Source organism: Crinia signifera, chromosome 6, assembly GCF_055691185.1.
Source record: "Crinia signifera chromosome 6, ASM5569118v1, whole genome shotgun sequence".
In the NCBI taxonomy this organism is placed as follows: Eukaryota; Metazoa; Chordata; class Amphibia; order Anura; family Myobatrachidae; genus Crinia; species Crinia signifera.
Window position 1 is genome coordinate 177,214,474 of NC_139222.1, and position 127,039 is coordinate 177,341,512.

General features: G+C 44.9%; 4 protein-coding genes across 7 annotated transcripts; 1 reads left to right on the forward strand and 3 right to left on the reverse strand.

Moving 5' to 3' along the window:
* Positions 1-41,045: 41,045 nt before the first annotated feature.
* On the reverse strand, positions 41,046-43,371 carry LOC146008680 (tripartite motif-containing protein 14-like). Its single transcript, XM_083148219.1, has one exon. The coding sequence runs from the start codon at positions 43,332-43,334 to the stop codon at positions 41,763-41,765; it is 1,572 nt and encodes a 523-aa protein (XP_083004345.1). The 5' UTR covers positions 43,335-43,371; the 3' UTR covers positions 41,046-41,762.
* Positions 43,372-54,073: 10,702 nt separating this feature from the next.
* Positions 54,074-80,966, forward strand: AMZ2 (archaelysin family metallopeptidase 2). 4 transcript variants are annotated; one of them, XM_083148222.1, is made up of 7 exons: positions 54,074-54,324; positions 67,522-67,813; positions 69,968-70,141; positions 70,603-70,731; positions 72,959-73,119; positions 73,482-73,658; positions 79,340-80,966. In XM_083148222.1, the coding sequence occupies exons 2-7, from the start codon at positions 67,531-67,533 to the stop codon at positions 79,481-79,483; spliced, it is 1,068 nt and encodes a 355-aa protein (XP_083004348.1). In that variant the 5' UTR covers positions 54,074-54,324; positions 67,522-67,530; the 3' UTR covers positions 79,484-80,966. The 4 variants fall into 4 exon arrangements, with proteins under 4 accessions (XP_083004348.1, XP_083004349.1, XP_083004346.1 ...); XM_083148220.1 differs by lacking the exon at positions 54,074-54,324 and adding an exon at positions 58,843-59,303; XM_083148221.1 differs by lacking the exon at positions 54,074-54,324 and adding an exon at positions 64,480-64,569.
* On the reverse strand, positions 74,411-78,561 carry LOC146008682 (uncharacterized). Its single transcript, XM_083148224.1, has 2 exons — positions 77,307-78,561; positions 74,411-76,939 (listed from the first exon to the last, which is right to left on the reverse strand). The coding sequence occupies exons 1-2, from the start codon at positions 77,884-77,886 to the stop codon at positions 76,566-76,568; spliced, it is 954 nt and encodes a 317-aa protein (XP_083004350.1). The 5' UTR covers positions 77,887-78,561; the 3' UTR covers positions 74,411-76,565.
* Positions 80,967-88,516: 7,550 nt separating the features above from the next.
* Positions 88,517-121,531, reverse strand: LOC146008679 (E3 ubiquitin/ISG15 ligase TRIM25-like). Its single transcript, XM_083148217.1, has 9 exons — positions 120,654-121,531; positions 117,276-117,371; positions 116,639-116,872; positions 115,501-115,639; positions 113,697-113,762; positions 111,648-111,713; positions 98,756-98,881; positions 95,652-95,717; positions 88,517-90,637 (listed from the first exon to the last, which is right to left on the reverse strand). Exons 1-9 carry the CDS (start codon positions 121,251-121,253, stop codon positions 90,111-90,113), a joined length of 1,920 nt encoding a protein of 639 aa, XP_083004343.1. The 5' UTR covers positions 121,254-121,531; the 3' UTR covers positions 88,517-90,110.
* Positions 121,532-127,039: the final 5,508 nt, after the last annotated feature.

A 127,039-nucleotide genomic window follows, 5' to 3' on the forward strand; every position in this document is an offset into this window, starting at 1 on the left:
TCTTTCCTCATGGACGGCCACCAGTACGCTCTTTTAATGAATTCTAAGGTTTTCTTTATACCGCAATGTCCAGAAAAACGAGAAGAGTGTGCCCACTGAAGCAAAGATGATCTGAGTCCAGGATCAACAAAAGTCTTTCCTCTAGGAATGGCTACTACAGCAGTCTTGGCAAACACTGTAGGGCTAAGAACTGGGCTTATGGTACGATCTTCTGTAGAGGACGTAAAAGACCTGGAGAGTGCGTCCGCTTTGCCATTTTGAGACCCAGGACGGAAAGATAACACAAACTCGAACCTCGTGAAGAATAAGGCCCATCGGGCTAGTCTGGGGTTCAGACACTGGGCGTTCTGCAAATATAACAAGTTTTTATGGTCTGTGATGACGGATATAGGAAATTTAGCCCCCTCCAGCAAGTACCGCCATTCTTCCAAGGCCAATTTAATGGCTAGTAACTCTTGTTCACCAATGGGGTAATTCATCTCGGCTGGTAGAAACTTCCTGGAGAAGAACCCACATGGGTGTAGGTGACCGTCCTCAGATTTCTGTGAAAGTACAGCTCCAACCCCGACAGAAGAGGCATCTACCTCCAGGATAAACGGACGAGAACAATCAGGCTGCAGAAGAATTGGAGCTGAAGTAAATACATTTTTTAATTGCTGAAATGCAGCCACCGCTTCGGGAGGCCACTTGGCAGGATTGGCTCCTTTGTGAGTCAACGCTGTGATGGGACAGATGATGGAAGAAAAATTTTTGATGAATTTCCTATAATAATTGGAAAAGCCAATGAAGCGTTGAACTGCCTTTAAAGTATGAGGTTGTGGCCAATCAAGAACTGCTTGCACTTTAGAAGGATCCATGCTTAACCCGGTACCTGAAATGATGTAGCCAAGAAAAGGAACTGAAGATTTTTCAAATTCGCATTTCTCCAATTTACAGTATAGCTGGTTGGATCGCAAACGCTGTAACACTTCCTTCACGTGCAGACGGTGTTCCGGAATATTCTGAGAAAAAATAAGAATGTCATCGAGATAAACAACCACAGAATAGTACAGTAAATCACGGAATAATTCGTTCATGAATTCTTGGAATACTGCTGGAGCATTGCTGAGACCAAATGGCATAACAAGATACTCGTAGTGACCGTCTCTAGTATTAAAAGCTGTCTTCCACTCATCGCCTGCTCGGATACGGATAAGGTTATAGGCTCCTCTGAGATCCAATTTAGTAAAGACTTTAGCCCCTTTGATTCGGTCAAACAACTCAGTCACCAAGGGTAACGGGTACTTATTTTTGACTGTTATGGTATTTAGTCCCCTATAATCAATACAGGGCCTCAGACCTCCATCTTTTTTTTTAACGAAAAAGAATCCGGCTCCCGCTGGAGATGTGGAAGGCCGGATGAAGCCTTTTAATAAGTTCTCTTTAATATATTGGGACATGGCTTCTGTCTCTGGCAAAGAGAGTGGATAGGTTCGGCCCTTTGGAGGCATTTTACCTGGAATAAGGTCGATGGGACAGTCCCAGCGCCGATGCGGAGGTAATTTGTCGGCTGAACCTTTACAGAAGACGTCGGAGAAGGCTTGATAGGCTTGAGGAAGAAGATCAGGAGACGTAGGCGAGGTGGACTGGATGCGCACTAATTCGGGAAGACAGGTATGACGGCAGTTCGTACCCCAGGACAGGATCTCCATAGTACTCCAATTGATTTTTGGAGAATGCTGCTGGAGCCAAGGAAACCCCAACACCACAGGATGGTTCGCTTTAGGAATGATGAAAAAAGACAATTCTTCTTGATGCAGCGCCCCAACTTGAATTTTAATGGGCAGAGTTCGATGAGTGATGGAGGCTAGAGGAATAAGACTCCCATCAACGGCAGATAAATGGAGCGGCTGTGAAAGTCCCTGAAAATCCAGGCCGTGATAGGACACAAACTGGGCTGAAATGAAGTTGGCGGCTGCCCCAGAGTCCAGTAAAGCAGATACTGTGAGTGACCCGTTGGGTAACGCCACCTGTATGGATAGCAAAGAGTCGGACTTGATTGGAGAATTTTCTACTCGTCCTAGGTTGGCCTCTCCACAACCAACTAGGACCGGGAGTTTAACGGACGACGGGTACATTTGGCTAAAAGATGACCAGACTCCCCACAGTACAGGCATAAATTCTGTCGCCGTCTTCTCTGGCGTTCTTCGGGAGTTAGACGAGTATGATTAATCTGCATAGGTTCATCAGAAGAATTTGGAGGAGGAGTAGGCCCAAGGCGAGGAGACACGGGAATAGACTTGCCTCGCTCTTGTCGGGATTTCTCCAGTTGACGCTCACGGAAACGGAGGTCCAACCTATTGCAGAGCGATATGACCTCACCCAGCGAGGTAGGAAGATCTCGGGTGGCTAACTCGTCCTTCATGCGTTCAGATAACCCTGCCAAGAAAGTGGAAATTAGCGCCTCCTCATTCCATTTCAGTTCAGATGCCACAGTTTGAAAGTGGATAACATATTGAGAAACGGAGCGGGAGCCTTGACGAATCCGTAGGATTTCTGAAGCAGCAGAAGATACTCGTCCTGGTTCGTCAAAAATTTTCCTGAATTGGGAAATAAAGTCAGAGTAATTGGAGAGCAGGGGATCATTTCTTTCCCAAAGGGGGGAGACCCAGTCCAATGCAGAATCTGATAATAAAGAGACAATGTAAGCCACTTTAACACGATCAGAAGGAAAGTTCATTGGTTGCAGGGAAAAATGTACTTCACATTGATTGATAAACCCCCGGCAGGTACGAGGGGTACCATTATACTTAGAAGGGGTAGACAATCGTAAAGACGGGGAGACAGTCTGGGACGGAGGGTTTGCGGCTTGCCTTTGGGATATGCCTTGAAGGGCTTGAGTAACTTGCTGCTGGGATTCCTCCAGTGCTCGCAGCCGAGCGACCACATTTTGAAAGAACTCCTGGCTGGCGGACGGATCCATTGGGCCAGTGCTTACTGTCACGCTCGGGGTACCTCGTGGATCTGTCTGAGGCCCGGAGGTTGGGTGTTTGTGGTTTGAAGGAGACTGGAGAATAGCAGGTTTAATATAACTCTTTATTGTAGCACCAACAAGAGAAGGTAAAACCATATATGAAACTGTAGATCGGGGAACCCAGTGAATTACCTGGGCAACAACTGAAAGTCCAGAATGATGGGAGTGATCCCAGAGTCTCTGTTAGTTCACAGGGAAACACAATGGCTAGCTGTGGGAGCTGACGGCAGTGGGCAGTGGAAGCCGGAAGTCAGCGACATCCGAGGACTTGACAGCAGGTGCCGATGCAGACGGCAGGATGGGAAAACGTCCGCGGGCACGGAGGGCTGGCAGTAGCTGGGAGTGCTGATAGCAGGATAGCGAGGCGTCAGCAGGCACAGAGACTGGCAGTAGGTGCGGAGGCAGACAGCAGGATGATGAGGCGTCAGCAGGCACAGAGACTGGCAGTAGGTGCGGAGGCAGACAGCAGGATGATGAAGCGTCAGCAGGCACGGAGACTGGCAGTAGGTGCACTTGGACCACAGGTAGGCGTGATGATGTGCCAACAGACACGCAGGATTGACGACAGGAGCAGCGGGTCGACAGCTGGAGTGTAGATGTGTCAACAGACACGCAGTGCTGGCAGCAGGTGCAACTGGTCGACAGCAGGAGTGTAGATGCGTCAACAGGCACGCAGGGCTGGCAACAGGTGTAGCTGGTCGACAGCAGGCGTGTAGATGTGTCAACAGGCACGCAGGGCTGGCAACAGGTGTAGCTGGTCGACAGCAGGCGTGTAGATGTGTCAACAGACACGCAGGGCTGGCAGTAGATGCAACTGGTCGACAGCAGGCGTGTAGATGTGTCAACAGACACGCAGGGCTGGCAGTAGATGCAACTGGTCGACAGCAGGCGTGTAGATGTGTCAACCGACACGCAGGGCTGAAGCATGTGCAGAGGCTTGAGACACTGTAGCAAACCTGAAAGAGCTGGAGGCAGGATGCAATTGCAAAGTCCAGGAAACAGGTGTGACTCTGTAAGGGCTGGAAGCAGAATGCAAATGCAGGTATCCAGGTATCAGGTGTTGAACTGCAGGTAACGAAGACAGGGATGAAAGATATCACAGGGCAAGGGCAGGAGCACAGGCTGAAGCTTCTTCCACAGGGATTGACAACAAAGCACTGGCGCTTGTATGCCCCAGAGGGCTCTGCTTTATACCCCAGGGCAGATCTGGATGGGAGGAGCTGAACTGGGGTTCTGAACCATTGGCTGGCTACAACAACATGGCGGCGACCGGACTGGAGACAAACAACTTTGGTTAGCTCTCATGCTGGACGCGTGTGCCGCAGGCCCCAGAAGGATGGTCGCAGCCGGAAGACCTAGACGCCGCGCTCCCCGCCCTGCACCCGGACGGATGGCCCGCAGGCCCCGCCGCCGGAGATGAACAGGTGAGCGGCGCGTCCTAACCGCGGCCGTGACAAAAGGCCAGTATACAACTATTCTTTTACCAGGTGTATTTGCATTTGTATACGAATACATACCCCATCAAAAGAATATGAATGGAATTCACCATTTATTCAAATGGTGATTACAAATTTACTACCAGGCCTTATGTAAAATTCGGCCAGAAATTGTCCTGAAAATGCTCCTGGAAAATACTCCTCATTTTCCAGGCGTATTTGGCTGAAGACAATGGGCCTTATTTTGGTTCATTCTTTCTGACAAAATCCTTCTTAGATGGACAAAACCATGTGCACTGCAGGTGGGGCAGGTGTTACTTGTGCAGAGAGAATTAGATTTGGGTGGGGTTTTACTTCAAAGTGAGATCTATATTGCAGTGTAAAAATAAAGCAGTCAGTATTTTCCCTGCACAGAAACAAAATTACTCACCCAAATCTAATTCTCTCTGCACATGTTACATCTGCCCCCCTGCAGTGCACATGGTTTTGTCCATCTAAGAAGGATTTTGTCAGAAAGAATGAACCAAAATAAGGCCCAATATATGGTTTAAACAGCACTTTTTTGGATAAAACCATTAAATAAATTCACTCCTTTCTCTTAAATCAACTAAGACATTTATTCACATAAAAAACTAAATCCACCGGCCGGCAGAGACATATATCAATAAAATTTGCAATCAATAAAACATATACTGCTGACAAACTTGCTGGTTTATCAAATTAATCGACTATATATAAAAAAACATACACAATAATAATGTCCGGGGTCTGTGCATGCCCAAATATGCAGAAACCCAAGGAGCGACTGGCTTCGGCGAGTTTCACACTCGCCGAGCTGTATGCTCGAAGAGAGAAGGGGGCGGCAGCAGGGGAACGCCCAGCGTCTTATGGGCATCCATAAGGCATGTGCTCGAGGTGGGAGGTTGACATCACATGACTGGATTTTATGGCCACCCAAAGCAATCAAATTGCCCAAAGGGCCCAAACAGTGGCGTAACTAGAAATTTTGCTCCCGCGTGCCAAATAAGTTCCTGGCGCCCCCTCCCCATAGCATTTTGGTAAAACAAACACGGCAGTTTTAGGCAATATGGCTGCCAGTGTGAACAGTAAAAAATGGTTCCCCCATAGATATTTTCAAAATAAAGCATTTACATGTACCTATGGTGCGCACATTCTGAAAAACATGTTTGTGGCCTTGCTGCAAGGGCTGTGGTCTTGCAAAAAAGATTACTTTATACCAGTTTTACAACCTGCACATTCAAACTTTGGCCACCACAGGAAAAATAAATGCCTGACTCATGGCCCTTTTTCATCATTTTTGCTCCATCTTTTTGCTACACATTATGCCACACACCTTTATGCCCATTACACCTTATGCCACACATCTTTATGCCCATAACACATTATGCCACACACTGTAATGCCTGTTACGCATTATGTCACAAATTGTGATGCCCATTACACATTATATCACAAACCGTGATGCCCATTACACATAGACATTCACCATAATGCCATTACACATTATACCACACAACATAATGCCCATAATACATTATTCCACACACCTCGACTGCGCACCCCCCCCCCCCCCCCCCCCGCAGCATGGGTTCGCCCGCACTGGCTGCGAATGGATGTTTAACCTCAACATCCATTCGAAGGCTCTGGGGACCCACCCCCATCATTTGAAGATATATTATATATACATATGCTCCTGAGGACGGTGAGAAAGCACCGAAACGGCCGTCGGGCATCAGTGACCAGCTAGCAGGACCACCATGCTGTTTCCTTGTCATATTGTGGTAACTTTTACCCTTTGAACCATATGCTGCTTACCGCTATGCTTGGTGTGTCCCACTTTGGACTTTTGAACTTCTCCTTTTTTGCTATATAAAAGAATATCTATTTATTTGGATGTGCTGGCTTCCTAATTTTTTTCTATATATACATATATATATATATATATATATTATGGCCACAGTATTAGGGTTAGGGTTAGCCTGCGGGTGGGGGGTTGGGTTTAAGGTGCCCATACACTAGTCCAATTTCACCCGATCCCGACAGATCGGGCTGAGAAATTGGCCCATATCTAATGTGTTTGACATCCACCTCAGGTCTGATGCACAGCCCTGTGCACATCGAACTTGAGCTGGTGGTCGGACCTGTTGCCTGTTCGACCTCCATTTCGGCTCCTCTCCTGCTCACGGGATCGTACGTGAAAGGACCCAGGAGGCTCAGGGTGGGTTGGGTGGCCATACACTGCTGTGATACATCGCAGCACTGTATGGCCACCTTTAGAGTCAGGCTGCGGGAAGGGAGGGTTATGGGGGGTAGGTTAAGGATACTTACCTTCCAATGCTGGGATTCCCATCTCTGTGATGCTGGCATCTGTATTCTGACTACGAGCATCCTGAGCGACGGTCATATATACGGATCCCTCTTAACAGTAGTATAAGCAGTTTCATACATATAATGCTAAAGAGAGGGAGGTGGTGGGGACGGTGATGAAATTCAGTCAAACATATATATATATATATATAGCATGTACAGAGGTGCGTCACTCAGGACAAATTAAACCAAGTTGTGACTTCTCCGTGAGTCGGTTTCATTTGTCCTGAGTGCCGCAACCTCTGTACACGCTGTTTATCCATTTGTGAGGGCCCCAGGAGCCGTTGATCTTTTGCTAGGTGGGAGTGCCGGACCTGCCACGAGATATATATATATATATATATATATATATATATACACCAAATATATAAAATATATACAGGCTATCAGGTGCTTCAAAGGCTGCAAAAGTCACTACTGAACTTGAACCATTATGTACAGAAAATACAAGGACAACATGCATGGTGTTTACCTTATATAGGAGAGGGAGATGTGTAGGGAGCATGTCCACCGCACGCCGTATATATACAGTAAGAAGCCTACATTTTCAGCAGGAGCATTCAAAAGCAGCAGCAGTAGTAGTAGTAAAGAAGGGTCTCAAAGAGTTAAACTATCTGCCCTGAACTCAGAACACGTAAGTATTTGGAGGGGGAGGACTCACCAGCATGTCAAGGAAATAGTTCCTTGCCAAGTTGCCTCCTAGGAGAAACATAAATCTGACTGACAGCCTGTGCGGAAGGAGTTCCAGGCTGTCAGTGTATACACAAAGGATTCCCACCTTCATGCGCTGTCTGTAAGTTGAAAGGCTGCAGGAGCTTCAGTCTGCTGGCACTGCTGCCTATAGACTTAGGGACATACCACCTTTCCCCCAGCCTGGCACGGAGAAGCTGGCCGCCTCTGCGCTCTAACATGATAGTGGGTGGGGGCGGGTTTAGACACCGAAAGCTGCTGCATGCTGGCAGGAAGTGGGGGGTGTGTGTGAGTTTAGACGCCATTCGCTCCTGCACTGACAGGGAGACGAGGTAACACCTACTCCCTGATCACAGCCATGAGAACCCGGCGCCCACACAGTCCCCGCTGTAGCTCGCTCCCCCAAGCGGCAGCGGGGGCTGCCTTACACAAGCTACACCACTGGGCCCAAAAAGATGCCATTAGGGTGCAAAATGAGAGCATTGGTATCTTTCAAGAAGCCATATGCATTTACTTATTGTACTTTTAGCCTTACATTTCATAGTAGATAAGGCTGAATAAAGACTTGTGTCCATCTACTTCAACCTGGGTTTTAATAGTTTATCCCTTGTTGTATAGTATGTTCTGAAATTTTTTAAGACATATTATGTTGCTTATTTGTACCATGGATGTTTTTAACCAATAAATGTTTATCCAACCTTATTTTAAATGTATTTATTGTGTCTGTTGACACCACCTCTCCAGGAAGAGAGTTCCAAAGATTGACTGCTCTGACTGTAAATTTTTCTTCTAGATTAGTGAAAAAAAAAATTCTTCTTATCTAAACTCTTGCCCTCGCATCCTAGATTCCTTTCTAGCAGAAAAAAGGGTGTTTGACAGTTATATTGGCCCCTAATATATTTATACATGTTGAGCATGTCCCCCCTTAAACGTCCCTTCTCTAGTGTAAATAGTCCCAAGTTGCTTTATATTTCCTCGTAGCTTAAATTCTCTATTCCACTAATAAGCTTTGTTGCTCTTCTTTGGATTTTTTCTAATTCTATGATGCCCTTTTTATAGTGTGGGGCCCAGAATTGTACTCCGCATTCGAGGTGCGGTCTAACCAATGATTTGTACAGAGGCATAATTACTTTTGAGTCCCTAGTTTCCATGCCCCTTTTAATACATGCTAGAATTTTGTTGGCCTCTTTTGTTGCTATATTACATTGAGCACTACACCCCAGTTTGTTGTCTATTTGGGCTCCTAGATCCTTTTCGAGTACTGAATTACCCAATTCATCCCGCTTAGGTTATTCCAACAGGCAGAAGAGTGCTGTCGCGCTGGAGGAGTTGGTGAAGGTCAGCCTCCCTTATTACCCCACGGCAAATCTAGAATGGGTGCGGACAAGGTTTGCCAACATGAGGACAGTCTTCAAAAAGGAGCTGAACAAGGTGGAGGGATCCAAAAAATCTGGGGCCGGTACGGACCAAGTTTATGTGCCCAGGATCTGGTACTACGACCTGCTGGCATTCATGGTGGACCAAGAGCTGCCGAGGGACTCCATCGGCAATTTTGCTGCGGCCCAGGCTGCCCCATGCGCCACACCATGCACCCCTGAAGTTCCTGAAGAAACCCTCTCTAGCACAGTAAGTACACAGATTACACATATTTGAAATATTTATTGAAAATTAAGATAAAAAGTACAAAGAAAGTACAGTACAAAGGTAGCATGTCATAGCAATTTTTAGCAGATCATGTCATCCTGCCAATCCACTGCGCCTACACCATTAAAGTACTGCAAGTACTCTTTTCTGGTCAATTTTGCACGCATAGTAGCATTTCTTGTGTTTAGATTGGTCTCCAAACATGTTAATCCTACTGGCTCCTCAACTGTTTCACTGTCATCCACGATTGAAACATTGGGGTGTGCAGACTGTGTTTTTTTTGCATAGATAGTTGTGCAGCACACAGGCCCAAACTACCTTATCTATTTTATTTAGTCGCAGATTTATGGCACTATGAAAAATCCTAAACTTATTGCTAAGTATGCCAATGTATTTTCAACCACTCGCCTAGCTCGTGACAGGTGGTAGTTGAAAATTCTGCGTTCTCTATTTAGTGACCTTTGTGGGTAGGGTTTCACAACATTGGCGTGCAAGGCAAACTCCTCGTCAGCCACAAAAACAAAGTTCAAACCATGCACATTCTGTGTCCGCTCTGGTAAATTAAGTTCATTGTTTTTAAGTTTGTCATGGAACATGGTCTTTTCCAAAGCCCCACCGTCAGACAGCCTGCCATTTTTGCCAATGTCCACAAAGATAAATTCATATTTTGCATTGGCAATAGCCATTAAAACAATGCTAAAGAAGCCCTTATAATTATAGAAAAAAGAGCCACTATTAGCAGGGGGCATGATTCGGATATGCTTTCCATCGATGGCACCACAACAATTGGGGAAATTCCAAAGATCCTTGCCATTCCTCAGTATTCGTAGGGAACTGAAATATAGAAGTAAAAAGAGGTTTTACAAAACAAATCAGTGATTTTGTTGTTACATTATGTTTTACAGCCTTCTCTCTTTGCGGAAGAGCAGTGTTCACCGACACCTCACAGCTGCCTTCACCCCTCTTCTGTTCTATGCCTACACCCACAACCAGCACTCAGCAAGCCACTCAGCAGCCTGAAGCTCCATCAAGGAGAGGCCATAAAAGGCCAAGGTAGACACCAGATACATCTGAGGTCATGACTCGCCAGATTCTGGAGTCTGCCAGTTGACTCATGGCATTGGATGAGGATGAGCAGGACCATGTGGGGAACGTTGCAAAAAAACTGCGAAAACTAGATCCTGCAACAAGGGCAGAGGCTGAGCGGATCATCAACGAGACCCTGTACCAGGCCAGTGTTGGGACCCTTACAAGACAAACCCGGCTCACAGATGACCCCCCCTATGCCATTCCAACCCATAAACCCTGCCCCAGTACCACACCACACCACCAAATGTACCAGCTAGGTCATTATCCCCACTATCCCCAGTACCACACTTCTGGGCAACCATGGCAGCAACAAACTGGAGTACCACCAGTTTCATCCAGTGGTCCCTTCCACGGTTTGGGGGAAACATCATCTCCCTCCCAAACAGTGATGGATACAGATACTTATCATCCTGATCCCCTCCATTACCAGCCACTTTAAAAAAAAAAGATAGTTTATAGTTGTTTTTCTATATTTATTATAAAGTTTTTATATTTATATTCTAAATGTTACAAAGTTTGTTAAGTTTATAATAAAAGATGTTTCGGTACTTATGTAGTATCTGGACGCCCGATTAAAAAATCGGGTCCATTGCATCACATCGCATGCGACCAAATCGCATGCGATGCGATGGACCCGATTTTTCCATAGGATTCAATGTTAAAATGGACTGAGTCCATTTTAACATAGGATTCTATGGGAAAAACGGTCCTTTTCATTTCCCCACTATCCAACTACGCATGGAGTTGGATATAAACCTGTGGCGAGCATAGCGAGCCCCGCAAGGGGATGCGGAATACTTTTTAACGAATCCACGTCCCCTCGCGGGGCACGCTGCGCTTGACACGCTTCAGGCTCGGTGGCTCGCTACGCTCGCCACAGGTTTATATCCAACTCCATGCGTAGTTGGATAGTGGGGAAATTAAAAGGACCCTTTTTCCCATAGAATCCTATGGAAAATCGGGTCCATCGCATTGCATGCGATTTGGTCGGATGCGATGCGATAATCGGGCGTCCAGATACTACATAAGTACCGATGTTTATTTAAAAATATTATTTGGTGTTCGTGTCTAAAATTCAGCCGGCAGGGTGACTATGGTCAGATACGGGTGGTAAGCGTGTACTCAACAGGCAGGGTGACTATGGTCAGATATGGGTGGTAAGCGTCTAAATTGTACTCAGCTGGCAGGGTGACTATGGTCAGATACGGGTGGTAAGCGTCTAAATTGTAATCAGCCGGCAGGGTGACTATGATCAGATACGGGTGGTAAGCGTCTAAATTGTACTCAGCCGGCAGGGTGACTATGGTCAGACATACGACGAACTGCTATAAAGATGTGGTGCATGTATATTATTTGCCATATATTTACCTTCATGTATTGCTCCTGTAGAACTTGGATGATGGCATCACAGGTCTCAGATATTATTCGTCCCAGAGCTTGAGAGGATATAGCGGTGCTGTACCCCAGATCTGCAAGGGTCCTCCCAATAGCCAGGAAATGTAGCGTTGCCACCAGTCTCTGCTCAGCTGAAATAGGCCTCCTGAAATAGGTGTCCTCTTTTTCGATTAAAGGGGTGATTAGTGTCAGCAGCTCCATGAAGGTAGGGTCATCTAAACAAAGTTATTTCCTAAAGTCATCAGGGTTTTTCTCCCATATCTCCTGTACCAATGGCATATGGGAGAAGGTGTCTCGCCGCAGAAGACAGTTTCTGGTTCAGCAGCTGCGATTCTTGCTCTCTTTTTTTTTTATAGACTGTAATGTTGTGGCCATAGCAGCAAGAATGCAAGCACGAACACAAACCTTTCTTTGCCTCAAGCTCATGATGAAAGTGGAAGAAAACAAATGGAAAAAATAAACGTTCGTGTTCTCTGCACAGCCAGCACTGATTTTGTTTAGGTTCTGTGCTCACGCCTCTTTGTTTAGGTATGCCCTTAACCCAGCCCATTATGATAATTTTGTTTATATGTATGTCGTGTCAAAAGCCCAAATCGAGAGTGTACGGTGGTACAATCTTTTTCTTGTGACTGTTTGGACAGGAGTACATCGGACGTCGCAAGTAAAATTGTACAGGTGTGTACGCGCATATCGGCTGTTGTTTGTGGACGGTCGAACAGTCGCCAGAAAACAGGGATTGTATAGATGTGTACCCAGCTTTACTTACTAAGTCCCCACAGCAGTGGTGTAGCTAGGTGCCACAGTGCCCGGAGCAAGGGCATGTTTCGCGCCCCCCCAAATTTGTAGTAGGCGGGGCTCTTGTGCAGCAAAAAGGGGGCACAACCTAACACTATACCACACACACCGTAATGCTCGTTGCACATTTTAGCAAACCAACCCTTACACATATAGCCACAGACGGGGTGGGGGAGGGTGTGGGGGCGGGGGTGAGTGAGGGTTAAGAGAAAGAGAGGTGGCAGGCCGGAGAGAGTAAGGAGGGGGGCGGGGCGGGGGGGGGGGCAGCAGGGGAGTGAGAGGTTGACTGGGTAGGTGGGAGAACAGGAGAGAGAAAGGGGGATGGGAAGAGAGCGAAAAAGAGGAAAGATGGTGTGGGGGAGAGGTGAGAGAGGGATGAGGTGACGCACATGGGGGGGGGGGGGGTGATACAGGGTGAGGTGCCAGGGGGCGAATAAGTAAGGTAATGGAAGAAGAGGTGAAAGGGGGTTAGGAGAAAGGGGGTGAGGCAACAGGGGAGTGATAGGGAGGGTGAGGTGCTTGGTTGGGAAAAGGGGTGAGGTGACCAAGGGTTTCATAAGAGGAGGTGAGACAACAGGCAGCGATAGAGAGGGTGAGGTGGTGGAGGGGCGGTGATAAGGGGCAAGAGGAAATGAGATAATTGGGATGAAGTGACAGGGGAAGAGTGTATGGGAGGGTAGGTGAGGCAAGTCTTCTCACCAGCATCTGCGGATCTCCAGGTCCTCAGCATCGGCCACTGCTCAGCTACTGGTCCGTCAACTGGCCGCTGCTTGCATCATTATCCCCTGCTCCCCAGTGCCAGCCCGCCGCATGAATGTGGGGGGGGGGAGGGGATCCACTGCTCGGTTTAGGATGGGGGTGGGATTCAGGCAGTGCTGCCCGCACTGTGGATGTTCTGCGGCTGCACTCTTAGCAGAGCTGCTCACGCTGTGGCTTCACTGAGTGGGGTCGGGCAGCGAATCCGATGCACTCCTAGGAGGAGGGGCAAATGCAGGATTTTCATGGGGGGGGGTTTGTACATGCACATAACTATATATACACAAATGCCCACACACAAACCCATATCATAGATACACAAAACCTGTACACACACACATAGCATAAACACATTATGTACACATTCATACATACCATTTCATACACACACACAGACACACACAGACACATCCGTCACGTACATACACATACATAACCTATATACACACACACACAGCATACACACACATATACGATACATACTACACACATCATGTACACATACCATCCATTATTTGCACACACATAACATACCATACATACACACACACACACACACACACACACACACACATCATGTACACATACATACCATACACACACACACACACATATCATGTACACATACATACCATACATACACACACACACACACATCATGTACACACACATATCATACATACATACACACACACACACACACATCATGTACACACATACCATACACACACACACACACACACCATACATACATACATACATACACACACACACACACACACACACACACACACACATCATGTACACATACATACCATACATACATACATACACACACACACATCATGTACACACACACATACCATACACACGCACACACACATCATGTACACACACATACCATGCATACACATGCACAATATGTAAGCATAGCTTACATCCTCCATCCTCAAACAAACATCATGTTTGGGGGCTCAGGAAACCATCCTGGCCTTGGTTAGATAATGGTTCACTCACAGCAGCTGTGCTGGTCCCCTCTCCCGAGTTGCTTGTTCTCTCACACACACACACACCACGGAGGAGCACTGCTTGCCTGGGAGGAACTGTACCAAGGCAGGCTTCCTCTGTGCACAGCGCCCCCTACCTCCAGCCAGCCCAGCAGCACCCTGTCAGTGTCACTCTCATTGCAAGGAGACGCAGCCAAACAGTCTGCACGGGGCTGTATTCAAAAGAAACTGCAACGATTGATCGGCGGGCAGGGGGGTTTCTAAATACTCGGAACCCCCTCTGCTTGCGCGAGTGAGGAGGGGGGCGATGTGTGGATTCACTGAAGGGTCGGGCAGCACTGCCGCTGAACTCCTAGGAGAGGGGGCTGTCAGTCAGCGCTGCCCGCGCTGTGGCTTCAGTGAATGGGGTCGGGCAGCGCAGGCGGCGGAGAGGGGAGGGAGCGGGCTGCATGGCTCCAGCGCCATTTGATGTATCTGCGCCCGGAGCCCGTGCTCCGCCGGCTCCACCCTCCCTACGCCTCTGCCCCACAGTAGTATATGATTACCGATGCTTGCATTCCAAGCTGGCAGTATTTCTGTGTCCCCTGGCTTGGGATACCAGCTCACACAGTGCCCTTCGCCATGAAATATCCACACTGACGGCACCGCAATGCCTAGTCCACTTCTGTACGTCAGAAGTCCTACTCCTCTCTCAGCACCTCCTGTGCTGATCTCTCCCCCAGTAGAGCTCACTCCTCTTGTTATACCCAGCCCTGTCTATTCATAACCCAGGCAGTTCAATCAGGATGTTAGAGAGTTTGATGAGATGCAGAGACAAACTGTCTAGGTTCCTGCATACAATGGGGTGTACATGATCAGATTACCTGTAGCTCCAAATATACACTGGTTACTACTTATGTTATCAGTGGTGCAAGTCAGGTGGTACGGCGTGGTACGGCGTACCGTTAAAAAATATGTTGCCGGTACGCCGTACCACCCCACATCCCCTCACTTGTACCATTGATTGACCGGCACAAACAGTACCTCCCTAAATCTGCTGGTGCCGCTGCCCACCCCGTAGTCTGCGGGTCTCCCGCAGAGCATTACTGGGAGTGTGGGAGGGGACGCGGCGGCCGCACCAATGACAATGAAGCAGGGACGCGACGGCGTCCCTGCTTCCAACTTCTGCTCTGCTCTATAGACTCAGAGCAGTGAGTGTCTTGTCTGCGTGCCAAGAGCCCCAGCGGTGCCCGGCTTCCTTTCATGTGCCCGATGACTGCCGGCTCCACCTCCTGCCATGGTCCCCACAGCGAGAGAGCTCTGCAGTGAACAGAGGTTAAAGAATGATTCTGGTTATGATAAGTATAATGAAGAAAGTTCTGCATATGATAACAAAGGCTGTAAACGATACATACTGGATATTCTTCACATTGCGCTTCCTCAATGTACATGTACTGGTTTACAAGAGAAAAATCTACTCTGGTCTCCATTTTAATGCCACCCCTTTGTTGTTAGCACAGACATTTGTTGACAGGAATATTTGTGTGATGTGACTTCAATAAGCAGGCGAATGTGTGGCACTGTGGGGGCATACTTAGCACTGTGGGGGCATATATGTGTGGCACTGTGGGGGCATATGATAGCTGGCACTGTGGGGGCATATATGTGTGGCACTGTGGGGGCATATTAGTAATGGAGTTGTGATCAGTAATCAGTTGTGCGGCAGCAGCGCAATGGGCATTATGGCATGGGTATTATGTATTGGGTGTGTGACAAGTAACAGGCATTACTGTGTAAATTTCGGCACGCAATATCCCTGTTTGTAGTTTATCTGGCTCCTACATTTTGTGTGCAGGATGCAATGCACAAGCCCAAACAGAAATGTCATTGTGTTCTAAAGTTTTGTCATATAGCCACTCCCCCTCGTGTCATATGACCACACCCTAACCACGCCCTTACCACGCCCATTTTTGCACCGCGCGCCTTTGGCGCGCATCACAGTACCACTAAAGGGCCCTTCATACGCAGAGATGTGTGCCAGAGATACATAACGGGAGATTCAGCACAAGAGATTTCACTCTTGTGGCTCATTTCAGACAATGAGCCACATACAGAGAGATTTGTGTCAGAGATTCAAATTGGGAGATTCAGCACGGGAGATTTCAAATCTGTCACAGAAAGTGAAGTAAACACTGCACTTCATCACAAAAAATTTATTATTACTAAACACATCTAGCACATAACTAATGTCTTCTTTAATAAGTATTCTTTCACCTCCCCCTAATATTGCCCCCCCCCCCCCCCCCAAAAAAAATGTAATCATGGTGGCTAGTGGTTCCTCCAGAACCGACCCCCCCCCCCCCATATGTCAACTTTTAAACGTTGGTGGTACAGTGGGAACCGACATAAAAAAAATACTTACCAAGTCCGGGGTCCAGCGTCTCGTCCTGTCATGCAGACAATAATTTTGTAAAATAATAAAATGGCATGGGGTCCCCCCCCCCAGGCATGACCAGCCCTGGGCTTTTTGAGTGGTCCTGGTTCCCAAAATCCAGAGGACAAAGTGCGTGGGGTCCCCCGGATCTTGGGGACCAGCACCAGGCTCTTGAGCTGGCCCTGGTTTCCAAAATACGGGGGACAAAATGAATAGGGGGTCCCCCTTATTTTGGAGTCCAGCACCAGGCTCCACTAGCAGGGGGTGAAATGCCATAGCCAGGGGACACGCTTGTTGGTGTCCCGTGGTCAAAGCATTACCCACCCTAACTAGTCAGCCCAGGCCGGGAGTTTTTGGGGAGGTGGGGACCCCCCAAATAAGGGGGTCCCCCCTCTCCAGGGCACCCCAGGCCTGGGCTGCAGCCCGGGGCTATCCCCTGCACCCCTGGGCGGTGGGTGCAGGGTTGATAGCTTAACAGTAATATTGTCTTTTACAGTAGGACTACAGGTCCCAGCAAGCCTGCCCCACATGCTGGCACTTGGGAGAACCACAGGTACCAGCATGTGGGGCATTAAAGGCCAGTCGGTACCTATAGCCCCCCTGTAAAGGAAATATTAAAATAAAACAAAACACAAACACAGATGTTTTAGTATTTTATTAACTGCATCTGGTCTTCACCCCCCCCCCCCCCCCCCCCAGGGCTTTTGCGGTGTCTTCACCTGGGGGCAGCGGCCCCCTAAGCTCTTTTGCATGGCCGCCGTCTCCCAGGGCTTCTGCCTCTTCATCTGTGTTCTTCGCCTGGGGGCGGCGGCCTTTTAAGCTCTTTTGCATTGGCCGCGCCTCCCAGGACTTCGGGAGCTCTTCTCTCCTCCTCCGCCATCGGACTGACTGCCCCTACCCTGTCTCGAGCTGGCTAATATAGCCAGCTCGAAGGGGAGGGGCAATGACGCGGCGAGCCGTGATTGGCTGGCCGCGGCCATTTTGAAATTTGAATATTTTTTTTAACATTTCCTCCCGATGCCGCCGCGCTGCCGCCGAGAGGAGAGGTGAGGTGGGGGTGGCGATGGGTGCTACTGCTGGTGGGGGAGGGGGGGTCAGGAGTGGCGGTGGTGGTGGCGGTGGCGGCGGGTTCTGCGCGTCCGCAGTCGCTCGCCCTGCTCATCTGCCCGCAGCCACACATGCGGGAGATGAGCAGGAGCTTTCTGAGCGACTGCTCTGAATTGAACAGCCCGTCCGTTCTGAATCTATGACAGATTCAGAACGGCGGGGGCGCGCATGTAAATCGCTGTGTGTTCTATATACACAGCGATTTACATGCATTTTCAGGCATTTTCTGAGCGATTTGTTAGAATCGCTCAGAAAATGCCTGAATATCATGCTGTATGTGGGGCCCTTAAGACACTTTTTATACTCGCACCACTGTATGTTATTCACATCTGATAGTCAGGGGACTTAGAACAATGGGCAACTTAACCTATAGTAAATAACATTCTGGCCTAGACTTAATCATATTAACAATCACATTAAGCATAGCATAACCAAATAAAGTACATATTCCAAATATAACAGGTAAAATATAGCTATACAATATAATATTATACAGAGTGGGGCAGATGTATTAACCAGCGTTAAGTGCAAAAATGCACTTAACGCTGGTTAACTGGGGGGGATTACGTCTGACCCTAATGTATTACTAGCGCACCTAACATGCGCTAGTGACAGCCCGCCGAGTTACGCTCGGCGGGGCTGTCCCTGCAATCCCCGCCAGGGATTAACGGCCGGGGCGATGTATTAACAGCCTTCAAGGCGTTAATTCGCCCCGGCCGCTTCGCCAGCTCAGGGCTAGCGTTGTCCTATCCCCCACTATGGGGACAACGCTAGCCCTGCGTCTGGCTTGGGCTGCGCTGGGGATCTCGCGTGAACAGGGTATCCCGCGCATGCCCAGTGCGGCCGGCCGGGGGACAGGAGATAGCGCATCAGTATTAACTGATGCGCTATCTCCAGAAAGGGACATCGCCGGAGGGGGGAGTTAACGCTCCCCCGCTTCGGCAGACAAGATGTTAATACATCTTGTCGATGTCCCTTCCTGCTTCGCCTCGCTATTGAGGCGAAGCAGGAAGTATCATAGCGGCGCGATAAGCGCTGCTATGATACATCTGCCCCAATATAACTAATAACATATTATAATTAAGTGAAGTCCATGAGCAGGACCAGGGCTATGAAAGTAACTGCAGTTGTCTAACACTGTGCGACACGAGGTACTGTCTGTGTCGTCACACTTATTAGTGAACATATGAATAGAAAACTTAAAAGTACCTACCAAGTAGCCAGCCCTCAGGCATGGTGCGCTGCTGGAAGCAATCGCAGAGGGCAGAGTGACGCAGGACATAGGCATCATGACTGGACTCTAACCTGCAACCACACTGAGAATCTGTAGGTTAGCGTCGGTCACCACCTGCACACTGAGGGAGTGATGCCCACATCTATTGATGAAGACATGCCCCCAAATTTGGGGTGCCAGAATCCCAATGTGGGTGCAGGTATGGCCCCCAACACATTAGGGAATGCTGGGAGATGATAGAATGCCAACATCAGGCCCTGCCACTTAGACTCAGAACATGGGAATGTGATATGTGTGCGCCACAGCTTCTTCAAGGCATATAACCATAGGCGTGCGCACATTGAGTGTTAGGGGTGCACAGGCACCCCCTAATGCTGTGCCCACCCTTATGAACACCTCCCTGCCGCTAGCAATACCAGAAATACCTTTTACCAAAGACTTTTGCTTTTTAGACCTGTATTCCATTTAAAGAAGCGCCCAATCAATCAATAATATGTGTTCGCATTGGTAATTGTACTAGACCATTGTCATATTACTACATACCTGCCTCATCCATATACTGTATGTGTATGACTTTATTTGCATGTGCTGTTAGTGTTACACAGAGTAATTAGAAGATGAAAACTAAAATAAGCAGAAGATCATGGTGTGGCTGAGAGACTTTTTGTATTGTAGCGAGTGCCAATATATGATGAAAGACACGCCTGATTAGCAGTGTTAGACATGCCCAATAGGTGGAGCTACTCACACTCCTTTGACTGTGCACCCCCTAATAAAATGTGCTGCGCACGCCTATGCATATAACACTTCAGCTATTTGACTTAAGACTTGAGTAAACCCCAGCACCCAAGAGCTTACAGACTGAGTGGTGCCTGTGGCAAAAAAGTGAGATTGTCTTATAAGAATAGTTACACCTCTGGCTTTAGAATTAAACGAGGCATATGCAGCAACAACAAACCCCATAGTACCTACTGTAGCTTAGCATGTTCAACATCTGTGCGATGTGTCTCCTGCAGTAGGAAAATATCAGCACATGACTTTTTTAAGGCTATAAACAGTTTTTTCTCTTAATCAGGGAATTTTTACCCCACATTCCAGGTAGGGCCGGTGTAAGGCTTCTCAGCACCCTAGGCAATACTTCAACCTACTCCCCCCCCTCCCAACCCCCACATCAAAAAAATAACTAAATCATGTACCACTCACAACAGAGTACAAGGAGGAGGTGGCAGCAAAGTAGGGAAGTATGTCTCAAGAGAAAGTATGGGGTTGAGGTCTTAGAAGTTTCACAGCCCTCTTATCTGCATTAAGTACAACATAAATCCTCATAGATATCCTTGATTTTTATATTTTCAGACTTGGTGGCGCCCCCACGGATTCCAGCGCCCTAGGCAGCTACCTAAAGCTGCCTAGTGGTAGAGCCGGCCCTGATTCCAGGAACAGACCTTTAAAGCAGACATATTAGTGCATTTAACATATTATGCATAGCACTATTATAGCAAGATCCGGAGGGTTAGTTTATAAAACTGAATACTATTTGGGGTTAAAATCATGGAAGAGGCTGGCAAACTTGTTCCCTACGCTATTTAGGTAGTTGTTTATCAGCTACCGAGGAGACTCTCCTTGATGTTATCTATGGCCCACTTTTGAAACAAATAATCACTAAGGACTGGCTGTCCCATGAGTTTTCCTGGATGGGTAGACTGGCTACTGCTAAAATGACGATCCTCCCTAAAATCCTTTATTTATCCCCAGACTATCCCCAGACTCCTTTCTCCCTTTTGGCTTAATAAATTCCAGGCAGTTCTTAATAATTATGTCTAGAACAATGCAAAACCCAAACTTGCAAATAAAATACCTCATGATGTCAAAGGACTTGATTGTCTATCCTACTCCAATCTAGAATTGTACCAGTTGGCATACTTGATAAATAAAATCAGCGATTGGTCAGTATCCCCTGGCCCTAAACCACAGGCGGTTCTGGAATGAAGCATTTTTGATACCCTCTCCCTGATGGACTTACTATCGTACCCACCCAAGGATATATCTGTTTCCACGCAGGCTTCTAGAGCTTCATTGGACACCCTTAAAGCGTGGGACAAATTTTCTAAATTTTTACTGTTAAACCTGCCTTCACCTACTGTAATTTGACTTTAGGTTTTGCCTCCCTAATACCCAATTTAAATTTGTCTTCAAGGTGTGAAAAGGGTATCAAAATGATTAGTGATTTATTTTCATTTCCTTCTCCCAACTACAAGCTTCTTTCTCCTTCTCTACTGCTAATTTTTATAAGTTTCTACAAATTAGACATTGATTACAGTCATACCCTCTTCTGCTTGAACCTTTTCATCTTTTATCGGCATACCGAAAGGGTGGTATCTCCTTTTGGTACTCCCTGTTAGTAACCTGAACCCAACCTGATAAAACTCAGGGGTGTCAAGACCACCATAGCAGCTACCCTTGCTCCCTGTGCTGTCTCTGACCTGCAGTGCCCTGGCGCTATGCCCTCTACCCTGGCGCTCACCTCCGCTTCTGGTGCCAGCGACGACCTGCTGTGCTCTGTCGCTCTGTTGCCCACCGTGGTCCGTGTCCCTTCACCGGGTGTCAGTTCTGGTGCTCAGTGTCTTGGCATTCTGGCTCCGGGCAGCGTGAGGCGGGATCCGCCATGATGGTGTCCGCGTCCTTCTAGGCCTCAGGTTAGGAAGTGCCGGCTGCAACGCTTCCGCGTAGTAATAATCGCGGCTGGTTTGTGTCGCCACACGGGCGGCGGCCATCTTGGTTCCCAGAGCCTATACTTCGCAGCTCCAGCCGTGATGTCAATCCTGCGGCCAATCACATTGCAGCTCAGCACTAAAATACTGACTAGCCGGGCCAGATCGGCAGTCAGTACAATGTTGTACACCTGATAGCATCTCCGTGCATCTTTGGCAATTCCTGCAGCTCTCCGCTGCAGCCTGACTCCAAGTCCTCTGGGTGAAGTCTTCTCCTTCGTTTACTCCTCCTGGTCATCCACTGCTTCTCCACATTCTCCCACAGAATCTTCATTGACGCCTAAAGGGATTCATGGACATAAAGTTAAACACCCCAAAGGTGTCATCTTCTTTCCTCTGATCCCGATGGTCATTATCCGTGGCCAGTTTCCCTGGTGTCCCCGCAGCCATGACCTCATTCAGCAAACTTCATTTCATTGACTTCATCTTTTATTATTCCTTCATCAATATCTGCAGTCACCATTATCTTCAATTCCTTCAGCAATATCTTCAGTCATCATTATCTTCAAACGTAACAAGCGGCACTTAAATTGGGAACGTGATCTTCATTTCTGTTTAGAAGCTAAAGAGTGGTGCCACCTAATTTCTTCTGTTTTTAAAATGTCTAAATGTATTTTTCATGTTGAAATGTATATGACACTGTTTTATAACATATATTTAACCCCTGCTAGACTACACAAGTTCTGGCCAACACAGTCTAGGTTTTGTTGGCACAGCTGTGGATTAGTGGGTGATGTTATCCACATTTTTTGGTCATGTCCACTTCTTCGGCCCTTGTGGAGCTGGGTCGAAGACCTCATACTGAAAGTGACAGGACTTCATATCTACCTGTCCCCAAATGTCGCACGCCTACATATTTTTCCAGATTACATGCTTATTCATAATAGATACCTTATCAATCATATTTTTATGGCCACTCAAAATGCTATTGCACAGTTTTGGACACACCCTATTCCACCCTCTATGGACCTCATTAAAGCTAAGCTTACATATAATTTTACTATGGAAACCCTATATTCCCATTCCTCACTGCTTACAAAATGGTTTGACTGGCAGGAGTTCCTATCTGGAGGTCCCCAACCCTCGTTCCCTGTGTAGGGGGCGAGGGTTGGGGTGCTTCTATTGGATTTTTGGTGTACTGTTTTATTGTATTTGCAAATCCTCCTTATGTCGAATATAAATTTAGACCTCTGATTTTTATATTTACCCTGTGTCCCACCACCTCTTTTTTATTGGATCCCCTCCCTTTGTTCTGAAAACCTAATAAAAACTAATATGTAAGAAATAAAAACGTGTTGCGTAAAAGGGTTAGTGTTCTGTAAACATCAAAGGTTTTTGTTTTAACCCATTTGCCACCAAAGTGTCTTGACCGCTTCGCATTTATGATGACATGTTAATTAATATAAACGTGACTATGACTGGATAGCCGCTAGGGAATTACCTAGACTTGCTATTAGTCTACTAGTATTAGATTTCAACAAATACAATTATTTTTCTTGATCGAACATATCTGACTCCGGTGCAGCTGGTCAGATTTGGGGCGCACTCTTTCTCTACATGTCCCAGGTGTTTGACTGGGGTGGGTACCTTCTGGCATCTACTCTGGGAATGACTGCTTGTTAAGGATTTTTGGCTTAGGGTTCGTGGCTGTGGTAGCTGGACTCCACGGACATTGCCTCTGTTTTATTAACGCCAACATTTTGTGTGTTGGAGGCTGCTGAAAAGGGGGCTTTACTTTGTGCAGAATTACTGTATGTCATAAATGTATGTGCTCTGGCTAAGGTCATTATTGCCCGCTCATGGATGGCCTCCACTGGTCCGGAATTCTCAGCCTTCCGGGCTCTTGTCTTTTCCACTATCATGAGCGTTGTCTATATGAGTAGGCAAGCCAGAGCTAAATTTTAGAAAATCTGGTTGAAATGGATGGAATCTCCACATTATACATGAGAGGGCACTAACTAAGCATACAAAGTGTCTAGCATTTGAAGACCAGCCACTTGTGCAGCCAGGCAGCAATATTTAGGATGATATGTTGCGTAGTGTGATTGAAATTGGCATATTTAGACATCCAGCTAGTTATCACATATTTTTTTTAATATATATTTTATGTTTTCCTTTCATTTCTCTTTACTTTTTGTCTGTAGTGTTGGATTGTTGTTAATATTTGCAATTAGTTTTGGAGGAGGGGGGGAAAGAAACAAAAACAAAAGGGTCAAATATACAGTATGTACGTGTGCAGATATCTTCGCATAGAACATACCATATTGTGATGGTGACTATTGGTTATGTTTTCTTATCATGCTTGACTCATTTGAGAATATGTACTGTACATCCGACCATTATGCGATTAATTGATCTCGCTGTGCCACATTCATTCATGTCAATAAAAAACAACTTTACTCCAAAAAAAAAAAAAAAAAATGAATACAAAAGTGTAGTGCTTTGGACTAGTGCTCTTCGCAAAATGTGCAATTATGAAAAAATGCAAATTGTCTGGGTGGCAGGTATGTGGCAGGCTGGGCACTCTGGTAACACCCGCTCATAGATCTGAATGGCACATTCCATGCAGAAGAGATTGTGCCCATAGGCACCAATGCCGCTATGACTTCACTCTCATAGAAAACTACTGTACACAGTCTCTCCCACTCCTGCACTGGCCATCTGAGCTGCTGGAATCTTTGGGAAAGCCAAATGCAACTGATGAATTGCCTGGAAGAGAGGAAGATGATGAACAGCCAGCACCATTTGCAAAGTAAGAGAGGGATTCTTTTTTTTTTTTTTATATTCTTTATTAGTTTTCAATAGTGACAAACATAAAAGGACAACATATAAAATACATACATACGCTAACAATTACCTATTGAGAGGGAATAAACCAGTTGTCATAATGGCATATCACCCTAGACATATTGTAAATACAATCAACACTTTCACCATTGAGAAATTCCCTCCTCTTTATACATCTAACATATATGTACACTGGTACTAAAGTTTCCGGGGTTTCCACCAACTATTTTCTTCTCAGAAGGTGCCTATACCTTTTTATCTCCTAAACCTTTGTCTATAGTGATAAGAAAAGAACCAGAAATGAAAGAAAAAAAAAGTATAAAAGATAAGGGAAGTGTAAAGGTTGAAAGTTAGAGAAAGTATAAATTTAGCATTGCGTGTAGAGTGGATATAAGATCCCATTTTCATACTATTACACCCTTCTTACCCCATCTAAAAAACTTATTCACTTGTATATCCCCAACCAAAACTACTGTGTTAATGCTAGTGTACAATCAAAATATTCCTAATTCATACCATATTCCTATAATACGTATCTGTGCTTCACAAGAAAAAATCAGAAAAAAAAAAAAAAACGAGGATAGAAAGTTTAGAAGATAAGAGAAAATTACAAATAGGAAAATAGAGGGAGAATAATTCCTCTTCAGTGAATATATGCTATTTACGTCACTTATGCCGTTGCTAAATCTAGTGTTGGCTACGTGTACCTTTTTGGGTGACTTCAAAAACTTTTGTGTCTACATGTAGTTGCCAGTGCAATATAGGAACGGAAAAAATTAGGGATAGAAAGTTTAGAAAGAAAAGGGAAATATATAATAATAAGAAAAAAGATTAAGAGTAGTATAACACCATCGTACATTATTGCCCACAGTCAGGATAGCCTCGATCCTCAATAATACATCCCTTCTAGATGCGAAGTGGACTGAAAGTTCCATTTTACATGCCATTGGGCTATTTCCTCTCTTAAATTAATTTACATTATTTCCAATAGACCAAACTCACCAAAAAAAAAAAAAAAAAGGGAGAAAAAAAAAAAAACAATTAAATACGTACTAACAATACTACATAAACTACAAGTGCTTACTTTTTTCTTTTTGTTAATCAAAAAAGTGCTAAAACCTTGGTTGACGAAATGAAGAACCATGGTTGATCAATGTTACATTGAGGCACCAGTCAATCGAAAATATCACATACAATGTAACTACTGAGTCAAAATGGTGCATTGAGAGTGTAACCATTTCCCCCATATCGAATAGTATTTCTCGACTGCCTTGGCTGTAACATATACATATTTCTCATGCTCAGCCGTTTTATTAGCTAAGGTATACCATGTCGCTATGTCAGGGCCTTTTTGCGACATCCACGATCTTGCGATTACTACCTTCGCCAACGCACTCAAGTTAATAACTAGCCGTCTGTCCTCTTTATTCATACCATTTACAGGCCATGTTCCCATCACAAGACAGCTGGGTTGCATACATAGGTCAGGAATCCCCATCCTGAGCATAGCCCTCACCACCCCCAGCCAGAAGTGCTGTAATGCTCGGCACTCCCACATCAAATGCCAAAAGTTACCGCCTACGATCTTACATTTAGGACACCTATTTCCTGAACCTTCAGAAAATTTACTGATTCTTTCTGGGGTCATGTATGTCCGATGCAGAATGTTCAGCTGAATTTGCTGGGTTCTAATTGATTTGGTAGCCAAAGTCACTGTTTTTAAGGCCTCTTCCCAGTTGTCCTTATCTACCGCGGGAATATCTCTACTCCATTTTACCCGTAGTTTCTCCAAATCACCCACGGAAGTTTGCTCCATCAGGGACTTATAGCACCTCGACAGCCGTTTACCCCTAGGTATTTTGGATAACATCTTTTTTACTGGGGATTCTTTTATTTCCCATTCCCTAGAACGGGATTCAGACTGAATGGCACTTCTCATCTGTAAGAATCTAAAAAACATTCCCTGTGGGAGCCCAAATTCCGTACGCAACTGGGAGAAGGCTTTCAAATTATTTCCAACAAAAATCTGATTCAAACTGGTGATCCCATATTGAGCCCATATTCTATTTCCCTGCTGGGTTTTCAACTTCTGAAGTTGCGGGAGCTGAAAGATGTAATATTCTGGGTCTATTCCCTCATATTGTAGACTTTTCTCCACACGTTTCCAGATATTTCTAGCTTGTTTCAGAAGAGGAGGATTATGTTTGGGGGCTAATTTCCCCAGAAGGGTCTGTAGGGGAGATAACCCGGGGGCGGCCTTAGCTATAAATGCTAACAAATCTTCCGTGTTTTCATCTTTATTGACCCATCCAGCCAAGTGATTCATCTGGGCTGCTTGGTAGTAATATCTAAAATTTGGTAACGCTATCCCACCGCTATCTTTTGCATTACATAGCGTGTTCATTTTAATTCTGGGGAGCTTATTACGCCAGAGGAACGTGGAGATCATAGAATCCAATCGGTTAAAAATCTTATCACCAATATAAATAGGAGAGTGCACCAGGATATAGAGTATCTTAGGCAAGATTGACATTTTAACCAGATTGGATCGACCCATCAACGTAAGTGGGAGTCTCTGCCAACTTTTAAACTTCTTTTTTATTTCCTCGAACAGAGGGAGAATATTGTCTTCTATATAATCAGCAGGTCTCCCCGACACAATAATCCCCAGATATTTAATTTTTTGCACGACTGGGATCCCCACTCTATCTGAGGCCCTGACCGGGCCTAACGCCAATAGTTGCGATTTACTATAGTTGATTTTCAATCCAGAATAACAGCCAAATTCGGTTATAATAGACATTATCTCCGGAAACCTATCGGCACCATCCATCAATCCAACGAGGAGGTCATCAGCATAAAGAGAGATTATATTGTAACCTATACCAACCCTCCCGATCCCGCTCCTCAACCTACACGCCAGAGGCTCCATGGCCACCGCAAATAATAGGGGCGACAATGGACACCCCTGACGCGTACCCCGGAATAGTGGAAAGGGCTCCGAAACATAACCATTCGCTAGAATACGGGCCGAGGGGTGACTGTATAATAAAAATACCCTGTCGATAAATTTATTACTCATACCAAAAGCTAATAAGGTCTGTTTCAGATACGGCCATTCCACACAGTCGAAGGCCTTATTAGCATCAAAAGATGCTACCCCAACCTCGTGTTTGACCATCTCTGCCATCTGTAAATACATATGAACCCGGCTTAGGTTATTGGCTGTGGACTTCCCCTTCATGAAACCATTCTGATCCGGGTGGACTATACCGCCAATAACACTGTTAAGCCTATTAGCCAAGATTTTGGCATAAATCTTGGCATCTACCGTCATCAGCGATATTGGACGATATGAGTCCACCCGGAATGGATCTTTACCATTTTTTGGAATCAGAGTAATAATAGCTTCCGACATGGAATTTGGTAATATACCTCCCTGTTCCATGTCCCGAAAAAGTGTTAATAGCTTGGGAGCAAGGTTCACAGCCAATGCTTTATATAGTTCCCCCGGGAGGCCATCTATTCCTGACGCCTTATTAGCTGGTATAGATTTAATCGCGTCCGTTATCTCCTCCAATGTAAAGGGGGAATCCAGTACAGATCTTTCCTCGTCCGATAAAGTGGGAAGTCTACTTTCCCTTAAGTACTCTACTAACGTAGCCTCCTCCACATCGATTCTAGATTGATAAATATGCCGATAGAATTTCCTGAAGGCCTCTGCGATGTCACCAGAGGTGAAACATACTTGACCGTCTTCGGTGATTATCTTAGAGATGGTATTGGAGGGCTTATTAGCTCTGGCCAAATGGGCCATGTATCGACCAGCTCTATCACAGTTTTGATAGAAGGAATGAGATTGTTTTATTAAATTCTGATTAACCATTACTTGCAGATGCTCCACCCATTTTTGTTTAGTAGTTAGCCAATCTTGGCGTGCCTCATCTGACTTATCCTGTATATATTTTTTTTCCATTTCTGACATTAAATTTTCAAGGTCTAGAGCTATTTCTTGATTTTTCTTTTTAATCCCAGCTACCTTTTTAATCAGGTTGCCCCTCAGGTAAGCTTTGAGAGTATCCCACACAACATTAAACTGGGCAGTATCTACGTTGGTCTTGAAAAACTCCTCAATCGACTCACTAATCTCTTCTAGCCCACCAAGATAAGGTATCCATGAGGGATGAAATTTCCAGTATGTAAATCCCCTTTTTTGTCTAGTATCCAACTGCATCAAAATCGGGGTATGGTCGGAGATACCCTGCGGCTTATACTCGATTAACTCTACAGATTTTAACACATTCTCAGAAACTAAAATCATATCTATTCTAGAAAAAGTATGATACGTGGCAGAGTAACAAGAGTATTGGTTGATATGCGGATGCCTTTCCCTCCAAATGTCCCTCCACCCCATTTCTCCAATGAAGTTAGCAAAGTTACTGCTACTATCAGCATAACTTTGATTGCGCTTCCACCTATCCATGCTTGGGTTCATAACCGCATTGAAGTCGCCAAGACAGATTACGGAACTATCCGACCTTTCCGTGACGAACTCCACCGCATGTCTCAGTACTTCAAAGGAGAAAGGGGGTGGGATATATATAGCAAGAATGCAGTACCTGACCATGTCTATACACCCCTCAATAAACACATACCTTCCTAGCTTATCGATTTTGGAGGAGAGTATTTCAATTTTAACGTTTTTTTTAATCAGAACAGAGACACCTCTAGCATAGGGGGAGAAGCAGGAGTGAAAAGACACTCCTATCCATGATTTTTCAACTGCAGCCACCTTATCGCCAAATAGGTGGGTCTCTTGCATACAGATTATATCAGCCTTCATGGATCTACAATGGCTAAGTACCAAGGAGCGCTTTATTCTGTCGCCTAACCCCCTAACATTCCAAGTCAGAACAGATATCATTGACGTTTTAGAGTCATATTAGCTACAGGATCAGCAATTATCCAATAAGTGTACAACCAAGCTTCAACAGAAACACTAGCAGAGTAGGCACTTGTAGCATGACAAACAACATTGAACATTAACCCCGGTCCCTCCCCCTCCCTGTATAACCTACCCATCTAGGTATACCTATCCCCGTACAATACCCTAACTTCAATCAGCCAACATAAAAAACAACCACACACCCATTCATTAGAGGCTATTCACTAACAGTCACGAACCGCTAGGCGTGCCTACCCTCCGGTAACCCCACAGGAGTACCCCCCAACCCTCCTCCAAGTCAACGCCACCATATTCACCTAAACAGTTTTTATACATTTTCCCAATATTGGGAGCAAGAATTTGTGCAAACATCTGGAATAGCAGATATGGAGAGGGAGAACAACACTAGCAGCATTTTACTATCTATACAGATCCTAGTTCCCAGCGGATACAGACATAATCTTATTTATTACCACTACTGGAAATGCTGCTATCTATCCACTAGGAATTACCTAGGATTCCTCATTGTTGCTTCCCAATCCAGTCTACAATTCCAGTCCAATATTATGACCCCGACGTTTCCGGGTTACATTCAATGCTTTTTAAAAGATTTAAAAGTAATAGAAAGCAATTAGAGTAGAGAATGGAAAACAGAAGAAAAGACATGCCATAGAGCCATAACATATTCAATTATTTCAGCACCATCTTAATACATTTCCCCAACTGCCAAAAGATAAGGCTGACCTCAGACCTCCAAGTCCCCAAACACCATAAAGACCAAACCGTCATAATCAGATTATAGACTTTAAGGGATAAGCTGCCGATCCGCAGGATGGTATTTATTCAGCCACTCCGCAACATCTCCAGGGCTGGTGAAGAACATTGCCTCGTCATTTACGATGACTTTCAACCTTGTCGGGTAAAGCATCGAGTATTTAACGTTGAGCTCTCTCAGCCTTGACTTAATTTCTCGAAACCGAGCTCTTTCCCTTTGCACGTCTAATGGGAGATCAGGGAAGATGGAAACTTTATTCCCATTATGTGACAAGTCCCCCTTACTTCTAGCAGCTCTCAAGATACTGTCCCGGTCACGATAGTGAAGCAGTTTGGCAATTACCGTGCGTGGATAAGCACCAGGCACTGGGGGCCTAGAGGGAACGCGATGCGCCCGCTCTACGGTGAAGAAGGGTGATAGGATCTCCGACCCAAGGGTCTGCTTTATCCATTCCTCCACGAATTTCTCAGGCAAGTTCCCCTCTGCTCTCTCCTCCAGGCCTACAATTCTTATGTTACTACGGCGCATCCGCCCCTCCATATCAACTTTTTTATTTTGCAGATCTTTTACCACTTTCTCAAGCATCCCAACACGGGCCTGTAGGGGGGATAGAGTGTCCTCGATATTGGAGACCCTGGTCTCAACTTCTGTTACCCTAGATCGGATTTTCTGAGCGTCCTCCCTTAACAGGGTTATGTCAGACTGGACCTTACCGAGTTGAACCGATAAACGGCTCTCGCTGGCATTAACGGCGTCCAAGACCTGCTGTAGGGTCACCTCCTTAAGGGCCTCCGCCCCATTACTCTCCTTCGTAGGGGTGCTAAGAGGAGTAGTCTCTCTGGAGTTACCGGTATTACGTGGTTGTGATCGTGCAAACTTTTCCAATTTAGCTGCCGTGGTATTCTGGCTTGCTTTCCCCATGTTGAGGAGAGGTTAATATACTGAGTATGTTCTCAGAAAAATTAAACTCGTTTTAGCCCTGTGGATCTTCACCACACACACACTGAGACACAAACGGCAAGTCTGGTCTTAGACAAAGCGGCAGTTGCCCCACTAAAACGAATAGCATCCAATTGCTATGGAGATCAGGGATTTGAGCAGACTTATAATACGGCCTAGCTCGGAACACGACAGGACTTGAGTGTCACTCTATACCCTTTAAGCGGATATTCAGGGTATTTTATTTTTCCCTTTGCTGCCCAGTCTCTTAAGCAACCTCAGAGCCACAAAAAATGCGCGATTTCTTTAAGCATTAGCTTTAGACATAAGTTCAGAGTCTAGGCACCCCTCAAAAAGGGTAAAATTGCCCGTGCACACCCCACTAGTAAGGTCCATGTGTGTGGACTTTATCCCACTTCTCACGGCTATTACCTGCTTCAGCCATAGGGCTAATTTAACTCAGCTCACCGGTAGTCGGACATCACCAACAGGACCCCATGTCTTGTTTCCTATAGATCAATAGTGAGCGCACATAGGGATGCTACTGTCTCAACAGCTAGTGCCCCTGTTCACCAGTAGCAGCCCACGTTCTCGGCAGCCACAATTACTTTACAGATGCCGCACTCAGGTAGCAGTCCCGTGCGGCGTCTGGCAGCCTTTCTCCTCACCGCCTCACACTGTCCAGCAAATACGTCTCACGTGGCGACTGGCGGCGTCTGACGGCATCAAATGGCGCCCGCTCCACGACTGGATCACAGCTGCGCCACCCCCCCTCCGGAGCTCTCACCCCCGGTATACTGGAGTGCAACACTCTTAGTCCGTGGCGCTTCGGTAAGTATCAGTCAATCTGCCAAGCATCATAACCGTTTTTACTCCGTACAGCGGGAGGGCTTATCTTTACAAGCCGGCACCTTACTCCCCATACAGGGTAGCGTTTCAACAAGAGGGTCGGTCCAGGGGTCAGCTCTCCCGCATGGAGTCACCGGAGGGCAGGATCCTCCCTCACGTCACACACGCCGTCATGACCACGCCTCCTCAAGAGAGGGATTCTTGGTTTGGCAGCCAGGAAATACTGTTGACTGGATCACTGTGAATCCTATGTGCCAGTGGATGCTCTAGACCTGGGGTAGCCAACCCTAGTCCTCGAGAGCTACCAACAGTGCATGTTTTGCAGGTCTCCTCACAGAATCACAAGCGAGCTAATTAGCTCCATCTGTGTATCTTTTAAAATGTGTCAGTGATTAATGAGTGCAGCTCTGCAGCAGCTAGGTTGTCTGGAAAATGTGAACTGTTGGTAGCTCTCGAGGGCTAGGGTTGGCTACCACTGCTCTAGACCAGTGGTTCTCAACCTGTGGGTCGCAACCCTTTGGAGGTAGAATGACCCTTTCACAGGGGTTGCCTAAGACAATTGGAAGACACATATTTCCGATGGTCTTAGGAACAGAGACACCGCTCCTCTGTCCAACTCCAGGCAGGTCTGCCCACATGCAGATACGCCCACATACGAATAACTGGCGTGATGACATCATCACGCCAACCCCATCACATACAGCCCGTACAAATACAGGTGTATGTAACAGGCTTAGCGGCATAATGTACTTATGTGGACCTGTCACACATGTGTAGAGAGCAGCTCCTGTGTAGAAAGCAGCTGCTGTGTTGAAAGCAGATACTCTGTTAAAAGCAGCTACTGTGTTGAAAGCAGCAGTATTGGAGGTAAAAACGACACTTTTTGAATTATAAATAGAGTGTAAATGTAAAATCATGTACTGTAAAATCATCAACTACTGCAAAAAAAAATCTGTACCATGGAAACATAATCTGGATGCTGATCGGTCTTTTTATAGTCAGCTGTGGTAGGTGTGAATACTGCCCCCTTGTGATAGTAACAGGTATGTAAAAAACCAACACAGAGAATGGTAAATCATAGGAAACTTTAATGAACTTTATTGACTGAACTATGCCATGTATCATCTTTTGTATTATTAAAGCTCTTGTTATATATTATTTTCATTAGCAAACCATCCCATGACATTGGGTCGTGTAGAGAAGAACATTATGAAAAGAAACTTTGGTACTGAATGAGTCACCAAAAGTCATCAGAACTCACTGTATGATTCATTGGCAAATATTAGCAATGAAGACACTACCACAAGAGTTGCAAGACGTAATGAAAAGTGTCATAAGTTCTGTCAATTTTGTAAAGGCGAGCACTTTAGACAGTCGACTGTGCAACGAGTTTGATGCACCGAACAATGCTCTGCAATTTCACACTGAAAAATGAAAACGTGTTTTTGAGCTGCGTGATGAACTCAAAGCGTTTTTGATCAGAAAGCAAGACCGCAGTTCGAAGCACTTTTCAGCGATAAAAGTGAACTGCAGAAAATATCTTGCTTGGTTGACATCTTTGCCATCTTGAATGAGTTACATTTATCACCGCAAGGACCAAATGGAACATGTCTGAAGATCCGATCATTCCAAATGAAACTTCAGCTTTGGCAAAAAAAATTGGATGAAAATGAAATTTACATGTTGCCTACCTTATCTGCTTTCTTTGAGGAACATGACATTGAACCAGAAAAAAGGATTAGGATGACAATTTCTGTGAAAGAACACTTGCACATGCTTGCAGATGAAATTTCATTGTACTTTCCAAATCTACCTGAGACCCCATTTGCACTAGCCAGAAGCCCATTTACAGTCAAAGTTAAAGATGTTCCTGAGACAGCACAAGAGGAGTTCATTGATCTTATTAACAGCGAAAATTCTGGATCAAGTGTTTGCAGTCATATCCTGTCTTGTCTAAGACTGTGTTGTGCCGCCTTCCTCCATTTCCAACAACATATGTTGGAAATGGGTTGTCCAGCTTGTTGGTTATCAAGTCTAAATACAGAAGTAGACTTGCGGAGGATGATATTCGCTGTGCTCTTTCAAAGACTGCATCGAGAATTTCTGATCTTGTGAGAAAGAAGCAATCTTAACCTTCACACTGACGTTGGCTTTTCATGCATACTGTTGCAAAATGTAGCAATGTACAGTTTACTGTTGTTATATTAAGGGCGAGATTCTCTATTACAGAAATGCGGTAAAAACCCCGTTATCGGGGTTTTTACCGCATTTCTGTATTCTCTAACCTCCCTCCGCAGTGTCACCGCTGCAGAGGGAATCGTCAGCAAAAGCTGGCGGTTCCCTGCAGAAGCCTATGGGCTTCTTACCGCAGCGGTGTGTGAGGGATCCGTCACGGATCCCTCCCAGCATGCCCTGCGGCCGGCGCGTCAGTCTGCGCATGCGCAGATGGACTCCCGGGTCACAGACCCGGAAGTCCAGCAACGGCGCCGCATCGCAAGGGACAGCTCTTACCGCAAGAGCTGTCCCTTGCGTTAATGACCGCATATTTTAGAGAATATGCGGTCATTAGAAATGCGATGCCCGCCAAAGAGGGCTGCGGATTTTAGAGAATCCCGCCCTAAGACTGTTACCCATGCTACACCATGCAAGACAAAATTGCATTTATTTTGTGTTTAATCACTATGCTTCAATTATGTTCAAGTAGTAACAATGAAAATCCATCCTGCATATCAGATATTTACATTACAATTCATAACAGTAGCAAAATTGCAGTTATGAAGTAGCAACAAAAATAATTTTATGGTTGGGGGTCACCACAACATGAGGAACAGTATTAAAGGGTCACGACATTAGGAAGGTTGAGAACCACTGGTTTAAACCGTTGGATAGAATAAAGTTAGGATTTTTTACATGAAAATTTGTCTGCAATAACTTCGGCTAGATGGATTGGAGAGTTACAGGTCTTGTGGGCTCAGGAGCCATATTTGAAGCTATTTTCGTATAAAGTTGTTTTACGAACAAATCTATCTTTTCTCCTCAATATGGTGTCGTCTTTCCACATTAATCAAGAGATTATTCTACCGCCCTTTTTTTTGTTCTGAGCCTAAGAAAAAAAAAAGACCTATATATACTAGAGGTTTCATTGTCCAGGATAAAGCACCAACATGTTTCGCTGGTCAGATTGATAAAGCTGGCAATCTGACCCGCAAAACGCATTGGCGTTTTATTCTGGACTATGAAACCTTGGACTGTGCACTTTATTGGACCTTACTCTACAACTCTCCATATATTTGGACTGTCCTCCATCACACCTGCTTACTCAACTGACCACCTGTTCCTAACAACTGGTCGTATGAGTCCCTTATTTTCGGGAGATACAAGTCGTGTGCCTGGTGAGGTTTAAGATTGGTCCTTTATCCACCTTAGGACCAATCCCTCCAGCGACACCCCGGAATTTACACGAGTTTGGACTTCATTTGATTGGGACTGCTGATTTGGATCAGTGAATGTGATAATTTACCATCAAACTATGCTATATTTGCACATGTACTTGATTCCTGTTATATGCTATACACGCTGATTATTTTTATTATCTATCTTGCAAACAAAGCCACCGTGCGAATGCACTGCAGACTGATAATCGGTTGGACTGTGAATTCTCAAACTGAATGCATGCATCTCAATTGGCCCCATAGGTAGGGTAGCTACTAGCCTCTTCTACAAAGCTTTAAATAGCACTATTCAGGCCAGTCCCCTAACACCCTGTAGTACAGCCCATCAGATAAATTGTATAGTACAAATGTTTGCAAGTAAGATAATTGCATGCGATTTGTCATGGGTTTATAAATTGCATGCAATATATCTTATGTGAAATAAGCACTGAAGGTGCCCATACACGCATCGATTATCGAATGCGTTTTGTACTTTTAAAGTACAAAACGCATCGCATGTACAATAATTACAGCGCGTTTATGGGCGGATGCTATGCGACGCGCGTTCCCGGGAGTCCGATATTGTATGGTCCAAAAAGTATGTGCTGCACGTACTTTTTGGACTACATCCCATCGCATGTACTTTAGTACTCCATGCGATGCGATGCGATATCCAGAAAACACGCCCACCGCCTGTCAGTCACTCTTCCTGCAGAGGCGCCAAGATGGAGTGTCACAAGGAGCCTGCACACAGACCAGAGTGCCGGAGCTGCGTGTCATCTCTGCATTTTGGTAATTTCTCCTATTTATTTCATTTTTCTTCTGCAGGTGTTCTTTGGAGACTTTTGTTCACCCTGCCTGGAGTGCTGGACCTCTCTAGCAGGGGGTGTGGGGGGGTGCTGAACATTGTCGGCGGTGGGAGGGGGGGAGTGTAAATGCATGGCCTGCTGATGGGGGGCTTGAAGACTGCGGGTGGGGGTCTAGATTGCGTTCATGGCCACGGGGAAGGGGGGTGCTGGCCGGCGGGGTGAAGTTTTGTTTAGGATTGCACAACATCCCAAGAGCATTGCGCATTTAAGTGTGGTGCAAATGTGTAGTGGGCAACATGTGCTGTGGATATGTGTAATGGGCTTCATGTATTGGGATTATGTGTAGTGGCCATAGTGCCCACTGCACATATGCCCCACACATGAAGCTCATTACACATATCCACAGCACATGTTGCCCACTACATATTTGCACATATGTGTTGTGGATATGTATAATCGGGGTCTTGTGTGGAATGTCTCAAGGTGTGTGGCATGTGTCTCATGGGTATCTTGTGCTGGTGCATATGTGTGAAATGGCCATCATGTGTGGAGCATATGAATATTGAGTAGCAAGGTATGGAGCATGTGTGTAATGTAGCGTCACGGAGCATGTGTGTAATGTAGCGTATGTAGCGGAGCATTATGGGGATGTCTACTGGGCATCATGGTGGTGTCATGTAGATAATGCGCATTTAGGTGTGTGACATATGTGTAATTGGCATCTTGGAGTGGGTTATATGTCTACTGTGCATTTTTGTGCTTGCATTATGTACAATGGCCACCACGCTGTGCTTTTTATTCTGAAATGGCATGAGGGAGTGCCTCATACGTGTAATGGCATACTGTGCGGCATATGTATAATGGTGCATCACACTGTGTACCATATGTGTAATGGCCATAAAGATGTGTGCCATATTTATAATAGGCTTCTACATTTCTGGCGTAAGCATAATGCGTCTGACGCTGTGTTGTATACATTAAAATGGGCATGAAGGTGTGTTGCACATGTCTAATGAGCAACATGTGTGTGGCATATTTGTCATCGAGCAGTATGGTAAGGGGCATATGTATAATGGGTTTCATGGTTTTGTAATTTGTACAATGGCATCACGGTGTTTGGCATGTGTCTTGGGCAAAAGGGACTGCATCAAATGTATAATGGCCCATAATGTGAGCTGCATATGTGTAATGGGCCGCATGGTGTGCGGCATATGTATAATTGCATCTAGGTGTGTGGCATATGTATAATGGCTTCAAGGTAGTTGGCATATGTGCAATGTTCTTAACGGTGTGGGACGTGTCTAAATTGCATGAAGGAGTGGGTCAAATGTATTATGGGCATGAAAGAGTCTGCCATATGTACAGTGGGCCTCACGCTGTGCGGCATATGTATAATGGCCCACACGCTTTGTGGCATATGGGAAATGGGCATCAAAATGTGTGTCATATGTATGAGGGGCCTTACGCTGTGTTGCATATGTGTATTGGAGCATCACGCTGTGCAGCATATGTGTAATGGCCATGAGCATGTGTTGCATATGTGTAATGGGCAACATTACAAATTTTACAAATGCAGCACACCATGAAGCCAATTGCACATATGCAGCACTCCATGATGCCATTATATTGATGTTGTCGAACATGATCCCATTATACAAATGCCACACATGTTGATGCCCACTTTACATATGCTGCACACCGAGACGCACACTATACCTATGCAACACACCCTGATGCCCATTCTTTATATGTCACCCAATATTGAATGGCATATGTTACATGACATCACGGAATGCGGTTTATGTCTAATGGTGCATTGTGGAGTTTGACATGTGCCATAATTATATTGTGCATGAAGGTGTCTTTGGGATATGTATAGTGGGGCATATGTGTAGTGGCCATCATGTTTTGGGGATATGCATAGTGCTCATCATGTGTGCGGCATATGTATAGTGGCCATCATCCATTTGGTTGCATATAATCCTGTCTCTAGTTATTACAAAACAATTGTAAAAAATACATTTTCTGTGTATACTTTAGCCAGTGGTCAAAGTGGGAATTTTAAAGTTGGGTATGGAGATTTATAGGACACAGCAGAGCACATACCTGTTCAATTCGGAAAAGGTGGCGTTACCTTAAGATGACTACAAAGCCACGCCCCCATGTTCCCACTGGGGAGCATGGGCAGCGCTCTGAGAGCTCCTGGCCATGCAGTCTATCTGCCATGTCTATGCGCACACAGTCTATTCACTGCTGTGATGGAGACTCCCCACTGCCCCCTCCCCCCCCAACCACCACCATCAGACACTGCCGACCCCGGGTGGGACTTGGGACAATCACAAAAATCATAACTGTCCTGCGGAAATAGGGACAGTTGGGACATATGAGACTGGGTGGTGATGCTGACGCATACACTGATGCTAACATGCAGTCAGCCACATTCTCACAAATATGCTTAAACACACTAACATACTGACTGACTGATAGATGCTGACATGCAGACAGATGATGACAATGTCACACAGGTGCTGATATGCTGATGGATGCTGACATATGGAGACTGACACACGGACGCTGAAACACAGACAGATGCTCCCACACAGGTGCCAATAGTTTGACATATGCTGACACACAGATACAAAAAGGGCGGCTCACTGTCAGATGCTGATACATGGACACACACTCTGACAAATGCTGACACACAGACAGATGCTGGCACTTAGAAACTTGCTAACACAAAGATATTGACACAAACACTGACACATAGACGAAACTAACACATATGCTGACAAACTGACACCAACACACAGACACAGGCAATAATACACAGGACAGACTGATGCTGATGGATGCTGAAAAGGGAGATTACATGTGCCCAAGGGCGTAACTACCATAGGTGCAGGGGGTGCAGCTGCTATGGGCCCTAGAGCTGAGAGGGGCCCACTCTGCCTGTCAAAGTATCATGTGCTGTATTCTCTTTTCAGCATTAAGTGCTAAATAGGGGCCCTTACAAACTTTTGCTATGGGGTCCACATGTATCTTTTTACGCCACTGCTTGTGCCAGTGCATGAGTGGGGTGCTTGGTGATCGTGGATTGCGAGCATGGGGACTGATGACAAAGGGGACACATTGTGATTGTGAATGCTGGCAGGAGGGAAGGAGCAATGTGCTCACAGGGGGGGAAGGGGGCTGTATCGTAATGATACTGACCACTGAAAAAGTGATACGGAACCCCTGGAGAGAAAGGCCCTTATTCAGATTGGATCGCAGTACAAATTTGTGCTCAAAATGGGTAAATCCATGTGCACTTCAGGTGGGGCAGATGTAACATGTGCCGAGAGAGTTAGATTTGTGTGAGTTATTTTGTTTCTGTGCAGGGTAAATACTGGCTGCATTATTTTTACACTGCAATTTAAATTTCAGTTTCAACACACCCCACCCAAATTGAACTCTCTCTGCACATGTTACATAATCTGCCCCACCTGCTGCAGTGCACATGGTTTTAACAATTTTGAGAACAAATTTGTACTGCAATCATATCTGAATAAGGCCTAAATGTGCAGCAGCATCGCTGGCTGACTCTCTCCTCCCACTGTCAATAACAGTGATCCATGGCAGTACAGCACCAAGCTACATATCATTCAGCCCCACCAGGGATGCCGATATGACAGGCACATCAGTGTTAAGTGCCACAGACTGCTCCAGATAATCCTCCGCCCGACCCACTTCACGTATCCACTACTGCCACTGTCTGAGAAGGATCCCATAGAGACTGGAACAGCCCTGGCGGTGGTTCACAGTGCTGGTCACCACTGGAGAAAGCCACCAGGTGGATGAGTGCAGGGTCATCTTTTCTACAGAGCTGGGTGGGCTACTGCACGGGGGCCCCAGAGCAGCCTGAGGCAGGACAAATTGAAAAAAATGTTGCTTATGGAAATACTGTTAGTAATTTAGTAGGCATCTACTGAACAAGAATATATTGAAAAATAGAGAAAAAATAGCTTTAAAAATAATATATTTGTTGCTACATATTGTTCTTCACCATTATTTAAAGATTTAAGAATAAACATTACGTTTTATTAACACGTTATTCCTGATTGCTTCCACAAAGAGATTATACTTCCTTTGTCCTTCTGAACCTCTTGTTTATACTATCATGCACAAATAAAATATATTTGTGTATTTCATGTATTTGATGTGTTTGCACAACATAAATGTAAGATACCTTAAGATACCCCATTCAAATATACAAATATTCTGAAATCCTATAGATTGTAAGCTTGCAGCAGGGCCCTCCTACCTCCAAGTCTGTCTGTTGTTACCCAGTTTGTTCTATCACTGTCTACTATTGTAAAGCGCAACGGAATCTGCTGCGCTATATAATAAACTGTAAATAAATACATAAATAATTACGGAATAATCCATTATCCAAAAATTCTTCTGGTCCCGAGCATTTTGGATAAGGGATACTCAACCTGTATTTCGTTATAAAAAATATGTAACGATGATGTTTTACTAGAGGATGCTAAGTTTTTATTTACGTACCAACCCACGGGACCCCATCACTATCATGTTTTTCCTCTCAGTGATTTATTGTTTTACACTCTGTAACAACTAATGTTGTTTTATGAGTAAAGTAGTCATGCATTAATATACTTTGGTATCACATGTAAGTTTTTGTATATTAGTTTATTTTGATTATAGAATAGTAAAAGTCTGTTGTAACAGTAATGCTCACCTCCCTTAATTATAATCAATAGTACATATGCTGTATGTGTATTTGCAAAAGTTACATTTTTAATACATTTTAGAATTACAAAGATAATCAGGAGTGAAAAAATAATCATTTTTATAGAACAAGCAGTAAATATTTTTTTTCAAGGTCTCCCAACCCTGATTACTTCTCATTTCTAGTATATGTTTTTTTATATTACTATAAATTTTACATTGAAGATAGTTCTTTGCTAATGCTGCGGTACTGTATTTGTAAGAAAAGTTTTCACTGGCTGTTACAATACAATCATCAGATGTCTGCAGCATCACTAGTATCTAGGTAGATTATTTATACATTCCCACCATGTCCCTTACTGTGCGGAATTTGTATATTCTCCTAGAACGTATGTCGGCTTCATCTGGGTACTCTATTTCCTCCCATACTCCAAAAATATACTGGTAGGTTAATTAGCGCACAACAAAAATTAACCCTAGTGTGAGTGTATACATTGGCAGGATGATGGGTCAAGTGGTTCTTATCTGCCATCAAATTCTATGTTCAATGGGGTAGATGTATGAATCAGTGATAAGGGAGGAGAAGTGACAAAGTGTCTGGTACTTTATCACCAGACAATCAGCTACTAACTGTCTCTTTTTAAACCCAGCCTGTAACTCAACAGTCAGGAGCTGATTGGCCAGTGATAAAGTACCAGGCACTTTACCACTTCTCCCTTATCACCGCTTCATACATCTACCCCTACGTTTCTAGATAAGTAATCCTAGCTTTTGATTCGCACCCAGGCTTTATATACACTGAATGCAGCATAAAGAGGCTCGGTGAAGGTTGCATTGAAGGTGTGTAAGTGTTTAATTGGGTCACACAGCTCATAAAAGGACAACTGCCCTGCCTCATAATCCAGATATATTCCTAGAACATGACATGAAACTTTGTGTGGTAACTGGAACCATTTGCTGTCATGTATAACTGAGTATTGAATATTATCATATCTCCGCAAGCACCAGGACCTGTTATTGTCTCCAATCCATGACTGGCGCCCTGTTCTGTTTATACTGGGATAACACATACCCAGAAACCAGACTCCTGACTCACTAGTTTCCACTTCCCAGTAATGTCGCCCAGAGGAAAAACTCCTGGTGCTTAAAACCTGATCATACTGAAATCTCCCTGGTGTTTCTGGGTGATTTTGGTCTTCTTGTGACCAGCAGGCACTTTTTAAGTCACCTGATATATGTACATCATTGCCAGCTGTTTTTATATCCAATAACATGTCTGTAGCCCCCTTCACATTGATCCATCTCTTTATGCTAGTTGCTATATCAGATAATCCGGTGTGTAATGTCACTGAGATAAGGCCCTCATCCAGACAAGCTGCTGAATAGAGCTGATTATCCTCTTTCTCAGTATCCTCATTCTCCTTTTCCTCAGTAAGAAAAAAGGCATGCCGGCCTGATTCCTGTATGACAGTTAATGGATCAGTCAAGTTACACAAATCCTCTATGTGGTGCATCTTCCTGGACAGCTCCTCCTTCCTTATTTCCAGTTGCTGGATCAGTTTGGAGATTGACAGTGAAACCAGCTCTTCTTGTCTGGAGATCTCAACCTGGACTTTCTTCTCTAGGTCATCCAGCTGTCTCCTGATGTCTCTAAACAGGGCAGTGACTCTTTCTGTGACACCCGATGCTTTTTCTACCAATTCTCTCCTGCGCTCCTGCGCACTCTTCACTCTATTCTCAGCCTCATCCGTCTTTAAGGTAATCTTTCTCAGAACGTTTTTCAGTTTCTCCCTCTTCCGCTCAGAAACCGTATCAAACATTTCCACCTGATGTCCTCTGTGATCTCCAAACAAAAGGCAGGACACGCAGATGCAGATATTATCCTTAGTGCAATAATACTCCAAGATCTTCTTATGGACTGAGCATTTTCTGTTCTGTAGGGAAGTGGTGGGTTCAATTAGGACATGTTCTGCTGACTTGCTGTGTACTCGAACATGGGTGTCACACAGGGAAGCCTCACACATCACACAGGATTTAACAGCGGGAACAGATGAGTCAACACAGTAAGTGCAGACGATCCCGGTGTCATTTTTCCCTGATGAATAAGAATGGAAACACTCTTCTCGGTTCTGTGAATGTATTTTCTTCTCCCGTATAGAATGCTCCTGAAACTCTGCTTTGCACTCATGACGGATATTAGCTCCGGTCCCCTTTTGTGTATCCAGCACACAGTCAATACAGACCCAGCAGAAGTTATGTTCACATTTTAGTGATCCGGGATCTGTGTTCTGACAGTTGGAGCAGCTCAGCTTTTCCTCTGCATCAGCAGATGCCATCTTGTAAAGCAGGAACTAGGAATGAAAAAGTACAGAAGGGAGTAAAGAGTTTTATATTACTGTCAAATGCTAATCAATTGGACTTTAGCTTGTTCAAAAGCAAACTCCACCTTTAGTCATTTATCTTTCTGGCAGATTTATTTCTATTCACTACCCTTAGATACCACAACAAATAAGATAAGGTTTATTACTCGGAAACAATCTACACAGCAGATCTCTTTTTATATCTCAGGACGAGAGAAATGGAATATACGTCAAAGGGGAGGGAGGATTCATTTACTTATAACCACCGGTTGGAGAGGAGTGGACCACTTCTAATGGAACTAGTTCTACCTCCAGGGCTCTCAACAGCAGTTCTTACAGAAAAGCATTATAGTTGTCAGGGGGGGTGCCAAAAACTCTATGGTCCGCCCGCACTGCAAATCTCTCCGCACGCATGCAAATAGATGCTTTGCATAAACATCCATTTGCAAATTGCATGCAGGCAGAAATAATTCGATGCTCGCTGACCATCAAATTATTTCTTAAGTGCTGGCAGATCTAAATCAGTCTCTGCTGCCTTAGATCCGTGGCACCCCTGTCCGGGAATAGGGAGGCCAGCTGACATCCATAGATGTTAGCTGCTCAACCCCGCACCCACATAACCAGTGCATTTCCATGGGAATGCCCAATGTTTTCATGGGCGCAGTCCATTAAACCTATTTAACAAGTTTCACGGCAGTACTTGTAACGCCATGAAAGCTGTTATTATCTTATCATCTCATCCTCCTTGACAGAGAAAGGGGCTTTGGATGAATAGTCTTGCTTATATTTACCGTACATAAACAAGGAAACTGTGGCCCTCATTCTGGTTGCTTTGATCCCCTATGCATTCGCACAGGGGAGCCATGTTGTGCAACTGTGCATGCGCATAACCTTTTATACGCACATGCAGCCGCTTTGTGGGAGCGTGAATTGATTATTCACTAGCCCATTGGCATGCAGCAGTGTGGACCCCCCATGAGGTGGTGAAAGGAAATATAGAAATTTAGAGGGGAATTTAATTAGTTAGTCCGGAGGAAGGAAAAAAAATCCCTGATAAGTGCAGTGTGTATCGCATCTAAAATAACACAAACACGCAGATCTGAGCATAACATACTGTATACTGTGCTTGTACTGAACTCCTCTCTCAGGTGTACTTTCTCAGTCTGGGATGTAGGGATTGCAATTTTACAATGTTATTGCGAATTACAACATACAGTGCGTAGTAACACAGAATATATGGATTGATGCACATTAGCTGCAGGTACACCACATAGGAAATGTTACTAACAAATAAATAGTTCTGGGGTACTTGTTTCCTATCTGGGCGCCCGCTAAGTTAATTGCGCACCATGCTATTCTCCGTAGAGAAATCTGATCGCATCGCATCGTACACATACACGATATTGAACGATGCGATGTGATGCGATGCGATCCGATTCGATTTCCCATAGGAAACAATGTTAAATGGCTCAATTTAGCCAAATTATCATAGGAACAATATTAAATGGGCCAAAAACACCCCTGAACATTGAAATGTCCCCCCAAAAGTAGTTGACGCCACCCCGCCATCAACGTGAACCCGAAGCGTGGCGAGCGCAGCGAGCCCGCGAGGGGCGGCGGTACGCGTCCTCCGACCTTTTCATGCCCTACTATCCACTAGGGCGTGGAGTGAGAATAGAATAGTGTGGCGAGCGCAGCGCGCCACCGAGCCCGAAGCGTGGCGAGCGGACGCGGATACCTTCACAGGTAAACGCGTCCCTTTGCGGGCTTCCCAGGTGTCCGCGTCGCCATGGACACCTGGGAAGCCCGCGAGGGGACGCGTATAACTGTGAAGGTATCCGCGTCCCCTCCCGGGGCTCGCTGCGCTCGCCACGCTTCGGGCTCGGTGGCTCGCTGCGCTCGCCACACTATTCTATTCTCACTCCACGCCCTAGTGGATAGTAGGGCATGAAAAGGTCGGAGGACGCGTACCGCCGCCCCTCGCGGGCTCGCTGCGCTCGCCACGCTTCGGGTTCACGTTGATGGCGGGGTGGTGTCAACTACTTTTGGGGGGACATTTCAATGTTCAGGGGTGTTTTTGGCCCATTTACTATTGTTCCTATGATAATTTGGCTAAATTGAGCCATTTCACATTGTTTCCTATGGGAAATCGAATCGGATCGCATCGCATCGCATCGTTCAATATCGTGTATGTGTACGATGCGATGCGATCCGATTTCATTACGGTGCCGTACGTAGAAAACCTGGGCGCCCAGATAGGAAACAAGTACCAATGTAAACAAATACATTTTTTCATCTAGTTTATGTTAAGCTTTACAATCATACTTGATCTAATTTATAATGAATACTACATGCTATTTTAAAGTTATGAAACATAAATGATGGAAAAGATGATATTACTTTAGGTCAGGAGTGGTCAAACCAATCCTCAAGATCCTCAAGAAGAACGGTCCACGTTTTCCAAATAACCTAGCTGGTACACAGCTGTAGTCATTACTACCTGTCACATTTTCAAACATAGGGCCAGATGTATCAAGCTTCAAACAGTGATAAAGTGGAGAGTGATAAACAGACATCCAATCAGCTGCTAACTGCCATGTTACAGGCTGGTTTGAAAAAAATGACAGGTAGAAGCTGATTGGCTTATTGCTTATCACTCTCCTCTTTATCACTTTTTGAAGCTTAGTGCATCTGTTCCATGGTTTCCATATGTTGCCTGAAATATAGGTAGCTCTTGAGGACAGGTTTTGCCATCCCCTGCTTTCAGAGGCGTAGGGAGGGCGGAGCCACTGGAGCACACGCTCCGGGTGCAGATTGGGCACATGGCGCCGCCGGCCCGCCCCCCCCCTCCGCAAATGACACTATGTTCAAATATACTAGTAAGGGACCGGGGCAGCGTGCGCCGGCATCTGCTCTGCCCGGCGCCTGCGCCCTGCCTGCTTACCCGGTCCCAAGAAGCTCTTCCAGAAGAGCACTCACCACTGCGGGTGCCACGGCGCTGACGTCATGCGGAGGACCCGCCGGCATTACTTGAGTCTCTGCGCGCTCAGAGACTGTAGTAGAGAGCGTGACCGGGTTCTCCAGCGCCGCGGGCAGAAGGAAGCACCAGTGTGGCAGCCTGACTGCCACTACTGAAGCACTGCAACAGGTGAATCCTGTGTGTGTGAGAATGGTGCTCACAGTGTGTGTGTGAGTGAGAGAGAATTGTGTTTACAGTGTATAGGTGCCCATACACACGCAGATTTATCTTCAGATCTGGCTGGTTGGAACAGAATCCTGGTTATGGATGAGAGCAAATGACAGTTGACCATTTGCTTGGAAATGCTGGAAAACTGACCAACTGTCACTCATCCATAACCATGTTTTTGTTCCAACCAGCCAGATCTGCAGATAAATCTTACTAGTGTATGGGCACCTTAAGTGTGTATGTGTGTGTGTGTGTGTGTGTGTGTGTGTGTGCGCGTGCGTGCGTGCGTGCGTGCGTGTGTGTGTGTGTGTGTGAATTGTGTTTACAGTGTATGTGTGTGTGTGTGAATGAATGAATGGTGCTTACAGTGAGTGTGTTTTATTATATCTTGATAAAGGGCATAGGAGCCCAAAACTATGCCCTTTAGCATTGTCATTGTTTATTGATTGAAGATAGTCTGCTGAGTGCTGTCCACGTGGAGGTTGATAGTTTCCTTTAGGGGTAGTTGGCACTAGAGCCAGTTGTTTCAGTTTCGTTACAGGGTGCCATTCATATGTTTGTACTGTATGTATGTATTTCCAGCAAAAAAAGTTTCACTCATAACGGCTGTGCTTTAAAAATCCTGCGTTTGCCACTGAATATATATCATTATCAAGGTGGATTTCTTATTTAATTTATTTATAAAGCTAATTAATTATGGTAATGAACTTATGGTAATAAACTTGGGGATTGGTGGGGCCCGGGGGAAGAGAGGGGTGGTGTGGGGGGGCCGGGGGGGGGGGAGTGAATCGCTCTTTATCTGTATATTTATTTATTTATTTACAGTGTCTTATATAGCGCAGCAGATTCCGTTACAGCATCTTATATAGCGCAGCAGATTCCGTTAGTGTGTTATATAGCGCAGCAGATTCCATTACAGTGTCTTACATACAATGTTCCCTCTAATTTTACGAAGGCTGTGTGCAGCAAAAGATTTTGGCTGTGCAACTCTGGAAGGAAATTTACATTTTTGTGCGTCACTTATATATAACTGGAAAATGACGTTCAGCATTTGTGTTAACTTTACTTCAAAATGATATTAAACATTTAATCATTCAAAACACAGCACACAATGTAGTTAATGGGTGAAAAACACATTAATTGAGTCCACAACTGCAAAAAGGGACCACTGCTGCTTTGTGCGCTCTGTTGTAATGTCTGTGCGCACACTCGTCGAGTTGTGTGCGCGCGCACGTGCGCACAGCTTAGAGGGAACACTGCTTACATAGCGCAGCAGATTCCGTTACAGCGTCTTATACAGCGCAGCAGATTCCGTTACAGTGTCTTATACAGCGCAGCAGATTCCGTTACAGTGTCTTATATAGCGCGGCAGATTCCGTTACAGTGTCTTATATAGCGCAGCAGATTCTGTTACAGTGTCTTATATAGCGCAGCAGATTCTGTTACAGCGTCTTATATAGCGCAGCAGATTCCGTAACAGTGTCTTATATAGCGCAGCAGATTCCGTTACAGTGTCTTATATGGCGCAGCAGATTCCGTTACAGCGTCTTATATAGCGCAGCAGATTCCGTTACAGTGTCTTATATAGAGCAGCAGATTCCGTCAAGGTGGATTTCTTATTTAATTTTTTTATAAAGCTAATTAATTATGGTAATGAACTTATGGTAATAAACTTGGGGATTGGTGGGGCCCGGGGGAAGAGAGGGGTGGTGTGGGGGGGCTGTGGGGGGGGTGTGAATCGCTCTTTATCTGTATATTTATTTATTTATTTACAGTGTCTTATATAGCGCAGCAGATTCCGTAACAGTGTCTTATATAGAGCAGCAGATTCCGTTAGTGTCTTATATTGCGCAGTAGATTGCGTTACAGTGTCTTATATAGCGCAGCAGGTTCTGTTACAGTGTCATATAGCGCAGCAGATTCCGTTACAGTGTCTTACATAGAGCAGCAGATTCCGTTAATGTCTTATATAGCGCAGCAGATTCCATTACAGTGTCTTATATAGCGCAGCAGATTCCTTTACAGTGTCTTATATAGCGCAGCAGATTCCGTTACAGTGTCTTATATAGCGCGGCAGATTCCGTTACAGTGTCTTATATAGCGCAGCAGATTCTGTTACAGCGTCTTATATAGCGCAGCAGATTCCGTAACAGCGTCTTATATAGCGCAGCAGATCCGTTACAGTGTCTTATATAGCGCAGCAGATTCCGTTACAGCGTCTTATATAGCGCAGCAGATTCCGTTACAGTGTCTTATATAGCGCAGCAGATTCCGTTACAGTGTCTTATATAGCGCAGCAGATTCCGTTCCAGTGTCTTATATAGCGCAGCAGATTCCGTTACAGTGTCTTATATAGCGCAGCAGATTCCGTTACAGTGTCATATAGCGCAGCAGATTCCGTTACAGTGTCTTACATAGAGCAGCAGATTCCGTTAATGTCTTATATAGCGCAGCAGATTCCATTACAGTGTCTTATATAGCGCAGCAGATTCCTTTACAGTGTCTTATATAGCGCAGCAGATTCCGTTACAGTGTCTTATATAGCGCAGCAGATTCCGTTACAGTGTCTTATATAGCGCAGCAGATTCCTTTACAGTGTCTTATATAGCGCAGCAGATTCCGTTACAGTGTCTTATATAGCGCAGCAGATTCCGTTACAGTGTCTTATACAGCGCAGCAGATTCCGTTACAGCGTCTTATATAGCGCAGCAGATTCCGTTACAGCGTCTTATATAGCGCAGCAGATTCCGTTACAGCGTCTTATATAGAGCAGCAGATTCCGTTACAGCGTCTTATATAGCTCAGCAGATTCCGTTACAGTGTCTTATATAGCGCAGCAGATTCCGTTACAGCGTCTTATATAGCGCAGCAGATTCCGTTACAGCGTCTTATATAGCAGCAGATTCCGTTACAGTGTCTTATATAGGGCAACAGATTCCGTTACAGCGTCTTATATAGCGCGGCAGATTCCGTTACAGCGTCTTATATAGCAGCAGATTCCGTTACAGTGTCTTATATAGCGCAGAAGATTCCATTACAGTGTCTTATATATTTCAAATGTAACATGCCAACGCATGTTAGCCATGCCCCACGGGGGGGGGGGGGGGGCGCAAAATATGTCCTTGCTCCGGGCACCATGGCACCTAGCTACACCGCTGCCTGCTTTAGGATATGAAGTTACACCAGAGGTGGAACTACCATGGGTATAACAGGTGCATTGCACCGGGGCCCCTGAGGACAAAGAGGCCCACTGCTGTGTGGCATATTGTGTACTAGTAATACTAATGGGATAGGCCAACATACGGTACGGGCACATTCCTCTAGAGGCTGATCTAGTTATCTGAACTGTATTGTGAAATCTACACCATGAAATATTTTTTCTGTTTTATCTTTGAGGTGTGACTTTGTGGACTGAATACTTTGAAGAGGAAAGAACTCTCATATAAGAAAACATTATTCTTTATTTAGGATACCAATAGGAAGCGCGGGTTCCCCCCTTGTTATTTTTTTTTATATTGTGTACTAGGGTTGGAGTGGAGGAGGGGGGCCCAACCATCGTCGTCCAGGACTCACTGGCAGTTAGTATGGCTCCCTTGTTTGAAATTTGGACTATGCTGCAGCCAGGGACATTTTAACAGAAAAAAGAGCACATGTGATGACTCTGTGTTGGCCCCCTCCACTCCATGGTGTAATAGGCATTGGCATTGTGCCACAGTGCCAGACATGGGAGAAACTACCGTTGGTGCATCAGGTATATTGTACAGGGGCCACTGAGAACTAAGGGGCCCACTTCTGCACATATCAGCAATAAGTTATCACCTGGGCCCCCTGCAGACCATTTTGAGCAATGTCAGATGAATGCCCAGTGCAGAGAGCAGGGTGCCCCCCACTGCCTGAGGGAGTGCTGTAGGGCTGACTTTCTCTGTGCCAGCTGATAGAAGAGTCCTGCCACCTATCAGCGCTATTGATCACAACCATATACTGCCTCTAGTTATTAGACCATTGTACATTTTTCCCATTCACTGCTGTCTGTGAATTAAAGGCATCTTACACCTGCCAAGCACAAAGGGCAAAGCCCCCTGGCACAGACAGAGTAGAGGCTAATTTAACTTCTGTGCATTCACAGTGACTATGTTGGCTTCATTACTTGCTGTGGCTGCATCTCCTGGCACGGGACTTCGGAAAAGTAAAGGCCCCCATACATTAGGCCGACTTGTCCGAAGGACAAGTCGGACCTAATCTACTGACAACTCCCCTGGGGGGGTCAAATACGATTTGGCACTTGATGTGCCAGGTTTTGCATGTGATAAATCGCATGCGATTTATCACATGCAGCCCCCCGGGGAGCTGCTGTCAGCGGGAGCCGGGAGCTGAGCAGGGCATGGGGGCTGCAAGCAGGCAGCGGACGCAACCTGTAGTACCTGCGGTGGAGGGAGCCAGCAAGCAGGGAGCCAGGCAGGGGAGGCAGTGGGCGCACTGGTCCAGGCGGTGAACTCCGCGAGGGGACCAGAGAGCAGAGACCGGGTAGCATAGGGGAAGCCGGGCAGCAGCGGGCGGACATAGAAATGAATTAACAGTCAGTGATTGGCTGAGAGCTCTCTCAGTCAGAGAGCTCTCAGCCAATTACTGGCTGTCCATTCATTTCTATGTGCCCGGCTTCCCCTACGCTACCCGGTCTCTGTCTCTGATCCCCTTGCGGCGTTCACCGCCTGGAAGTATCTATTTGCGGCATTCCCCCCCCCCCCCGCCCAGGATAGTGCGCCCACTGCCTCTCTAGCCCGGCTCCCTGCTTACAGTCCCCCGCTCGGCTCCCTCCACCGCACGTGCTATACGCTGCGTCCCCTGCCCGCCTTGGGCTGCACATAAGATTTAACAAATCTTATGTGCAGCCCGTCCGACCTCCCGAATCCGACCCGATGCGCACGGGACCGCACATCGGGTCGGATGGGATGTCTGCACATGCGATTTGGCCCGATTTCACGGCCCGATTCCTCCAAATCGGGTCAAATCGGGCCCAAATCGCATAGTGTATGGCCTGGATGTAGTGTGTGCCATTTGCACCTCCCCCCCCCCCCCCAACCCCCGGACCCAGGGGCCCATGTGCACAGCACCTACATTAATTACAATTAAGATTAGATTAGACAGGAAATCAGTGTACAATAACATTTAGGACTATAATCAGCAAGCTATGGTCTAGTGGGGAGATCAGCAGGTTAAAGGGACCATATCCAACAAACTGGTTATGCTGATGATAACAGGATATCTAGGATTTAGTCCAAGGAGTCTAGTTAAACAGTTGAAACTTAATGGACAAATGTCTTTATTTGTCCTTATCTGCTATGTTACTAACACTATGGGGGAAATTTACTAAAGGAAATTTGTAAAAAATAGGTGTATTTGTATCCAGAAATACACTTATTTTTGACATTTACTATCCCGAAAATACGGCAATTCGTAGTCGTATTGATGTGCTATCAATACGAATACGAATTGCCGTATTTTCGGGATAGTAAATGGCAAAAATAAGTATATTTCTGGATACAAATGCACCTATTGTTTACAAATTTCCTTAAGTAAATATCCCCCTATGAGCGAGATTTAATAGGGTGCGATTTTTAGATTTTTGCGATTTTTTGCAAAAGAAAATGTGCACATTTTCCAAATATCGCACATTTAATAGGATGCGAATTGTGCTATAAAAAATGTGCTTATATAGACTCCGAGGTGCTCACAAAGGGGGGGGGGGGTGTAGGAGGTGGGCAGGGGGGGAGGATGGTGTACCCAGGAAATTTTTTATGGGTTAAACGGGTTTTTAAACGGCAGTGTGAATGTGCCAAAAACGGCTTTTAAATGGTAATTTACCGTTTAAAAGCTGCGATGGGAAAGGGTCTTTGAGGCTCTTGCCGTTTAAAAACCCGTTTAAAAATAACGGGTAATGACCTGTTTCAGCAGTGGGAAAGCAGGATGATTCTGCTTTTTTAGGAATATTCACTGGGTCTGTTTATTTATACCTATACAGTGTTGCCTTTGATTGGCTTGCAGCCCAGTTTTCCTCCTTTGATATATTTTACACAGGGATATGTGCAGGCTATTATTGTTGCCAATTTGTTTCTACTAGTTGGCTCTTAGCCCAGCGAGTTCTGTTTTGTCACTTTATATATTTCTGTATTACAATGAGGGTGCCTCGCTATTATCTCCTATTTAGAAGTTTTGTGATGACAATTTTGTTTTGAATATTGGAGAAAAGGGTGTAAATCACAACACGGTTGTACAGTATAATTATTTGGCTTTAAATTGTCCCTTACACCAGTAATTGTAAGTCATGTGCAGTAATTGTAAGCCATTCATAGAACACATACCTTGCTGAAAAGTAAAACTGGAAATATGTAAGAGCATACACACCCATGACATTCAGCTGTTACCTGTAACCCAGGCAATGAACAATATTTACAATGGACTTTAAACTGGTTATATGTAGTAAACACATCATTGTGTGTTGACACAACGAGGATAGTTTGTTCAGTGAAAGTGGGCCTGGTTTCTGTCTGTAAGTAAAGCAAAAAAAAAAAGTAACTTTGTGTCAGGAACAAATCATGTTAGCATGCAAGGGGAGCAAATGTACTTTTATTTATTTTTTCTGTGTAGGATAAATACTTATTGCTTCTGCGTGTAGCCCATAAATGTTAGACAGCTTTAATTTTACATTATGCAGTCAATAGGTTGACAGCAATTAGGTCAATAGGTCGGTCACTATTGGTCGCCAGGCAAAAGGTCAACACATGAAAAATACATTAGGTTGACATGATGAAAAGGTCGACAAAAGCAATAGGTCGACATGCATTTTTCATGGGTTTTTTTAAAGGCTTTTTTTATACTTAACTATTCATGAGGACAGAGGGAGAATATAATAGTGTGCGTAGCAGGGCACTATGCCTGAAGCATGGGGAGCTTAGCAAGCCATGCACAGGGACGCGGTACACTTACATACCCAAAAAAGCGGCGAGGGCCGCCAAGTTACTTCACCGGGGGGGGTTATGCAGTGGCGGCCGCTGAGTCGCTCCACGGGGGGGGGGGGGGGATTTGCAACCAGCCCCCACGACTCACCGCTCTATGGCAAGGCAGAATTGCTCCATGGGTGGGGGGGAAGGGGGTGGTGCGGGCACCGCTCACCTTGATCCAGGGGGGGGGGGGGGGGCACCTGCTCCCAAGTGTCACCCTCCAGTGGCCGGCCCCCCAGGCAAATGCCGAAAGCTGCCTAGGGGTGGGGCCGGTCCTGCTAATTATACTTTCTAAACTCCAGTCCTGGACCCCCTTTCTGTGTGGGCCCCACAGTCCCCCCCTGATGGCTGCCCTGGGGGTGGCTAATTGTAGTGTACATTGCTACTTGTTCACTCATGGCACTGGGCTGCAGATGACCCCTTCTTGCAGCCAGTGTGGCCTAGTGTGTATGCACATGGCCATCCGAGCACACGGGTTGAAAAAGGGCTATGTAGTACAGTTTTACCTTGTGGACTGACCAAAATCATTGAACTTTCAGCCTAGACCCTGATCTTGCTTCCCATGTCATTTTTAACCATAAGAGTGTTTGCTGAAGACTAGATTCCAAGTTACCGAAACCCTGGCATTCACCCTAACTATGCTTCTGATTACACTCTAGATTCCAAGGTACAGAAAACCTGGCATTCACAATTAGTGTACACTGCTGATAACTATCTGGCTTTCCTGTATGCTTAATCCTGAGCATTAACTCTTCACACTACAAGCGATTTCTCTCAGAAGGTTCATCACTAGTGTAACTCTTTCTTCTTATAACAGTTATGAATGTTTTTTTGTGTGCATAGCAAATGGAATTCATTAGGTATAATAATCCCTCTGTAATTATGGTTAAAAAAACCTGCACCCTGTGCTGGTCCAGGTCCCTGGGGGCATGAGGTTACATCCATAGGCGAATCTAGGGGGTGGTCCGGGGGTGCACAGGACCACCCATTAGCCCATTCTGTAGCTGAGGGATGGGGCTTTCCAACGAGCCCAGCCCTGTGTCTCTAGCCCCCTGGGAACCGGAGATACTGCCAGGCAAAGCTGGAACGTTTTCCCTCTAGGATAACATGGGACCCGCTAATTCCGAACCCCACCAAGTTCAACGGCTGCCAGTTCCCCCTTCGGCATCACTGAAGCTCGAGGTTGATCTCAGTTGAACCCAAATCGCTGGGCCTTCAATCTGATACCAGGCTGGATCCATATGGGTTAATTGGTTCCAGGGATATTGAGGTTAAACTGTTTTTTTTTGTTTTTTTTTCATTTCTTAAATGTAATTTCATGATTGTTTATGTTCTTTGAGGGCAGATTTCTCTGGAACCAAACAGCCCAGTTTCACAAGACCAAAATCATTGGAAGCCAACTCAAAAGTTCTTCAATATGATACTGGTCACATGCAAATGGGTCAGTTGGTTCCGAAGATATAGCTGGTTGGTTAAAGGGGGTAGGGAGAGGGGAGTGGTTGTCTCTCCCCCTCACACCAGAAAATGCAGGGACTAGGCTGGTGTATAAGGGGTCAGCCTGGGAAGGTCTGAGGGGCATTACGGTGTGCAGCATCATGTGTAATGGGTACTATGGTGCGCGGCATCATGTGTAATGGGTACTATGGTGTGCGGCATCATGTGTAATGGGTAGTAGTAGTAGTAGTACGTTTATTTATAAGGCGCCGCAAAGTGTCCGCAGCGCCGTACATAGCAAACAAAAAACAAATGACAAGGTAGTGTACAGGGTGTGTTGAAAAATACAGTATAAATAGGGGTATAGCTGGTAGAAATAAAATCAGCATCAGTTCAGAAGTAGGTGTCAAAATTGTCGAGGAGACTGAAGAAGAAGTAGAGGAAGGGAAGAACAGGACAGAAGGGCAGGTGAGGTAAAGAGGTAGGGTGAGTACGTGAGGCAGGAGGACCCTACTCATAAGAGTTAACATACTAAAAATAGGTGGGTGGACGAACGAAAAACAACAGGATAAGTAGAAACGGAGGGGAACGGAGGCAGGATAGGAGGATCAAAAGAGGTTAGGAGGAGGGATAGGCTAGTCGAAAAAAGTGGGTTTTGAGGGAGCGCTTGAAGGAGGTAAGGGAATCAGAAAGCCTGATGGGTGGCGGGAGGTTGTTCCAGTGCAGGGGGGCAGCACAAGAGAAGTCTTGGAAACGGGAGTGGGAGGAGGTGATTAGGTGAGAGGTCAGTCGGCGGTCAGCGATGGAGCGAAGAGGACGGGAGGGAGTGTGGATAGAGATCAGTGAAGAGAGGTAAGGAGCGGTGGAGGAGGAGAGAGCCTTGTAGGTGGTGGTGAGGAGTTTAAAGAGAACTCGGAAAGGAATGGGGAGCCAGTGAAGAGATATACAGAGGGGGGAGGCGGAGGTAGAGCGGCGGGAGAGGAAGATGAGCCTAGCGGCAGCGTTAAGAATGGTTTGGAGAGGTGCGAGGCGGGTGAGAGGTAGCCCAGAGAGAAGGATGTTGCAGCAGTCAAGGCGGGAGATGACAAGAGAGTGAATGAGTACTATGGTGTGCGGCATCATGTGTAATGGGTACTATGGTGCCATCAAGCAAGAACCCCCTAGCAATGAGTACGTACTGTAGGTAAGCAGCACTTATGTGCCAAATATGTAATGGGCATGTTATATAGTATGTAATGGGCATCATGATGTGTGGCACAATGTGTAATGGGCATTATGGTGTGTGGCCTTATGTGTAATTGGCACTACGGTGTGTGGCTTTATGTGTAATGGGTATTACGGAGTTTGCTAAAATGTGTAATGGGCATTACTGTGTATGGTCTAAAGTGTAATACCACACCCCTTTTTGTGATGCCACGCCTCTTTCCATGAGGCCATGCCCCCTTTTTCGTACACTTACATGATTGTAAGGCCCTGAGGAAGCTGAAATCTGCGAAGCACGTGCCGGCTAGCGGTGCGCAGGCAGATGTTTGTAGTTGTTTATTATTTTTCATATTGATGTGTTATTTGTTGAACTAGTGCCCTACCGCTATAGCCCTTCTAAGGGCGTTCACTGCAGCCAGCTAGGTCCTTTTGGAGGCGACTCCACGGGACTAGCACAGTGAAATTACCCAGGCGGCACCTCTATCTAGCACACGGACTCCCCTACTAGGCAGGCATTTTAGCCGATGGGAGATCACTTTTCTATCTGATTGAGTGTGTCCACAGTGGGCGAACAGCACTAGGGACAGTGGCTTAGAAAGAGATTATACACTGTGTAAATCAAGTGTATGTTAATCCCCTGCCATCCTGCCACCACGTTCCCACTGATGCTTTAACCCAGCTGGCACAAGCGATATTGCGGTAATCAGAGCATCCATTAAAGAGGTTCATTAACCCGCTCATATTACCAGTATCAATAGTGGGTCTGTCAGTTAATTCTGTACAGACCAAGAGCACACCGTTCTAAGTGAAATCAGTACATACACTATACCCTACTACAAGCGTCTGCCTGCCACCTTGGTTTTAAAGTGTGTTACACCCCACCCTTGTTTGTTATTATATGTAATTTTATCTCGCAGTTCTTAAAAGAGAATAATAAAAGTTATATTTTATTTCTTATCTCGGTGCACCGATACAGGACATCTTCTTTTCTTTTTCTCATTTCCTGTTAACTCCCATGTCCGAGGTAGCACACCCCCGTACGTCTAAATGAAATTCAGAATACCATAATTCAGGGGGTCCACTTTCTGTACTATTGTGTCTTGTGCGACCCACTACACCCCTCTTTATCCCTCATGATTGTAAGCTTGCAGCAGGGCTCTCTTACCTCCAAGTCTGTCTGTTGTTACCCAGTTTGTTTTATCACTGCCTACTGTTATAAAGCGCAACGGAATCTGCTGCGCTATATAAGAAACTGTAAATAAATAAATAATGTCTAAAAAATTGCATTACTAAAAACAGCACGTCTAAAAATCTGACATTTTCATTACTAAAACCCGCAATTTTTCCTTACTAAAAATTGCACTAAATCACATGAGAATTACGTCTTTGCCTAAAAATTCACACCCTATTACTTTTGTGATTTTCAGCCGAAAATCACAAATATAACATGCAATTGAATGTGATTTTTTAGACACCTAAAAACATTGCACCCTATTACATCTCTAAGTGTTAATAAATAAGAAGCATAAGTTCTGTGTTAAGAGTGTTACATGTGTAAAAGGAAATAATTAGAATGTTACAAAGTTTATCATAATGTAATGGTGTATCATGTAATGGTTAGCATTACTGCCTCACAGTGCTGAGGTCATGGGTTTGATTCCCACCATGGCCCAAACTATATGGAGTTTGTATATTCTCCCCGTGTTTGCGTGGGTTTACTCCCACAACCCAAAAATATACTGGTAGTTCAATTGGCTTCCAACAAAATTAACCATAGAATGTCTGTGTGTGTGTGTGTGTATATGTGGTAGGGAATATAGATTGTAAGCTCCACTGGGGCAGTGGACTCTGTAAAGCGCTGCGGAATATGTGTACGCTATATGTGTACGCTATATACGAAACTGTTAATAATAATATTAATAATAATCATCATAGGTAGCAAAATAAATTAGGTGTTAAATTGAGACAGATCATGTGTAATTCATCAGTGCCCATAAAGCAATAGTAGGGTAAAACCTAATTATGTAGTAGCCTTTAAAATGGTCAGTACCTAGATCCCAACAATATTAGAATTGTAGAATTTGCCTCTGCAATATACTCTAGTGAAGTGTGTAAGATATAGTTTCCTACCCTCCTGCATTCTGCAGGAGACTCCCTGAAATTGTAGAAATCGCCCTCTCTCCCTCATTAGTCTAGCAATCTCCCTCATTTCACCTAGCCCACATTACACTGTTATATTTTTTGGTAAAAAAGGAATGAGAGTCAGAAACATTTACACTGAATCATCTGCACCATTTCCCAGCACTTTACCAAGTATAGTAGCTCTTACTAACTGCTTTGGGGCTCATCTACATTTGGATATAAGTCATTTTAAAAGATTCCTCTCAGATGTAGCAGTACACACCAACGATTCTAGGTGCCACGTTCACAATCACTATTCACAATCTCTCCATATATGGAATTAGACAGCTTGTTTAGGTGGAGCATAAAACACCCCCACAATGGGGTGCTGTGCAAAATTCTACCACCAACTATAATCTCCCTGAAACTAGTTTTCAAAAGTAGGCAAGTATGGTGTAAGTATTGAAGGTCCGTACACACGTACAGATTTTCTGTCTGATCTATCTGGTGGGAACAAATACCTGGAAATGTATGGGAGCATATGACAATCAAATAATTGTTCCCAAACATTTGAAAACAGACAGTGATCAGTCAGACAAATTGTTTAAATCATTCTGCTATAACAAATTTATCAAAGGATATTTTTTTTCTGTTTTCCTGCATTTGGGTGGAAATTTTTGATTGTCATATGCTCCCATACATTTCCAGGTTTTTGTTCCCACCAGATAGATCAGACAGAAAAATCTGTAGGTGTGTACACACCTTAAGAAAGTCACGAAAGTGAGGAGGTAGTGTTCCAATAACATGTATACTAAATTGAAAAATGATTAATACACCAGTCTGCCCAGCAGAGGGCGCAAAGTTATCACAAGAGTCAGACAGACTGAAAACATTGACTACTTCCTGCTGTAAGGGATCGTCTAACAATAACTTGGCTACTACTTCATTGTAGCAGATTAAGGGCATATGAATCGGTTTTACAGTGGCTGTCTCTTATGACTGGTAAGCCTGCCATCACTGAGTCTGATTTACACATTGATCGCACAGTATGATACTGTATACAGGGCATGACATGCTTTAGCCATAGACTGACTATGACAAGCCAGAGGTTCGCGAAGATGGTCCTGAAGACACTTACAGTCCTGCTTTTAAATATATCCATGGCTCAGCACAGGTGGTTAAATCAATTTGACTAGGATACTAACAAGTCACCTGTGGAGATTGAAGCACCTTTCTTATTGCCCTGTATACAGTATCATCTGCGTCTCTCTTCTGCACGGATCACTAGCTCCCATTCACTATTACAGGACTTTCATCGGGCTGCTCCCATCCTATGGAATGCCCTGTCACGCACAATAAGACTCTCCACTAGCCTCCAAACTTTCAAGTGTTCCCTGAAAACTCACCTCTTCAGGCAAGCCTATCATATTTAAGTTCCATACGCATAACCCTCTGAGGCACTTATGTATTATATAGCTTCCCTTCTGGACTTGTAACTTGGTGGGACTGCTATACTATTACTGGTGCCTGTCCTTGTGTTTCCCACCTATATCCCTATAGATTGTAAGCTTGCAGCAGGGCTCTCCTACCTCCAAGTCTGTCTGTTGTTACCCAGTTTGTTTTATCACTGTCTACTATTGTAAACAGTGGTGTAGCTAGGTGCCACAGAGCCCGGAGCAAGGGCATGTTTCGCGCCGCCGCCGCCCCCCCCCCCTCCCCGATTTGTAGTAGGCTCTTGCCTGGCAAAAAGGGGGCATGGCCTAACATTATACCACACACCGTAATGCCCATTGCACATTTTAGCGCACTTTGTAATACCCATTACACATAAAGCCACATGCCGTAATGCCAATTACACATAAGGCCACACATGATGCCCATTACATACTATATATAACAAACTGTAATGCCCATTATAAATTTGTCACATAAGTGCCAATGACCTACATGCTTATTGCTAGGAACTTCATGCTCGTTGCCAAGGGGGACTGACCTTGCTCGTTGCCATGGGGGACTGATCTTTCTCATTGCCAAGCTCACTCCCCTGCCCACCCAGCTATCTAGCTCCCCGCTGTTCCCGCCTGAGCTCAAGTATCTCGCCGAAGGTGCGTGGTCATGGGCATGGCCATATAAGTGGGAATGGCTACATGACAAAGGGTCAGACTGCTCCCCCTGTATAATAAAAGGACACCACAGGCTAAACCCCTGTATAATAACAACAGGACCACAGGCTGCTCCCCCTGTATAATAATAATAATAGAACCCCACAGGCTGCTCCCCCTGTATAATAATAATAATAACAGGACCCTACAGGCTGCTCCCCCTGTATATTAACAACAGGACCCCACAGATTTCCCCCTGTATAATAATAATACACCCCCTGTACCGCCATAAAAACCTGGCGAGCGCTTTCACTGCGCATGCGTCGGCTACGGATGCCGGTGCTAGGGATGCAGCGCCATGAGGTTGTGATGTCATGGCACCGCATCCCTGGCACTGGCGTCCCAAACCAGCGCATGCGCAGTGAGAGCGCTCGCTGGGTTTTTATGATGGTATGGGGTACTGACTGGCCACCTCTAGGCACAACATTTTTGGCCTCTCCCCATTTTAAACATATTTATTACACGTGTACTTGTATGTCCTGAAGGCAAGAGATGCAGTACACTTTATAAACCTTTGGACTTCACCATTATTGTTAAGACCCAGAGTGATACTCATTTCAGACAGATATATATAAAGATACCGAGCAGAGGTGCGGCACTCGGACAGTAGATTAAGCAATAATGTAAAGCAGACGCTGCTGCTGTTGAAGACAATGTTTCAGTTTTTAATTCAACTGTTTTCAAGTCATAAAAAATACATGCCACTGCCCGCTGGATGGACCCGGAGGGAGGGAGGCCAGGAGGGGGAGGAATAGATTAGGTTAGATGGGGCACTAGGTTGGAGACAGGGCATAGTTGGTTAGATGGGGCACTGGGCTGGGGGATGGTTGGTTAGATGGGGGCACTGGGCTGGGGGATGGTTGGTTAGATGGGGCACTGGGCTGGGGGATGGTTGGTTAGATGGGGCACTGGGCTGGGGGATGGTTGGTTAGATGGGGGCACTGGGCTGGGGGATGGTTGGTTAGATGGGGGCACTGGGCTGGGGGATGGTTGGTTAGATGGGGCACTGGGCTGGGGGATGGTTGGTTAGATGGGGCACTGGGCTGGGGGATGGTTGGTTAGATGGGGCACTGGGCTGGGGGATGGTTGGTTAGATGGGGGCACTGGGCTGGGGGATGGTTGGTTAGATGGGGCACTGGGCTGGGGGATGGTTGGTTAGATGGGGGCACTGGGCTGGGGGATGGTTGGTTAGATGGGGCACTGGGCTGGGGGATGGTTGGTTAGATGGGGGCACTGGGCTGGGGGATGGTTGGTTAGATGGGGGCACTGGGCTGGGGGATGGTTGGTTAGATGGGGCACTGGGCTGGGGGATGGTTGGTTAGATGGGGGCACTGGGCTGGGGGATGGTTGGTTAGATGGGGCACTGGGCTGGGGGATGGTTGGTTAGATGGGGGCACTGGGCTGGGGGATGGTTGGTCAGATGGGGCAGTGGGCTGGGGACAGGGGATGGAAGTACTAACCTGGGGATCGCTTGTCTGTCCAGCTCCACACACAATCCAACTCCTCAGCTCCTGCTTGAACTTCCTCCATGATGCGCACTGGGGGAGGGGGGGAGCCATCAAGTCATCACCCCCTTGTTGGGTCTGATGATAAGTGTTGCTGCCGGTGGGGATGGGTGCAGGGGGAGGGCGCAATGATCTGCGCCGGAATTCATGTTCAGTGACAGGGGAGGGGGAGCCGCCAATCCGTTACCCCCCTCCTCCCCGCTGGTCTGAGCATCACTACTGCAGCCCGGCAGCCGGCGTGGCTGGGTCTGGCGCCGGGGGAGGGGTGAAGCGGCAATGCTCACTTCAGCAGCAGGACGGGGGACCCGGGAGCCATGTCATTTCCCGGCTGCTGGATCTCTCATGGGAACGGGGGCTGGCGGGAGCTTCCGAGGACAGTTCCCTGAGATCAGCGCTGGGATGGTGCGGGCGCTGAGGGGGTCTCCTCTGCCGTACATTTGCCAGCAGTAGGGAAGGAGACCACAGCGTCTGCCGGGGGGAGCGACGGCAAACTTAAAAAAATTCAAGGCAGCCTGCTGTGCTGCCCCTAATAGGTGCCGCCACCCTGTGAACTGATGCCGGGCACAGCGGGGGAGCAGGCAAGCAATGTGGGGGAGCCTGCAGCAGAGTGCACGGCTCCGGCGCCAGGTGACAGTCCTGCGCCCGGAGCGTGTGCTCCGCCGGCTCCGCCCTAGCTACGCCTCTGATTGTAAAGTTCAACGGAATCTGCTGCGCTATATAAGAATCTGTAAATAAATTAATTAATTAGTAAACCTTTTCAACACAGGTGATGGCAATCATACTGTACATTATAGGAAAGTCCTGCAGCAGAGTATTTTGTCCCTCCTGGCATGGGTCATGTTGGGAGGTATGTATCTCCCAATATGACCCTCTCCAGGAGGGACACACTGCTCTGTTTCTGGACTTCCCTCCTAATGTATGATTGCCATCACCTGTTTTAAACTGGTTAATTGATAAGAAGGGCGAATTGTAATAGGGTCCAAATTTGTGACTTTTGCAATAAAATTGCAAAAACTGTACGAAATCGCACTTTTTCCACAATTTGCACATTTTATAGGGTGCGGGGGGGAAATTGCAGGTTCTGACAGGCGAATTTGACAGAACCATTCACAGATCATTGAGATCTGTGCATGGTTCTATGTTAAAATATGTGTAAAAGTAAAATAAAATAAAAAAATGGCATGGGGTCTCCCCTCCAGAGCATAACCAGCCCTGGGCGCATTGAGCCGGACCTGGTTCCAAAAATATGGGGGACAAAAAGCATAAGGGTCCCCCGTATTTCTAAAACCAGCCCCGGACTCTTGGACCAGTCCTAGTTTCAAATATAAGGGGGACAAAAAACTGGGGGTCCCCCATATTTTGGAACCAGCACCGGGCTCCAACAGCCCGCGGTGTCATGACACAGCCGGGACTCTTTTTACATAAGGTCCCCCGGCCATATCATGCTCACCGTGGCTGGTCAGCCCTGGACGGGGTACATGGGGGAGTGGGGACCCCCCCCCCAATAAAGGTGCCCCCCCAGGCTTCACCTCTCCAGGGCAGAAGCTCGGGGCTGTCACTGGCGTCCATGGGTGGTGGATTCCGGGCTGATACGGTAACATCACACAAAAAAACATTGCTTTTTACAGGTGAACTACACGTCCCAGGAGGCCTCCCCCGCATGCTGGGACTTGGCGAACCACAAGTCCCAGCATGCGGGGCATTAATGGGCCCACTGGGACTCTTGTCCACCTGTAAAAAGACAGACCCTGAGAAAAGTACAAGTTCATTACACACACCACTTCATTTTACACCATACTAACAACACCTGGCTCCAGTGCAGACTCTCCCCTTCTCATCTGCAAGTTGGAGTCCACATGGATGTAATGTACAAAAAAGGTGAAAAAAATGTAAAATCAGAAAAGGTACTTGTGTAGTTTCACGGCGCCACCGCACGCACAGTCTGTTTCAGAAACTTGGCAGCCTGCCAGAGTCTCTGTTTAACTGTGCGCGTGCCGCTCTAGCTGTTATCCTAGCTGTTCTCAGTGCTACGTTACCAGCGTAGCGCGTGCCACTCTAGCTGTTCTCATTGCAGCGCTATGCTATCAGCGTAGCGTAATGTACACGCTACACAGAGGCGGAACTACCGCCGGTGCAGGCGGTGCAGTGCACCGGGGCCCAAGAGGTTAAAGGGGCCCGATGCCGCCGTCTGCCCGGCATGACATATTGAACTTTATTTTTTTATTTTCTTTACATTTGCGCTGCGCGCCGTGAGTGGGGAAAGAAGGGTAAGCGGGGATAGCGGGTGGCGCGGCTGCCTGGTTCAGGCGGCAGCAGCAGCAGCTTCTAGTGGCAGGCAGCGTGTGAGCGTGTACTACCGTGTAGTATCGGACGGACGCCGGGGCATACATGGATGCAGCTGCAGGAGCACCCTGCCTGCACGTCTGCATCCATTCCAGCCTGGGACAGGTCTACTGCGGTAGCCTAGCAACAGGCAGCCAATCGCAAGGCTGCCTGTTGCTGCTCTGACCCCGAGCAGATAGGAAGTTATTCTGCTCTGAGGCTGAGCATGCAGGCGAAGCAGAGGAGCGACAGCACCAGTACCAGGCACCCGGACTCTAGGTAAGTACAATTAAGGGGGGGCTAGGGGCCGCAAACATTATAACAACGGGGGCTGGGGGCCGTACTGCAACGCACAATGATTTTTTAATCAATAGGGGGTGGGGGGTGGGCCGTAAAAATATCAGATAGTTAATAAAACCATTCCCTGTACATTTCTGTGAATATATATATACATATATATATATATATATATATATATATATATGTGAATATACAGTGTATATATATATATATATATATATATATATATATATATAGGCACCAGGCCAGGGCCCATAGACACTGGCTGAGGGGGTGACAGGCTGCATCCACTGTATGTGTACATATATACAGTGGATGCGGCCTGTCACCCCCTCAGCCAGTGTCTATGGGCCCTGGCCTGGTGCATATATATATATATATATATATATATATATATACAGTATATATATATATATATATATATATATACAGTATATATATATATAGATATTTGTTGCGGCCCGGCACTCCCACTCAGCAATGCAGCAACCTTGGTGCCTTCAGGATCAGAGATGCAATGAAGTAAGAACAGACAGCGGCACTCACAGGATTTTCCAAAAGCTTGTATTAAACGTGACCAAAAACCTTTGGTCACGTTTAATACAAGCTTTTGGAAAATCCTGTGAGTGCCGCTGTCTGTTCTTACTTCATTATATATATATATATATATATATATATATATATATATATATATATATATATATATATATAGATATATATATCTATATATATATATATATATATATATTCCAAAGTCTGCCGGCACTCAAATGGTTTACTCATACAGCTGCCCCAGGTGCCAGAAGATGATAACATATAACAATCCAAGTTTTCCAAGCAGGAAAAATGACGGCACTCCGACGATGGTAAGTAATTTCAAATGAAATAAGTGTATTTATACACTTATTTCATTTGAAATTACTTACCATCGTCTCCTGAGTGCCGTCATTTTTCCTGCTTGGAAAACTTGGATTGTTATATATATATATATATATATATATATATATATATATATATATATATATATATATATATATATATATTCACAGAAATGTACAGGGAATGGTTTTATTTATTAATATAAATATATAACTATTTTTCTGTGCCCTAATATTTTTACCATATTGAAAAACTATTGTGCGAGGGGGCCCAAAGCATTTTTTGCACCTGGGCCCATGGCTCGCTAGTTCCGCCACTGACGCTACAATTGAGACGCTTTAGCGTCTGAATCCCGAGTCCTTGCAAGCTGCTAAGAAGGGGGCAGGGCGGCACACGCACAGAGTCTGGCAAGCTACCAAGTTTCTAACAGACTGTGCGCGCGGTGGTGCTGTGAAACTACACAAGTACCTCAGAAAAAAATGCACGTCCACCATTTGCTTGCATTGACCTTGTGTATGTCAACATTTTTTTGTTGATCTTATGACTGTCGACTTAGACATTGTTCTTCAGACATCTGGATACCATTTTATTTGTTTGATATAACAGGCCAGCTATCTAATTGGATAAAGAATCATAGGAGCCAATATTTGATAAGGATAGGATTGTTGCCAAATGCTATGAGTGATTTGCCAGAAAAACACTATTCAATCCTGGATTCCGACTGTCAGAGCGTCCCAACAGTCGGAATCCCGGGTCCATTTTCGCTCAGCTCAATTGCAACTTGACAGCTTTAGTTCAATGTTCCGACTGTCGAGTGTCGGAAAGTGGGCGTATTGCCGTAAAATGGCCGTGAAATTGACAATCTGCTGCCGTTTCCTAATAAAACAGATCCAATATGTTTTAAAATTGTATCTGTTTTGTCATAATCTGCCTTCAAATGCTGTCGGTAATGGCAGCATTGAATAGGCGACGGACGCTATTTCCACAGGCAAAAATAGCGGATGGGATTGAATACCACCCTATATATTTATGCTGCGCACATTGGAGACACGTGCCTCCGGTGGCAACATCCAGCTCCTTGTTGCCAATGTGGACTATACCTCCCTCAACCACTGCTACTGCCTGCCCCTTCTTCTTCCATCATGCACAAAGTACTGCAATAGGGATTCAGAGGGTGGCAGCCTGATCACCTGCAGTAGGGACAAGATCTGAAACAGTGGCATGGGCACCACAGGGTGATCCATGGTGTGTGGCTATATGTTATTCACTTCCTCTGTGTCACCCACTGTCACCATTTCGCCCTATCCCTCTCCCTGTCTCTTTTGCATCTCTGCAACCCACTGCCTCCATATCACCCACTATCTTCCTGTCACCATATGCTTCTCTCTTTAACCCTACCTCTGTCACCCACTGCCTCTCCATTTCATCCACTAACTGTCACCCACCACCTCCATGTCACCCTCTGCCTCTCCCTGTCTGCCCTGCCTCTCTCTCTGTCACTCACCACCTCCATGTCACCCTTTCCCTTTCTGCACCACCTCTCTCTGTTACTCACTGTTTCCATGTCACCTACTATTTCCCTGTCACCCCAGTAACCCACTTTGTCCATGTCAGCCTCTGCCTCTTCATGTCACCCAGCTGCCTCTGTGACCCACTGCCTCAATGTCATCTGCTGCTTCCATGTAATACTCTGTCTTTCTCTCAGTCTAAGGTCTGCAGCATTGGATGCCGACTGCCTGGACCTGACAAAGGGTTTCCAATGGCCAAAAAGTTTTGGTTTAGGTAGCCTGCCAAGGGCAGCGACTAAGCCCACCCTCCACTTAACATAGTCTGTAAACTTGGCATTGTATTGTGGGGACTGACCCACATTTATGTGAGTTAACTATTACGCCCCATACTCCACCCACCTATGCCGCAGAATTTCCCCTGGGAACAAGGTGATTAAGGTGGTTGATCTAAATCATGGTATAGTTTCCAAGTGCTAGTGCTGTCCTATGATCTACAATATTATGCCATGCTTAAGTGTATGTCATGTGACCCTGTGATTCCTAGCTATTCCAGATGCAGGTGCTCAGACATCCATCAGATACACTACGCCATGCCCTCACCTCCGAGGATCCCATGCTGTTAGAGCTGTATGAGCAGTATAGTACTGCGGAGAAGAAACTGCTCAGTGAAGCTTATAATCCAGTCAGCGCCCTCTTCAGGCCAGTGACCATCCACTCCTCATCAGACTGGATCCCATCACATCCAGAGCCTTCTGAAACCTTCCAGGAGTTTTATCAGAAACCAAACCGACATATACCCACTGCTGAGAAGAGGACCATTTATGTGCAGACTATAGGTAATAGCACAAACTTTCTATTTCTTATGCTGGCCACACATCAGACCTACTTTCATCCAACCATCCAACTAGTTGGTTGGATGAAATAAAAATCTGGTACTGGATGGGTGAAAATGTAATTTGTAATTCAGTAATGTGCTTCGAAAATCTGGAAACGGACAAAACCTGTCGCTCAAAGTACTGTAGTTGGACCTGTTTGATTTAAATAAATTTCACTGGATGTTTTTGTTCATTTTCCTGGGTTTGTGAGCAAATTGTTCTTTGTCATTTGCTCCAATCCAGTACCAGATTTTTATTCCATCCAACCAACTCGTTGGATGAAAGTTGGTCTGATGTGTGGCCAGCATTACACTGGTGACATGGGCAAAATTATACAAACGTGGACCCTTAACCTAATAATTTGTTGCACAACTTTTAGAGTCAAGCACTGCAATCAAGTATTTCTTTAGCTCTCAAAGACACGCACCTGTCAACAGGTAATGTGTCATACTCCTAATGAGCAAACTGCTCCAGTTGTCTTCGGTTTGATGGGTACATTCTCCAGACTGCATTTTTCAGCTCTTTTCTTAATTGTTCAACAGGATTCAGATCAGGGTTTGTAGAAGACCATGTCATATCAGTAGAATGTTCTCTTCTTCAATTCTTAGGTGTTTTTAGCTGTGTTTTGGGGCATTATTTGGAGCTTTTTCACTCTAGACTGTATGTTTTGCTATAGAATATCATGCTAGTACTGAGATTTCATTGTTCCCAGCAAAAATTCAAAGCACCAAGGGGGTTATTTTGGTTCACTCTTTCTGACAAGTTCCTTCTCAGATGGACAAAACAATGCTCCAGCTTGGACTCAGCTGTACAAAGGACGTTCTCTCTAAGGCATATTGACAATATGGCCTAGCATTTCTATGTTGTTTGTTTGCTGGTTTGTAAATTGTAGTCCTTCTGGGTCTTCTTCGGCAGAGTCAAAACATTTTCCTTGGATAAAGTCCCATGGACATTAAACGTCTTAAAATGTGAAATAATAGTCACACAAAAAGCTGATCATAGTTTGGTTCATATTGTTTACTCTTATCAATTGTATGTCTGATTTCCACAGACAACTTCCTCCATTGCTTTCTCTGGTCTATAATCACTATGACGCACACAATGATACCAAACAGTGACTGCTTTTCTTCATTTAAAAAGGTTGAATTACAGATTATTCATTAATAATTAATTTATAATAAATAATTAATTTATAATAAATAATTCATTTGAAGTATCTCTACAATCTAATTACAGGTACACCACTGATAATCTGGCCCCTTGGTTCCAGCATTTTGCTGGATTATCGGTTGTTTGTACAGTGGCATCCTGACAGCTTTCCCTCCTCCCACCACCTATACCAGTGATGGCTAACCTTGACACTCCAGCTGTTGTTGTACTACACATCCCAGCATGCCCTGCATCAGTTTTAGCAAGGCCAAATAGTAAAACTGTTGGGTATGCTGGGATGGTAGTTCAACAACAGCTGGAGTGTCAAAGTTAGCCATCACTGTCACTAAACCCTAACCTCCCACAGATTGACTCCCTCCCACAGCCTAACCAAGCCCTCCCACAGTCCAACTCTTCCACACTGACTAACTGAGCCATCCCGCAGCCTAGCTGAGCCCTCCCGCAACTCTAACTCCCCCCACAGCCTAACTCTCCCCTAGCGCCTGATGTGTCCTGATTAATAGAGGTGTTGATTATATTTGCTAAAGGGGTACCAACAAATTTGTCCTGGTGATTTTATAATATTTTTGAAGAATAACCAATAATGCATCTCTTTTCAGTTTCCTTGCTTTATTTTACAGACTACAGGAGACAATAGCTTTTAAATCAATCCATTTTCACGAGAAATAAAGCGATGTTTCAATGAGCAGGAAATGCAGCAACAAATTTGTCTGTTATCAGGAATATTTCTAAGGACAAATAAAGATCTAAATGAGATTTGTATTAGATCTATTAAGTTAATAGGTCTAATAAAAAAATAAATCACATTTAAATCTATATTTGTATTTTTTTAATTGTTAATTGCACTTAAACAAATAAGTAAAAAACAAAACAGTACATGTAATAAAAGTTTCCTTCTCCTTACCTAGTTATACACTCCTCATTGATGTATTTTCTTAATTTTAGGTCAATTTGGAGACTCAAACAAACACACTCGGGAATACATTGGGTGGCTGAAAGGTTACTGCCAGGCATTCTTTCATGGATTGCCTGTAAAAGTCCAGGGTCCCATCTGCATCGCAGACACAGGCTGTGCTTTTCGAGTCAATGATTCAACTCACAATTTGCAGATTCATGCAGGTAAGTAACACATATGATCCTCTCCTCTCCTCATAAAAAGCTAACTTCTTCCCACCTCTATGAGGTGAAGTATCGCCAGTGACCACTAGAGGCCACTCGACGAACCAAATTACTCATTTGTGTGCTAAAAGATGTCATAGCAGAAAGTCCCCCAACTACATAAACATTAGCATTGCCCACAACTCAGAATCAAGGCTCGAAGTAATAGGTTGCAAGTCCAGTAACCAATGCACAGGGCAGTCATTTACAAGGCATGTGTTAAAAGAACCTTCAAGTTTTGCCAGCACCCCTAACAGCTGATGGACTCACAACCCATTACATTTGGCCCAAGATGTTTAACAATGTGATAAAAATCACAGCGCCGATATTGATATATGGACATTACTCTTTACTGTATTGGCTATATACTGCATATACACATACTGTATGACATGAACATTTACCATGACTTGGGCCCACAGGGGACTTACTGAAATATCTGAAGACGATAAAGCCATCGGATGCATTCTGTATTGTTGGAGCTACAATGGTGGACCTGTATCCTCGAGACTCCTGGAACTTCGTGTTTGGGACAGCATCTCTGACAGAGGGTAATTAGACTTTTCTCTAGGCACCTTTTGTATGTGTCTAGTCCTTATAACATGCAACTTAATACACAAACAAGAGATATATATTAATAGCAGAAGGACAACTTTTATATGTGACTTATTTCTATGATCGCATTGTCTGAGAAAGGCATCATATAACAAATGAAATCTCTTGGTCCATACATTTGCGGAATTGTATTAGTGTTGTACTGTAATTAGTGTTTTGGAGTTATATGGCAAATTGTCTGCCAGCCAATCACAGTGGATGACCTGAAACATGTGACCTGCTGGGTAGTCTGGAAACTGTCACAGTTACATGCAGCTACCTACTAAGCAAGGTTTTTTTTAAATTTGACTCCTACGGGGGAGAAAAGGGATATAATGTTCTGCCCAGCAAACCTTTGCCTGGTTGAACCATTAGCAAGTTTAATTTAGTATTCATAAGTTAAATTTCAGTGATATATATGATATTGCTGGTATCAAGATCTCCCATGGAGAGCACATACACACTCAGAGATTTGTGCTAAGCAATTTTGCTTAAGCAAAAAAAGGCCGGGTAGTGAATCAGAATGAAAGATTGCGATCAGTATCTTTCATTCTATACACGCACAGAGATTTGCAGTCATTTGCTAAGCAATCTGACTAGATTTTGACTGCATGCACTGACTTAGTTAGCAAGAGAGATTTAATCTCTTGGAGCATACACACGGAGAGACATGTGCTTACTTTCTAAGCAATCTAGTCAGATTGCTTAGAAAATAGCACAAATTTGCTCCGTGTGTATGCCCCTTTAGGCAAATGCCCAACAGTTGGGATCCCAACTGACAGGGGCTATTCTCCCACATGGGGTCCACAACCCCCATAGAGGGTGAATTGAACCTGTTGCGAGTGCAGCAAGACCACAATGAGGCTTCTTTGCTCTCTCTGCCCTTTTGGAGTACCAGAGGTCAGGATTCCGATGTTGGTGTCCTGACCGTTGGAATCCTGAGTGTCAGGCCGTCACACCACACTTCATTACCTACTTTGTCAGGCCGTCACACCACACTTCATTACCTACTTTTCTGTGAAATTGTTTAGTGTATATCACATAATAATAATAATAATAATAATTTTCTTGATATATTTGCTCTGTCTCCAATAGGACGCAAGGCGCTTAACATATAGAATTAAGCGAATACATTACAGAAACAATGATGTACAGAATAGTTATTCATAAAATACAGAGAGCATGAAGATACTAAAGGAACAATTAAGGAAATGCGTGGGTAAACAGGAAAGTCTTGAGTCTTTTTTTTTTTTTTTTTTAGGAATCTAGAGTAGGGGCCTCTCAGACTGGATAGGAAAGGGAGTTTCATAGGGTCGGAGCAGCATTGCTAAATGCTAGACACCCAGATGAATTACGGGAGATTCTAAGTACTTCTCAAATGCTACAGAGCGCAGTAAGCGAGCGGACAGTTCAAAATCAGAAGGACTTTGAAAGTCAGTAAGCCAATCTTGAAAAAGATATAGAGGGAAATGAATTATTTACTTTGCCTAGGAAACTTAGCAAAAACTTTAAGGGTACTTGTTTCCTAGCACGTCGCCCGTCGGTTCCCATTGCATACCTTAACTTAAGGTATGTGATGGGACCCGACCGACCCGATTTTCGGGCTTTAAAGACGTTTTTAATACACTTAAAAAATTGGTTGTATCGCATGCCATTATAATGGCATGCGATGCAACCGACCCGATTTTACATTGGACCCAATGTTAAATGCCCCCCAGACCCGATTTTTAATTGTAAACCCACCCTCATGGTTAATTATGTGAAATGCCCCCCCCCCCCCCCCATTGTTAACGCAACACCAAGATCAACGTCAACCCGAAGCGTGGCGAGCGGCGGCGGTACGCGTCCTCCGACCTTTTCATACCCCCACTATCCACGTCGGTGTGGAGTTGATTCTCATGGGGTCCACAACCCCCATAGAGGGCGAATAGAACCTGTTGCGAGTGCAGCGAGACCACAATGGGGCTTCTTTGCTCTCTCTGCCCTTTTGGTGTACCAGAGGTAAGGATTCCGATGTTGATGTCCTAACCCGCAGTGTTTTTATTGTATTTTTTATTATTATTATTGTATTATTTCTGCTTTTTTTTTACACAAAAAGACGTAGTGAAGTAATATCACTTAATAATTTATGATATATAGTAAATGCATATTAATGTTATCTCCCATGTTTTTGTATCCCTGCAGGAATAGGAGTATTTAGTTTTGCTCGTTATGATGAGGATTTTTACAGTCTCCATTACAAAGGCAGGATAAAGGGGAAGAGACAAGCAAAGGGGGATTATTCAGTGTTTGAGGGGTACTATACGCCATTGATCACAGGATCGCTCCTTCTCCGTTCTTGCAAGGTTAGTTCTTCATTTGTTCTGTCCTTCTTTCAGTGTAGAAGCTGCTATAGCTGCTATCTAGCCTGGGATTTAGTCTTGTTTTGAGCCCTTGGCCTAGGTGCAGTACAGTAATGGGACTTATATAGAAAGCATTATACAGTATTATACAGCTTCAGAGACAGAATATACAACATCAGACAATCCACATTTGAAACAGCCCCAAATTGTCAGCATTAAAGACTCCCACAGGCTTCATTCCTCATCCTAATGTACATAATGCCCAGTTACTATTAGTGGAAGAGCTAAGGGGAACATATTTTTGGCAGGATATGAGGCGGGCAGTCACTGTAACACAGGATTTGATGGTTGTGTTTATATTTCAGACACTTACACATGAGATTGGCCATATGTTTGGTCTTCGTCATTGCCAGTGGCTGCAATGTGTGATGCAGGGGTCCAACCACCTAGAGGAGTCTGACCGGAGACCCTTGGAACTCTGTCCTATCTGTCTACGCAAACTGCAGTCTGCCATCGGGTTCAACATTGCAGAGAGATATAATGTGCGCTATTCTGTTCTTGTTTTCAAAAAATTGCTTATTATTACATTGTAGATACAATGTGTTCTTCAGCTCAGTCTATGAGCTGTAACTCCTGATTCTGTATAGCCCCCCCCCTCTCCCTCTGATACCCCTTTTCCATCTGCAACCCGTGTTAAACACGGGTTTTTGAACACGGATCATACCCGTGTAAGACACGGGTAAAAACACTGTTCACACTGCGCACAGACCCGTGTTATACCCGTGTCGGAGCCTTTTACACTAAACCCGGGTAAACTTTGAAAAATCCCAAGAATGCCCACAAGACATAGCTTTTTTCCAGTCCAAACCAGTTTGAAGTCACAAAGGGGACAAAGGGGACAAAGGGGAGGGGTGGTGGGTGGTTACTTCTTGCAGCATTGCAGCAATGGAGTCAGAGAGAGTAGCTGTGTCTATGCTGGGCTTGCAGACATTTTGCAGTATTTTGCTGTACTATTCTGCCATGGACAGCTTGATGCAGCTTATAACACTCTGCTACCTACTGCTGCGCTGGAGGAGGAGGACCCAATTCTTTGCGGAGAGGGAGAGTGCTCGTCGCCATTATTTGAGGAGGAGGAGAGTGCTGTTATCAGCGAGTGTTTCCACCATCCTGCAAATGAGCACTGCACCAACCAGAAGAATGTGGATGAGAGATCGCAGACATGGGGAGGCTTTCATGCAGACAGTTCTAAGTTTCCAGGATGAGCAGTGGATGGCACATTTCAGAATGTCCCGTGCTACATTTTTCTATATTTTGGAACTACTGTCCCCTGCCATCACGAAACAGACCACCAAGTTCAGGAAGCCTATTGAGCCCAGCAGGAGGTTAGCAATTGCTATTTGGTGGTACGCTACCCCTGGAGAGTATAGAACACTCTCTTGTCTATTTGGTGTAGGAATTGGCACAGTGTGCAAGATTGTATACCAAGTCACACGGGCATTGCTGAAAACCCTATACCAGCGCTTTATATCCTTGCCGCAAGGACAGCGGCTAGAGGACACTGTCAAGGGATTCAAGAGGCGTGGATATCCTCAGTGTGGTGGAGCAATCGATGGTACCCACATTCCCATCATTGCCCCCCGTGATAACCCCGCAGACTACTATAACCGCAAGGGGTGGCATTCTATTGTCCTGCAAGCTGTAGTGGACCATAAATACTGGTAAGCAATAGTTTACTATTTTTTTTTGTAAGGATGGGCATTTTCTTTGGAGGAACAATATGTAATATACCATTCTTTTTAGTTTCACAGATGTGTTCATAGGTTGGCCCGGTAGGTCACATGATGCGAGGGTGCTAGCCAATTCAGATCTGTACAGTATTGCGGAGGACCAGCTAGGTGGATGTCTGTTCCCTAGAGAGGTAAGAAATTTGTACCCTACAGTTTATGTTCACCCATAAACCAATATTTATGTTTTGAACCAGGAATAAATATAATTATTTTTACAGAAATCGGTGACTGTTGATGGTGTGGAAATTCCGGTCCACCTCATTGGTGATGCAGCCTACCCCTTGCAGCACTGGTTGATGAAGGGCTACACCCAGCATGTTCAACTGTCGCCACAACAGATTGCATATACCCATGCCCTCAGTTCTGCCCGTATGGCAGTTGAAAATGCTTTTGGCCGATTAAAAGGACGCTGGCGTTGCCTCATGAAGAGGAATGATGTGGACTTAAAAATCATGCCAGATATTGTCGCAGCTTGCTGCATTCTGCACAATATATGTGAGCTGCAAAAGGAAAACTTTCTTCCTGAGTGGAATGTGCTGGACCAGGAGTTGTTGGGAAACGTACATGATGCAGCAGGCTATGAGGGGGTGCATAGCGTTGCCGCAGAGCGGATAAGAGCCACAATAACTCAAAACCTTACATCAATGTTGCAGTAGGGGACACAGAGAAATATTGCTGGTTGAACAGTTTGTGTTTATTCATTTTTTGTATACTTGAAGTATAATTATAAAACATGTCAAAAAACTTTCTTGTATGTTTTCAAAACTTGACATACAGGTACAAAATGGCTTGGTAAACATTTATGAGTGCAAAAATATAAGTGCAAAGAGAACACAAGAGGGAGGAAGATGTATGACGCAGTGATGGGGGGGGGGTGAAAGAAGTCATAAATTGGCAATCCTATCAGCTCCAAACTGTCCCTTCAGAAACCCTTCATACACTTAACAGTTTGGAGCTGATAGGAGGGCCTAAAGCACTATCACTGCTCCATACATCTTCCCCTCTGCTATGGCCATTCCAGTTATCACGTGGACCTAATTATTTCAGGCCTAAGAACGTTCATCCTTGAGGTAGGAAAATGTATATCTAGATATACTATATATTTAAAACAAAAAAAAAATGAGCACCCTAGTACTGCGACCTTTACTTGCAGGTACAAAATGGCTTGGTAAACATTTATGAGTGCAAAAATATAAGTGCAAAGAGAACACAAGAGGGAGGAAGATGTATGACGCAGTGATGGGGGGGGGTGAAAGAAGTCATAAATTGGCAATCCTATCAGCTCCAAACTGTCCCTTCAGAAACCCTTCATACACTTAACAGTTTGGAGCTGATAGGAGGGCCTAAAGCACTATCACTGCTCCATACATCTTCCCCTCTGCTATGGCCATTCTATAGTTATCACGTGGACCTAATTATTTCAGGCCTAAGAACGTACATCCTTGAGGTAGGAAAATGTATATCTAGATATACTATATATTTAAAAAAAAAAAAAAAAGAGCACCCTAGTACTGCGACCTTTACTTGCCCTTCTATGTATATAAATAATTATATATAAAAAATGTGTACCAACTGGCCCAACTTTGGCTTCTCAACCTACATTGTGCAGAAACCTAACAACCTGAAAAGATACATACAAACATTGCTGTAGCAACAACAGGCCTAACTCAATTGCCTATAAACCCGATATTGTTCGGGTTGTGGGGTTGATGTGTTAGGATACTGAGCATGGTCATAGTTGTACTGGCCATATGCCACTTGTGTGTGGTCTTTTTGTGGTGCTTGGGTATTGGGAGCGATACGGCTAAACATACGCTCAAACAATGTCATCTGCCTCTCATGCATATCCGCTATTTGTGACATAAAAGAATCATGCATTTCTTTTTCAGATGCTAAAAAACGGGCAATTCTTGCATCTTCATGAGCATTCAAATCGCTATCCGCCTCACGTAGATGTTCCAGAATAATCGTTGTCATTGCTCTCACAGATTGTTCTGTTCTGTTTGGTTTCGGCTTCCTTTTGGGAACGTTATAGACTGTGTAGGGATAAAAAATGATTTGTTACACACTGATGATATATAAACTTTGCATAGTTTATCCAACACATGTTTGCGGCCTTCCGGCACATACACACTACCTATCCATTGCCCATTATGTTTTCAATCCTTTTTCAAAGATAGTTTAAAGGTATTGCGGTGTAATATTGTTCGAGGTTGCCATTCAAGTATCCACATATCCCACCATGTGTTAACATAAGTTTTGGTCTTACGTATGGACTACTGCAGCAACTATGACACAGCATGCTAGGATGTGTAGTACCAAAGGAGCTTGAAGTATGATAGTTTTGACACCACTACATAATGTTTGTGTATGTGCTTGTCTCTGTGCAAATTTAATACTTACTATTGGAGCGCAAAGTTGTGGGCTTGGGTGCCTGGGAAATCTCCGTCGACTTGGGTGCCTGTGAAGTCTCCGGCTGAGAAGCCTCTACCTCCTCATTTATGACAGCGCTGACGGAATCATCCTTCATGCTTGACTCTTCCAAACTGCAGTCTGATACGAGCAGTGGGGATGATGGTCCACATTGTGAGCTGGGGAGGCTGTGCTGTGTTTCGGCATGGTCCTCCTCTACTGACATCTGACTATTGGCACAGCTGGATGATGATAGTGCGATGGGATTAGTTAGGGCACTTTTGCCAAAGACACTGTAGCATAGCTCATAATATGGCCAATCAATACGTCCTACGCCACTTTTCTTACGATTATGGTCGTGTGTTTTCATAAATTGCTTTCGTAGTGCCTTTAATTTGTTCACCACTTGCTGCTGTGTTTTTTTTATGCCTCTGTCGGCCAGTATAACGGATATGTTCTTGTAGACAAAGGTATCCTTTACTGTACCCGTCATCTGTCTTCTTATTTCTTCCTCTCCCCTAATATTAAGCAGCTCTCTTATCTCACTGTCTGTCCAACTATGGCTAGACATGGTTTGCTGTCCAAATACCTGCTGTGCCCAGCGTTGTAGGTAATGCTGTGATGGCTGCTTGGGCCCAGCGTCGCAGGGATTGTGGCTGTGATGGCTGCTTGTGCCCAGCGTAGGTAGGAGGCAATGTGCTGCAATGGCTACTTGTGCCCAGCGTGGCCAATGTGCTGCGATGGCTGCTTGTGCCCAGCGTGGCCAATGTGCTGCGATGGCTGCTTGTGCCCAGCGTAGGCAATGTGCTGCGATGGCTGCTTGTGGCCAGCGCCGGAGGAGCTGCTGCTGGGAAGCCTCCTCGTGGTCAGCGTCTCCCAGCGTCTTCCGGCGCGTCTCCAGCAGATGACATCATCTTCTGGTGCCCCTGAAGAACCAATTACCGGCCTCAGCGTGTTACCCGGATCTAAAACACGGGTAATGTGCATTTACACTGCGCACAGACCCGTGTCATTGCCGTGTTTTACCCTGGTAGATACCAGGGTAGAATTCCCTGGTCTCTCTACCCGTGTTTTGTGTAAAGGACACGTTCACACTGACAAAAAACCCGTGTCGGTGCGCGTCCTCGAGCAAAAACCCGGGTAGAATTTGCTAGTGGAAAAGGGGTATGTAGCCATATTTTGGTGATTTCTTAATTAATGCAGAGGTGACTTGGGGGGTTATTTTGGTTCACTCTTTCTGACAAAATCCTTCTTAGATGGACAAAACCATGTGCACTGCAGGTGGGGTAGATGTTACTTGTGCAGAGAGAATTAGATTTGGGTGGGTTTTTACTTCAAAGTGAGATCTATATTGCAGTGTAAAAATAAAGCAGTCAGTATTTTCCCTGCACAGAAACAAAATAACTCACCTAAATCTAATTCTCTCTGCACATTTTACATCTGCCCTCCTGCAGTGCACATGGTTTTGTCCATCTAAGAAGGATTTTGTCAGAAAGAGTGAACTAGAATAAGGCCCTTGGTCTCTTTGGCTGAGACAGTTTATATTCTTCCTGCTTCCACAGACAGAAATCCTGACCGCATGAGCTGCTGGGTGTAAAGATGTTTATTAAACAGTTGTTGCTGTCAAATGAAGAGAGACTTTTTGGGTAGAATTTAGCCAATGTACAGCCATATTCACTTTAATAATATGCTGATGAATTTAACTCATTCATTTACATAGGGGTAGCCAACTATTGCAAATATTGTTTGCTGTCAGTTTTATAGCACATAAATCAGCAATTCTTACACTTAAATGTCTCCAACTATAATAGGAATAAAACAATAGCCATTCAAACACTTTCCACTGTTGCAGGATTAATTTGGGAAACTTAATTTTAGGATTCAACAGAACGTTAATGTTTGGAGACTGCATTTCATGTGTGTAGTCTTCTTACTAAGTCACTGTTTGATTTCCATAGTAAACAGCAATGGTACATCAGCTCATGTCCTGTGGTAATGCTATTAATGTATTGTTTCTATTCTAGTCTCTGCTCCAATGGACTGAAGAGGAAGAAAGTAATTCAGCTGGAATGTATGATGAAGACCACCAGCATAGAACCCCTAAACCCTTGGATCAGTTCCAAGAGCACAGAGCATGGATTAGAAGGTGTTTGTCTCTCTTGACATAAGAAACCTGGCTGGTTCATGTCATGAAATAAATGACCTACCTACAATATACTTCTTTCTTGGCTGTGGGGGTTATTCAGACCCTATCGCTTGGCTGCGAATCCGCAGGGCTGGTGAATATCGATAGTCTGCGTAAGGCGTACGCATGCTGCAGGAGGCCACCCTGCTATAAACTCCATCTTTTTAAATTGCTGGCCATTAGCAAGTTGATTGACAGGAATTCTGCGTTTGGGGATGTCACGTCTGCTTACTGCGTTTGGGGATGTCACGTCAGGGAAATTGCTGGCATACCCAGGCATTTTCAGGGAGTGTATGTGACATCAATTTCAGCCCTGATTAGCCTGTGTCTAATCACACTAGCCGAGTAGGTCCTGGGCTACTCACAGACTGCACACACTTGAAAGATCTTCGTTATTCTTACAGGCTTGCAGAGATCTCAGAATTCCATGTAGAGCGACGGATCTGTGCACTAGTGGTCTGGAGTGACCATCACATATTTACATTTATCCTAAAAGCAGTTTAGGACAGCTGTCAGCTATTCACATTTCTTATTGAATAATAATAGGGGAAATACATGTGAAATAAAGATTTATGCGTTCTAGTTGTCTAGTTGGACTTTATTTGGCTACAAGTTTACTCTTGGAGTATAGATAATGAATAGGGATTGTTACTTCGGAGACCTATGTACATGGGGGGAGGAGCCTATATAACAAGTATCAACAATTATTTGATATATGTGAGCAGTAAGGGATGATGTGTACCGGTCATGTGCCCTAACTTAGGGAAATTGTGGTTGGGTGGCTCCTTTTATAGATGAGATATTCTAAATACAAAATGCTTTATGTTCATTTAATACAAATCAACAACCATGTATTTTAGGATAGAGCTAAATGTGGCACACTTTTGGCCTTATTCAGTAATGATTGCATATGATAAGCTGCTTGCATATGCCATCCTTAGCCATGTGACTGCAGGAGGAGGGGCATACCACTCCCTGTCTGCATTAGTAATCGCAGTTTAAGAGGCACAATGGTCGCGATGCTCTTCTTCTACTTCAGCTTGAGTAAGTTTAACCTAGATTGAAGGCAGAGGCAATCATATGGCAAAAATGTAAGTGTGCTGTTTACCGACTGTGGTGCGGATCGTATACATCATCTGTAGTGAATTAGCCAGTATGACCGTTGTTTACATTACATGCAAGGAATAGTATACAATAGAGTAGTGGTTCCCAACCTAGGCTATGTATACCCCTGGGGGTGTGCTGCAGACCAGTTGGGGGTACTTGAAAAAAAATATTAGTAATGGCAGAAAAAGTATCCTCCTGATGGTGGAAGAAGTCTCCTGTTGCCGCAGAGATGACCCACTTTGTGTCACTTCTAGTTCCGTTTGCAGCGCCATCAATAGAATATAATCAACTTTATTGGCCATGTATGCTTGCGCACACTCGGAATTTTTTGTGGATTTACAGTGCAGCATCAGCAGGGATGGGGGGGGGGGGGGGGGGGTGAAGACGTTACACATACATTACATTGAGACATTACATGCAGTGACCACATGCCCGCCAGGGAGCTCAGTGCCTAGGCAGCCATTGGCAGCGCGCACTGGTCGCTGCAGCTGCCAGGTAGGTAACAGTATGAGCAGGGACAGTACATTATGGGCAAAGGCAGCTCAGTTACAGCAGGGACATTACAGTTATCACACAGGGGACATGAGGTTATACATAAGGTTACATGTGGCTGAGTGCACAGATCCCAGACAGCCATTTGTGGCGCCAACTTCAGTGCCGCGTCTCCATCCGTCCACCACCTCCGTCCAGGGCACCCTCTGGCAGATGGCCCGGTGACACTTAGGTTGCACCCTGCCCCAGCCCACCTCTGCCACCTCCTCAATTCAGAAGTGAGAGGGTGAGGCCACAGATCTCCAATTTAGGGGGTTATTCAGACCTGAAACCAGTTTCTCTGCTAATTTGCTGTTTGATCAGATAGCCACCGCCCCAGCAGAGTGAAATCCCATCATGGGGTCTATGAACTAAGCCTTGGAGAGAGACATAAAGTGGATGGAGAAAAACTATAATTTTTCAATCACAGCCTTTAACATGTCAGTTAGAGTACCGGCCAATTTGCTCCTATCTTCGCCCACCATCTGTCTCTGAGATTTAGTAAATAGACCCTTATGTCACGGCACACAGTAGTTATGCATTTATGTACAGTTTGAATGTATGTAAAATTGTCTGCTCTATTCGCTTTGCACTGCAGAACTGTTGCGACACCTAATAAAAGATAACTTAAGAAAGTCTGGCTACAATTGCGGCTAAAATTGGTGGTGCATTCATAAAAAATGTATATTTGCCTTGGATCTATCTCTCTATCTTCCACCCTGATAATTGTTTCAGTGTACTGTCCCATGATGCAACGGTCTTTATCTGCCATGTACCTTTTCCTAAATTGCCCTGTACTGTAATTCATTTTTTTTCGGATCATATATGTATTGTTAGGCGCTGCCGAACCCTTGTGCCATATAAACAATAATAATATTTAAATTGGTAACCATCATATTGTGTGTGTGGTCACCAACCGTAGCATACTGTACAGATGTGCCTGATTTACCCAGGCACGTGCCACATACTCGTGTCCCATTTGTACCCATGTTTTCAATCATTTCTTTTATTTCAAACAAATACTATGAATAGATTCATTTTGTGGATAAAAACAAGCACACAAAAAATTGTATTGACTAAGTTCTTTTAATACATACAGCAGGAATAAATATCAATAATTTGCTTTGCTACTATGTTGATTATATAATTACCACAAGAGACAGATTGTAAACAATAAGAACAGAATTAAGCCAATACAACACGAACATACAACAGTACAACCGTTTGTTACAGTGAGCACCACTACATGTTGATAAACTGGGCACAGAAGCTCTGTTCCATTTAAATTGAGAGATTTAGAAACAATGGTGCTACAAACGTAAACAATATATCATATCAGGCTGGAAATCGTCCCTACCACATGAGACAGCTAAGAGGGAAAAGCGTCTGGAAAGTGACCCAGGAACAGGGACATCAGAGAACCACACAGAACGTACCGTTTTAGTTTTGTACAGCATGCGGAAATTTTTCTGCCATGCAGATAATAACAAAATGTACTCGGGAGATTCTCTAAGAATCTCCGCCCCCATCGCATATTTAATTATCGCATATGCTGTAACATATGCGATAATTAAGGCAAAGGACAGCTCTTGCGTTAAGAGCTGTCCTTTGCGGTGAGAGTCGCGGGGTCCCAGCAGGTCCCGGCGGCTCTCCCCTCCCTCCCACACCCGGCGCTGCTGCTGCTGCGCCGGGCTCTCCTCCTCCCTGCACCCGGAAGAGGATCAGTGCAGGGAGGAGGTCACAGGTCCGGGCAGCACTGCGCTGTGCTGCCCGGACACAGGTGAGGGGGCGATGCGGGGCGGCGGGGCGGCGCGGGGCGGCGGAGGGTTGCGATAGAAGCCCATTGGCTTACAGCATCCTAAAATGGGGTAAAAACCCGATAACGGGGGTTTTACCGCATTTTTAGCTTAGAAAATCTCCCCCTTAGACGGTAGTTATCGACAATGGATATTCCTTTTTTAGGCAAATGTTTTTATATATTAGTATGTTACTAGAAAAATGTCTTTCACTCACCCTGTGCCTGCAGTACAAATACATTCTGGTTACTGGCACTGTGAAGTACTAATTCCTATACCGATCTCCCTACACCCAATAATGATGATCTGTAGCACCGTAACAGGATGCAAATGCCCTCCTGTGCTTCACTGAGCCCATGCCATCATTATTTATCAATCCTGGGGAGTGGCAAGTGGGTCTCATTGCACCCACATACTAGCTGTTGCTCAGAGTGTCTTAGAGAGGCTCCAAGTAGCAGCGAGCTCCCATGGCATTAGGGGAGAAGACACAGCACTTCTTCACTTCATTACCTGACTGAAAGTACAGTTTTTCTAGATCTTTTGGTGTACAGAATTGTACCTGCAGTGTAATCCCCACAAGTAACTTCTACACAATGATGAAGAATAGCATTGGCCAATGGTATTACATGATTATTACAGCCTACGTCTAATAAGACTTTTTGCATTTTAAATATATTCTGCCCACTATCACCTGTTAAATTATCACTACTCCAAGATTATGGAAAGGGTTATCATACAGAAGTGTCCTTTCACAATCGCAGGCTAGAATTTGCAGCTTAGTGTGTAATTGCTGAAGCATGCATAGGCTAACAGCATAACAAAATGAAGCAGGGGTATTGGGTGCTTGTTCCTTTGCAAGGGGTAAGGCAGGGGTAATGGGCAGCTCCTGTAAACAAGAACAAACAATTTGAGTGATTGATTCTGAGACAGCGGGCAGCTGCGTTATGTCGTGGCGGCAAGGCTATGATGTGCAGGAAGGATACACAAGGACACATCTGTAGGTGAAGTTCTCAAGAAGATTAAGACCACCTGCTGGCAGCACGGTCAATCGTTCTGCTTGCTACGACAATGGTAAAGCAGTGTTAATCCATAATGGCTTCAATGACTGCTTGATTATTGTATGTCTGTCTATCTCCTGCTCTCTGCACATGACAATTACATGATATACATGTTTCATGCCCTAGTGTTAATTTCTGTCACTAATCACATGACAACGAAATGACAGGTTTAATACACACTGCATTTCATCACAGTGGTAGGAGATATTATTTGCTGCTGCCTGTCACATGACAATGATATGACATGACAAATCACCACTGTCAAATGACAGTAACATGCTAGAATAATTCCTGCTCTGTCACTTATCAATATAACAGTATAATCTGAAAAAAAACATGACAGGGTTATCCCCTATGGTCACTTGGCAAAGACAGGCTGAATAGTCATCACCCCCGATATGTCAGATGGCAAACATATGACAGGATTAATCTCTACAGTCTCTCACATGGCAAACATATGACAAGGTTAATCCCCATTGTCTGTCACACGTGAATGTTCATACAGTACCTGCTATCATATAACAATCATGACAGTGGGAATTCAAACTTGCGGCAACAATGAGAGAATTTCAGGACTGATCTCTGCTGCCAATCATGTGACAATGATATGGGAGTAAAGTCCCACAGTATGTCACATGTTAATCCCTGCTGTCTGTCACATGACAATGGCATGACAGGGTTTATTATCTTTATTACCACTGTTTCCCATTACAGCGACATGTCAATGTTAATCTCTACAATCTGTAATTTGACAATCAATGACAGTATCAATCTGAAGAATACATGCACTGCCACATATTAAAGCTATGACAGGGTTATTCACCACTATCACAAGGCAATGACATAACAGGGTAAATCACTGTTTGTCACATAGCAATGTCAGCTTTAATCCCTGCTATCTGTCATGTAAAAGATACGACCGGTATAATCTCTGCTGTGTCACATGAAAAAGATATGACAGTGTTGATCTCTGCTCTCTTACATGGCATAGATATCACAGGGTTAATCCTCACTGTCTTTCACATTTCAAAGAAATATTAGGGTTTATCCTTCCAGTCATGTAACAATTATATGACCGGGTTAATCCCGTGACTTTCATGACAGCGGTAACTCCATTTGGCTGCAACGTTTATGGGTTCATATGATTTATCTTTGCTTCCTATCATGTAAATGAGAGTTAATTTCTTCTGTCTGTCATAGAACAATGATATGACCAGATTAATCACATCTGCCTGTCATGAAAGTAGAAGGTCAATTCATACTGTAGAGACATATATATAGTATTTCCTGCTGCCTGCCATGTGACAATTATGTAAATGGTTAGTCCTTACTGTTGGTCACATGACAATCATGTGACAACTTCTACTACCACATAAAGATGGTATAGGAGTTAAGTCTTTCCTGAAAACATGTTCGCCATCACAGAGCAGCATTTAGGTCACAACAGTAAAATTGTTTTGTTAATCCATGCGACTTCTCATTATAGTGATACATAATAATATACAATAACAAGGTAATTCACATGGATTTAACAATGATATTCTATGATAATTCTTCACTGCTGTCATTAAGCAATAACACCGGATTAATCCATTCTATCGTCATATGACAATGATATGACTAGTTTAATACCCTCTACCTGTCAGATGACAATTCCATGAGTGTTAAAGTGTTACGAGACAATTCTGCACTAGCACCCACAGCAAGGATGTTGATCTGCACCCACAGCAAGGATGATACGACATTGTTAATACTCTGTCACATGACCGCGATCTGGCAGGGCAGATAAATGTTATGCTACTGAACAGGTTAATGAGAAAAGAGATAAAAAAAGGTTTGGTATGTCCCTGGTACCTCTACTGTCACAAGAGCCTGAAAGGGCATGACAACAGATCACTGCCATTGACAGTGGGAAAGGGATAAGAAACAGACTGTACCGCAGATACACATACTGTATTTCTTCTCATTAGAACACAGTATATACCCAGTGTCCTGAGGTGGAGGGTCCTTGAAACGGATATTAATATATAGGTTTCCTGTGAATACCCTCCTCAGTCTGCTCTCAGTCATTATGAAAATTAGAACGGAAGACGGGACATGCTTCCAAATGCACCATATCTGAGCAGCCAGTACTGCTGTATAATGAGCAGTGACAATAGTCTCTCATTAATACATCCAACTCCAGTCTATTAATGACCCATAAAATGGGCACAGAAATGAACCTGGAACCAGAAAACCAAAAATCCCATTTGCATTGACTATTAATATTGATAGCAATATCAGTTTATCTCGCAACCATGTACAGGATTGCCCTTCCTCACAAATTTCTGTGCTAAACATAGAGATCAAGAAACTCATGCTGGGATACCCATATGTGACCATTCAATCCCACGCATACCATGACCAGTGCCTGGGAAATGCTGCAAGATATTAATGCCATGTCCCCCAATTGCATCATCTTACAAGACAGATGCAGCATAACCAATTTGGTATCACAGCACAGCTACCAAGACCCTTCTAGAACTCTAAAATTGGGGTGTGAACTAACAAAAGTTACACCTCCTTTAATTGAGACATAAGTTTTTTTTTTATTATTGTACATCACAAGATACTATTTTGTTGTTTAAGCATCTAGTGCAAATAAATAACAAGTGTTCAATTGGTTGAACTAATGAGAATGTCAGGGTGATCTCTGCTGGATGCTCCTGTAGAGATTTGTAGAAATAACTATGGACCTCCCATCTCTATGGATGGACTGTAATGTGTTCTGGAGGCTATAACCAGGAATCTGGACTGTAACCAAGCTGATCATAAGCCTCGGTCAACCCACCAAACTGCTCATTGTCTCTGATACTAGGATTTACATCTGGCATGATTAACTCAATACCACAGCACTGCAAGATATTTTTGTTATTCAAACAATTCCTATGGAATCAACTGTATGTAGGACAGCAGTCATTTAGACAGTTAGAGCCAAAGGTGGGGGGTGTTTTTTTGGAAAACACTTAAAAACTTATAATAGTTTAATCTATTCATTTAATGCGTAGTGTGTAGATTGATAGTCGAGATCTAGGGCCTGATTGGGTTAACTCGCCAACTATAAGAATTATTTTTTTCCGGTTTGCAAATAGAAGTCTTGGCTGACCGATATTTGACCTCAGCCGCCCGCCCGCCCCCGGCAGGCAGCTGCCCTCCTGCATTTACATGGAGACTTCCAGTGTTTTCCTGGTTGCAGCCAGCGTTTTCGTTAATCCCGCCCCCTGTTCGAACGCCTCAGCGACTGTGAGAGTCCACACAGAAACCCTGCACATGAGCATTGCGCAAACATCAGTCCCTGGTGCTTATATGCCGGGGACAGATCAGAATTAGGCCCCTAATGTGCTTTTACATCACGCAACACGAGAGCTGAGACTCTTTGCTGTAACTAGTGGCTTCATAGATCTCTTTGACGCATTGCCATTGTCATGTATGATCTAGATCTCTCATGTTGGCCTATTTGTAGTGTGCTATCTGGATTAACCTCTCCCTTATATGCATCTTTGGTGGCTTAATGAAATGATTTGAGCTACCTTCCATTCTGTGTATCACTAAAAGAGTAGTTATTTTGCGGTGCAATCTTGTAAATACAATACATGTTGAAACAACTTTCATTATTCATAGAAAAACTATTCGCTACAACAATAATATTTAAACGGGTAATACAATCAACTATTAACCACTAATAGGGGTGTATTATTGGCCCTGTTGCCGTTTCGACCCCTCCAAAATGGGATTAAAGAGAGATATATGACCGATGGTCAATAACACATGGGATCTGGGATTATGCGTTATGGCAGATCTGTGGGCTGTTTATCACAGATTATGCTTTGGGTGTCTGAAGTACCCAAATCATAATCCCTGATACAGTATGTGCAAGCATCGGGGGACATTGGATATCCCCTGGTGAATTTATTAGTAGCAGGAAATTATTGCTGCTAATAGGATAATGATCGAAAAAGATATATTCTTAATGACAAAAGTACATTTTATGTTTATTCCACTTTTAGAGTGGTAAATATTATTTCAAATGGTTATTCAGATATCTATTGGTAACACCATTTTTTCACGGCACCCCTAGGATAACGTTTTTTTATTGATCAATTTTTTGGGGAAAAATTAAGGGTACTTATGTAGTATCTGGGCGTCCGATTTAGAAATCGGATCGGATCGCATCGCATCGCATCGCATGCGACCAAATCGTATGCGATGCGATGGTCAAGATTTTTCCATAGGATTCAATGTTAAAATGGTCTGAGTCCATTTTAACATAGAATTCAATGGGAAAAAGGGGTCCTTTTCCTTTCCCCACTATCCAAGTGGGCATGGAGTTGGATATAAACCTGTGGCGAGCGTAGCGAGCCACCGAGCCCGAAGCGTGGCGAGCGTAGCGAGCCCCGCAAGGGGACACAGAATACTTTTTAAGAAATATGCGTTCGCTCGCCACGCTTCGGGCTCGGTGGCTCGCTGCGCTCGCCACACTATATAAAATCAACTCTATGCCCACTTGGATAGTGGGGAAATGAACAGGACCTTCTTAACATTGAATCCTATGCAAAATCGCATCGCATCGCATCTGATTGTATGCCTTAAGGTAAGGCATACAATCACAAAATCGGCAGCCCAGATACTACATAAGTACCAAATTAAGTTATGAAAATTGTGCCTGCTCGTCATCCTAAAGACCCATACACACACACAGCAAAGTGTCACTAACGACCCATCGTTAACTACCTACGTTCATTTTCACCCTTGAAGTGAAAATGAACGACCTCAGCATTGCAGGTGATCGCTGGTGCACGACGGATGACAAACGTCCACAAACGATGCAGGACCTTTTTCTATTGAAAAACAAATGTTAACGACCATAGCCAAATTGACCTGCATGCATTAACAATGGCTATGGTCTTTAATGACCCACGGGTACGCGCAGCGTTGGTAGTCGTCCGTCATTCACAGCATAAACACTAAACGATGTTAAAAGATTAATCTCCTAAACAACCCTGAACGAAGTTGTTCTGGGTTGTTCAGGAGGTGATTTATAATGGGGTCATTCATCATCATTAAGAAGACATCGTAGTGTGTGTATGGGCCTTTTGGGTCAATGTGTCATACATACAGTTAAGGCCCCCACACACGAGAACGATTTTTACAGATAATCGGCAGGTTATTGCCGATTATTGGTAAAAATCGCCCGATATATCGGACGATCGGTCAGAAATCGGACAAAAAAATCATTCTAGTGTGTGGGGGCCTTTAGGCAAACAGTTAGGTAACCACTGATCTAGTAAAATATAAGTATAATGTACATGAAGCAGACACACTATCACACCAATGTCTCCCAATTACCACTAACACATACTGCTTGTAATCATATCATGCAGCTCTGAGGCATTATAGTCATATTATTATGCTCTTTTCTTATGGTGAAAAATAGTTAAACACTTAGTAAAAAGGACAGATCATGCAATATATTGTGTGGTTATAGCTGTCCCCCAAATAAGCTTATAATGCAAAGAAATATTTTTATTTTTATTATTTGTTATACCAGTAATTTTATGCTCTGAATACATGTAAGGCATCAACATGACTGCACCACAAAAGCACTATCCTTTTAATCACCCTTTTGAGAAGAAACAAATTCATTCAGACATAATTTTACTACATTTGTGCTAACTTATTCATATTCGATGAGCATCATTTTTAAAAAATCTGTAATGGGAACCCATGGAATCAGCTTTATGATATAAGAAGGCCGGACCTCTTTCCTACATCTATCCTTGTAGCAATCAGTATTTCATAGCAATAGTGTCTTACTCAAGCAACAGTAGAAATCCTTGGGCAATTCAATATATTATGCAGTGGAGTTTAGGTCTACATGCTTTTTACTTTTTTAGTTGTATCAAACCTCCAGCCCCAATGCAGTATCATATTCAGGCGATATTTACGATAGCACTGAAATACCCCCAACCAATTAATAGAATCCTATTTAAACATTAGAAGTGTCCATTCACCCACCCTATTATTTTAATCATCACTGCTATCCCCTTCCAATAACTAGAAAGCTTCAGTGCTCCACTTTCTAGACTGGGGTAAGAGTCAGGACAGTTGGGCTAGAAAAAAGCCAGAAAGCAGGGTACACTGGTTCTGTAAACTGGGCCCGAAATCTATAGATTTGGCTACATTTTTTCCCAATACAAAAAAATGTGACAAGACCTTCATTATAACTGAGAAGAACCCCATATTTGTTTGTGTTGGGTACTGTGAGGTCAGTCTCCTTATCATTATGCCAGGCCTGTAGCTTGTTATTACACCACTCAATACACCAGGACACTTTATTTCGGCCAAGGCGACTCTCTCCTCCTGAACGAGGAATGCTCTGGTAAGCTACACCGATTCCACTGAAGTTTCCACCTTCTTTATTGATTTCCCAGTAGTGAGTACCTTCTGAGAAACCCTGAGAACAGAGGACCTGGCAGCTGTTGACAAACCTCAGGGGACAATTCTTGTAGTTATTAAATGATTCACTGACAAAAATCTTGGTGAAACCGTCACTCATGCTAATCTTCATGTGTGCAGTGTTGGGATTAACGGTCAGTTTTTCAGCATCTGGGAAAGAACAATGTACAAGGATATAAAATTCATAACACACAATTTGCTTTACTGCCACTCTATGTTTCTCCTCTAAACACAAGCATCCTTTTTTACTCATCATACAAAATATTCCCCTAAATATAACTCTTTACTGCGAATACGGCTTTCAATTCTATTGGAAAATGTACCAAAAAAGTTAGCAGGTTTCAAACTGCCAGATTTGCTAAAAAGCTAAATTGCTGTATTTTTAGTAGTTTTACATAGTGCCACATTAGATGTGTCACCTTCCCGAATTTATTCTTCGCTCCATAGGAGACACAGGGTGGATGCTGAGTATAGGTTGATCTGGACCTGGCAGGCTCAAAAAGGGATAAAAGATATGCCTCCGGGAAACCCAGGCACCTACTCTTCCTATACCCCGCCTGCAACCTCAGGCAGCCATTTTTTTACTTTGGTGCAGCACCTTTTTAATAGGAGGCTGCCTTATGCAGGCTTTTGCCTATTTTATTTTCATTTATATAACTTTAATGGGCTAGCAGTATTGGGCGTCCCGGGGATGCCTGTGCTGCTGCCGCAACGCCCCAGCGCAGCACCACGACTGGGTGAGTGACCTCGGCAGGGGTCCTCTGCAGCAAGAATCCGCAGCCGGACACTGGGAAGGGGTAAGCAGCGACAGACACTTCTGCACACCGATCATTGCTAGCAACTGCGGCGTGGGGGGACCGCCAGGCTGAGCTGATCAGGTGGGGACCGGGACACTCGCTCCCCGCTAGACCACCAGAGGCGCACTGATCCCCGCAGCTCTGCGGGCAGCCATTTTCCTTGGGGGCTTCTGCATCAGCAGCGGGAGGCAGGCTCACTCCCTTGGCTCCTCCCCCAGGTCTGTAGGCACTAACTCACAGAGAGTTTCCTGCCGCAGGCTTTTCCCCCATTTACAGGACACGGAATGGCCATTAATGCCTTTTCCACAGTACCTGCTGCACCGCCGGAGAACTTGGGCTGTCCCCAGTATACCTCTCTTCCACAAGGTCAGGCTATACTAGCTTCCTCCTGCCAACCTAGGGCTTGGGTCACTTGAGGGCGGCTGCATTTATTATGTTCATGCATTGTGTGTTCTGTAAGGGCTGCTGTGTGGCTGTCAGCTTTGGGAAATTAACAGTTCCTACCCTGCGCATGCCGCTGATATTCGCATTACACCACTACTTCTCACACTCCCTTAGTGAACAGGGTGCTGAGAATTTAGTTTGCCTCCCATTACTAGGTCTAGAGGTAAAGCACCTAATGAGGTGGGAGCTCCTGTGCTGCACACTTGCAGTTCTTGTTCTGCAGGTTTTTCCCCTCAGGATGAGGTTTATGCAACCTATGCGCATGCTGTCATAAAAGACAGCAAGAGGTATCAGCTACCTCACCTGCTAATGAGCCAGCATGGGCCTCTTCCCTGACTCAGGTCATAGCACAGCTGCTGGATCGCTTTGCTTCTGCCCCCCCCCCCCCCCCTCTCATATAGATGTGTAGACCTTGGTAAAAGCAGTCAGGGAGACGTTAGACCTAGAGGAGGAGGTGGTCCCCAAACCTAAGGGCCCTGTTTTTAAACTTAAAAAGAAAGTGACCTCGCAGTTTCCTAGATCGGAACGGCAGGTGGACATGTTAAAGGAAGCCTGGGCTACCCCTAATTGTAAATTTCAGCTACCTAAGCAGTTTCCCACCCTTTATCCCCTCTCCTCGGAGGATATGGTTAAATTGGAAAATACTCCTCCAGTGGATGCTCAAGTGGCCCCATTTGGTAAGGGTTTCTACTTTGCCCATCCCTAATACCGCTCCCTTAAGCAGGGGTTCAGGATTCTTCCTTATTTGGATGACCTCCTTATCTTGACACAAAAGTGGTTCAGGATTCTTCCTTATTTGGATGACCTCCTTATCTTGACACAAAAGGTGTTTCTGGACCACATCCAGCAAATATAAACCCTACTGCAGCTGCACAGCTGGATTCCCAGTTGGTCCAAATCAGCTGTCATTCCATCTCAGAGGATGGTTCATCTGGGGACACTCTTGGATTCCGGGGTGAAGAGATTCTAACTACCAGCGGACAGACTCCAGACCCTCCAGTTCAGAATCCGGGATCTTCTCAGACACAAGAGTATCGATTCATGCATGCATGCGGGTCCTGGGCTCGATGGTTTTGACCTTCCAAATGGTGGAGTATGACCAATTTCTGGCCCTCCCGTTGCTTTGGGGTCACCCTGTTCAAGTATAGTTGGACAATGCTACGACAGTAGCATACATCAATCACCAAGGAGGCACTCGCAGTTAAAGTGCCATGGTGGAGACCAAGTGCATCTTCCAGTGTATGGAGAAGCATGTCCCAGCCATGTCGGCAATATTAATACCAGGTGTGCGGAACTGGGAGGCGGACTTTCTCAGCCGCCAAACCCTTCATTCCGGGGAATGTTCTCTACATCAAAATGTGTTCAAATTACTGGTGGACAGGTGGGGAGTTCCGGAGATGGACTTCATGGCATCTCGCCACAATTAAAAGATCCAGAGGGATGGCTCTCGCACAAGAGATCCAGGAGCCTGCCACATAGACGCTCTGTTAGCCCTCTGGCCATTTCATCGAATGTACACATTTTCTCTGATATCACTCCTTCCCAGGGTTCTACGCAAATTCAAAGCGGAAGGTGGAACCTTGATTCTGGATCTGCTGGGTCTGTCAGCGGCGTCTCCATTCCATATTCCTCAACGACGCAGCCTCATCAGTCAGGGTCCATGCCTACACCCGGATCTGACCCATTTCAGTTTGACGGAGTGGATCTTGAAACATCCCTCTTGAGAGCGAAGGCCTTTTCTTCTAAAGTGATCCGTATGATGCTTCAGGCGTGTCGGCCTCCCTCAGCGGGGGCTTACTACAAAATCTGGAGAGCCTTCTTTTCTTGGCGTATGGCTAGAGTTCTTTACCCTTATAGATTGGTTAGAGTTTTGTCCTTTCTCCAGTCTGGCTTGGATGCCGGGTTGCGCCTTTCCTCATTGAAGGTGCAGATTTCAGCATTATCAGTTTTGTTTCAGAGGAAGCTGGCCATCTTCCCAGACGTACGTACCTTCTTACAGGGTGTTATACGGATCCAGACTCCGTTTGTCCCTCCGGTGGCCCCGTGGGACCTTTCTCTGGTCCTTCAGGCTCTGCATTTCCCTCCATTTGAACCCTTGCGGTCCACTGACCTTCCATGGCTGACATGGAAGACAGTCTTCCTGTCAGCTATTGCATCGGCTAGAAGGGTGTCCAATTTGAACGCCCTTTCGTTTCGCTCTTTTCTTATTTTCCATCCAGACAGGGCAGTTCTCAGAACTAGCCCCTCTCACTAAGGTGGTCGCCAGAATCCACATGATGGAGGAGACTGCCTTCCCACTTTTTGGAGTTCCGGACAGTCTTCTGCGGAGTCTTCCTTGGATGTAGTCCGATCTCTTCGTCTTGAGAAAGGGACTGGATGTCCCGAAACATGTCGATTTGAGGATCTTGTCACCCTTTTTTAACCCTAAGGAAGGATTAAAGGTAAGAACTGTAGAGTGATTGACAGGTTCAAGCCTTATGGTTTTGTCCGGATAAATCCAAAGTGTGTGGACTGTCAAACATCTCAGAACCCTACCTTATCCTCCTTTGTATCTTATTGGAAATCATTTTTAAACATTTGTGAATAAACATGTTTTTTAAACAAGAGGGATTTCAAAGCTACCTTGATGGGAGTTCAAAAACACAGCACATCTTGAGTACGGGTATGCCACCCATATTTTGATAAAAGAAACCATTATATGTGTAACCGCATCTCACATCTGTAAGTGAGGTGCGCATTCCATTTGTCAGCCGATTATATTTCAGAGGAAAGAATATTGCTATAGATATACACATTGCAATTTTTTTCTTATATTTCATATCCAAAAAATTGGGAAACTGATCCTATGAGAATTCTCCATCCGAATTGGAAAGAATTTTGACATTGCAAAATCGCAGAAGGGAAGTATAACATCATTCACTCACTCTTTCTGGTGCCCGCACAAGGGAAGTGCTTAGTTTGGTTCACTACCCCCTTTTTAAACGATCTCTTCGTCTGTATGTCAAACGGACGAAGCCTATTTGCAAATCGGATGCTCTCTTGATCCTATATGGTTTCCACAAGCGGGGTTGGTAGGCGTCTAAGCAGACTGTGGACTGTTGGCTATGATCTACTATCCGCCAGGCCTATGTAGAACCCGGTCTTCCAGTCCCTGATGGTGTTCAAACTCACTCCATGAGGTCGGCGAGTGCTTCTTGGGCTGTCCGTGGAGGTGCTAGTGTGGAGCAGCTGTGCAGGGCGGCAACATGGTCATCACCTCATACTTTCCTGCACAGCTCCGACACATCCCTACCCTTGAGGTATTGCTTTAGGACGTCCCAGCGTCATCCCTGTGTCTCCTATCGAGCGAAGAATAAAATTAGGAGACACAAGGATCCCTCCCTGATGCACCTGCTATTATGTGTTTTACTGCGGTTTACTGTTTTACTATTATATTAGGCCCCCGTGTTATGTGTGGACTTGTATGTTTTGTAGTTTCTTCCTTCTCTCTTTGCCCCTGCCTTGGGCTTGTTCACTAAAACTGGTTGCCTGAGGGTGGAGGCAAATCTTTTGACCAGTTTGGTTTCCTGCCAGGTCCAGATTAATCTATACCCAGCGTCAGCTCTGTCTCCTATGGATCTCGGAGAAACAGATTTAACAGGTAAGAACATAAATCTAATTAAATCTGTTAAAATTTTAAATTGCTCAATTTATCAACACACTTTGCTAAACCACAGATATTAACACAAAAATCACACTGTTAGGCCTACAATATTGCTTTATAGTAAACACAGGCAAGGTTTCTCAGCATGAAGCCCAGACCCAGTTCTGGGCAGGACTTAGCATTGGCCAGGAATCTCTACGTGTATGTGTGTGTGTGTGTGTGTGTGTGTGTGTGTGTGTGTGTGTGTGTGTCTGTCTGTCTTATGTTTGTCAAAGCTTACACTTCAGAAGTTGATCTCTAGACTCTGGAACAGCGGATGACGTTTGTGGAGGTTTGCGTGGCTTACCTGAAAGATAAAAACGCACAGATGGCCTTGTTAATTATGTCATGTCATATTGTATGGTCAAGCATATAGAAAGTGCTATGATACTGTTTAAAAGCTCCAGCTCAAGTTTCATTTTTTTTTTTACATACATAATGCTGGTAAAACAAAAAGAGATTTTCTACTGACATTGCTACTGCTGACTCTCAGCAACATTCTGTACCTGCTTTTGAGCATGTGTATTGTCGTTTTTCCCTTTGTGTTATTTGGTTTTGTGGAGCACCACGGGAGTGCAGGAAAGGGGAAGAGACAGGTGTGCTATACCTTGAAGACATATTTGCCAGTATAATCTTACCGAATGTGTCAGAATTGGATGGGACGGAGGAGACAGCCCACCACTCCCATTGAATAATAAGAAGCTAATCTTGGACCAGACTCCAACCACACATGATGTCTGAAAACTAACCTGTTGGCTCTCGATGGATATGGGGGAAAGGGCAAGTTGCGGTGCAGGAAAAAAAAAAAAGAAAAACCCCATGCAAGCAATCTGTGAGATTGAGAGGTAGGATTTACATGAAGGGAAAGGGAAAAGCTGTGAAGAAAAATAATATAGTAAGAGGAGGGAGAGAACATAATAACAGTGACCTGTAAGTGGAGTTGTGATTTAGATAAGCAATGTAGTATTGGGGTAAATTTTGGTTAGTAGTCTTATAAGTTCCGCTTAGTGCACAAAAGGTGTGTAACACTGTAAGCAGTATGGTATCAGGTACAGCAAGCAACACAGGGTTAATAATTACTCACAAGGCAAGGGAGGTCAAATGATCTTTCCATAGCCAGAGGACATATACTCCCATCACATTGTTCACCTTGTACCCTGCAGCTTTCAAAACCCAAGCAGTTCCTCTTTCCTGCCTATGGTGGTGTTCTCTGCTGTGGTGCTTCCAGCACAGTCTGGTCTGTATTACAGTGCCTCAATACAGACCGTACTGTGCTAGAAGAACCACAGCCGAGTGTGGCACCCCAGGCAGGAAAAATGAACTGCATGGGTTTTGAGAGGTGCAAGGTAATAGAATGACTATTGGGGGGGGGGGGGGGGGGGGGTATTCAACATGTGCTGATATTTCCAACATTGGCACACACCTATTCAAGGCGGACAATTTTTCAAAATGTCAAATCTGCATGGTCAGAAACAGCCACTAGATCTGACGGATCTGCGGGCATTTTTGACAATCCGCGGGGAATACTGACTGTCGAATTGACAGTATTTCCAACTGTATGAAATGTGCAAACAAGATTCAATACCCCCCTATATCTTTATTATGATTAGTTTGCAATTGTGTTTCCCACTACATCTAGGACATTCTCCGGACCTAGGCTGTCACCAACTAGCATCCTAACCCTTTATGCCAGCTCTTATATATTGTACGAACCAAGCCATACCATAATCAGGCAGATGCAACCCATGTGCAGTTATTCTACTCCATGTTTTAAGCGGTAGTAACAAACCACATTGCCCCTCGGGGTGCACATGATTCCCTGGCCTTTCTCCCTTTTGTATGCCAATGACAATCAACCATTTGCTTCCAAATATTGGAAAACTGACAAAACCGCTTAATTATGCAAATTGGTTACATCATACGTGTAGCTTCACCCCATGGTGCTATCTGTAGCCATGGATATAACCATACACATAAAATTATGGAGACATAGGAATGACTGTACAGCCATGGCCAAAAATTGACAAGACACAAATATAAATTTTGACACAGGTGAGAGTGTTGACTAGCACAAGGCTGGAGATCACTGATTCATGCTGTTTGAGTTAGAATAAATAACTGGAAGCTTTAGAAGGAGGACGATGTCTGAAATCATTTCTGTTAATCATGGCTACCTGCAAGGAAACATTGCCTTGCACAAAAAGGGCTTCACAGGCAAGGATATTGCTGCTAGCAAGATTGCACCTCAGAATCAACCATTTAACAGATCATCAAGAACATTCAGGATAGAAATTCAATAGTTATGAAGAAGGCTTTAGGGTGCCCAAGAATAGTAAGCAGCAGGAACGTTTCCTGAAGTTGATTCAGCTGCAGGATCGGGGCACCGGAGCTTGCTCGGAAATGGCATCAGGCAGGTGTGAGTGCATCTGCACACAAAGTGAGGTGAAGGCTTTTGGAGGATCGCAGCCCTGTGAATCCATGGCATTGACAAATAGGAATTCATCAAGGTAGTGTGTAACAGCTTTGTGGTTAGTACCTATTTAGATTGCCCAGGCTGAATGCCTTAAAGAAGGGGCAAGAGACTGGCAAATGCCTACATATGGATTGCACAATGTAGTATCCATCTGGTAACTTGAAACCCAGGGGTGCAATGGTAACAGGCAGAAGGCAGATTCCATGTCTAGCTAATGAATGTTACCTGCTCATTGTATTTCACCAATTCAAGTGTTTTGGCAAAAGACTGATAAGACTACTATATAATGGGTGTCATTCTTTTACCAACAGGTCTAACAGGTGATACATGTTGTAGGATGTTTTTGTTGGGAACAACCCCTAAAGGTGAAATACTGTAGGTCATGTATGGAAAGTGATTCAAAGGGCCCAGCCATTCTGCCTAGTAAAACTTCTTGTCTTACCTTCAGAGTAATTTCTTCTGTTACTCAGGGCTTGCCATATATGAAAGTACTTGCCCCGATGCCTTCTTTAAGAAGGTTTGCACACTCCAACGTATACATGAGAGGGAGAAAAGGGGCACTAGGAGACTGATGATGAAGTGAAAAAGTTTCACTGAAAGATTTACAGCAAGAATGCATCGGTCTTATTATCTGGGTACCAAGCAAGCCACTGGCTCAGCAGCAGCAGTTTAATTATGGTGTTGGATAGCAATATACCAAAGTCCTTGCTTTAGTCACTCTCCCCCTTGGATGAATGTACTTATGAACTTTCTGCAGGCTGTTACCAAATAAATTGCACTGTGTGAGCTCTTCTTTAAACTATATGAGCTAATTGAACTGTTGTAGCTGGACAGATCACGGTTATGATCAGATTTTAATTGATAGTACTTACGTTCGCCCTGTGCATCCGTGGAGCCTGACCGAGATGTAGATGGGTCCCTTGGGTGGTTCAGGCCTCTATATGTCTGTCCCTGCAGATGATGCCCCTCGACAATATCCTGGTCCACTCTCTTGTGGTCTGGGGAAACATGGGAGTTACTGTTTGTAGCAGAGTGATTGTTGTGGTTGGGTGTATTTCCTAACACATTATATAATTCTCGGGAGTTGTGATGGCTCAGTGTGCGGGTATAGCTTGGCTTTTTATGTTTGGAAGGTGGTGTAGTCGGAAAATTAGTGGGCAGTGGATACAGAGAGCAGGACAGGCAAAAGGACGAGAATTTCTGATACTCAGATTCAAAGGAGTTTGGAAACTACTGGTCTACAGTGTCCAGGTCAACATTGACCAAAAAAAAAAAACGGTCAACACCGTTTGGTACCTCATCTTTGCGGCCACTGCTTACGCAAGTTAAGTTAGCCACTTTCAAAATAGCACCATTGTCCCCTCGCGGGCTCAGTAGCTCGCTCCTCTCTGCTCAACACAACTTTACTAAAAGTAATAGATGGTGGAGTGGACACAGGAGGGTGGCGTGGACCCAGGGTGGTGCGGTATTCGCTACGTTAGTTCCATAGCGTAAGCTGTGGTTGCACAGATGAGGAAGCACCAAAAATGTATGGGAATTTTTCAGAATTTAAAAATATCCACGTGGACTCCAATTGGGAACAGTAAAGTGTGCATGTTGACCTGGACACAATAGACGTTTCCATCCACACCCTTTGCTAACAGACCACTGTTTGAGTATTTCTGTGGTACTTAATTCCTAGCACTGCGCCTGCGATTTTGATTGTATCCATCGGGTCCTAAAAAATCGTGTTCATCGCATGCGATGGATGCGATTTTTGAATCGGAACCAATGTAAAATGGTCCCCGAGACCCGATTTTACATTGGGCCCAATGTTAAATGCCCCCCAGACCCCATTTTTCATTGTATGCCCCCCATTGTTAACGCCACACCACGATCAACGTGAACCCGAAGCATGGCAAACGCAGCGAGCCCGCGAGGCGTCCTCCGACCTTTTCATACCCCAACTATCCACGTCGGCGTGGAGTTGATTTTATATAGTGTGGCGATTGCAGCAAGCCACCGAGCACGAAGCGTGGCGAGCGCAGCGAGCCCCGCGAGGGGATGCGCATTACTTCACAGGTATTACGTGTGCGCTCGCCACGCTTCGGGCTCGGTGGCTCGCTGTGCTCGCCACACTATATAAAATCAACTGCACGCCGACGTGGATAGTGGGGGTATGAGGACGCGTACCGCCGCCCCTCATGGGCTCGCTGCGCTTCGGGTTCGCGTTCATCGTGGGGAGGCGTTAACAATGGGGGGGGGGGGGCATTTCACATGTAAAATACCCATAAGGGTGGGTATACAATGAAAAACCGGGTCCATTGGCCCATTTAAAATTGTTCCCTATATAAAATCGCGTCCATCGCATCGGTCGCATCGCATGCCTTAACTTAAGGCATGCGATGGATGCGATTTTTCATTGTCGGGGAAAAGGCTAAAAATAGCCCTGAAATCGCGTCGGTCGCGTCCATCGCATACCTTAAGTTAAGGTATGCGATCACCTGCGACAGGCGCCGTGCTAGGAAATAAGTACCATTTCTGTATATGGAAGCAGGTGAGATAATTACTGACAGAGCACAAATAGATTAACTGGCCTGTGCAAGATTAAAGAAATCCACAAGAAGAAGTTACCAGTTGATGGTGAGGGGCTGCCCTAGAAATGGTATTGCATTGCATTCTGGGATGTGATCACACTTCTGTAATGCAATTGCAATTACATTTCAATATCATCGCAGAGAGGGACTGTGCATGTTGGGCATCCCCCAGCATGAGAGAGACAGCTGCGTAGAAAGCAAAACTGCGGCTGAAGGTGAAAGGGCCTATATTTTTAATAAGACAATTAAAAAAAGAGCAATAATAATATATTAAAAGCCTGCAGATTAGTACTTGGTAGGATGATCTTTTGCTGTAATAGCAGCTGATGTTTCTTTCAGGTTGGTTAGATGACCCTTATGGATGGCAATTTTTGAAATAGTGCCACAGATTCTCAATTGGATTGAGATCAGAGACCAAACAGTCTCTTCTCCTGTTTGTCTCTGTAAATTTTAAACAGAGACACAGGAATACTTCCATGGCCTTAATCTCAATTAAATTGTGTGTCCAGAAACCCCCTTGAAGGTGCCAGGGTCATAACTATATCAATTTCTACCGAGAATCTCTCAAGGATCTCTCAATTTGTTCCCAAATGTCAAAGCCTTTTAAAACAATATACCTTAGATAGGCATAAGTGCATTGTCTGTGCATTTACACATACGTTCCCATAATTCTCCAACGCTCACAGCATGCTGAATATAACATATGAAAACACATTGGGGCAGATGTATGAAGCAGTGATAAGGGAGGAGACAGTGGCATAACTATGGAGGGTGAAGGGGAAAAGTAGTGGCGACTGGGCAGACACCGTGACAGCAGCGGCAACGCAACCCCTCACCATCCTGTCAGCAGCGGTGGTCCAATGGATGGAGGAGAATCAGCTTATGCAGCCTCTCCTACCCCTTTCTGGCGCTGCCGAGCTTGGCAGCAGCTAACCACTAACATCACGATGTGGGAGACACCCAGAGAGACCCGGCTGGCACCTACATGCAGGAGGCCCGCGCCCAGATGGAGAGACCCAGAGTCCCGGCACAGACGAGACCACTGCTGCAGGTACAAATCGCTGCTTGCACTGAAGGGGGAGGGGGACAGTGCAAGCTACTGTACATAGTGTACCTGGAGGGCGAATGGTATTACAAGTTAAAGATTATGCCGGTCTCAAACATTTCAACCCCCTGCTCCCTCCCTCTCTTCTCTTTCTGTGTCCACTAATTTTTTCTCTCCTTGCTCTCTCATCATATAAATTTTATCAATGAGAAATCATAGAATACATATAAAGTATGCATTACAATTTTCTTATAAGCTTATATTCAATATAAACATTTTAAGAACACTCTGATAAATATAACATCAAGATATATGTAGAGCATTTCAGAAGTTAAAAGCTTATTCTTTAAATACATATTGTCTTCAATCATTTCAGATAGACAACTCATTGAGTTTTTAACTAAAAATAATCTAAGAAGAACAGAAAAGGAAAGGAATGGAAACCAACCCGGCTGTTGATTATGAGAAGAGAGGAAAAAAAAATTAATGTCTCCTTGCTCTCTCTCACTGGCTCCCCCATATCTCGTCTCACCTCCTGCCCCCCTTTCTGCCCCTTTCTCTCCCTTCTCTCTTTCCCCCTGCCCTTTCAAACCTCTATTCTCTCACCCTTCATCTCTCTGTCCCTAGTCTCTTTTTGGGGACATTCAATATGGTGTGCAGTGAATAGGTATTCTAATTTGGACTCCGCTAAATTGAAGAATGCCAGTTTTGTCACGGGCACAGTCATTTTCTGACTTGTGGCAATGCTGTCTGTGCCACTCTAATTTTGTCGGATTTCTGCTCACACCCCAAGATATATGTGATCAGAAATCTACTAGTCGGAGTTAGCGGCGCGCTGATTAGAATAGCTGCAGAAGCACACTCCTGGTGCTATTCACCATATTGAATTGAAAGGGGTCCTTTATCTCTCTCACTCTGTCCCTAGACTCTCTCTTGACACACCTGCTCTCTTATTCCGTCTCTCCCTGACATCCTCTCTCTCATCTCTCACTGACACCCCCCCCCCTCCCTCTCGCTCTCATTCTCTCACTTTTTCTTTCTCTATGTATCCTTTTTCTCCCTGACACTCTCACTCTACCTCTCTCCCTGACATTTTCTCTCACTCCTCCCTTTCTCTCTCTCTCTCAATCCCCCCCCCCCCCTCGTCTTTCTCCTACTCTGATTCCCTCTTTTTCTCAGGAACCCTTTCTCTCCCTGACCGCCGCTCTGTCTCTATCTTGTTCCTCGCTCTCTCTTTCCTGACCCCCTGCTTGTGTCTTGCTCCCCTCTCTTTCTTCTGCCCACCTAAAGGTGCCCACGCACTAGAAAGATCTGCGATCATAAGATGTGCGCATAAATTAGCCTTCAAATCTTTTGTCCGATCTGGACAAAAGATTTCAGGCAAGCGCACATCTTTACCAAAAATTTTTCTTAAGATCCCGTGTGCGTTCCTATGGATCTTTTGTTAAATCTTCTGATCTTTTGTGCAGCACGTAAGATCAGAAGATTTAGCAAAAGATCCACGGGAGCGAGCATCGGCCGATTTTCGACCGATTATCGGTAAATATCGGCCGATTTATCGAAAATCAGCCAATCGGCCCAAAAATCGTTCTAGTGTGTGGGCACCTTTAGGGGCATTGTAGTGACAATAGAAGGGGGGGCGGGGGCTTTAAAATTTTTGCTATGGGGCCCACAATGTTCTACGTACGCCCCTGGGAGGAGAAGTAAGCCAGAGGAGAAGTGGCCCATGGCAACCAATCAGGAGAAGATCACCCGAGCCCAGTCCACAAGAGGGGATCACCACAGAGACAGGTTTGACAGTGGGATTTATGCAGGAGAGCAGGCACTGAGCAACTGACATAATGCTGTTCCAAGCCACACCCCTCAGATTAGATTTAAAGAGTGATATTCTTGTTATTACTCATTACTAATCTAAAGTGGTGCTCCAACCAATCAGGTCCTAACTGTCATGTTTGAAAATTACATTAGCAGCCAATTGTTTGAAGCACCATTTAAGATTATCAGATAAAAGAACATCACTCATTGTTAAATCTGCCCCAAAGTCCTTTCTTTGTCACATATTCATCACATTGGGGGCCTGGAGACATCTACACATTTAAGGTGCCCACACATTAGAACGATTTTTGGGCCGATTGGCCGACTTTCGATAAATCGGCCAATATTTACCGATAATCGGTCAAAAATCGGTCAAAAATCGTCCGATGCTCGCTCCCGTGGATCTTTTGCTACATCTTCTGATCTTACGTGCTGCACAAAAGATCAGAAGATTTAACAAAAGATCCATAGGAACGCACACGGGATCTTAAGAAAAATCTTTGGTAAAGATGTGCTCTTGCCTGAAATCTTTTGTCCAGATCGGACAAAAGATTTGAAGGCTAATTTATGCGCACATCTTAAGATCGCAGATCTTTCTAGTGTGTGGGCACCTTTAGACAAGAACCTTTCAATAGACAGAAGAGAAATTTCTAATAAGAATTAATTTATAGCATACCCTATGGCCTTTCTGCAGGCGCAACACTACGTGGCGTCAGTAAGAGTGCTCTCTGAAAAAGACGGGATAAACCCGATTGATGCACTGCTGAATAAACCCCCTATTTTACGGAAGGCTATATCTCTTTATTACAGGTACTTTAGAACGGATTTAGATCACTCAAAGTCCAATAGTGGCATATCCAAGTGGCTATCCAAATTTCCAGATTATGAAATTGAAGACTTGCTCAAGGTACTTATAAAATCCTGTAGAGTTTTGTCGTCAACCACATACACAGAGATGTTCTTGAACATCTTCCATGAAGCTTATCTATCCCCACATCGAAGCTTCCTAATGGGACGCTCCACATCCCACTCGTGTTATAGTTGCGGAGAACCCAATGCGGACCTATACCACTGTTTTTGGTCCTGTCCGATAGTCCGGTCATTCTGGCTAAAGGTCAAACAATATGCAGAATTCTCATTAATTAATTATGTCCCATTCACACCAGAATGGGCCATATTTGGTATAACATCATCCTCCACGAGAATAACTAAGGGGGTTAGACACCTCCTGCTGGCGATCAGCGCAGCAGCACGGAAAACTATCCTTCATGAATGGATCTCTAGTTCACCTCCAACATTTCCTTTATTTAAATGTAAACTCTTTCACTTGTTCAGGATGGACTGGATTGAGGTTAGTCTGGACAAGGAGCACAAGATAATTAAATTCTTTACAATTTGGGAGAGCTATATCGCCACATTGTCGGTGGATATGAGACAACAAATCCACCAAAGTTTACAAAACACATCTTGGTATCTACTTCGCCTAGTGGCCAATGACCCTCCCATTACATTTGATGAGAGAATAACATGATCTCACCACTTAAAAAAATAAAATAAAACTGGGTCGCGGGATGGGGGGTGGGGGTTACAGGATGAGAGAGAGTCACGGATTACTAAGTATTCTTTATCAGGTAGTTTTATCATTATGCAATGTTTCAAAGTAATGTCTTGTTTAATATATTTATATGATAGACATAGATGATATGATATAATAACAGACCCTATCTGTACTGTCAAATGTGTTATATATGGTTCACTATTTAACTACTTAATATGTCATTGTGAAACTCATGGATGGTAAAGGGTAATATCAAGCTTAAACACAAAGTTATACCTCAATATTCATCTATGATATTAATCCGTTTTCATTGAAATGATGACATTGTACAACATATACATGTAAAAGTTGTAATTTATTGTTCACAATGCCTCAATAAAAACATTTTTGAAAAAAAAAAAAAAAGAATTAATTTATAATCAATTTGACATTTTATTGGTTGGGATTTCCTAACTCCTATGGATGTCATCTGTATACAAGTTGAATTAGAGATCATTATTATAGTGCGACTTTTCTTTATGTACTTGTTTTTGTTAAACTGTGGTTTTAGAAGGAGGTCTAAGTAGGAGCTGCCAGTTCATTTTAAATGATCATGCTACTTTTAGAAGATTTTATAGCAGGTATAGAAGCACTGTATATCCTCCTCACCTTTTTTGAGGTGAAGTACTGCAATTGGCCACTAGAGGCCACTTTGGACCACAATACACCATAATAGAAAGTGAAACCATAATGATAGGTTTCAAACTTCCTGGCTATGGAGAGGAAGCTGTGAAGACAGGGATTGGAGGTAGGTGCAGATCAAGACAAAAGGTGCCCATGCACGCACCGATTTCATGTGCTGTGCGTTTTGAACTTCAAGCTGCCATGCGATTTTGGCACTTGAAGTGGATGCGATTTTTTTAAAGTTAATAGTTTCAAATGTACATCGCATCGCATGTACTACTAAAGTTATGCAATGTAGCACAAAAAGTACTGCCTGCAGATACTTTTTGTGCTATACAATATTGTACCCGCATCGCCGCAGGTACATGGTGCAATTATCGCACATGCGATGAGTTTTGAACTTTAAAAGTTCAAAACGCATGCGATAATCGCAGCGTGTATGGGCACCTTAAGCCATCATTTTGATGAGCTTTAACTAGTCTATCTATAATCCTGTACACCAAATCAACAGGTCACTTTAAAAAAATTATGGTTCAAATAATGATGGCATTACAATAGACCTAGACTGGCCACACACTGAATCCTTGCTGGTGATATTTGCAATTGGTCCAAGAATGTACTATGTGGCCTTACACGTGCATTATGCCTACGACTAGCCCAATTGAAACTGATAGGAATATTATTATTGAGTGTATTTATAAATCCAATCTGACTTAAGCTGGCCATACATCAGGATGACCAGCATCTCACCCAAGTCTTCTAGCGATTTCCCTGGCAGCTTCCCAGACACACGACGGGCAAAATTTACCAAGATGGAATGGCTGTGAATGGACGTATTTGTAGCCACTCCATGTAAAAAACTGCTGTAAATTAGCTTTTGGTAATTTACCAGGCCTAAAAATACCTAAATGTTCTGTTTGACAACTGGTATATTCATTTGTATTTTCTTTTTTTACAATACACCATCGAGCAAACACAAACATATTTCACCATTCACTTGAATGGTGAATCCAAATTTACTATCAGTTCTTATGCTGAATATGGGCTGTAATTCAGCATAAAATACACCTGGAAAATACTCCTAATTTATCAGGCATATTGGGCTGAAGCCTGCGCGGATCAGTCAGAACCGTGTAGGCTTCCATGTGTAAGAATAGAAGAAATAAACAATTTAACTGGCATGCAGTGTGAACCACCAGGCAAAAACCAGCCCCAGGCTCATTGAGCCAGTCCTGGTTGCAGAATTACAAGGGAAAAAAAAAAATCTGGGCCCCCCTGTATTTCTATAACCAGCACCGGGCTCATGGCCTGGTCCTGGTTCCCAAAATACGGGGGACAAAAGTAGTAGGGGCCCCCTGTATTTTGGGAAACAGCACCGGGCACATACAGCCAGCACTGTCATGCCTCAGCCGGGGGATACTTATTATATAAAGGTCCCGTGGCCATAAAATGATGCCAAAATATGGGGGGACCCCTACTCCTTTTATTTGTTTGTTTCAATTACAGATGTAGCATCTGTCAGCCATGCTGTAGGATCGCCAGATTGCTTTAGATGGCACGCGTGAGCGTCTCACTCGTGCGCCCCCGACAGCAAACCGGCGGGGAGCGGAAATCTACGGCTTCCCTGCCTGTCTCCACTTCCGGGAGATGGGCAGGCAGCGGAGACAGGCAGGGGCAGAGCGGGGAGACGGGCGGCGAACTCCGACAGAACGGGGCACGCACGTGCACCACCATCTGTCGGAGGATGGCAGCTGCCCCGCGGGGCGGTTCTATCGCCAGGAGCAGCTCCATTGAGAGCTGCACCATCTGTATTTAATTATTTCTTCTATTAATTATTTTTACGCAGAGCAGCCTTGCACGGATCTGACTGATCCGTGCTATGTTGCCACATTGTATGTATTTGGCTACCAGTAAATACAGCAGTCAAACACAATTCACATCTCCATCGGAAAACACAGCATCTTCGTAAATTTGCTATATTCTCCTTTTGTTTTTTCGTCGGATTACAGTCTTAGTAAGATGTCCCCTGATAAATCTTATGTATGTAATTTCATATAAGATCTATCCTAAGATCTGCAACTCCCAGCATATGGTTTGTTAGCAGCATCTTCAGCTCTTACGTACCAGAAGATTTGAGGATCCACCTTAGAATTCACACATCGTAACGAAACACCTCATGATATGCACTCAAACACACACAATGCATCATACGACCCATCAAAATTGTGCGTTCGGACCTGAAATCGTTCTAATGTATGGCCACCTTTATTCTAGATCATTCTCATCTCACTATTAGCAGGTGAAATAAACAAGGCTGAAGAGAGCTTCTTATTAGGGGGTGCCGGACGGGGTCCCGACAGTCATTTACCCGACGTTGGGATCCCGACAGTGAAAACCCCGACACACAGGGGCCCGACTGCCACCGGCTATTCTCCCTCGTGGGGGTCTACGGCCCCCCCACGAGGAAGACTAGAATAGGTGTAGAGCGTAGCGAACCACCTTGTCTGCAGTGTGGCGAGCCCGCAAGGGGCTTTGTTGCTCTCACCATGCTGTCTGGGTCCGCTCGTGATCCCGACTGTCGGAACCCTATACCACACCCCTTATTCTGCAAGCTTCTTATTCACTTCACTGATTCAGAAAATGTTAATATTAAAACAATCAAAATTAAGTAGGATTATTAAATTATTATTGTACAAACAAAAAATATTCATGATACAAATCTCAATTGTATTTTGCCTGTGCCAATGCGATTTTAGTCTTGAAATAGGCTGGCAAAGGGGCATAGGACCCAGATTTCATCATTTTGAATAAGTAGCTGGTGTCCTGCAAGTGTTAAACAGTGTTGGTCAAACAATTTGTCACTTGAAACCTACACAGGGGGGTCACTTACATATGTTACAGTGTCATACTTTTAATTTATTTTGACCAACAAAGGATTTGGGCAGAAATAGGGCACTAAAGAGGGCATGGGTCCCAGATTTAACCTTTTGAATAAGAAGCCAGTGTCCTGCAAGGGTTAAACAGCGTTGGTCAAACAGTATAACACTTCAAACCCACACAGGGGGGTCACTTACATATGACCTACAAGGATTTGGGAAGAAAGTGGGCATGGGTCCCAGATTTAATCTTTTTGAATAAGTAGCTGGTGTCCTACAATGGTTAAAAAGCGTTGGTCATACAATTTGACACTTTATACACACACACACACAGGAGGGGTCGCTTACATATGACCTACTTGCAATTTCTTTTGGCCAACAAGAATTTGGGCAGAAATAGGGCGATAAAATGGGCACGGGTCACAGATTTTATCTTTTTGAAATAGTTGGTGTCATGCAAGGGATAAACAGCGTTGGTCAAAAGAGTTGACACTTGAAACCCACACAGGGGGGTCACTTCCATATGAACCAACCCAAAAAAATTTGACCTACAAGCATCAAAATAGGTAGGAAAGTGGGCATGGGCAACATATTTGGTTGAATGGACAAAGTATCTGTAGTTTGCAAGGGTTAAACAGGTCTGCTCAAAAAAAATATATACCATACATTCATGTTTGTATATTCAATCTAAACTTTATATGATCCTTGTTGGTTAAAGTCATTTGCAGGTGGGTCATATATAAGTGACCCCCTGTGTATGTTTCAAGTGTAATATTTTTATGACCAACGCTATTTAACCCTTGCAGGACACAGCTACTCATTGAAAATTATGAAATCTGAGACCTATGCCCATTTTATCGCCCTATTTCTGCCCAAAACCTTGTTGATCAAAGTCAATTGCAAGTGGGTCATATGTAAGTGACCCCCCATTGGTTTTCAAGTGTCATACTGTTTGACCAATGCTGTTTAACCCTTGCAGGACAACGGCTACTTATTCAAAATGATGAAATCTGGGGCCTATTCACCTTTGCATCACTAAAAATACAATTGAGATTTGGGTCATGGATATATATATTTTTTTGTTTGTACAATAATAATTAAATGATCCTGCTTAATTTGTTTTAAATATTAACATTTTCTGAATAAGAAGCTGGATCACGAATAAGAAGTCAACTTCAGCTCAAGCTCAAGCTAATAGGCAGGATTTGCCCATGTGTCCCAGCTTTTACTCCAACAATGATGGTGCATACCAAATAATGCCAGACAAACACACGCAAACACAGATAAACACAAGACAAAGTCAAACTTTCAACAAGAATCATGCACTTACAGGGTCTTATTCTAGTTCACTCTTTCTGACAAATTCCTTCTTAGATGGACAAAACCATGTGCACTGCAGGTGGGGCAGATGTAACTTGTGCAGAGATAATTAGATTTGGGTGTGGTTTTACTTCAAAGTGAGATCTATATTGCAGTGTAAAAATAAAGCAGCCAGTATTTACCCTGCACAGAAACAAAATAACTCACCCAAATCTAATTCTCTCTGCACATTTTACATCTGCCCCCTGCAGTGCACATGGTTTTGTCCAATTAGAAGGATTTTGTCAAAAAGAGTGAACTAGAATAAGGCCCACAGTGAGGTGGAGTTGCACATGGATCATTAATTGGTGGATTCATTTTAGCTTTATTTGAAAAACAATTCACAGTACTTGTGTACTAGCACGGCGCCCACGATATTTGTTCACACTTCATATAATCGCATTGCATGGCATACACCCGATGCACTGCGATGTGATTTAAAATTGTATAAGCCCCCTATACGATGTTTAATTGTATAAGCACCTTAATGGGGGCTTACAATGTTAAAATGCACCCCCACGCCACCCCCACTATGAACGTGAACCCGAAGCGTGGCGAGCACAGCGAGCCCGCGAGGGGCGGCGGTACGCGGCCTACGACCTTTTCATACCCCCACTATCCACGTCGGAGAGGAGTTGACTTTATATAGTGTGGCGAGCGCAGCGAGCCCGAAGCGTGGCGAGCGCAGGGAAGGGACGTGTATTACTTTACATGTATTCCGCGGGGCTCGCCACACTATAAAAAATCAACTCCACGCCGACGTGGATAGTGGGGGTATGAAAATGTCGTAGGACGCGTACTGCCGCCGCTCGCCACGCTTCGGGTTGGCGTTGATAGTGGGGGTGCCATTGGGGGTGCTTTTAACATATTAAGCAGCCAACACGTTTAATTAACTTATAGGGGCCACTTTTAACATGGGAAAACCCATTAGGGTGCTTATACCATTTTAAATCGCATACCATTGTATATGCGATATAATGGCATACAATTCGATGGTATACAATTTAAAATTGTATACCATCGCATCGCATACCATCGCATGCCTTATGGTCTGCGATGCGATGGGCACCGTGCTAGTACACAAGTACCCAATTCACAACTGAACTGAAAAGAAAGTAAATCTTTAAGTGTACTAAGGATAAATATAACCTTTATAACAGTTACAGGAAGACAAGCATGGAAGACTAATCTTAGGAGAAGTCATAAATATCACTCCCAATTATAATGCTCATCATGTAATCATGACATCTCTCTTCAAGGAGAACAGAAATAGTTGTATGTTATTTTACCACATCATTTCTACTACTTATCTTTATGAACTATCTACAGATGGAGCCGGGCTCCCTCTTGCTGGCGAATCGCCAGAACGTCACCGCTGGCGATCCGCCAGCAGCCCGGCGTCCATCTGACTGAGACGCGCGTGGGTCTGTGTGAAATACTTGTATTCAAAAAGTGGAAAAAAAACAACCAACGTTTCGGGCCAGCGCCCCTTTGTCAAGGTGTAGGTTCTCACATATATAGTCCAGCACTCCAGCCACTTAAATAAGGCTTTCTTTTAATGTAAATCCATAAAGCAACGTTTCAATACACTTAAGTATTAATACTTAAGTGTATTAAGTGTATTGAAACGTTGCTTTATGGATTGACATTAAAATAAATTCTTATTTAAGTGGCTGGAGTGCTGCACTTTTGTTGGACTGTATAACTTTATTTGCTGTGCTGGCACCCGCCCAAGCAACAATTAAGTGGCCGTGCTGGATCATCACCTGGACTCATATACCGACCCCTGGTTGTGGAGGGCGTGCTCACCCAGCCAGCTTTATTTATTAACACATCTCTGATGGCTACAGATATAGTTTGGCCTCCACTTACTTGGTTTGTGTTGCTTCCCTTCATAAGATTTCATAAGAGGAGGAGGTTTCCATTTGCTGGATTTATCTGTATGGTGAGAGGAAACAAGAATAGCGTGTACAGTACTCGGTAACATGCTGCAACGCAAGCATTTCTACACAAAGAAGCCTTTTTAACAGCCTCACTGTATTGGTACCTGTGTGAATTTCACCTTGTGAATTATAGGGGCATATTATTTGCTGAATTCGTTTTTTCAGTGTCTTCTCATTTTCAGTGTATACATACATATTGCCTATTAATGTATATACTGATTCAATGATAAAATAAACTTAAAAGTAAATGCCTTACGTGAAATGTGTTTGTTTTACAATGGGAAATCTAGTCCTCCCCATGTCCTAAAATCTGACAAATTTACGGACATGTGACAATAGAGTTGGTACTTGTTTCCTAGCACGGCGCCCGTCGCAGGTGATTGCATACCTTAACTTAAGGTATGCGATGGACGCGACCGACGTGATTTCAGGGCTATTTTTAGCCTTTTCCCCGACAATTAAGAAATCGCGTCCATCGCATGCCTTAAGTTAAGGCATGCGATGGACGCGATTTTACATAGGGAACAATGTTAAATGGACCAATAGACCTGATTTTTCATTGTATACCCACCCTTATGGGTATTTTACATGTGAAATGCGCCCCCCCCCCCCCATTGTTAACGCCACCCCACGATGAACGCCAACCCGAAGCGCGGCGAGCCCGCGAGGGGCGGCGGTACGCGTCCTCCGACCTTTTCATACCCCCACTATCCACGTCGGCGTGGAGTTGATTTTATATAGTGTGGCGAGCGCAGCGAACCACCGATCCCGAAGCGTGGCGAGCGCAGCGAGCCCCGCGAGGGATGCGCAATACCTGTGAAGTAATGCGCGTCCGCTTGCCACTCTTTGGGCTCAGTGGCTCGCCACACTATATAAAATCAGCTCCACGCCGACGTGAATAGAGGGGGTATGAAAAGATCAAAGGACGCGTACCACCGCCGCTCGCCACGCTTCGGGTTGGCATTCATCGTGGGGTGGCGTTAACAATGGGGGGGGCATTTGACCCATCAGGGTGGGTATACAATGAAAATTAGGGTCTGGGGGGCATTTAACATTGGTTCCGATGTAAAAATCGCATTGCATACAATTTGGTTGCATGCGATGGACGCGATTTTTTTAGGACCCGATGGATACAATCAAAATCGCAGGCGCCGTGCTAGGAAACAAGTACCATAGAGTTTACTCTCTTCTATCAATTAATTTAAACGAAAATGAAAAATCCATCTACACCAAAACTGCTTTTTATTTTGAGCATCATAAGAGAAATGGTATATGTGGACATTCAAGAAGTAAAAAGAGAAATAAATAAAATGTGAAAGTGCTATCGCTACCGTATAAAAGCAGAACGTTTGCACTTTGGCTGGAGCAATGACGTTTGTGTTAACACTGTTCAAGCAGCTGAATCAGATGTTGCTTGTTCTTTTTCACTCACAGTTTCTTCATGTTAACTTTTGTTTGCATGAAGTTATATTTAGCAAATCTTAGGACTGGATGAGGACAAGAGGGTTGTTAATTACCCCTTTGAGTGCCAACATCTGTGGGAGATGTTCAAAATATCCGCTTAAAATGCCCTTTAAAGTGTCCCTCACATTTGTTATATAAATTCAAATAAAAAAGTTATGCAAAAAAAGATTATATTTCCTATATTAAGGTAAACATTACCAGTCATTATGATGACTACAAATGTTTGCGTACCAATTTTCACACCTATTTTGACAAATTCCCTTGGCACCCAAAGGCTTAATGGATATGTAAAAAGACAGATTTGAAAGAGGGGGTAGTTTCATTTTTGCACTACTGCAAGACAAAATGAGTGGTCGTTTTAGCCATCCTTCAAAGCAGGGAAAAGAAAAAAGACAGAGGATTCATCTTAACATCTGGGGTAATAGTCTAGCTGTGTATGACAGTGTATAAAAGGGAAGACATAATCTGCAGAAATAATAGCCATTGATTTGGGAATATTTTATCTTTTTCCTACCAGTTGTCGCCGCCGCCACATCTGCTTCCTGGATTTTATTTGTTGGTACCACCTCGGGTCTTGATTCTGGTGTTAGCCATATACAAAAACAGGCAGAGAATAAATGTTTTCCTCTTTTTTAGTACGATACAGAATAGGGATTGTACACAACTTAGATATCACAGGAAGGTTACAGAATCCAGTATGCAAATTGTAAAGAAATATTTGTAAGAAACACTAAGCAGCCTGTGTGTATACTGAAAATAAGTATTTTTAGGTCAAGTTTGCTTTGACAAAACAAGGGACTTCCAGTTAAATACAACGATCATTTATATAACACAGAAGTAGCCTAGATGACAGAAAATGGTCAGAATAGAGGAGAGGATGCTAGCTGTACATGCTTGCACTCGCAGTCCCCCCAGAAGTTGCCTACTTCAGTGCTTAAGTATATTAGTAGACCCACATGCACCACAGTTGCAACTGTAATGTAAATGGCCAATTCAAGCTTCTCTAGAGCTTTATCCCTGGAAATGTCCCTATTTTGAAATCTTGACCATCAGCAAAGTAGTTTGGCTTTCTCTGATGAATACAATCTCATGTTCTATTCTTGTTTGCGATAGCATATACCTTAATATATGTCAATGAAGAATGATTATCTTCATATATTCTAATGATGTTCAGTAATTACGCAATGTGGATATTGTAGCACATTGAATCAACTGACCATGCATGGCAGAAATATAGCAAAGATCCACCTGGATCACATGTAGGGCCTGATTCTAGTTTGCTTGGTAAGCTGCGATCTTCAAGACTCTGGATAAATCATTCGATGTTGCCGACCATCCGAAGATTTCTTCTGGCTTTGCATATAGAAGTCAGTGCGAGCTGACTTATTTGCAAGCGCCGGGACAAAGACGGGGTGGACGGCTGACGTCCTGTGACATCATCCTGCCAGCGTACCCATGGGAATGGCCAGCATTTTCATGGGGACGCACATAAAACGCTGGGCGTTCTTATGGGTGACCCCCGCCGCCCCAAGCCCGTCCTGATCATTGTGAAAGGCTCAGAGACTATACAAGTCGCCAAAGCCATTCGCAAAGGGGAGCTGCACATGCGCATAATATACCATGCGCAGAGCCCCAATCACGGAACGAGGTCAAATTCGCCCCGTTCCGAATGATTCAGAATGAGGGCCATGGTGTCAACTTGTAACACGCATGCCAAGCTTTATAAGCAACTATTCATAAACAGAGGAACATATTTCTGATTATATATGGTGTATACAGGTAGAAGATATGTATCTTCTTCATCTACACTTTCCAAATACAAAGTCCCTAACCACAAACCCCCTACCAGCCCTATAAAATGAGCATGTCCTACAACCACAAAGCTTTGAAGGACAGTGATATTCCATTTACTGCCCTCTATTGGTTATTGGTATAAAAGTAAACACATAATAAGTATAAGGCAGTGGTTCCCAAACTGTGTGCCTAGGCACCCTGGGCTGCCTCAGGACACTTGCAGGGGTGCCTTGCGTTGGTGGACCAAGATCAATTCTTATCATCTATGGCCAATGTACCAGGCAAAACCAGTGCTTGTGGCTGCCATTCATAATATATGAGGACAAACAGAAGCCAATCCTGTCCCTCACCACATAACTGTGACATATAAACACAATGCACTTCATTTAATATTTTTGTCTGAATTTTTCGATAAGAAGCATTTGGCCTAGGGGTGCCTTGAAAATATTTTGGTGCTCTAGGGTGCCGTGATTCAAAAAAGTTTGGGAACCACTGGTATAAGGTGAAAAAGGGAGGCGTCTTACCCAGCTGGCTGAGCTTTGATGTGATGGTTTCTTTGAGAGATACAGCGTCTTTGTAGATATTCTGCATCAACTTATTATCAACCACTGTATTTGGTTTAAAGGGGTCTTTGGAAGCTGTGTCTGTTACTTTGGAGGCTTTCTGGATTGAAATAGAAGAAAAACAGCATGTGTGCTATTAATGCCAATTTGTTGCATATTTATTCAAACAGTAACCCTAACAGTGGATTCCCCCCCCCCCCTCATTTGTTTAAGTCAGTGGTAGCCAACTCCAGTCCTTGAGAGCTACCAACAGTTCACATTTTCCAGACAACATAGCTGCTGCACAGGTGCACTCATTACTAGCTGAAACTTTTCAAAGATACACAGATGGAGCTAATTACTTCACTTGTGATTCTGTGAGGAGACCTGCAAAACATGCACTGTTGGTAGCTCTTGAGGACTGGAGTTGGCTACCCCAGGTTTAAGTATTCAAGAATTTATATTGAATATATAAATACTGGCTGTATTTGCATATAGCCCTCTAATTCCGGCCAGCTTTATTTTTGCACTGCAATTTCGATTTAAGTTTGGACATAACGATCTCAAAATAAAGTTAGGCCTGGATGCTGAAGAATGAGTAGAAGAAATACTGAGAATAGATGTGTGCTAGCAAGAGAATACACACATATGAGGGCGGGTGGGAAGCCGGCAGACAGAATACGGACGCCAGCATCCCAACAGGGATCCAATAGGTATACTTACAGGATTTTCCCACCCTAAGCCTGCCTTCCTACATCCTAAACTATGTTTGAGAACCTGTGATCTATAAAATACACCCACAAAGTCGGTCCTCAGGACCCCACACATGTTTTCCAGGTCACCCGCCAAGTGCACAGGTGCACTCATTACTCATGGACACATTTTAAACGATCCACAGGTGGAGCTAATTATTCCTCTTGTGATTATATGAGGAGACCAGCAAAACATGCACTGTGTGGGGTCCTGAGGATCGAGTTTGAGAACCTGTGTTATAGATGGAGAGAAGTAGAGAAGGGTAATTGGGCAGGCAGGTAGATGGTAGGAGGAACAGAATGACAGGAAGATGTACAGCAGGCATGATAAAAAGAAAGGTGCACACAGGAGACTGACAGAAACTCACCTTTAGAAACTGAAGGTCATCCTTCTCTTCTAGAATAGACTGAACCTTACTCTTCAGACGCTGATATTCTTGTTTCTTCTTCTTCAGGACATTCTGTGTGAAACTAAATTTTTGGTTTAGTTTCTGCTCCTCCTCCTGGACTTTCACCATAGCTTTATTATGTTCCTCATCAATTAGATGTTTTATCTCCTCAAACTCCTCCTCCACCAGATCCTTCTTTTTCTTTGTGATTTCCTGTATATAAAAGGCATTTCCACACATTGTTTATGGCATCGGCAAGGACATACACACTTGCCAATGCCACAGATGGGGGGGGGGGGGGGGGGCGGACGGTTGGTGGAACAACAATCATGCTGCAGCATGGCCATCACTGATGAGGTCTTCCCTCGTCTGAACATGCTTGGATGAGGGAGTGGGTCGTTAACGATGCACAGCATACACACTGGACTATATTGTTCACAGAGCCCTTGCTGAACGATATTGTGACCAATATTGTCTAGTGTGTATGGGCCTTGAATTCGGCTTTACTGATCATTTAGGGTCATTCTAAAACATTCTGTACTAGTAAACCCACCAACACTTTTCATAGGAAATATCGGTAAGTTCAGCAACACTTATCTATGATTAGGGAACTCACCAAAACTTTTGTCTGTTCACATCGGACATCCTCCATTGTGGTTGTGGCTTTTTCTAATTTCTGATTGAGAGATCGCAGCAGATTCATATAGTACATCTATAAATACAACAATTTATTAGATAGATCAGGGGATTCTCAAACTATTTTGATCAGGGACCCTGTAAAAAAAAATATAAAATTATTACAGGACCCAGCAAGTTACCGCAGAATCATCGCCATGCGTGTGGTCGGCAGGCCGCACATGCAAGGCAACAGAGGTGAAATGGAGGCTAATGCAATCACTTTATTCCTTACACATTAGAAGGAACAGGCGCCTTTTAGATTCCATGTCCTGTATGATATATTCATGCTAATGTTAAAGTTTATACCTGCTGCCAAGGCTTTGGGATGGCAGGGGGGCAGTGGGTGACAGGGAAGAGGCATTGGGGTTATTTTACCAAGATGGGATATGTATTTCACACGGGATGTTGCTATGGGCAACCAATCAGAATATACTTCTTATTCACTTAGCACCTTCTAGAAGATAATAGATATTATCTGATTAGTTGCCTATAGCAACATCCCATGTGAAATAGAACTCCCATCTTAGTAAATTATCCCACTGAGTGAAAACGGGTGATGGGGAGGCAAAGGGTGGCAGGAAGAGTTAGTGTGAGACTGGGGAGGCAATAAATAACTGGGAGTGACAGAGATTGAAAGTAGGTGAGAGGTTTAGTCAGTGGCTGATAGAGAGATGGCAGGGAGAGGCAGTGAGTGATGGGAGGCAGACTGACAAAGGTGGCAGAGGGTTACATGGGGATGGCAGAGATACAGAAGGAAGCAAAGGGTAACTAGGGAGAGGTAGTATATGGTAGAGGGTGATGGCAGAGGGAGAGACAGTGGGTGACTAGGTAGAGGAAGTTAAAGGTGATGGGGAGGCAGAGGGTGGCATGGAAAAGTGAGTGATGATGCTGGCAGAGGTTCAGTGGCTGTCTCAACCAAGGGTGGCAGTGAGGAACAGAGGGCAGAGGGTGACGGGTATACAGTAGTAGAGGATGACTAGTGAGAGGCATAGGGTGAGAAGGGGGGGCATAGGTTGGCAGGGAGATGGATGACAAGGGATGGCAGTGGGAAACAGGAGATGGCAGAGAGTGACAGGGTGGAAGCGGGTGATGGAGGATGGCAAGAGTGACAGGGGGATGGAAGAGGGAGGCAGTCGGTGTTTTATGAGTTTTCCCCTATACTGCACCACATCCTATACGGTTTTCCTGTTTCCACCAGTTAAAGCCCCATCTGATAAAGTCTGTACTCATGAAACGCGCCTTTTCTACTGCTGCTTCTCTGAACCCCTCTCTCCCAGGGTCAACTGCAGATGACCCCCTACCCCTAAAAAAAAAGAAAATTACTCGACAAACAAGAGATTACGCGCAGCCCCATAATGCTGGGTTGCTGGCTTGCTGCCTGTTCCACCAACAACTGTTTTAGATCATAGATGTACAGAAGTTAATAGAATGTTCCTTGTAAAAATTTTGCTGTAACAACCTGCATACATTTAGCTGCTTGGCTAAAGTAATATTCATACTGTATATGGTCATGTCATAATGTCTTGATGGACATAACCGGAAAGTGTAATCCAATGTGCAGCATGAATCCAGGCTCTTCTGATTCTTCTGTTTGGTAACACAGATCAATGAATCGTATTACAGAATAGTTACTACTTGAAAAAAAATCTGCTACGCAGGATAAATACTTTGGTCTGCCACGTCCATAAAAAAAAAAAAATAAAAAAAAAAAAGCTTCAAGATCTGTAGCTCAGAATTAAATAGAAAATTTGCTAACTCTAAAAGGCCCCTACACTCTGGGCGAGTGAGCTGAAAGCAGCTCACTTTTACCATTAGAGCTGCTTTCTCTAATCCACCCAATGTGATAATGCGTGATAAGCAGAGAGCGCTGATGTGTAGCACTGATCCCCACCAATGCTCATCTGCTGGTATCACCAGCCTAGTGGACAGTTTCCATAGCATCCTGCTATGAAAAGCAGTCCACCGACCACGAAAATCAATTGGAAGATGTGCAAGAGTCGAACGATTTAGTATAATTAATGTACATAATGTATGATGGGGGGACCCAATGTGTGTGTGTAGCGTAAATAAATACAAAACTCCATGAAAATAAGGGCCATGGTAACGATCACTTTTTACTGACTGGCAAGAATTGTATTATACAAGAGACAAATGGGATAATTATTGACAACTATCTTTAACACTAGTGAGAGAGAGAGAGAGAGAGAGAGAGAGAGAGAGAGAGGGAGAGAGAGAGGGAGAGAGAGAGGGAGAGAGAGAGGGAGAGAGAGAGGGAGAGAGAGAGGAGAGAGAGAGGGGGAGGGGGAGAGGGAGAGGGGGAGGGGGAGGGGAGGGGGAGAGGAGGGAGAGAGGGAGAGAGGGAGAGAGGGAGAGAGGGAGAGAGGGAGAGGGGGAGAGGGGAGAGAGGGGGAGAGAGAGAGAGAGAGAGAGAGAGAGAGAGAGAGAGAGAGAGAGAGAGAGAGAGAGAGAGAGAGAGAAGGAGAGAGAGAGAAGGAGAGAGAGAGAGAGAGAAGGAGAGAGAGAGAGAAGAGAGAGAAGGAGAGAGAGAAGGAGAGAGAGAGAGAGAGAGAGAGAAGGAGAGAGAGAGAGAAGGAGAGAGAGAGAGAAGGAGAGAGAGAAGGAGAGAGAGAGAAGGAGAGAGAGAGAGAGAAGGAGAGAGAGAGAGAAGGAGAGAGAGAGAAGGAGAGAGGAGAGAGAAGGAGAGAGAGAGAAGGAGAGAGGAGAGAGAAGGAGAGAGGAGAGAGAAGGAGAGAGAAGGAGAGAGGAGAGAGAAGGAGAGAGAGAGAGAAGGAGAGAGAGAGAGAAGGAGAGAGAGAAGGAGAGAAAGAGGAGAAGATAGTGGGCGTATGAACAGTTCGGGAGGATGCATACCGCTGCGCTCGCCACACTTCTGGCTGATGTGGATAGTGGGCGTATGAACAGTTCGGGGGGATGCATACAGATGCGCTCGCCACACTTCTGGCTGATGTGGATAGTGGGCGTATGAACAGTTCGGGAGGATGCATACCGCTGCGCTCGCCACACTTCTGGCTGATGTGGATAGTGGGCGTATGAACAGTTCGGGAGGATGCATACCGCTGCGCTCGCCACACTTCTGGCTGATGTGGATAGTGGGTGTGTGCTAAATCACATCAGAACGCACGCCATCAAATCGCATGCGATTAGCGTGCGATGCGATAGAGGGTGTGCTAAATCACATCGCATGCATCCGCATACAGTGGCCCCGTTAAACTACACAAGTACCGATATCATTTGTCACATTGATGGGTTATATGTACAGTGTGTGTGGCAGATATTATGTTAGTCAGGACCTCACCTCCTTCTGCTGTTTGCCCTCCTGTAGTGTGAAGGTCTGGCACTGCTTGTGGGAAGGGACACAGTAGCAGCAGATGCATTTATTGTGGCTCTGGCAGTAGTGGTCTATTAACCTGTTGTGTTCCGCGCACTTCCTCTCCTGCAGGTCCCCTAGGGGCTGGCTGAGCGGGTGGTCCATGAAGGCTGGGCTCTCCAGGTGGGGCAGCAGGTGCTCCTGGCAGTAGGAGGCCATGCAGGTCAGACATGTTTTGGAAGCTGCGCTCTTCCTGCAGATGTCACACATGATGACCGTCGCCGGGCCCTCCTGCTGGTCGCTCTCTTCCTCCAGCTCCGCCGCCTTCTCCTCCTCCCTGTCCCGGGCCGTCGCCAGCTGGCTGACCAGGTTGCTGAGCAGCGTGTTCTTCCTGAGCTCGGGTTTGTCCAGGAAGCTGCACCGGCACTGGGGGCAGCTGTACACAGACACAATGCACTCCTTCCAGGTGAGCTCCAGGCAGCTGTGGCAGAAGTTGTGACCACACGGGATGGTGACTGGGACGGAGAAGAGACCCAGACAGATGGAGCATGTCAGCTCCTCCGCCATGTCATCCAATGTCTGAGCCATGGTGAGCCCGGCCGGACACTCGGCTTCTGTTGCCGTGGGATAGTGGGCAACTGCCGACAACACCTACCGTCCCCTGGCTACTGCTCTAGTGATAGTGCTGCTGCCCGGTGTCAGCGCTGTGTGTGTGTACAGTACTCTACGAGGACATCACAGCAGTTACGCTTAAGTTTCGTTTCCTCGTAGTGAGAGGAGAGGCGGGGATGGGGTGGGTGGGGCTAGGGCAGGAGTCAGAGAGAATAAACTGGGTAGCGGCGCTATTGCTGGTCATCGGTGTTTCGTTTCCTTCTTCGAGGAGGCCGATGGTGTCATAAACTTAACTATCGAATATCGATGGCAGGCACCCTGATGTTTTATCATCGTGTATGTGTATGCAAGGTGGTGACTTTCGTATGAGAGCCAGGGGCGGGGCCACCGAGCTGTGATTGACATCTGGACTGGCCCTGACGTATATCCCCTTGGTTAACGAGGGACCACCACAGCTTCTTATTCGTGCTCCAGCTTCTTATTCACTTCTTATTCGAGCTCCAGCTTCTTATTCAGGACAATAACTTTTACAAGGGTTAATGAGTCTTGGACCCAGGGCCGGTGCAAGGCACCGGAGCGCCCCAGGCGAGTCGGGGTGGGGGCGCCCCGGTGGGGGGGGGGGGGGGTACCTGTCCTGCGGCGCTGTGTATTTAAATCTGGCGGCGGAGGCAGCGGGGGTCCCTGCAGTCCATTAGAAATAACGAGCGCTATCCGCCGGGCTATGCGGAAGAGCTTCTAGTGTGAAAACACTGGCAGCACGCTGATTGGCTGAGATCAGCCTGCGCCGTGCTGCCAGAGTTTTCACACTAGAAGCGCTTCCGCATAGCCCGGCGGATAGTGCTCGTGATTTCTAATGGACTGCAGGGACCCCCGCTGCCTCCGCCGCCAGATTTAAATACACAGCGCCGTAGGACAGGTAACCGGGCGGCACAAAATGCCGCCCTCCAGTGGCCGGCGCCCTAGGCAAATGCCTAGATTTGCCTAGTGGTGGCGCCGGCCCTGCTTGGACCACAAATTTGACACCAGAAATCCGCACAGGGTGTTCATTCACTTGCAATTTGTTTTGACCAACATGGATTTTGGCAAAAATCGGGTACTAAAGTGGGCATGGGTCCCAGATTTCATCATTTTGAATAAGTAGCTGGTGTCCTGCAAGGGTTAAACAGCATTGGTCAAAATATATTACACTTGAAACCCGCACAGGGGGGTCACGTACATATGACTCACTTGCAATTTCTTTTGACCAACAAGGATTTGGGCAGTGATCGGGCACTAAATTGGGCATAGGTCCCAAATGTCATCATTTTGAATAAGTAGCTGGTGTACTGCAAGGGTTAAACAGTGTTGGTCAAAAAATATTACACTTGAAATCCACACAGGATTGCAAGTGGGTCATTTGTACGTGACCCCCCCATGTGGATTTCAAGTGTAATATATTTTTGACCAACGCTGTTTAACCCTTGCAGGACACCAGCTACTTACTCAATATCATATCTGGGACCTATGCCCATTTTAGTGCCCGATTTCTGCCCAAATCCTTGTTGGTCAAAAGAAATTGCAAGTGGGTCATTTGTATGTGAACCTCCTTTGCAAGTTTGAAGTGTAATATTTTTTTATCAACGCAGGACACCAGCTACTTATTCAAAATGATGAAATCTGGGACCCATGCCCACTTTAGTACCCGATATCTGTCAAAATCCATGTTGTTCAAAAGAAATTGCAAGTGGGTCATATGTAAATGACCCCTCTGTGTGGATTTCAAGTGTAATATTTTTTGACCAACGCTGTTTAACCCTTGCAGGACACCAGCTGCTTGTTCAAAATGATAAAAATTTAGTGCCCGTTTTCTGCCAAAATCCATATTGGTCAAAACAAATTGCAGTTGGGTCATATGTACGTGACCCCCCTGTGCGGGTTTCAAGTGAAATATTTGTTGACCAACGCTGTTTAATCCTTGCAGGACACCAGCTACTTATTCAAAATGATGACATATTGCACCAATGCCCACTTTAGTGCCCAATTTCTGCCCATATCCTTGTTGGTCAAAAGAAATTGCAAGTGGGTAATATGTACGTAAATCCCCTGCCCAAGTGTAATATTTTTTGACCAACGCTGTTTAACCCTTGCAGGACACCAGCTACTTATTCAAATGATGAAATCTGGGACCCGTGCCCACTTTAGTACCCGATTTCTGCCAAAATCCACGTTGGTCAAAAGAATTTGCAAGTGTGTCATATGTAAATGACCACATTCTGTGGATTTCAGGTGTAATATTTTTTAAACAACGCTATTTAACCCTTGCAGGACACCAGCTACATATTCAAAATGATATCTGGGAGCTACACCCATTTTAGTGCCCAATTTCTGCCCAAATCCTTGTTGGTCAAAAGAAATTGCAAGTGGGTCATATGTACGTGAACCGCCTGTGCGGGGTTCAAGTGTAATATTTGGTACTTGTTTCCTAGCACGGCGCCACCGATTTTGATTGTATCCATCGGGTCGGAAAAATCGGGTCGACCCGATTTTTACATTGGAATCAATGTAAAATGGTCCCTGAGACCCGATTTTACATTGATTTCAATGTAAAAAGCCCCAAAACCCCCATTTTAATACCAACCCCCCCCCCCCTCATGTTTCAAATGCGCCCCCCCATTGTTAACGCCACCCCACTATTGACGCCAACCCGAAGCGTGGCGAGCGCAGCGAGGGGCGGCGGAAAGCGTCCTCCGACCTTTTCATACCCCTACTATCCACGTCGATTTTATATAGTGCCCGAAGCGTGGCGAGCGCAGCGGATACCTTCACAGGTATCCGCGTCCCCTCGCTGGCTTCACAGGTATATTAGCTGGTGATTGACACAAAATCGGGTCCATCGCGTTGATTGTATGCCTTAAGTGCCTTAAACTTAAGGCATACAATCAACGAGATGGGCGCCGTGCTAGGAAACAAGTACCTAATATTTTTTGACCAAAGCTGTTTAACCCTAGCAGGACACCGGCTACTTATTCAAAATGATGACATCTGGGACCCATGCCAACTTTAGTACCTGATATCTGCCAAAATCCATGTTGTTCAAAACAAATTGCAAGTGGGTCATATGTAAATGAACCCCCCCCGTGTGGATGTCAAGTGTAATATTGGTACTTCTTTCCTAGCAGGGCGCGCAGATTTCCTACGTACGCTCAGTAGTTAAGTTAGTTAATTTATTCACTGCACCCTGAGTGAAATCCCATCGCATGGCCCTTTTTTGTGGCGTGAGATGTGAGATGAGATCTCAGTAGTTCACATGGTAAAACACCACCACTCTCCACGTCACCCGAAGCGAGGCGAGTCCGGCGAAGGGCGGCGGAACGCATCCTCCGACCTTTTCATACCCCCACTATCCACGTCGGCGTGGAGTTGATTTCATATAGTGTAGTGAGTGCAGCGAGCCACCGAGCCCGAAGCGTCGCGAGGGGACGCGGAATACATGTAAAGTAATCCGGCTACGCTCGCCACGCTTTGGGCTCGGTGGCTCGCTGCCCTCGCCACACTATATAAGATCAACTGCACGCTGACGTGGATAGTGGGGGTATGAAAAGGTCGGAGGATGCGTTCCGCTGCGCTCGCCACGCTTTGGGGTGACGTGGAGAGTGCTGCTGTTTTAGGCGTTTTACCATATGAACTACTGAGATCTCATCTCATCTGCGATGCGATTTCACTCAGGGTGCAGTGAATAAATTAACTAAATTAACTACTGAGATCACATCGCACACATCGCAAGGCACAACATTTTTGTGCCCCCCCTATTTTAAAGTAATCATATATGTATATACATTGTTATTTATATATTTCATTAAAAACTGTAGCCCACCTTAATATTTTTTTAAGCACTCTAGACTGCTCACTGTACGGAGGATCCGGAGGGAGGGAGGCACTTATTAGTACAGTGATTAGCACAGTGTCTCCATCAGTCTCTCTCCGGCTCACACACTGTAACTGACTGAGCGCAAGGATGATCTGCGCGCCGCTCAGCTCATCTGCTGGATACACAGCAGCCAATAGACTGTGTGTTCCGGACACGCAGGGGACCGTCGGACCCAGCCACTAAGCGGTGGTGTAATGTGCATGGCAGAGTGGGTAGGCAGTGGCGGGTGACGAGAGGCGCTGCTGCCGACATATGATAATTCATGTCTGGGGCAGCGGCGCTCGTCACTCGCCGCTGCCCACCCGCTCTGCCATTTAACGGAATGTCAGCCTGCATGCCGCCCTTAATTGGTGCCGCCCTGAGGCCGGTGCCTCACAGGCCTAGGCACAAATCCGGCCCTGCATGCAGTGTAAGGGACAGAGCAGAGCTGCTCCACATACAAAGTGTACCAGCTTCTACCACATTTACATGTGTGGATTTGAGCCCTCAAACATCAGAGAGAATAGCTGCAAGGAGCTTAGAAAGTGCAGTACTGGTTCTATTATGTTTGTGTATTTATTTATTATGATGTTTAACCTTTTCCTAACCACTTATTTTATTTATAGACCAGGAGTTCTCAAACTATTTTTGGGACCCAGTTAGAGAATACATATTGTTACAGGACCCCCAGGAAGTTACTGCAAAATTGTCGCCATACAAGTGGTCAGCAGACTACTCATGTATGGCAGAATTGTGGAGGCACAAAATTATGTGAGGACTCATAATCCTTGCAATCCACTTTGGGGTCAGGACCCACAGTTTCAGAACCGCTGCTATAGCCCATCTGTACTGTTAAATATTAATACCGGTTTCATACAGTATCCAGTGTGTAAAAAGACCACTGCAGAGTGGGAGATTTTGGATAACATTTGAAAAACTCCTTCTAAAAATCCTGCATTTGCCTCTGTTTAAGGGCCCATTGCTCCCCCTGCACTCTTAAATTAGCTGCTTCCAAAGCCCGCAGCTCCACCTAATCTAATAACATAACACCTGTGCCAAGGTGTATGCCAGTGGTGCATGGTGCACAGCACATCTGCACTGTGGGCGCATCCGCTGTCACACACAAAGTCTGTGACCTGCTGCACCTGGGTTGGACTGGGAGTTTTAGATATATAATATGTATAGTTTTTTATGACGGTTACCATTGCAACACTCCCAGTTCAACCCAGGTGCAGCAGGTCACAGACTTTGTGTGTGACAGCGGATGCGCCCACAGTGTATATACAGTATATATAGGAGCCTTTGGCCCATTTCAAATCATTCGCTCCTGAGGAAGCCGGAATTTTACTGATCCGGGGAAACGCGTTGAGCATCACACTGGAACTGTTTGCTCTCACTGATGGTCATCCTTGATCCCTGAAAATAATAGAGCACCTCCCCAAAAATCTGGATTTAAAGTTTCAAACAGAGCTGCTGGGACACCAAGCCAGGTCCCTAAGAGACTTTCCAGTTCAAAGAGTGGTTGCGGTACTTGTGTATTATCCGGGCGCCCGATATAGTAAATTGTATGCCTTAACTTAAGGCACGCAATGCGATGCAACCGATGCAATTTTTGCGGTAAAATCGCGTCGATCGCATCGCATGCGATGGACATGATTTTTCCATAGGAATCAATGTTGAATGGTCCCAAATGGTCCCTGAGACCTGATTTCCCATTGGGGCAATGTTAAAGGCCCCCCCCCCCCATTAGGTGTATTAGGCCAAATGCCCCCTCATTGTTAACGCCAACCCGAAGCGTGGTGAGCCCGCGAGGGGCGCCGGTACGTGTCCTCCGACCTTTTCATACCCCCAATATCCACGTCGGTGTGGAGTTGAT

What these genes read in the sequence shown, in the direction of transcription:
- LOC146008680 (XM_083148219.1), bottom strand. Translation starts at nt 43,334, where the DNA reads ATGGCATCTGCTGATGCAGAGGAAAAGCTGAGCTGCTCCAACTGTCAG.
- LOC146008679 (XM_083148217.1), bottom strand. Translation starts at nt 121,253, where the DNA reads ATGGCTCAGACATTGGATGACATGGCGGAGGAGCTGACATGCTCCATC. An exon ending in ATCAAAGCTCAGCCAGCTGG is followed by an intron (nt 113,763 to 115,500) that starts GTAAGACGCCTC and finishes GGCTAACACCAG; the next exon opens with AATCAAGACCCGAGGTGGTA. An exon ending in CACGGATGCACAGGGCGAAC is followed by an intron (nt 95,718 to 98,755) that starts GTAAGTACTATC and finishes TTTATCTTTCAG; the next exon opens with GTAAGCCACGCAAACCTCCA.
- AMZ2 (XM_083148222.1), top strand. Translation starts at nt 67,531, where the DNA reads ATGCAGGTGCTCAGACATCCATCAGATACACTACGCCATGCCCTCACC. An exon ending in GACAGCATCTCTGACAGAGG is followed by an intron (nt 70,732 to 72,958) that starts GTAATTAGACTT and finishes GTATCCCTGCAG; the next exon opens with GAATAGGAGTATTTAGTTTT. An exon ending in ACATTGCAGAGAGATATAAT is followed by an intron (nt 73,659 to 79,339) that starts GTGCGCTATTCT and finishes TTTCTATTCTAG; the next exon opens with TCTCTGCTCCAATGGACTGA.
- LOC146008682 (XM_083148224.1), bottom strand. Translation starts at nt 77,886, where the DNA reads ATGTCTAGCCATAGTTGGACAGACAGTGAGATAAGAGAGCTGCTTAAT. An exon ending in CACAACTTTGCGCTCCAATA is followed by an intron (nt 76,940 to 77,306) that starts GTAAGTATTAAA and finishes ATCCCTACACAG; the next exon opens with TCTATAACGTTCCCAAAAGG.